The sequence below is a fragment of the Tachyglossus aculeatus genome, chromosome 19 (assembly GCF_015852505.1).
Source record: "Tachyglossus aculeatus isolate mTacAcu1 chromosome 19, mTacAcu1.pri, whole genome shotgun sequence".
In the NCBI taxonomy this organism is placed as follows: domain Eukaryota; kingdom Metazoa; phylum Chordata; class Mammalia; order Monotremata; family Tachyglossidae; genus Tachyglossus; species Tachyglossus aculeatus.
Window position 1 is genome coordinate 13,657,655 of NC_052084.1, and position 128,323 is coordinate 13,785,977.

At 42.0% G+C, this 128,323-nt stretch overlaps 3 protein-coding genes, 1 long non-coding RNA gene and 1 other non-coding gene across 10 annotated transcripts in view; all 5 read right to left on the minus strand.

Annotated features, from left to right (window-relative positions):
• LOC119940786 (ADP-ribosylation factor-like protein 6-interacting protein 4) overlaps window positions 1-20,348 on the minus strand; it is a 20,793-nt gene extending 445 nt beyond the window's left edge. Inside the window, exons 1-7 of one of the 2 annotated variants that reach the window (XM_038761115.1) lie at window positions 20,259-20,348; window positions 12,683-12,842; window positions 11,222-11,293; window positions 10,976-11,089; window positions 5,781-5,839; window positions 3,423-3,506; window positions 1,154-1,246 (exon numbers count right to left, since the gene is read on the minus strand). In XM_038761115.1, the coding sequence (XP_038617043.1) occupies window positions 1,154-1,246; window positions 3,423-3,506; window positions 5,781-5,839; window positions 10,976-11,089; window positions 11,222-11,293; window positions 12,683-12,767 (507 nt within the window). In that variant the 5' untranslated portion in view covers window positions 12,768-12,842; window positions 20,259-20,348. The remainder of the gene's footprint in view (window positions 1-1,153; window positions 1,247-3,422; window positions 3,507-5,780; window positions 5,840-10,975; window positions 11,090-11,221; window positions 11,294-12,682; window positions 12,843-20,258) is intronic. The other variant, XM_038761116.1, reaches the window with a different exon arrangement.
• An 8,282-nt stretch (window positions 20,349-28,630) lies between these two features.
• Window positions 28,631-54,891, minus strand: TRAF5 (TNF receptor associated factor 5). The gene is made up of 12 exons (XM_038761468.1): window positions 54,811-54,891; window positions 45,529-45,749; window positions 42,762-42,986; window positions 41,066-41,123; window positions 40,312-40,413; window positions 39,121-39,285; window positions 37,952-38,029; window positions 37,114-37,188; window positions 35,190-35,282; window positions 32,937-33,077; window positions 31,735-31,903; window positions 28,631-30,922 (listed from the first exon to the last, which is right to left on the minus strand). The coding sequence occupies exons 3-12, from the start codon at window positions 42,983-42,985 to the stop codon at window positions 30,345-30,347; spliced, it is 1,683 nt and encodes a 560-aa protein (XP_038617396.1). The 5' UTR covers window position 42,986; window positions 45,529-45,749; window positions 54,811-54,891; the 3' UTR covers window positions 28,631-30,344.
• Window positions 54,889-59,771, minus strand: LOC119941026. The gene is made up of 3 exons (XR_005455076.1): window positions 59,668-59,771; window positions 59,457-59,552; window positions 54,889-54,921 (listed from the first exon to the last, which is right to left on the minus strand). It is a non-coding gene; the product is annotated as an uncharacterized LOC119941026 (long non-coding RNA).
• A 4,773-nt stretch (window positions 59,772-64,544) lies between these two features.
• RCOR3 (REST corepressor 3) lies at window positions 64,545-105,652 on the minus strand. Of its 5 annotated transcripts, none has more exons than XM_038760770.1 (12): window positions 105,406-105,652; window positions 104,817-104,873; window positions 96,738-96,815; window positions 95,066-95,118; window positions 91,780-91,941; window positions 90,504-90,628; window positions 89,640-89,718; window positions 85,762-85,980; window positions 84,314-84,391; window positions 80,951-81,008; window positions 67,771-68,012; window positions 64,545-67,318 (listed from the first exon to the last, which is right to left on the minus strand). In XM_038760770.1, exons 1-12 carry the CDS (start codon window positions 105,536-105,538, stop codon window positions 66,974-66,976), a joined length of 1,629 nt encoding a protein of 542 aa, XP_038616698.1. In that variant the 5' UTR covers window positions 105,539-105,652; the 3' UTR covers window positions 64,545-66,973. The 5 variants fall into 5 exon arrangements, with proteins under 5 accessions (XP_038616698.1, XP_038616697.1, XP_038616699.1 ...); XM_038760769.1 differs by having other exon boundaries at window positions 105,403-105,652; XM_038760771.1 differs by lacking the exons at window positions 104,817-104,873; window positions 105,406-105,652 and adding an exon at window positions 103,284-103,748.
• A 10,227-nt stretch (window positions 105,653-115,879) lies between these two features.
• LOC119941099 lies at window positions 115,880-116,017 on the minus strand. The gene has a single exon (XR_005455130.1). It is a non-coding gene; the product is annotated as a small nucleolar RNA SNORA7 (small nucleolar RNA).
• Window positions 116,018-128,323: the final 12,306 nt, after the last annotated feature.

The window sequence follows — 128,323 nt, forward strand, 5'->3', positions numbered from 1 at the left end:
TTTTCAAAGACCTAGAAATGAGCTAAAAGACTAATGTGCTTTGGTGATTGTTCTTTCAATGCCTGCTTAAATTCTTTGTTTAGAAGACTGCACAGGATATTCTTTTTCTGGGCAAAGACTCATAGAAAAATGCAGACCAAAAATTACCAACAAAATAGTAAAGCGGTATTGCTCTTTGTATATATCTATCCTCACTTAGACTGTGAGACCTGTGTGTGGTACAGGGACTGTGTCTGATCTAATTATACCACTTCTACCCCAGCTCTTAGCCCAGTGCTTAATATAAATGCCATAATTAACATTAGGGTATTCTCCAGGCTCAGAAATAGTCATTCACTTCCCAAGAGCAACAATTTACATTGGGCTAAAAAAAAAAAAGAATGCCGATTTCATTGATTTTACAACTTCTATTACGTATTTATTTATATTAACGTCTGTCTCCCCTTTTAGACTGTAAACTCACTGTGGATAGAGGGCACGTCTGCTCATTCTGTTGTACTGTACTTTCCCAAGACTTTAGTACAGTGCTCTGCACTTAGTGCTCAATAAATACCACTGATTGATCGAATGATTCTGTTTGGGAGAGGAGACTGTTAAAATTGAGGCATTTATTTTACAAGGCTTGATTACTAGAATGTTGCTCAGGATATACAATTTAAGAAATGGGGAGGCTACAGACTCCAGTAGTTCCAATTCCAAGAGGAGAGAGGAGATGAGGGCCATGGCCTCTACAGAATTGGGACTGTGGGGATGAAGCCACTAGCTTCACTTTCCCAGCTTTTTGGGTTCTGCCAATTTTAGTAACAAGGGGACCAAGACAGAGCTTCCAGCTTCCAGTGTGGCTCACTCTCAGCCCTGCCTCGAAAGGGAACAGTTGTTCACAGCCCCACCCTGGGCCTTAGCAGACCCCAGGTTTCCCAAACAAGACTGAAATGCTTCCTATGTGTGTCCTCTGAGCTTCTTGCGGGCTCGTGTCCACTTCCATGTGCATATATGTGTGCGGTGCATGTGTGCGTCTACTTCCCTGGTTCCAGATATGTCTCTGCCCCCCTTTTCCCTAGCCCTATCCTCTCAAGAGCACCATCCCTGCATTAATAAAGAAAAGCTGGCCCCTCTGGCTGACACTCTTCCTTTAATCTCTCTTTACTCTTACCTCTTTATCCTTTTTGGTTTTCTTTATCTTCATTTTAATTTTCTTTCCTGTTATCATGCTGTAATTGTCATTCTTCTTCTTATCTTTCAGGAACTAAAATAAAACATCCCAGTTATTCAGGTACCTGATACAAAAACACATCTCAGCCTAAACAGTTTTGGTCATCTACAAAGACTATTTGTTAAAAATGCCCACAAACATAAAGAACTCTTCAAATTGCCTTAAAAGACATCATCCCAAGATCCTTGTAGCCAAGGCACATGTCACTTCGTCATGCTGCACTTCCCAAATACTTAGTACAATACACTGCACCAAGATGGCACTCAATAAATGTTACTACTATAACAAAGTTTTATATTTAAGCATGTGACAATCCTATGGGGAAAAATAAATTACTTACAAAACACACAAGATTTTATTAGTACTACCATACAATATAGAAGTAGAGTTCACATCCACTGAGTAAAAATAAATTAAAAAACGGAATTGAATATCAGGGGGTGTGTAAGACAAGGGGTATGAAGAAAAATTTACCCCCCTTCCTCTAAGATAGTCTCCAGAAAATGATGGATTTTAAGAAGTCCTTGAACAAGGGGTGGGAGTGTAATGAATCTTTCCTGAGCCACACAAAATATTTTTTCAAATAGTAACAAGTAGCATTTCATCTCATCAAAACCACCAGAAACAGCACTTCTTGTACAAGCTACCAATATCATCATCATCAATCGTATTTATTGAGCGCTTACTATGTGCAGAGCACTGTACTAAGCGCTTGGGAAGTACAAATTGGCAACATATAGAGACAGTCCCTACCCAACAGTGGGCTCACAGTCTAAAAGGGGGAGACAGAGAACAAAACCAAACATACTAACAAAATAAAATAAATAGAATAGATATGTACAAATAAAATAAATAAATAAATAGAGTAAAAATATGTACAAACATATATACATATATACAGGTGTATATATGTACAAACATATATACATATATACCAATATGTGAGTTACAACCATCTATAACCATCATCTAAGTAATTGTAATTCATTCATTCATTCAATCATATTTATTGAGTGATTACAGTGTGCACAGCACTGTACTAAGCTCTTGGGAAGTACAAGTCGGCAACATATAGAGACGGTCCCTACCCAACAATGGGCTCAAAGTCTAGAAGGGGGGGCCAGACAACAAAACAAAATAAGTAGACAGGTGTCCAAACCATCAGAATAAATAGAACTCTAGCTATATGCACATCATTAATAAAATAGAATAGTAAATATGTACAAGTAAAGTCTAAGTAGATCAGCAATTGACTGTTGCCATAATAGAAGTGAAATGCCATGTTTGTAAATTAGCAGGCTAAAGCTTCTGTCACTCACTGAGATTCTCAAACCCTAGCACTCAAAGACAATGCACTCATTTTAGAGACATAATACAGCTGTATCGGGGGGCACGTTTGTACCCAGAAAAGGGCTCAAATTAAGAGAGCAAGCCTCAGTTACAAGAGGTGAACTTTAGGCTGGCTGGGGTATTCCTTATTGCCTCCAGCATTAGGGCCACATCCTGTTTCTCGGTTATGATATCAGTAAATCATCAGGATTACACAGGGAAGTGAATTGTAAAGGTTTGAAGCAGAGTTGCCCACTCCGGGGACACAAAAGGAGCTATTGCCCCCAAGGACTCTGCACCACAGGGGTGACGCCATTAACTTCACTCCCACCACTTTTTGGGCAGGATGGGTAGCCTGGAAAGTGGCCACAGGGCCCAAAGACAGTGGCCCAACTAGCCCCCTGCGGACAGGATGCAGCCCCCAGCTTGGCCTAGGAACCTGTGAGGTTTCCCGTATTTTGACCAGCGGCAAGGCCAGGTAGGAGTCTGCTCTTGGTGCCTGAGCCAGGTGGTTTGGAAAACTCAGGTTTTTCTTCTACAGAATAGAGAACATATTCTTGTTTAGAATATAGAAGTAGCCAAATAGATGAAAAAACTTAAAAAAAAAAATTCCTAAGCTCTCTGACATGTCAGAACAGACACCCATGAAAAACTGGTACAGCCCAGTCAGTTCCCCCTTAATGCAAGGTTCCAATATGCATTTTCAATGGAACCCAGTTGGGGAACCAGAGAACGTTCTTCCGATTACTATCTGTCTGGACAGAATGTGATGCGGCATTTGAAGAAGTTGTGCACAAATACAATTCCCCAAGAGGGTAAAATCCTATAAGAGAGCTGACCGTACTCCCAGAACCATACCCTAAGTTAGGAGTGTGTGTACCTTGGAAAGCTGAACAGGACTTGAACGCTCTCTCCTTTTCTTCTTTTCTTTCTTTTTTTTGAGCTTGCTCTGCTTTTTTCTCTTCTAAGAGGAAAATACAGATGCAAGCGATTTATTTCCACAGATATACCTGAGAAGAAATACAGTCCTCCACTGAAGTCTACAAATTCTCTCCCATGACCCACTAGATACCTGAAGATGAATGTACAATCATTATAATCAATAATGGTGACAAATCTACCAAATTTTAATACTTCACCTTATAGCCACAGATTATCTCATAATGAGAAAAATCAATCAACTAAGATCAACTCAAGTGCTCTTGGAAAGCATTTTCACCAAGTTTATTTACTACTCTTTTGCATATTTTCTTCTTACAAACCTTAGATTGCACCAACACCTTATTAATTCCAGTGGGATAGAGGCCAAAGGAATTATTACATCTGTTTCTATTTTTAAATGACTAACCTCAATGACAAACACTAAAGAGATGACCAGGTCCAAAGCCTGATTTCTGCTTTTTTTTCCTACTTCTTGCCAGGAGTTTTATTTCCAACTGCATTGGTTCTACAACTTGACATTATGTTTACCATCATGCAGTTTGCTGGAAAATATAACCATATAACCACATGTCACAGGCTCTCTGACATACTGAAAAGCACTGCTTTCAGCAGTGACAAGCCACTGCACCCTAATTTGGCTATAATCTACCTAACATATTTGGCTACATTGCTCTTTTTATCCTTTCACTGTAGCATTATATACTTTTCATGTCAGACATTAACAAAATTAATGATATTAATTGTTTAAATGATATTAACACATCCAAAATAATATTGAGATGACTTTGTTGAATACTGCGATTTTTCTGCTAAACGCCCCAACCCAGTTTAATTTAAATGATCTTTTTAAATTACCTTGAAGAACAATTTCCTACAGCCCACGAAATTGTTTTTTCAAGCTATACCTTACATCAAATTGCAAAAGAGTGCATTTCATTTTGTACTTTGTGGGGCAAGCAAGACATTCATCTGTCCATGCTGCTCAACCAATATGAACCTTATGTGATGAAACAAGCAGGTCTAACTTCAAGAAATGTACATTACAACATACGCCTTTTCAACTTAAATTTACATTCCAATTAGTCTCAAAGCATGTTACAAACATGAGTTTTAAAAGGCAACTCATATCATTCCAATATAGGCAGCAGCTCAACCCCTGAGCTCATGTGTTGTCTGGGATAGTGGAATCCATAAAGAATAACAACCTCCAGACTTCTATCTAGGGTAGGGACTGTCTCTATATGTTGCCAATTTGTACTTCCCAAGCGCTTAGTACAGTGCTCTGCACATAGTAAGTGCTCAATAAATACGATTGATGATGATGATGGGCAAGGGGAGTTTTGAATTCTACCTCAAGTGACAGCAGAGGTAAAGAACAGCAGAGAAAGGAGATCTAAGTGTATTGCTAGTAGGCAGGACTCACTTTGAGAAGAGCTGACAGTGTCTATTCGGATCGCTACCTTGCTTATCCAATCCATGAACTTGGAATACCAACACTATCTTGCAGAGAGGTATAAAAGTAATCATAAATATACAATTGTAGAGTTAAAATTTCGGGTCTCGATGGTACTGCTGGCATCAGGAAATGTTGAAGTGATTAAGGGGAAGGACCAGGGTGAGTTCAGGTGCTTTTTTGATGGTCCCCAGAACCTATTTTCCTACTGCTGCCACTGTTAATTTGCCTAGAGTACTATTATCGCGGCCCCCTCCATCCCCGCCCCCCTCAATCAATCACATGGCAAAGGAGTTGAAGCCAATTTACAGCCTCCTTAGGTGATGAGGGAGTTGAGGACCCAAGGCCTGGGGCAAGTTTCTACAAGGGAGAGCAGGGATAAGGCAAGCTTGAAGACTGTACAACCTGGCAGGGACTTAACCACCTCCATCATCCTAACCAGATTAAGAGAAAGGCAATTAGCTGTTCAGCTTCCCCTCTAGGCTGTAAACTCCTTGTCTGAAAGGATTGTGTTTACCTACTTTAAATTCAGTGCTCTGCACACAGTAAGCACTCAATAAATACCACTGATTGACTGACAAGGTTTCCTTGCCGGCAACTGCCTGACCCTTGAAATTTTGCGCTCCAACACAGTTTGCCACCAAAAATGGAAATTCTTTTGTAAAATGCTTTGATGCGAAAAATGTATATGCTGATTAAGTACAGACCCCAATTGAAGTTGGATAATGACAAACGATAATTCTGTTTTTTGGAAAAAGAAGTCCTTTGGGGGTTTGTAACAGTCCATCAAATCTCCTTTAATTAAAATTTACTTTTGTCTAAACTGTATTCAAAAATATTTACCTTTTTGTTGTGTTTTTCCCTTTCCCTTTTTCTTTTCTTTGGTTTCCCCTGAGGAGCCTCTAAAAATAAAAAGGCCTGAAATTTTAGGTTTTACAATAGGAGTCACTGTACAGAAAAGAGGAGGCTGGAAGACATGGTGTTGCAGTTGTTAATAAAACAACATTAATAAAACCTATTGCATGGGTGGTAAATCCAGCCAAAACCAAATGATAGTATTTTTGTTGCCACCTAGTGGTATAAAGTGAGTTTACAATCAAAAGCACATGGGAAAAAAATAAACTGCATCTCTCTCTCTCTTTACATATATATATAAATAATTTTACATTTATAAGCACATTTTCTGTCATCACAACCAGTGTTGTAGGCCAATCCCTTTCCACATTTTCACCTATAGGGAGCATTTTCATTATTTTCCATTTGATTCCCTCCACTAGCTCTTTTGGAGGCAGGGATCGGGCCTACCAATTCTATTGCATTCCCCTAAGAGCTTAGTACAGTGCTCTGCACACAGGAAGAGCTCAATAAATACTGTTGATGAATTTACTGATTGACCCCTTACCGAAGGTAATATTACTTGAATGAAATACAGCCTAGCAACTCCCTTAAAAAAAAGTAGACGATAACATAAGACAATGAGATACTAGAGGTCTTCTGACATATCCCTGGAGATAGTTAAAGAAAAGCGGACTTAAAAACAATTTTACCAGTTCCTTTCACTCTTAGGAGAAATTTTTTGGGGGTATGTAATAGGCCAACAGGCACTCCTCCACTTCTGGCTGATCCGGACTTTCCATCTCTATCCCACTGAGGTGAGGATCAAGCTTGGAATCCGAAAATAGATGCCCTGCCTGCAAGTCGAAGGTGCAATGGCCCAGGATGTCGCTATGCTGCAGTCACTTTGGCTGTAAGTCAGTCTTGAACCTACAGTTCAAGGGGCTGCACCTCTTTCTGCCTACTCACTTGTACTCACTGCCCCAGGGAGAAATATCCCTAAGCCCAATCAGAAGAGTATGGGTGGGGCTGTATAAACTGCTCTCAAATACAATCAATCCCTTCAAGGGGGTTATAATTCCAATGCCATCCCATCTTCTCTGAGCCCTGGTCATCTCCCTCTGCTGCCCAGGAGCCAGATAGGCTATAAGCCCCTTGAGGTCAAGGACCAGGTCTTTCACTTCTATTTTATGTTCCCAGATGCCTGAGGACAAAAAATCAATGACTTCTGGATGGCTGTCATCACAACACCACTCTCTGGCTGTGAGAACGGACCCCATACGGCCTGTCAAACAACTTTGCTGGCTCCACTGCGCTAAGGTGAAGTAACCAGCAAAATATGGCAAAATCTCATCCTGAACACTGAAGACCTGCAATTCTGTGGGATCATGAGTACTGAGAAGATGGCCAAGATGACGAGAGTTGAAGCTCAGCTGCAATGATGCAGTCACCTGTTACTACAAATGGACAGTATAAGGATACCCAAGATGATCTTTTATGAACAGCTTATCCCTGGAGCACGCTGCCACGGTAACATGAAGAAAAGAATTTAAGACGGACTAAAGGCCAACCTCAGATCATGTTTCACTGACACTACTGCTTGGGAACTCGAAGCTTGAGACAGGTCCTCTTGGCATCAGATCTGCCTCTCAGCCCTTCAGTCTTTTGAGGACAAATGCGATTTTGCAGCAAAGAAGAAATATGGTAGATAAAAGGCGCCATCCGTGGGGAAAAACAACTAGTGCTGACTGTCTCATGCAAGCTCTGTGGTTAGCTGCAAATCTGACAACTTTGCCTCTATGCACACCTCATAACACACAGGAAGTGAGGGGCCGAGGCTTGTCTGTCATATGTTGCCAACTTGTACTTCCCAAGCACTTAGTACAGTGCTCTGCACACACTAAGCGCTCAATAAATACGATTGAATGAATGAACGGAGACATCATCATGTTACCCAATGCTTGGAAAAGTGCTCTGGACACGTTAGGTGCTCAATACATCCTACGATACTCTTTAAAGTTATCCAATAATGAAATTTCCAGGAAAATCTTAGGCAAAAGCAAAGATCATTAAATTTCTCTTAAGTCTATGCAACTCTGGCCAGTGGGAAAATGTAAACTTGCATTTGCTACATGTTCAAAAGATCAATTCTCCTCTATGTTTAAGGGCATGAAAGTTTAGAGATATGGGATTATGTGGATCAAAAATTTTGTAAACCAGAATGCATCAGTGATTTCTAACATCTTTACGCCAAAGTGAATTTGAACTGAATTTATACTTCCTTCAAAATACAAAACAAAAAGAAATCGTGTTTTAAATGAGCCTGGATCTCAACTGATTTACTGATGAGTTTTAGCTCCGCTTACTCTAAGGGTGTAATTGTCTTAACCCTCTCAATTTTTTCCCCCTCAGCAGTCAAAATTTTCAACTAAGAACAAGAGGGTAACTGACTATTTTCCCTTTATCATCAGTTAATGCTCTCTGATTGACAATTCTGCACAAAATTTGGACATCATCAATGATATTTACTGAGTGCTTCCTTTGTGCAGACTACTGTACTAAGCATTTAGGAGAGTATAATACAAAAGTTGGTAGACACGTTCCCTGCCCACAACAAGCCGGGAGTCAGAGGGACCTGGTTCTAATACTGACTGTGCCCCTTGTCAGCTGTGTGAACTTGTTTCTCAGTTCCCTCATCTGTAAAATGGGGATTAAGACTGACAGTCCCATGTGGAACATGGACTATGTCCAACCTGATTAGCTTGTATCTACCCTTGAGCTTAGTACCGTATCTGGCACACAGTAGGTGCTTAACAAATTCCCCCCAAAACCCAAGAAAAACAAACAAAAAAGTGAGCTAACATCAAGAACCTCAGCCTTACATCCCTCTCCAGTGCTGGTCTGAATTTTGCTCAAATGGCCCACTGCCCCTGAGCTTTTGATGGAGTACATACATTCCTGGGAAGGTACTTCGCAAGTACAGGAGGTTCAGACTGAGCACAATCATTTGGCAGTTGACTGATAACCAAAACGCTAGGGAGAGTTTGATTGTAATCATTCCTCCTCATCTGAAGCAAGAATCAAAATTATAATTTTACTGGTAATTATTAAGCCCTTACTAGGTGCCAAGCACTGGAGTAGATGCAGGATAATCATATACAAATCATAAACACAAAAATCTGGGACCGATCAGCTTGTGCACACCCTTTCCTCCTGGCAGCATTAGTTGCAATGCCAGCACAAATCACCACAACTAAACTGGCACTTGCGGACCTGAAGAAACTGCACTTGTGGAAGACTCTCCAAATGAGCAAAGTTCATTTGCTTTTGTAATCAAACACCTGCATGAGGAAATCCTTTAGCACCGAGTACCTGGAAGCCCTTAGCTTTTGCTTTTTGCTGTAGGGGGGTCCCTTGTCAGTGGCTCAGGTCACCTTCAGAGCCACGGAAGGCTGTGGAAGCAACACGCAGGTCATTTTGACAAATTCCAGTCAGAAAGTCTCATCCAGTAAGGGAACTCTGAATGCCAAGAGGGACAGAATTATTATCACCACACACTCACACCAGGATTAAATATCCAACTGGGGAGCCAGTGGAATTTTAGAACTGCAGAATGTATCTTTCAACTTTCCTGTAAGGACTGGTGGATGCTTTGCCCCAGTTCAACCACAGTCTCCCTCAATAACCCTAGATAAGTCCACCTTCCCAGAAACATCTCCAGTGGAGAAATGGGAATTCATTCATAGATTTTTTGGTGTCACATTAAGAGATCAGACTCATAAACCTTGCGATCCACTTATTTAATCTGCAAGTTCTCCCTATTCAAACCACCTGGAACTGGTGCAGGAGTACTTCAAGAAGAACACGACCAGCAAAGTCTCATATGAAGTATGAAACAGTTCAGCCATTGTGATATAAGACGTGACTATAATCACAGTGCTGGTGGCTTTGACATTCAGAACATTTCCTTTTCAGGGCCCACTTAACTGCTCACACTACCACATCGAAAAGTTTTTCCTTTTCTTGCCTCTTTTCCAGGAAAACTACCATTCACTATCTGATGCCAAATGTCATTTCTTAGCAAATTATAGAGCAGGATCAAAACCAAAATTCTGCCAGTAGTTTTCATACACAAGATTGAGAGCATGACTAACCTGAAGGATACACCATGTCAGAAAGGTTCTCCTTTAATGTCTTTTTTTTCCCAAGAAAAATATCATTCACCATCTGATGCCAAGCATCACTACTTAGCAACAACAGATCAGAGTCTTAACCAAGATTCTGCTGGTGGTTTCAAAAACAATAGCATGAGCACAACTTGGAGCATCGTATTTCGCTATACACTGGAACCAACACTGTGATCTTAGTTATCTAATTCAATTAACATGATACACACTGCAACTTAACACCATTATCATGGCCCTTCTTTCAATTTTAAACACGCCAACATTAGGAAAGGTCAAATTACTTTTGAAATAATTATATCACTGACAGAGTCTCAATTCATCAATAAAATTATTGACAGAATTCTAAAGAAACAATTCACCTTGCCAATAGCAGAAAAATCGCCACAGCTGAATAGGACCAGTTAACTATTTAATACATTTAGCAGAACTCTTAAAAAGATATCAAAGTCTCACATTCTTGCACAGGATCTTCACATGGTTCTGGTCAGTTAACCAGTTGAGGATTCACTTACTATTAGCTTTTTCTGACCAAATTTCTCAGCAGGCTGACAACACTATCTCAAAAATGCAAGTGGACGGGCATGAGTCTCCCCCTACACCAAAAGCTGCCCATTACCTTCTTCTCTGTTCCTTCTTCCTCCTCTTCCAAAGATGGATTAGAGGAAAGGAAGAACCCTAACCCTGGGGGCTGGCAGGCCAAAAAGGAGAAAATGCTTTTCATTTTAAAGATATATTTGTGATTTATTAGCCTTTCATCAGTGTTTGGGGATTATGGCAAATTCTTCTCAAGTGAAAGGGAAAGCTTGTCAATAAAATGAAGAACTGAACCAAGCTCTAACATATGCCCAAGGAACAGCTGGACCATGCCCAGAAATTCATACTAAACACCCTATGATAATGTAACTCATTATTTTCTGACACTTAAACCGTGAGTAAAGGAAACTTCTACTGCTTGCAGCCCTGGAAGGAAGGGTCTTTGACCTCTACTAGTGAAAATCAAGGGAGATAGGAGTTTACCATCACTACTTGATCGGCTTCTGCTTCCCGAAGAGCTTGTTGAACTCCCAGAGGATTCTTCTGAACTGGAGGTTAATCTGCTTCGGCTGCTTTTTTGTTTCCTCTTTGCTTTTCCTTAGGGGAAATATAAAGTTTGGAATCTTTTATGTTTGATAATCAGCAGCTATGACAGAGACACAGAAACAACAATTTAGACAGCATATGAAATTATCCAAATGGACAGCAGCCAAGCACGGGTGTCCCCACCTCTGCCTCTTATTTCCTCTTCAGTAATTGAGCATGTTGTCCCTTGTGTCTCTGAGCACCTGCTCTCCATGCCTATAAAACCAAAATATTGCTCAGTTACTACAGGTATTATTTTTAGACTGACAGACACGGTACAGGGATCCCATGTAATAACACGCTTCATTTAGGGCTTTCATGATGACACTTTTGATTTTTAATGCCAGTCTTTAAAGTATTCCTCCTAAACCCTCCCTACTTCCTATCTTTCCTTTCAGTGTCCTCAACACTACCCCTCCCATCTGTCCTTCTTGCTCTAAACTGGGAGTCACTGATGCCGAGTTCTACAGACTTTTCTTCTGTCCACTCCTTTCTACTGTCAGCTTCCCACATCTGGCCCATTTTACCTTCAGCAGTACAAATCCAACAATCAAGTAACGGAATTTATTGAGTATTTACTGTGTTCTGAGCACTGTAGGCACTTGGGAGAGTACAATACAATAGAGTTGGTAGACATGGTATCTGCCCACAAAGAACTTACAAATATTTCTAAAATGTTGGGCAGTTCAGAGAACTCCTTAAAAATCTAGAGGGGTACCTCATTCATCACCTGTATCTAAGATAAGCTTTAAGTTCAAGGTCTTTTTTTTACCAGCTGGCTCTCCCATGTTTAGCTGACCTTTTCTCCCATGACTCTCCAATCTAAATGGTATGATTATTGTTATAATTACTATGATCATAAACTCCTTACTGGTTCTGACACTCAACTCCTCCAACTTAAAAGCTATCAATCACACTATCCTTACTGGTATAGAAAGGTTCTACTCTGCTTTGCCAAAACTCTCTGCTTTTGATCCCACCTTCTAAATCAGATTCAAAGCCCACCTCCTACTCGCCATTGACAATCTCCTGCTGATCATGCTATAGTCCCCCTAGCACCTAGGAATACATTTCCAGTTGCACAAGCTAATCAGGTTGGACGTGGTCCATGTCCCATAGTCTTAATCGCAGTCTTAATCTCCATTTTACAGATTAGGGAACTGAGGTACAGGGACGTTATGTGTCTTGCATAAGGTTACATAGCAGATAGGTGGTGGAGCCAGGATTAGAACCCAGATCCTTATGATTCCCAGGTCCGTGCTCTATCCACTAGGCCACACTGCTTCTCAGCATTAAACTGTTAGATTTAATTTACTGAAAAGACTCAACAAAAAAAGTGATTTAAATTTCAACTCTTTTTTAACAATTTTTAATCCATTTTAATAAGCAGCCCAAAATATTTTTGATTAAAGAGTGGGCACATATTTTGGCCATATCTAATCTCCTTTGGCTGACATTCAGGTATACAAGTGTCCAACTCTTTCCTTCCTCCTTTTAATTATTCCTTAATTGCAGATGTTAACGACTCCCTCACAGGAGAAATCATCTTCCCCAGAATACTTCACAAAACATCTTGAAGGCACCCTGATCCAACAAATTGCTCACCTCTAGTTTCCCAGATGAATTTTTGTGGGGTAGAAATATGGACCCCCTGTTTAGTATCCTCTTCATTTAAAGCTTCCTTCTCCATGATCTGACAGAGACAATTTAGTTGTCATGGAGATACAGGACTCTTTAATAAGGCTTTTGCTTGACCTAGATATTGCTAAACACAAAAACAATTAGGACTCTCATTCATTATGCTCTACAACACATATTCAGCTGTGTAAATCATCAGAAGAATAAAACTTCAACCATATATTAAGCACTGACCATTATAGAGAACACTTTTATAAATTGAATAATAAAACACCTATCTTCTTCATAACTGTCACAATACTGGGTTGCATTGTTGGGGTTAGACATTTAATTCATCATAGACCTAAAACTGAGATTAGACTAGGAACCAGAAATAGTAGTCATATGATGTATGACTACTATTTGCCTCCCAGCAGATCAGGGAATGGGGGAAAAGTGTAGTTCTGCTTTAATCAAATGAGTTTTGATCAGAAATGGGCTGTTCTGGGACACTCATTGTGGGTCTGCACCCATGGAGACAGACACCCAAGTATCCAGCCAGGTTCAGATTAACAGGATGGTTTGGGAAGCTGTTCTGTTGGATCCCAGGAGGAAGATGAAGATGGTGATCCTTATGGGCAGGGATCATATCTATCAACTCTACTGTACTGTACTCTTCCAAGTGCTTAGAACTGTGATCTGCATAAGGTAAGTGTTAAATAAATACCACTGATTGATTGATTCAGGATTGTAGCACCACAGCCTGGACTCCCAAAATTGTGGGAGGAAGAGGTAGTGGGTCCAGAGCTGAGCAGTTACTCCTGGAATCATTGGTGAGTAGAATTTCCTGGGAACTGCCCCAAGGATTGCAAACTCCAGGATGGCCAGAACTTCACATTTTCTTCTCTGGTAAATTCCTTATGTAACTTGCACAAGACTTTGCAAAGGTATGTGTTGAACAAATACTACTAGTCAAAAAGATAGGTTAGCCCTGAAATTCCAGGAAGGGGACTAACAGGCTGTTAGTTTTTTGGCTCTCAGTAACAAACCACCTGTGTTGGAAACATTTCCAAAAGTCATAAGGCAACTCCCTTCAATGGAAATTTAAATAAACTGAGTTTTGATATTTTAAAAAATCCTGGTAATTAGTAGTACTCTCCAGAATCAAAAGGAGAAGGGTTTTGAATAACTTACCTGGTCCAGTCTCTGCCAGATCTAAAACACCTAAGCCTTCCACCAATTCAGTTATCAATCATGTCTCTAAAAATCGGTATGGATGGAGATTCCATTGATCTTGGCAATCTGTTTCTCAGCTTATGCCCCTTTCCCTCAAAAAGCCTTTCTTTATTTTGAATCAAAATCACTGAATTTAAGATATTGGGATATATTAACAGCTCTTGACTACTCATTCATATTCACATCATATTCTGATGCCTTCAGTCTTTTTTTTCCATCATTATTCTGCCTCACCTGTTCCCAAATTCTACTGCATATGTTGTCTGCTTTTTACACATCCCTGCTGAAATTCAGCCTGCTTGGAAGGGGCACTTGTTCATCATCATCATCATTTGTATTTACTGAGCGCTTACTGTGTGCAGAGCACTGTACTAAGCGCTTGGGAAGTACAGGATGGCAACATATAGAGACAGTCCCTACCCAACAGTGGGCTCACAGTCTAAAAGGGGGAGACAGAGAACAAAACCAAACATACTAACAAAATAAAATAAATAGAATAGATATGTACAAGTAAGATAAATAAATCAGTTAAGGTCACTTTAATTCTATTTTTTATACTTCCAAGAAATACTCATTTGTTGCCCTCTTTGGACAAAGGGTTCTTCTGCCATTCCCATTTGTTAGCCTTTCTTAAATAGCATCTTTAAAGGAAAATCATGTAAATCATCAAAAATGTTCTAATCTAAAAGTGTCCATGACACCTTCTAGTGTAAGGCTATGCCATAATAACATACATGTATAACATATTTCAGCTTCTAGAGCATCTCAAATATATTTTCTGTTGCAAAAAAAATACTCAAAAATAGTTAGAATGAGTTGTTCCAACTAGTACTATTAGTACTAGTTATAGGACTCTAAGGGGCTGGGATGAGTTGGCTGACCCAAAAGGAATCCTGGTGATGGGTGGAAGAGAAGTAAAGAACTGAATACCTAGATTTTTTGGCCAGGTAGGTGGTGCCAGTTTTGGGCCCACAAAGATACAAGTATGTGTAAAGCATTTACCATGTGCCAAGTACTGAACTGAGCTCTGGGATGGATACAGGGTACACAGAGTGGACACAGGCCCTGTCCCTCATGGGCACAGTAATAATAATAATAATAATAATAATAACAATGTTGGCATTTGTTAAGCGCTTACTATGTGCAAAGCACTGTTCTAAGCGCTTGGGGGGATACAAAGTGATCAGGTTGTCCCATGTGGGGCTCACAGTCTTAATCCCCATTTTACAGATGAGGTAACTGAGACTCAGAGAAGTTAAGTGACTTGCCTAAGGTCACACAGCAGACATGTGGCAGAGCGTTACCTTGTAACGGGGAGAAAACAATATAGTTGAATTGGTAGACATGTTCTCCACCCATAGGGAGTTCACAGTCTAGGAGTCAACTCTTTGCATTCTCCTGATTGTGGGCTCTGATGAGAAGGACCACACTCAGCCAAGCAAGAGCTGAGGGATAGATAGACAATAAAGGAAGGACTGAAAAGAAAGAGGGAACACACACAAACTGGAGAAGAGGCCGAGTGGACCGAGATATGGGAATATTTTTGGGAAGGAGGGGGAAAAGGACACACTCCTGGGGTTAGGGGCTGAGAGGTGGGGAGAAAGAATGGAGTAAAGCCTGAAGTGACTTCTTGAAGACAGGACTCCTGTCTACCAACTCTACTGTAATGTGCTCTCCCAAGTGCCTAGTATTGGGCTTGGCACTCAGTAAATACCAATGAATGATTGAAGAGGAGAATGATACATTCTGGGGTAGAGGACTGGGAGAGGTTAGCGTTCTTTAGAGGATGGTGTAAAATTAAACCGGGCAGAATGGGAGAAAAGGGGGGCTGAGGAGGAACTAAGAATCAATCAACTGTATTTATTGAGCACTCACTGTGTGCAGAGCACTGTACTAAACGCGGTCCTAATCCTTCCTATGCACACTGCCACGGGGCAGGGGGCTAAACTGAAGGAAGCAGAAGCCACTCCTGGGGGTAAAAGGGGAAAGTAGTGAGGGTTCGCTAGGGGAGAGATGAAGGACTCCCCCCGAGAGTAGGGACCATCTCTAAATAGCATGGGCTTGGGAGTCAGAGGTCATGGGTTCAAATTCTGACTCTGCCAATTGTCAGCTGTGTGACTTTGGGCAAGTCACTTCATCATCATCATCAATCGTATTTATTTTTCATCATCATCATCAATCACTTGATGAAGTCACTTCATCATCATCATCAATCGTACTTATTTTTCATCATCATCATCAATCGTATTTATTTTTCACTTCTCTGTGCCTCAGTCACCTCATCAGTAAAATGGGGATTAAGACTGTGGGCCCCACGTGGGACAACCTGATCACCTTGTATCCTCTCCAGCCCTTAGAACAGTACTTTGCACATATTAAGCACTTAACAAATGCCATCAACATCATATGTTGCCAAGCGTGGCTCAGTGAGAAGAGCCCGGGCTTGGGAGTCCGAGGTCATGGGTTCTAATCCCAGCTCCGCCACTTGTCAGCTGTGTGACTTTGGGCAAGTCACTTGACTTTTCTGACCCTCAGTTACATCATCTGTAAAATGGGGATTAAGGCTGTGAGTCCCTCATGGGACAACCTTGTACCCCTTGTACCTTGTACCCCCCCCCACCCCCGACAGTGCTTAGAACAGTGCTTGGCACATAGTAGAGAAGTAGAGAAGCAGCATGGCTCAGTGGAAAGAGCGTGGGCTTTGGAGTCAGAAGTCATGGGTTCAAATCCCAACTCCGCCAATTGTCAGCTGTGTGACTTTGGGCTTGTCACAACTTCTCTGTGCCTCAGTTACCTCATCTGTAAAATGAGGATTAAGACCGTGAGCCCCCTTGGGACAACCTGATCACCTTGTAACCTCCCCACAATGCCCTTAACAAATGCCATCATTATTATTAGTAGTAAGTGCTTAACAAATGCCATCATTATTATTATTATTATTATTATTACTTTCCAAGCGCTTAGTACAGTGCTCTGCACACAGTCAGCGCTCAATAAAATGGGGATGAAGACCGTGAGCACTGGTGGGTCAACCTGATCACCTTGTAACCTCCCCGGTGCTTAGAACAGTGCTTTGCAAATAGTATGTGCTTAATAAATGCCATCATCATTATTATAAGTGCTTAACAAATGCCATCATTAATTATTATTATTATTATTGGCTTAACAAATGCCATTATTAGCATTACTTCCCAAGCGCTAGTACAGTGCTCTGCACACAGTCAGCACTCAATAAAATGGGGATGAAGACTGTGAGCCCCGGTGGGACAACCTGATCACCTCGTAACCTCCCCAGCGCTTAGAACAGCACATAGTAAGCGCTTAACAAATGCCATCATTATTATTATTAATAATAATAGTAAGAACTTAACAAACCAATCGTATTTATTGAGCGCTTACTGTGTGCAGAGCACTGTACTAGAAGTACAAGTTGTCAACAGATAGAGACGGTCCCTACCCAACAGTGGGCTCACAGTCTAGAAATCAATCAATCGTATTTATTGAGCGCTTACTGTGTGCAGAGCACTGTACAAGTTGGCAACATATAGAGACAGTCCCTACCCAACAGTGGGCTCACAGTCTAGAAATGCCACCGTTATTATTATTAATGTTAATCAATCAATCAATCAATCAATCATATCTATTGAGCGCTTACTGTGTGCAGAGCACCATACTATGCACTTGGGAAGTCCAAGTTGGCAACATCTAGAGACAGTCCCTACCCAACAGTGGGCTCACAGTCTAAAAGGGGGAGACAGAGAACAAAACCAAACATACTAACAAAATAAAATAAATAGAATAGATATGTACAAGCAAAATAGAGTAATAAATATGTACAAACATATATACAGGTGCTGTGGGGAAGGGAAGGAGGTAAGATGAGGGGGATGGAGAGGGGGATGAGGGGGAGAGGAAGGAAGGGGCTCAGTCTGGGAAGGCCTCCTGGAGGAGGTGAGGTCTCAGTAGGGCCTTGAAGGAAGAGAGCTAAATCAATCAATCAATCAATCGTATTTATTGAGCACTTACTGTGTGCAGAGCACTGTACTAAGCGCTTGGGAAGTACAAGTTGGCAACATATAGAGACAATCAATCAATCAATCAATCGCATTTATTGAGCGCTTACTGTGTGCACAGCACTGTACTAAGCGCTTGGGAAGTCCAAGTTGGCAACATATAGAGACAGTCCCTACGCAACAGTGGGCTCACAGTCTAAAAGGGGGAGACAGAGAACAAAACCAAACGTACTAACAAAATAAAATAAATAGAATAAATAAATAGAATAGATATGTACAAGTACAATAAATAGAATAATAAATATGTACAAACATATATACACATATATACATATATATATACACACATACATATATATACACATATATACAGGTGCTGTGGGGAAGGGAAGGAAGATGAGGGGGATGGAGAGAGGTACGAGGGGGAGAGGAAGGAAGGGGCTCAGTGTGGGAAGGCCTCCTGGAGGAGATGAACTCTCAGTAGGGCCTTGAAGGGAGGAAGAGAGCTAAATCAATCAATCAATCGTATTTATTGAGGGCTTACTGTGTGCAGAGCACTGTACTAAGCGCTTGGGAAGTACAAGTTGGCAACATATAGAGACAATCAATCAATCGCATTTATTGAGCGCTTACTGTGTACAGAGCACTGTACTAAGCGCTTGGGAAGTCCAAGTTGGCAACATCTAGAGACAGTCCCTACCCAACAGCGGGCTCACAGTCTAGAAGGGGGAGACAGAGAACAAAACCAAACATATTAACAAAATAAAATAAATAGAATAGATATGTACAAGTAAAATAGAGTAATAAATATGTACAAACATATATACATATATATACATGCATACATGTACGCATATATATATATATATATATATATATATACATATATACAGGTGCTGTGGGGAAGGGAAGGAAGATGAGGGGGGACGGAGAGAGGTACGAGGGGGAGAGGAAGGAAGGGGCTCAGTGTGGGAAGGCCTCCTGGAGGAGGTGAGCTCTCAGTAGGGCCTTGAGGGGAGGAAGAGAGCTAAATCAATCAGTCAGTCGTATTTATTGAGCAATTACTGTGTGCAGAGCACTGTACTAAGCGCTTGGGAAGTCCAAGTTGGCAACATCTAGAGACAGTCCCTACCCAACAGTGGGCTCACAGTCTAGAAGGGGGAGACAGAGAACCAAACCAAACATATTAACAAAATAAAATAAATAGAATAGATAGGTACAAGTAAAATAAATAGGGTAATAAATATGTACAAACATATATACATATATACAGGTGCTGTGGGGAAGAGAAGGAGGTAAGATGGGGGGATGGAGAGGGGGACGAGGGGGAGAGGAAGGAAGGGGCTCAGTGTGGGAAGGCCTCCTGGAGGAGGTGAGCTCTCAGTAGGGCCTTGAGGGGAGGAAGAGAGCTAAATCAATCAGTCAGTCGTATTTATTGAGCAATTACTGTGTGCAGAGCACTGTACTAAGCGCTTGGGAAGTCCAAGCTGGCAACATCTAGAGACAGTCCCTACCCAACAGTGGGCTCACAGTCTAGAAGGGGGAGACAGAGAACAAAACCAAACATACTAACAAAATAAAATAAATAGAATAGATATGTACAAGTAAAATAAATAGAGTAATAAATATGTACAAACATATATACAGGTGCTGTGGGGAAGAGAAGGAGGTAAGATGGGGGGGATGGAGAGGGGGACGAGGGGGAGAGGAAGGAAGGGGCTCAGTGTGGGAAGGCCTCCTGGAGGAGGTGAGCTCTCAGTAGGGCCTTGAGGGGAGGAAGAGAGCTAAATCAATCAGTCAGTCGTATTTATTGAGCAATTACTGTGTGCAGAGCACTGTACTAAGCGCTTGGGAAGTCCAAGCTGGCAACATCTAGAGACAGTCCCTACCCAACAGTGGGCTCACAGTCTAGAAGGGGGAGACAGAGAACAAAACCAAACATACTAACAAAATAAAATAGATATGTACAAGTAAAATAAATAGAGACGGTCCCTACCCAACAGTGGGCTCACAGTCTAAAATAAATAGGATTGACTGAATGAATGAGAGGCCTAGGGAGGCCAGAGGTCCTCTCATCTACCAGGAGGCGATGGAGGAGGAAAGGAGGGTCACACTGAGGGGTCTTCGGTGAGGGAAGGAGGGAGGGAGGGCGGGGTGCAGACTTCAGCGCTTAGAACAGTGCTTTGCACATAGTAAGCGCTTAACAAATTCCATTATTATTATTATTATTATTATTCTGGGCAAGGGGGTGTGGAAAGCGGGGAAGAAAAGGGGCCTGCGGCCTCCCCGCAGCGCGGATTCTCCTCAGCACTCACCGGAAACCGGCGGGCGGCGTCGCCGACACGACGAGGGGCGGCCAAAGCGGCGGCTGAGGGGAGAGGCGCCGCCGCCGAGCCGGCCACTGCGCAGCCGCGGGGAGGCAGCCCGGGGGGGAGGGGCGGGGGGGGGGGCTCCTCCGTCAGGCCGGAAGTGGCCTGCGCATGCGCGCGCGGGGAGGCGCCCGCTCTGGCCCTGAGGGATTGTGACGCCTGCGCGTTAGCAACGGAGGGGGGGGGGGGGTGGGGGTGGAAGCGCTGGGGCCCTTAATAATAATAATAATAATAATAATAATAATAATAATAATAATAATGTTGGTATTTGTTAAGCGCTTACTATGTGCAAAGTACTGTTCTAAACGCTGGGGGAATACAAGGTGATCAAGTTGTCCCACATGGGGCTCACAAGTCGTAATCCCCATTTTACAGATGAGGGAACTGAGGCCCGGAGAATAATAATAACGTTGGTATTTGTTAAGCGCTTACTATGTGCAAAGCACTGTTCTAAACGCTCAGTTTGGCCCCCGTGGGGCTTACAGGCGTAATCCCCATTTTACAGATGAGGGAACTGAGGCCCAGAGAATAATAATAATGTTGGTGTTTGTTAAGCGCTTACTATGTGCAAAGTACTGTTCTAAACGCTGGGGGGGATACAAGGTGAACAAGTTGTCCCACATGGGGCTCACAAGTCGTAATCCCCATTTTACAGATGAGGGAACTGAGGCCCAGAGAATAATAATAACGGTGGTATTTGTTAAGCGCTTACTATGTGCAAAGTACTGTTCTGAACGCTGGGGGGGATACAAGGTGATCAGGTTGGCCCACGTGGGGCTCGCAGTCGTCATCCCCATTTTACAGATGAGGTAACTGAGGCTCAGAAAATAATAATAATAATAATAATAATAATAATAATAATGTTGGTATTTGTTAAGCGCTTACTATGTGCAAAGCACTGTTCTAAACGCTGGGGGGGGGATACAAGGTGATCAGGTTGTCCCACGTGGGGCTCGCAGTCGTAACCCCCATTTTTACAGATGAGGTAACTGAGGCTCAGAGAACAATAATAATGTTGGTATTTCGCAGTCGTAACCCCCATTTTTACAGATGAGGTAACTGAGGCTCAGAGAACAATAATAATGTTGGTATTTGTTAAGCGCTTACTATGTGCAAAGCACTGTTCTAAGCGCTGGGGTAGGTACAAGGTAATCAGGTTGTCCCACGAGGGGCTCACAGTCTTCATCCCCATTTTACAGATGAGGGAACTGAGGCCCAGAGAAGTGAAGTGACTTGCCCAACGTCACACAGCTGACAAGTGGCGGAGCCGGGATTTGAACCCAAGGCCTCTGACTCCAAAGCCCGGGCTCTTTCCACTGAGCCACGGGGCCGTTAATAATAATAATAATAATAATAATAATAATAATAATAATAATAGCATGTGTGAAGCACTTACTATGTGCAAAGCACTGTTCTAAACCCTGGGGGGGATACAAGGTGATCAGGTTGGCCCACGTGGGGTTCACAAGTCGTAATCCCCATTTTACAGATGAGGTTACTGAGGCTCAGAGAATAATAATAATAATAATGTTGGTATTTGTTAAGCGCTTACTATGTGCAAAGCACTGTTCTAAACGCTCAGTTTGGCCCACGTGGGGCTTACAGTCGTAATCCCCATTTTACAGATGAGGGAACTGAGGCTCAGAGAATAATAATAATGTTGGTGTTTGTTAAGCGCTTACTATGTGCAAAGTACTGTTCTGAACGCTGGGGGGGATACAAGGTGATCAGGTTGGCCCACGAGGGGCTCACAGTCTTCATCCCCATTTTACAGATCAGGGAACTGAGGCTCAGAGAATAATATTAACGTTGGTATTTGTTAAGCGCTTACTATGTGCAAAGCACTGTTCTAAACGCTCAGTTTGGCCCACGTGGGGCTTACAGTCGTAATCCCCATTTTACAGATGAGGTAACTGAGGCTCAGAGAAGTTAAGTAGCGTGGCTCAGTGGAAAGAGCCTGGGCTTTGGAGTCAGAGGTCACGGGTTCAAATCCCAGCTCCGCCACTTGTCAGCTGTGTGACTTTGGGCAAGTCACTTCACTTCTCTGGGCCTCAGTTCCCTCATCTGTAAAATGGGGATTAAGACTGTGAGCCCCACATGGGACACAACCTGATCACCTTGTAACCTCCCCAGCGCTTAGAACAGTGCTCTGCACATAGTATAGTAAGCGCTATATTTTTATAGATGAGGTAACTGAGGCTCAGAGAAGTTAAGTGTGACTTGCCCAAGGTCACACAGCAGACTGGTGGTGGAGCTGGGATTCGAACCCATGACTTCTGACTCCAAAGCCCAGGCTCTTTCCACTGAGCCACGCCGAATAATAATAATAATAATGATGGCATTTGTTAAGCGCTTACTATGTGCAAAGCACTGTTCTAAACGCTGGGGGGGGGATACAAGGTGATCAGGTTGGCCCATGTGGGGCTCGCAGTCGTAATCCCCATTTTTACAGATGAGGGAACTGAGGCTCAGAGAAGTTAAGTGACTTGTCCAAGGTCGCACAGCAGACTGGTGGTGGAGCTGGGATTCGAACCCATGACCTTTGACTCCAGAGCCCGTGCTCTTTCCACTGAGCCACGCTGAATAATAATAATAATAATGATGGCATTTGTTAAGCACTTACTATGTTCAAAGCACTGTTCTAAGCGCTGGGGGGGGGGGTTCAAGGGGATCAGGTTGTCCCACGTGGGGCTCACAGTCGTACTCCCTCTTTTACAGATGAGGTAACAGAGGCTCAGAGTGGTGAAGTGACTTGCCCAAGGTCACACAGCAGACAGGTGGCGGAGCCGGGATTCGAACCCATGACCTCTGACTCCAAAGCCCGGGCTCTTTCCACTGAGCCATGCGGCTTCTGAGGTACGAACTGTCCGTGGGTCCGTTGTTCCGTTTCTAGCACGGCCAACGGCGGTTAGAGCAGTGTTAGCATCTGTCAATCAAATCAATCAATCGTATTTATTGAGCACCTATTGTGTGCAGAGCACTGTACTAAGCGCTTGGGAAGCACAAGTTGGCAACACATAGAGACGGTCCCTATCCAACAGCGGGCTCACCGTCTAAAAGGGGAGACAGAGAATCAATCAATCAATCAATCGTATTTATTGAGCGCTTACTGTGTGCAGAGCACTGTACTAAGCGCTTGGGAAGTACAAGTAGGCAACATATAGAGACAGTCCTTACCCAACAGTGGGCTCACAGTCTAAAAGGGGGAGACAGAGAACTTTATCCCCAGAACTTTATCTTCCTCCCCGGCTATTCTTCCTGCCTTGAAATGATTATGTACACACATGATTTCATGATTATCTGATATAGATGAAATTTAGATTTACAATGAAGCACAACTTTGATGATGTGGCATATTAAAACTACCATATCCTTATTATGTACCAAGCACTGTGTTAAGGTGGGATAATAATAGTTAATAATTTTGGTATTTGTTAAGTGCTTACTATGTGCCAGGCACTATACTAAGTGCTGGGGTGGATACCAACTTGTACTTCCCAAGTGCTTAGTACAGTGCTCTGCACACAGTAAGCATACTAACAAAATAAAATAAATAGAATAGATATGTACAAGTAAAATAAATAAATGAGTAATAAATATGTACAAACATATATGCATATTTACAGGTGCTGTGGGGAAGGGAAGGAGGTAAGATGGGGGGATGGAGAGGGGGACGAGGGGGAGAGGAAGTACAAGTTGGCAACATATAGAGACGGTCCCTACCCAACAGTGGGCTCACAGTCTAGAAGAGAGAGAACAAAACAAAACATATTAACAAAATAAAATAAATAGAATAGATTTGTACAAGTAAAATAAATAAATAGAGTAATAAATATGTACAAACATATATACATATATACACATGCTGTGGGGAAGGGAAGGAGGTAAGGCAGGGGAGATGGAGAGGGGGACCAGGGGGAGAGGAAGGAGGGTCTAGCAGCTGGCATAGGGACAGGATTTTTAAGGGCTGAAAACCTCACCAAATACTCAGTTTTTCCAAAATGTGAGTTTTGGATAGTATACTGTTAGGAAATTAGGGAACATTCTTCTTCCAAACATACATTTTATCTGGATAGAATGTATGCAATGAAACGGTTGTAGCTATTCATGCTGTGCCAGTCAAGGCTTGAGTATCAATCAGTGTTATTTGATGCGTGCTTACTGTGTGCAGAGCACTGTACTAAGCGCTGGGGAGAGTACAAGAGAGCCAACAACTTCCCAAGCTCAGTCCATTGGAAACAGTAGTTAAAGAGTTGTAAGGATTGAGTTTGTTGGGAGGGGAACTCTCACAGGAACTTAGGGAAATAATATAATAATACTATGCTAAATACCGGGGAAGGCTCAAGATAATTACATTGATAATTATGGTACATCGTCCTTGTACCATATGGGGCTCACAGTATAAGAGGGAAAGAGAACAGGTGTTTATTCCTGTTTTAAGATAGGAAGCAGAGGCTTGAGAGGTAAAGTGACTTGTCCACTGTCATGCAGCAAGTAAGTGATGGAGCCAGGACTAGAACTTGGGTCCTCTATCCTGACCCTTCCTCCTTTACATTAGGAACATAAGAAAGGGAACTTTTGGGGGAAGGAAAGGAACATGAGGGAGAGAAACATTTGGAAATATGGAAGGAAGCCCAACTACCAATTTCAGGACTTCTTATAAATCCTTAAATAGCAGTTTGAGTGACTTTGGACTAGCTATAAGGAAGAACATAACCAAATCTAATGGGGTCTTTTCTGTTTTTTTTTTTATCTGAAACTTCCTGCTGCTTTTGACTTGACAACCCTTTCATCTCCTTCCAACTTCCAAGTTGGTTTTCAGAGAAAATATTCTGTTTTCTTGAACCACTGATGGTTATTTCAATATTGCTGATTCCTTCTCCTTTCTCTTGCCCAGTAAGAATTCCCCAGAACTTTATCTTCCTCCCCTGCTATTCTTCCTGCCTTGAAATGATTATGTACACACATGATTTCATGATTATCTGATATAGATGAAATATAGATTTACAATGAAGCACAACTTTGATGATGTGGCATAATAAAACTATCATATCCTTATTATGTACCAAGCACTGTGTTAAGGTGGGATAATAATAGTTAATAATTTTGGTATTTGTTAAGTGCTTACTATGTGCCAGGCACTATACTAAGCGCTGGGGTGGATACAAGCAAATCAGGTTGGTCACGGTCCCTGTCCCCCACGGGGCTCACAGTTTTCATCCCCATTTTACAGATGAGGTAACTGAGGCAGAGAAATTAAGTCACATAGCAGACAAGTGGCGGAACTGGGATTAGAACCCCTGATCTTCTGACTGCTAGGCCCATGCTTTATCCGCTATACCATGCTTCTTCTCTAGCTACAAGATAGCTACAAGATAATCTGATTGGATAGTCTCCATCCCACATAAAGCTCACAGCATAAGAGGTAGTGAGAACAGGTAGCCTATCTCCATTTTACAGATGAAAAAGCCGAGACACAGAAAGGTTATGTCACTTGTCCAAGATAACACAGCAAGCCAGTGACAGAACTGGGATTAGAAACATCTCCAAGGCCCATGCTCTTTCCACTAGACCAGACTGCCTCCCATGAAGTATTGGGAAATAGCATTAGAAAGTCTTTAAGCATCACAACTCTCAGAAAAGGAGGGGGTTTATTTGGAACCAAAAAGTGTTCACAGCATGCAAGATACAAAGGCAGAACTCCAGTTATAAATCCAGCAAACAACCACGAGCAAAGAGCAGAGTTCATAGTAAGCAGAGAAACGCTAGTCACCATTATCTTTTCATAAATGTCTACTAGCCCCCTAGGTTCACTTCACTAATCAATTGTGTGGGCCTCTCCCGTCTTTGCCTCGCCCTGACTGTTTCAATAAGAGCCAAATGGGGATTACCTGTTACTGTGGTGGAAACTCAGAGCTCTGTGGCTTTTCAACTGTGACAGGGAGCCTCAGAGTCACTTCACTGCCCGTTGGGACCCTGCTTCCCACACCCACTAGACTTAAAGACTTTGTTAGTGAGGAAGTGAATGACTTTGCTCCACCACTGCAGCCTCAGAGAAGCAGCGTGGACTAGTGTAAAGAGCCCAGGGGCTGCGAGTCAGGAGACCTGGGTTCTAATGCCAGCTCTATCACCCACTTGCTGGCTGCATGACCTTGAGCAAGTAACTTTCTCGTTCCTCAGGGTCCTTGGGTGTAAATCCCTATTAAATTAATTCCTATTAAATTCCTATTGTCCTCCCACTTGGATTCTGAACCCCATGAGGGGTAGGGACTGTGTCTGATCTGATTGTATTGTATCTGTCTCAGCACTTAGCACAAATTTAGCCAATACCACAATTACTACCTGCTTCAGGGGTTTTGTTCGGTGAGGAGAGCACAAATTTAGCAAATACCACAATTACTACCTGCTTCAGGGGTTTTGTTGGGTGAGGAGAAAGGAAGAGAGGGGGGCAGCAAGGACGCTGGGAAGGGTTGCATTTAGCATGAAAGGGGACAGTTTCGGAATGGGCCATTCAAAGGGTGGATTGATTGGCGTGGTGTGGAACAAGAATGCCAGTTCAATCACTAATTATCCACCAATGGGCTTTACTTACAGGAGTACAGTTATACTTTTTTCTCTCCTTTTTAAAATGGGATTTGTTAAGCACTTACTATGTGTCAGGCACTGTAATAATAACAATACTACTAATAATAAATTGTGGTATTTGTAAGCACTTACTATGTGCCAAGCACTGCACTAAGGACTGGGTAGAATACAAGCAAATCAGGTTGGTCACAGTCCCTATCCCCCTTGGGGCTCAAAGTCTTAATACTCATTTTACAGTGAGGTAACGGGCACAGAGAAGTTAAGTGGCTTACCCAAGGTTACACAGAAGACAAGTGGCAGAGTCAGGTTTAGAACCCAGGTCCTGATTCCCAGGCCTGTGATCTATCCACTAGGCCATGCTGCTTCTCCTGCCTGCTCACTCACCTCTTACATCCACTAGCAGTATAATCCATTCCTCACACAGATTACTGACCTCAAAGTCATCATGATTAGGCGAAGATTCTTACTTCACAGAAAGAGCTGCGGGGTCTTGTTTCCCCAGAGCTCTCTAGGTTTTTTAATGGTACTTGTTAGACACTTACTATGTGCCAGGCACTGTACTAAGCACTGAGGTAGGTAGATGATAATAATCATGTTTTGGACACAGTCCCTGTTCCACATGGGGCTCGCAGTCTCAATCCCCATTTGCAGTGTGCAGAGAAGCAGTGTGGCTCAGTGGAAAGAGCACGGGCTTTGGAGTCAGAGGTCATGGGTTCAAATCCCTGCTCCACCACTTGTCAGCTGTGTGACTTTGGGCAAGTCACTTCACTTCTCTGGGCCTCAGTTACCTCATCTGTAAAATGGGGATTAAGACTGTGAGCCCCATATGGGACAACCTGATCACCTTGTATCCCCCCCAGCGCTTAGAACAGTGCTTTGCACATAGTAAGCGCTTAATAAATGCCATTATTATTATTATTTGCAGATGAGGTAACAGGCACAGAGAAGTGAAGCATCTTGCCCAAGGTCACACAGCAAGTAAATGGTGGAGTCGGGATTAGAACCCATGACCTTCTCACTCCCAGGCCCATGCTCTCTCCACTGTGCCATGCTGCTTCCCTGCTGTGGGCAGGGAATGTGACTGTTTGTTGTTATATTGTACTCTCCCAAGTGCTTAGTACAGTGCTCTGCAAACAGTAAGTGCTCAATAAATATTAGTACAGTGCTCTGCAAACAGCGCTCAATAAATATGACTGAATGAACTAATGAATGAGGAGAAAAATTATATACTTCCTTTAGAACTCCCCCCAAAATTTGTGTAGACTACACTGCCTTTAGAAAGGCTTCAATAAAGCTTATTGCTGGAAGACAGTTTGATGTAAACTTCAGCGAGACCATCAAATTAGGGAAAGTAAAGAGACCAGGGTGGTGTTTTTCAACTTTGATGTTCCTAAGCATTTTGACTTGGAAGCCAATATTCCTGAATATTTATGAACATCAATCTTTGAAACTGAATATCAGTTTTTGCTCGAGTAGCTTAGCCAAAAGCCTCTAGTTAAATTGTTTTATTTTATGAGGACAAATTAAGCAAGAAGTAAAATGTACTATAGTACTGTTGAAGTAATATAGCTGTTCAGATCTTAGAATAAAAACAGGTTGAAGGTAAGGAGACTGCTGTGCAAAAATATGAATGACAACTCAAAGGAAATCATTGTTTCAATAATGGAAGATAATTTAGAATCAATATGCAGGTCATTTTTTCACCAAAACAATTGCTTAAAATGAGACTTCCTTCTGACATTTTTATTTAAATGTTTGTCAGATTTACACCAAACTAGTCACGGCTATGTGTTTGTGCTTTTGCAGTATCCAGTATTCTACGAACTAGTCAAAATTACAGTGCTTTCAAAGATTACCTGAGAATGTTTGCTCTGTAAACCACCATCCTTTGTCACACAATTCCCAGGGAAGTTAATATTGGGGATCTCTAGAATAGATGAGCAATTACATATTTCTATGTAAGTTATTTGGCCCTCTTAAAAGTCTGCATTATAATTATTTTCATCATTCTACAAGTTTCATAGATGGTTTTTGAATCTTCCCTCAGACCCTGAAGATATTTACATATAGTTTACGACATTTTTTTTTCCAATTGATGATGCAGAGGTTGCTGTGGTAGATCATATCAGGGAGTGGCTTTAAAGCTTCCTTCTGCCACTTTCCTTTATGTGCCTTTGAGAGGTTATTTTTAATTAAAAAAAAACACTGAGCTTTTAAGCACAAGACTCTGCAAAACACTGCATTTTTGCCGTTCTGGCATTAGCACAAAGTCGTAATAACAAAATTTACAAATCCAAGTGCACTTGAGCACTTTATATACATGATGAACACTTAACCACTTTCATTCACAGTACCTTGCCTGAATCCTGTGCCCACCTAGGAGAATGGCAAGAAATTTCCTACAATGGTATAACTGCTCAGATCTTGTCTAGTAGTGAGTGATCCAATAAGAATTCAGGATAGATGTTTTGCTATTGTTTTTGCTGCTTTCTGTACCCATATCACATTATAATCATCTCCTTCCCCTGCTACTCTCTGTAAATAACATCTCTTTTTGACTCCCCCATTTGATTGTAAGCACCTTCAGGGTAAGACTGTTTTCTAAAAATAGTAATTATGGTATTTGATAAGTGCTTTTTATGAGCCAAGAACTGTGCTGTGTACTGGGGTTAGACACAAGATTATCAGACTGGAATGCTTAATGTAGTGCTCTGCGCAAAGTAATTTTAAAATCCCATTGATTGAATACTCTTCTCAGTCAGGCACTGAAGCCCAAGGCTTTTAATGTTCCTTGTTCCTCTTTCCCATCATCCAGGTTGTTTCCTATTTTCAAATTCAAAGTTAATAGAGTTTTCAATCTTTCAAACTTAATTTTCAGAACTCTTCCCAAAAATATTGGCCAAGAATCCTTCTTGTTTTCATAGTAACTAAGTTGCCTGATATCCTACCCGAAGTGCTATCCCAGTGACCATTAGCCATGCTTTCTTTCCCCCTCTATGGGATATACTGAAGCCATCTGACTTTCCTGCTGTCATTTTCATTCTTCTGAATTTGTGGATTTCTGGCAGAGTCTCTGAAGATTTTAAAGGAACTGCTGGTATGGTCTCAGGTCTGACATCTTTTAAGTGTGTAACCAAATCTGCACAATACTATTGAGGAGGAATGTTTTCTTGGCTGAAAATCAGTCTTAAAGATACAGGCTAAATAAGTCATTAGCTAAATCTACCAGATTCTGTCTTTCAATATGTTTTTTATCACCCTGTTAACAGATAGATGATGACTCTTCAGCATCTTTCGACAAAATCCAAAGACCAAGAACCTTAATAGAGCCACAGCTTGAAGAAATCCAGTTCAGTACTGTTATGGTAACTAAATCTGACCTCAGATGCTCAAAACATAAAAGCTTCTTTCCTCAACACTATGACAATAACCACCCCTGGCTTCTATCTACAGTTCTTCAAGGTCAGTTAAATCCACAACCACTTTCATGAACAGCGTATCTTCTTTAATGAAAGTGTTCTTGACATTTTCCAACATGGAATGGTCCACAAAGCGGGGAAAGCCTGAAGCAATGTTCATTTCCCCCTCAGGCCTTTTAAAACTGCTGCTATTGGGATCAGCCTTGAAGATCTCCACAATGTGGTTCTTTTTGCCACTCTGATCCAAAAGCATCATGGTAACTTTCTGCTTGAAAGGCCACTGTAGCAATGAGTCAAATTCTCCTTTCATCACCACAAAGTAGAGAGAGAGGTGAGTTCCTTTCCCCGACCCATCCCCATTTAGGTAAGCCCTCGCACAAAGCCGGTAACCACAGCGGCTGGTGTAGAAAGGCTGACTGAATATAGAAACTGAGCGTCCCTCCATTGCTTCTCTTTTCTTCATCTTGTAATCGGTCACTTTCCAGATCAGTTTTCCATTATAGCAGGTCCCTTCCAGCAATTTAAATCGTTCTTCATTTTTATTTAGTTGGGCTTTGTGAGCATTAATGTGGGCATCATGTTGTTTGGTCTGGTCTTTCAAAACAACTACATGGAAAAAAATAAATGAAAAAAGCACTATTGAAATTCCACTTAATCAGAGCTATCATTATTCAAGTAAGAGTTTCAATTCTCTGAACCCACATCCAGCTGTTAAGGTTGTGAAGTGGACATTTTATCCTGGTGAACTGGGATTTGGGAAATGTGTGCAGGGCCCTTGAAAATATGGCTCTGATACCAAATTCCCCAAGTTTTCTGCATTAATTCTCTTGGTAGTAATGGTATATATCCAGAATCATGTTCAATCTTCTCTGCCCTTTAACAGCACCATCCCTCCCCACCACCAATCTTTTCTATTCCACCATGGCTCTTATTTCCACTCCCCATTCTAGCCTTTAGACACCCACACTTGCGCACCCTTTGACCCACTGTAAGCCTCATTTTAATTAGTATTGCTGTCACATGAACTCCAGTTGTATTCATGGGTTTCTCACTTCTTGCCTTGTAAATTAGTTCTCCCACCTTGCATTTTGGATAGAAAGTTGTTGGGTAATTAAGAAATCATTTTTTCCAACAACATGCATCTGTCTGGATAGAACACAATGTGATGTCAAAAGAAATGTCTGTGCATATGTGTGGCATTAGACAAAGGTGTGAGTACTGAGTGTCTTAATGCAAGTATTTATGAGACGTTATGAAGAATAAAACCCCCATTACAGGAAAACTGACTATACAGTGGAGTTGAAGAACCCAACTTTCAATAGGGGTAGTTTGGCTAGCTTCCCATTTCATATACCTAGTAATGGGATAGCACTGTATCAGTCTTAAAGTAACCCAAAAAACAAAGAGATAGGCCATACCTAGTCGCTGATCATACGTTTCCAGCAGGGCAATCTTTTGCTTTACAGTATCAATGGTCTCCATCAGTGATTTCAGGTCAAATTTGCTTTGCTGCTGGTTAGCCATATGTAATAACTGCCTTACTTGTGTTTCCAGCCAGGTAGATTTATCAATGTGAGTGGCGAGAATCTTCCAGTTTAAGGTGGATCATAAAATTGAAAAAGACTTTCATCAAAACCCTAGTAATCCTTTAATACTAAAATATTTCTATAAGGATGTTGAGTGGCATAGCTGAAACTTATCAAAAATAATTAGATGAGGAAATTCAAAAAGAGACTCCCCTGCATAGATCTTCCAGCTTTCCTCTTGACTTTCTTCCACGTTCCCCACTTTGTTTAACTACCTTTCAATTCATTTCAATTCTGTTTTCACCTCATTTTCTTCATTTCTCTTTCCTCCCCATTTCTCTTTTTCCTCAGTAGTAATCCATTCCTCCCTCCCTCCCATTGTTAACACTACAGAGCCCATAACATCTGAGCCTTGCTCCTTGTTCATTTTCCCACTTCCTGCAAGAGTTAATACCCAGGTAAACGGTTGTGGGTGGGGGAAGAGGAGATGGGGAAAGGGAGACAGATCCAGAAGTTTGGGGCTGAATGCTAAGAATGGGAAAATGGATATCTGGCCCTTTTGTAGTTGCTGCCAGCGCTGTGATCCCGGCTCTTCTGGACTCTAAGGAGAATACAATCAAACAGAACTATTCCTCTTCTCCATCAGCCCATAAATCATTGGAAATGGGATGGAGATCAGACAGGTTTCCATTTTCTCAAACATACATAGGAAATCAGAGTTGTACGTCCTCCTCTAGTCATGGACTACATTGAGGTTTATATGGACATCAATTATGGAATATTTTCAAAGGTATATGCTGTAGCGGTTATTCATTGTAGTCATCACAATGACATGAGAAATCACAGCGAATCCATTAACATCCTTAATTTCCAAAGAATTTTAGCCTTTGCAGTGAGTATGTTTAAAAAAGGGCAATATTTTCTTTCTACGGGGGTTCATTCTGTAGCCTCTAAAATGCACAGAAACAGATTCAGGCAGTGAACCTGGAGCCCAGGAAATAATATTGCTCCAATATTAACTAAATAAGCCACTGTCAACCTATGCAGGCAAATGTGAGGAAAGACTCACCTTAAATGAAAAACCAGTGCCTCACCTGGGTATTTGCCAGCAAGTTACCATTTTTGCTAAACAGCTGCATAACTTGCCTGAATTCCTTCTCAAATTTCTTTACCATCTCTGCTAGTTGCTGAATTTTAAGTTCTTTAACTTCCAAACTCCTGTGTAGGTCTGAAATCTAAAAAGAGAATATGAGAAGAAAAATCAGGCCATTTTGAAAGGCATATAACAATACCAGTCTTAGGGAAAAGTAAGCAAGCTTTATAAATAAGTTCCACAAATGGAACAACAAAATTTTCTCTCCTTTACTCAAGTGTCATGGTAATAGCATATTTAGTAACAGTGAAAAGTTACCTAAGTCAATCAATCATATTTTTTGAGTGCTTACTGTGCACAAAACACTGTACTAAGTGTTTAGGAGAGTGCTATAAAACAGAGTTGGTGAACACATTCCCTGCCCTCAGCTAGCTAGAAAAGCACGAGTCCTGATGCCAATTTCAATTGTAATTCAATTCTTCCTTGCTTGATTCCTCTTAGGGCCAGACCTTTGGGTTCTTCTTTTTTGACTATCTTTTATTTTTTAAATACATTTATTTAAAAATAATAGATGCCAGTTTAGACTAATGGTTTATTTCCTTAGCTATTATAGTATGAATGAATGAATAGTAGCAATAGCAAAAGTATTTAAGTACTTACAGTGTAAGTAACTGTGTACTTCCACTGTACTAAGCATTGGGAGAGAATACACAGATGGGAATTAGTCATGGTCCCTGTACTTTGTGCGGTTCTCAATCTAAAATATAGATAGATTATAGTCCTGCCTCAACTCTCCCTCTCTTGCCTTGGTCCTAGCCTGCATCCTCTGCTTTGAGGCGAAGGCAAAAGGAGGGAATGGAGAAGGAGCAGACGGAGGATATATAGGCAGCTCCCTGCCCACCCTTCTTTACCCAAAATTTACCCGACCTGATCCACAGGTACCTGCGGGTCAGGCCTGGTGAGTAAGCTTTCTTCATGGCATGTGTGGATGGTTTTCTAAGGCAGATTGGGTACAAGTCTCCATGATGCACTAAATACCCCTAATGGCTTGAAAGAGTTTATGTTCCTCCCAAAGTGCCCAGCATACGACTACTACTACTACTAATGATGGTATTTCTTAAGTGCTTACTATGTGCCAAGCACAGTTCTAAGCACTGGGATAGACACAAGGTAATCAGTTTGTCCCACGTGGGTCTCACAGTCTTAATCCCCATTTTACAGATGGAGTAACTGAAGCACAGAGAAGTTACGTGACTTGCCCAAGGTCATACAGCAGACAAGTGGCAGAGCCAGGATTAGAACCCTGACTCTCAAGCCCGTGTTCTTGCCACTAGGCCATGCTGCTTCTCTTACTACAAAAAGAAAAACTTGGACACTGGGAGAACTGGGTGCAATATTCTCATTTTACTGGAATGTATGAGAATTCTTCTTACTCCTTGCATTCAGCAAGAAGAAAATTGTTGCACATTGTATTTGGACTGCAGGGCACAGAAAAAAGCAAAATGGCTTTATCAAGTTTTGAATTTTCTTTAATAAACGAAATTTATTAGCAAGTCTGCCAGAATGAAGGATTTCTCTTGGCTTCATTTTTGCAAAGAAATTCACATCGTCAAAGAAAGAAAGAGTAAGATTTTGAAGATGAGGGAATAAAAGGATCTGATTGGAATGTGGGAGTCCCTCATTCAACAACAGCATATTCAATGGATGAGAGCATTGCCAAGCCACATGCTTCTGAGAAGGATGCACAGAGCTATTCTGTTTCTTGGCTGACAGACTGCATCCTTAAACCCTAGGCAACTGCCTCAGAATGCTCGCTGATGGTCTCAGAAGAAGCAAGTAAGAAAGTGTAGGCAACTCAGCACAACCCACTACCATGATGAGAAAAACCACACGTGGACAGCTGACAGTGCGATAAAATTCGTCATCAGCAGGGCCCCCTTCAAACAGGTAAATGCACATATATATCTGGTTAAAATGGACTGAGACAAAAGTATAGTGAAATATAAATAGATAAAAAGAAGCTGGATATGTCATAGCATTTCTGTTTCCTGGGTCGTAGCTGCCTAAAAGCAGGGGTTGGCATCCCTACTGCTTTCTCTCTGTTTCCAGTCACTGTCTGAGATTGCCTGACCCTCTTCTCTGTCCAACCCCACTCCCTCTGTGGGGGATACTATAGCCTATAATCATCAGCCCACTCTCTACCAACTCTCCTTCCAGCCTCCCCTCTGCCCAGCCTGCCAGGAGAAGCGTATACCTTTTCTTCTAATCTTGAATTCTTGTCTAAAACCAGGAGCATGTGTTCCCGCAAGGCAGCGTTCTCATGTTCCCTAAGATTCCTCCTTTTATCCTTGGGAGCAAAAACAAACATCAAAAAGAAGCAATTAAAATACAAAGTATCAGATGGGCTCCCTATATGTTTCAGACATGGGGAAGCTGGAATTTTCTCTATAAAAAACAGCCCTAACATCTTATGCTGGCTTTGATCATGCAAGATGATGTGAAGGCAAGTAGCGGGTTTTCAAAAGGGAGGATAAAAAGGTAAAAGCTGGTCAAGCCACTGTAAAGGGTACCACAGGGAAAGAGAAGAACCAGCGGGTTATGGCTTTTTTCTGAATTTCCTTCCATTCTGCTACTAATAGTAAAAGCAATGGATACATTTTCCAGGTGGCTCCTGGACTCCTACTTTTCAAAACCTGGATTCTTTCCTTTCTGGTAGAGTTGCCACCTTTGACAGTGGGTTACTTTAAACTTGGCTTTATGATTGCTGTCCAAGCCAGGAGCGGTGGCCACAGGTTCCACTATTGCATTCAATTTTCCCACAAGGTCAAAGTTGGAGGCAGCTGAAGTCATCAATCACTGGGCTATCCCCAGATTTTCAGGAAATTGTTCAGAATCATCACTGGATGGAGACCTTGATTTCTATGCTCTCTCGTCAATCAGTCAATCAGTGATATTTATTGCACACTTACTATGTGCAGAGCACTGTACTAAGTGCTTGGGAAAGTACAATTCAACAGAGTTGGTAGACAAGATCCCTGCCCACAAGGAGCTTACAATCTACAGGGCGAATAGTAATACTATTTATAGAGCAACTAGTAGGTGCAGTGCTCTATACTAAACACCTGAGAAGTACAAAGTAAGCAAGTGATATTCCCTGACTTTATAAGGAGCTTACACTCTAACGTGGGGAGACAGACATCAAAGTAAGTACAGAGTAATGAAAATAAATAATTGAATGTATCTTTGAATAAATATATATCCATAGATGCTGAGGATAGGTATGTATCTGTACGTAACTACTAGAGATGGCTGATGGGCTTACCTAACTAAGAATACTGGGGACCAGGGAAGGAATGTGGAGAGAGGTGGGCTTTCAGGAAGACTTTTCATTCAGGCTGTGGTCTGTCAGATTTGGGGAGAAGGTCATTCCAAGCCAGAACAGTGAGTGAGAAGATGGAGGCAGGAGAGTCAAGAGCACAGTTCAGTTCATTAGCGTGGGAGAAATAGAGCGGGATAGGAGGAGTGTGTGAAGACAGAGAGGGGGGTATGGTGGGATGAGTGGGTGGAGAGCCTTGAGACCAACTGTGAGGAGTTTTTGCTTGATGTGAAGAGCCTTGGGAGCCAGTGGAGGGTTTTGAGAAGCAGAGTGATGTATGTAGATTTTGACATTTCAGGAAAGTGTCCCACGCAGCAGTATGTAGTGTAAATTGGAGAGGGGTGAGGCTAGAGGCAGGGATACCGGTGAGGAGACTGATAGTGTTCTCTAGCCATATGACTGGACCTTTGTACCTAAGTGGCAGTTCTTATGGATGGAGGGGACAGGGTAGATTCAGGAGATGTGCAGAAAGCTCATGTAAACAGCAAAAAGTATTGTTGAGAAGATCCACTAGCACAAAAGCTCATGCTTCTTACAGGTGTGACCCAGATCCCCACACACAGAGGGAGAGGGACAACACCTAGGCAGTAGTCAGTTATCTAGTGAAAGGGAAGACAAAGGGAAGAGGTGTGCAGAGGGGAAGAGAAGGGGAGAAAAGGAGAAGGGCAGATAACAGGAGTACTGTAGGAGAGGTAAAAGAGACACAGAAGAGAGGATAGATGTAGGAGGGCAGGACAGAATAAGAAAAGGAAAAGTAGAAAGCTTGCAAAGCAGTATATAGCTGAAAAGGAGCAATCCATACCTTTACAAGACAGCCATACTGTTTATAGGGACAATCTTCTTCTGCTTCAGGACACACAGAGATATGCTCATCAACCTGTTGAGAGTAAGAGCCTCAGACTGTAGTGATGCATTATTGATTTTCACCATAGACTTTGTAAGCCTCCCATCTCATCAAGAGGAGTAGGAGTGAGTGAAAGCGAGATACCGTAAAAAAAGCACACATAAACAAGAATTATTAAAGCCAAAAGGGTCCTAGTGGTGCATTATGCTGGGACTGAACAAGGGGAGGGGTTTGGAGAGAGGAGGAAAACAAATTCAGAGCCAGCTCAGGACTGGTATACCTGAACCCATGGAAGACTGTTTTTCTTAGCTTTCCCTTTTTCCCACTCCATAGTTCTTCGCAATTACTGTAAAAACCTCTTCATCCTTGACCACAAATCCCCTAAGTATCAAGCCTGGGAAACCTACCACCCCTACCATCCTTTTGGCCCAGTGGTGAGGGGTGAGACCCTTGGATGGGTGGGAACAAATGCCAGGTGGATAGCAAACGGACAAAAAGATGCTGTGGTGGGGAGATGGTAGAAGAAGGAAGTAGATGGAAGTCTGAGAGAAGAAAACAAGCCTCTGGTGAAAAAGTATTAGTCCAAAGCGTGTAGGAGGTCCTGTATTGGACTTTTCAGTCTCACTCACACCAGTACGTGATTTTTTTACCACTTCTTAAAGTACAAAGGACAGCTCTCACGGCTCCTGCTCTCACACACACCACCAAGTGTTTTATGTTTATATATATGTATAATATACATATCCACAGTAGATCACTGAAGCCATCCATTGGAAATTTTCAGCTTTCTCAGTACCTCTGTTCTTGGAATGATCTGACAACAGCTGAAGGGACAAGACACTGGGTAATCAGGACAAAAATTCTCCTCATGATTCTGAAAAAGAAAAGTCAAGCTTAGCCTAGTCAGGGAAACCTTCCCACCATGTATGCTGCTTTGTCTGTAGAGGGCATTCATTCATTCATTCAATCGTATTTATTGAGCGCTTACTGTGTGCACAGCACTGTACTAAGCGCTTGGGAAGTACAAGTTGGCAACATATAGAGACGGTCCCTACCCAACAGAGGGCTCACAGTCTAGAAGGGGGAGACAGACGACAAAACAAAATATATTATCAAAATAAAATAAATAGAATAGTACATATGTACAAGTAAAATAAATAGAGTAATAAATATGTACAAACATATTTGTACATGTGATTAGGGTTGACTTGGAGGAGCCAGTCACTGACCACCTGGATCGAGGTGGGACAACTTGATCACGTTGTATTCCTCCCCCAGCGCTTAGAACAGTGTTTTGCACATAGTAAGCGCTTAACAAATGCCATTATTATTATTATTATTATTATCGAGAACAGGTGGAGCAGATGGAGAAACAGAAATAAAGGAAAGTGGCTCCAGAGGGGACCCTGGAGCCCGTGGGCCTGTCCTCCTGCCCCCTGAAAGGAGCCCCTCCTGGAAGAGGAGAATTTGAAGCTGACTGAGGCTGCCTCCCTGTTGTGTGGCATCTTTGACAATTAAGGCAGACAGTGCAGATGTAATCTACACCAAATGTTTTAAATCAGGGGAGGTAGGGAAGAGAGAAATGAGGAAGATTGGTGAGGCGGAAGTGGTGACTCAAGGAAATGCCATCACCCCACCCTCCCTGACCTTTACAAACTCCGGGAAGCTGGGGGACTCCCCACATTTCTCCCTCAAACCTCACTCATGTTGAATGTCCCCACCCTTGACCACAGAGTCCCCTGTACCAAATTACTCCAGAGCAAGAGCTGCTCATATCCAAGTGACACAGGGACCCTGTAAAAGACCGGGCATGGATACCTGCCAGACCCTGGCCCTTAGACTTCCAAGGGGCATTCCACCAGCTGAAATCATCATAGCCCTGATTTGATCTGAAATCCATTCTTTGTTCAACATTCAGCCCACTGCTCTACACTAAATGTTTGAAAATGGAACATGAAATCTTACCTGTAAATTGATTGCCACAACATACTTTTGGCAGTATTGGCATTTCTCCTCTCGAAATTTACAATGGCAGCCTAAGTGATCTTTCATATCTTTCCGGAGAACTTCTTCCTGGCAGTTCTCATTAGAGCATTGTACAGGCTGAAACAAGCACTGCTGAAGGTGATCCTGTCAACACAGTAATGAAACAAAGTTAATCAGTGACACGGTGGCAAAGAGCCAGGCAGGGTCATAACCAAGCACGTATCAATACAGAAAACAGAAAGAAAAGTGGTGAGACTATAACTGTCTATACATCTAATACCTCCTTCAATTAAAGAAGTTACAATTACATGTAAGCGTTACAGCAAGTGGGGCTTCAGCAGTACCCAAGCTAATCGCTTGGCAAAGCAGAGGGGGCCCTACATGGGTTTGAGAGTCGGGGCAAGGAATTTAGGACACGTCTTAAACATTCCTGGGGCTCAGTGTCTTGGAAGTACTAAGGGAGTGGAAGTCACACAGAGATCTTATTAGACAATGCGTGATAGTGGCGATCAAAATCCCTGCAATGTTACTACGGCTGCTGTCATATATATTAACGGTGTTTGTTAAGTGCATAATATGTGTCAAGCACTGTTCTAAGAGTTCCCTTAGATAAAAGTTAATCAGGATGGACACAGTTCCTGTCCCACATGGGGCTCACAGTCTACGTAGGAGGGAGAACAGGTATTGAATCCCTATTTTGCAGTTGAGGAAACTGAAGCACAGAGAAGTTAAGTGACTTACCCAAGGTCACACACCAAGCAAACGATGTAGACGGGATAAGAACCCAGCCAGTCAGAGGAGCCCAGGCCCATGCTATTTCCCAATACATATTTATCCCACAGTGAGCGTTGGGATTGCAGCTAATTAATTTTGTACCCCCAACCCCATTTTGGGCTCCTGATAGCTTACTGGTCTGCTCATCCTTGGCTCTCCTGGTAGGTTTAGTGCTGTGGTGGAAAGTGAAATATGAAGGTTGGAGGGAAAGTCTCATCTGTCTTCAGACAATTCATGGTTGCGCTTGAGACATGATGATTTTATCAATTTTCCCTGGGACTATCACTGATGTGGTCCTGCTATGGCAGACCTGTAATATTTTCATTGTGCCATTTCCATTTAACACTTGGATATTTCACCAGGATTGACTGTAAATGCAAACGCTTTCATACTAACCTGGTATCGTCCAAGAATCACCTTGGAGTTGCAGCCAGGAGCATTCTTGCAAAACACTTGCAGGTTGAGAACTTCCCGTTTGCAGCAGTTATCTTTAAATACCTGCCAAAAAAGGCACCGAGTCATACCCTCCTTTTCCTGCCACCCACATCCCTGAAGACACTTCAGATCATGGAGGCATTGGGTCTAGATGTAAATAAGAGCTTCCAGGACGCCAATGAGCATGATTGAATCGTGAAAAATAAACAGTGGATGACCTCACCATTCGCTGGAAAAAGTTTCTGAAGAATATTGATCACAAAAGCACACTGGAGAATCTCTCGCAGGTGGCAATTCAGCTGAAGCTAAGGTTGACCATGTTCTTTCACGCTGAAACCTCTACAAAGATGTTGCCTTAAAAGCATCTTCTAATATTAAGTACTAAGACCTGGGAAAGTTGTTTCTACAGTAGTGAAGTGCAGTGAATTATTTGCCCAAATTCTAGAGCATATGGTGTTCCAACCCTAGAATATATATGGATTTTTTTTCTTGAACCAAACACCGTGTTCAATTGTGTCAAATATATTTCCCGTTCCAGGCTGTTAGGGTGTAGACATATTCCATGAAACATTTCCATCCTGCTGTTTTCCTCATGCCCCATCAAGAAAGGGGAAGCAGGAATGTCCCACCCTCCCAATTGCTGGCTCTGGCTGGACTCAGACTTTTTTTCTGCAGGAGCCAGCATGCAGTTGGGTAAAGACAGTGATTTCCTTACCTCCTGGAGCTGTATAATTTTCTTATCTATAGGGCAGGTGGGAAAGTCGTTTAATTCTCTAGATGAAAAAAAAAAAACAAACCAAAGGATGGGTGTTAACTTTGAAAACTGGTATCCTTTTTCTTAAGCACAGTTTTCCTAAACTGTTAATGATAGTAGTTATCCACAACAGACCTTTTAAGCTTTCATCTGCTGGCAACCTGCCTTCTGAAAGTTGAACCACAACAGCTTCAGTGGCTCTCTCAAGATCTACCATCTGGGTTCTTTACCTTCATCACCCAAACAGGCTCTGGGATTGTTTTCTAGCGCTGCCCTGATAGGGGCAAAGCCATCTTCCCCATTTTATGGTGATTTACTATCCACAACCATAATCCAGTTCACGGGCCTTGATAATGGAATGGAAGAAAGCCCTTGAATTATGTTGGTGAGGGCCAATATGGCATTCACAGTGCTCCCCAAGTTATCTCATTTATCTTCGTAAAATCCCTTATGCAAAATACCCACCATACTTCTGGGAGCAACTCCATTTCCCAGAAATTGAGGGACAGAAAGATTGAGATTGGCACAGTCATTCAGTAGTCAGTTAAGAGAGAGTTAGTAAAGTGCTGTGCACACAGTAGGCATTCAATACATGCCATTGATTGAGCTAGGAATGCAACCCTCATCTTTTGCCTCCTTTGTCTAGTGTTTTTTTTCCCCTGACTAGCTGTTTTTCCCACTAGCTGTTTTTTCCCCAAGAAAGTAGAGTGGAAGCACTGAGTGAATTTGGAAACTGCAGCTTTGGACAAGTGGAGATTATTTTTAAATTTAGAACTCTGGTTTTGGAGAACACAATCCTATACCACACAACAAATCTTCACTAGCTGAGATCATGATGTGAATACGCAGTCTCAGGAAAACCTATTTACACTTCTCTCACTCTCACCCTCCCACTGCCTGCAGCTTTTATCACAGACTGGAAAAACTGAACAGCTTGGCAGCTTCCTTGGGGTGGAGAAAGGAGAGGATCTATTTTTAGGAACTGTACTATTTTTAGTAAGCTAATTGGCTTGTTTTCAATACAGATAATGAAAGGCTGGCCCCATCTTTAATGAATTTCCCCCATTTACCAGTTGAGGGCCTTTGGGCTTCTTCAAAATATACTGACTGTACTTGGCCCAAGCCATTGTTGCTTTTGCTTCAGTAAGGGCTGATCACGGTTGCTTGCTTACTTGTTTGTGTTAGGTAATTGCTGGATATATTCAGTTTTTTTACTGTCTGGTTCTTAGCCTATTAATATGGTTTTGACTTTCTGCCCTAGGTCTGTCGGCTGTTAAGAGGGAACAGGTGGGAGATAATGGTGGGAAAATCCCAGGTCTCTTGGGACTAGCTAAGTAAGATCTGGGGATGGGCTAGTTTTTCCTGATGAAAACTGACCAAACACTTACACTATACCTCCTTCTCCTCTTCCTCCTCACCTGCATTTGGGCCTCACCTGCCTCTTCTCATAATCATGCTCCTTTTTCTCTATATAAAACCAACCCTTGGAGGGAAAAAACCCTATCTCAGCCTAACTTCACCTCTGGGGGTTAGTAATGGGATCTCACTGTTGACTCAGTGGCTGACTGAATGAAGATATATTTTTCTGACTGCCTGCGAGGCCTTTTCAAATCTCATTTACTGTCAGCAAGGTGGAGAGTTTTGTCCTCTTTTTTACCTCGGGGACAGGATACAGTGCTGACAGAATCTGTGTCCGCAGCCGGTCTGGTGAGGGTTGTGAAGGACAGAGTGGCAAAAGGTGCATTTGTAACGTTCTTCTAATTGCTCAACAAACTGATATTGCATGTCAGGCTCAAAGTCCAGAGAGATGCAGCTGCTGGAATTCTGGCGGCTGAAGGCTTTGGAGCCACTGGTCAGTTCCTCTGAGCCCATGGAAGCCATGCTGAGAAAAAACAAGCCAACAGCAGGGAAAATAAAAAATATAAAAACAAACTTCAGGTTCTACCTGTGTTTCTGGGCCCTAGTTCAGAGCTCTGAGCGCGGGATAGAGAGTTTTTGTCGTAAACTATCCAACTGACCCAAAGTTTTTCTAGGTCTCCCTAAACCATCCAGGGCTCTTTATAATAAAAAAAATTATAAAGGGCACAAAATGATCCCAAATCACTTTACCATTATGAAATTTGGGATTGACAAATGCTCCATCGAGACTGGAATAGGAGGAAATGGGATTCAACTACAGCAACAGGGATTTTCATTGGTTAAAATAATGTCAGGCCCTTGGCAACAGACAGGACTATGTCTAAAGCTAGAGGTAGGTCTTTAGGGTTTGGAAGAGACTGAGTTGCTGGGAAGAACATCAGACCCTTCCATAACAGTGAGCTGGGAGGGTATCTAACTGTGCCCTGAGAGTGGGACTCCATGACAGTTATAATAATAACTGTAGTATTTGTTAAGCACTTACTATGTGCCAGGCACTGTACTAAAGGCTGGTGTGGTTACAGACAAATCAGGTTGGACACAGTCCCTGTCCCATGTGGGGCTCACTGTCTCAATCCCCATTTTACATATGAGGTAACTGAGGCACAGAGAAGTGAAGTGACTTGCCCAAGGTCACACAGCAGACAAGTGGTGGAACCAGGATTAGAACCCATGAACTTCTGACTCCCAGGACCTTGCTCTATCCACTACACCATGCTGCTTTCCACGGGTATCAGAGCTGTGCCTTCAGCACAGCTGCTCAGATACACCTTAGACTCTATTTCACAAGCAACAGACTTTCCTCTGACTGAGGAATGGCAGGGTTGCCCCCAATCTAAAACAAATGGCATTTAAAGGTTTCCAAGTGGACAGAACTAGGGGGCCAAGTGGGATATCTGCAAATGGGAGAATAACCAAGTATACCAGTCAGCCCTTTTCTAACTGGCTCACTCTTCCTATGAGATTTAGGCCTGCTACTCTGGCACAGACAACCCCGTCTCACCTTTCCAGTCAGACAGATATCTCCCCCCTCCTTCTCTGCTCATCCATTTCCTGCCTCCAAACCTCGGGCAGCCAAGGAACAGCCAACATTCCCCATAAGAGCTCCATGAAACACCCCTAACTTACTATGACTGCCACAGATGCCCCCAGATCCCCTACTTCTGGGGTCATGTACGTGTCTAGATGCACATATGCATAGTCCTACCTAGTGTATCTATTCCTGGGTCTATCCTTGTAGGCATGTTTTTCTGATAGTTTGTCTGCTTTGCCCTGGTACAGGCTGTCCATAATTAAAGGCATTTGGAATTATAATGTATGGCACAACATTTCTAAAGTTACATTCTTTTTCGGTTTTACAATACATTGGTTTCAGTTTTACAATACTAGTCTCTTACTATAACCCAGGCCACACACTTCACTTCTCTAATGCTAACCTCACTGTACCTCAATCTCGTCTATCTTGCTGCCGAACTCTCGCCCACGTCCTGCCTCTAGCCTGGAACGCCCTCCCTCTTCATATCTGACAGACAGTTACTCCCCCCAGCCCTTCAAAGTCCTATTGAAGGCATATCTCCTCTAAGAGGCCGTCCCTGACTAGGCCCTCTTTTCCTTTTCTTGAACTCCCTTCTGCTTAGCCCTGACTTGCTCCCTTTATTCATTCCCCCTCCCGGCCCCACAGCACTTATGTACATATCTTTATTTATTTATATTAATGTCTGTCTTCCCCTCTAGGTTGTAAACTTGTTGTGGGTCAGGAATGTGTCGGTTATACTGTTATATTGTACTCTCCCAAGGACTAAGTACAGTGCTCTGCTCACAGTACTTACTTAGCACTCACTAGATACTACTAGTATTTAGCGCTCACTAAATACTAATGACTGACTCTCTACTGACTGACAACTCGTTTTTGTCATTAACTCAGAGAAGAAGCATGGCCTCGTGGAAAGGCTATGGGCCTGGGACTCAGAAGACGTGGGTTCTAATCCCAGCTCTGGCACATACCTGTTGTGTGACCTTAGACAGTCACTTAACTTCTCTGTGCCTCAATTCCCTAATCTGCAAAGTAGGAATTCAATAGCTGTTCTCCCTCCCACTTAGAATGTGAGTTCCATGTGGGACTTCATTATCATGTATCTACCCCAGTGCTTAGTACAGTGCTTGGCACATACTAAGCACTTAACAGAAACCACAATTAACTCTGGGGAGTAGGTGGTGTGTTGGAAGGGTGGGAAGGGGGGGTTCATGGTAACTGCACGGAAATGGGGAAACCAACTTAAAAACCGCAATGAGAGGAAAGGGACCAGAAAGAGGGTAAAATTTAAAGAGAACAGGGAGTGTGGCTGAAGGGGCCAGCGGGCTGGGGTTAGGAGAAGAGTTACATGAATGTCAGAGTGTTAGAGAGCGTCATTACATCCATTTTACTTCCAGTGAAGGAAAAGCCAGCTGCCCTTTCGTGGAATTTCTCTGATACAAAATAAATATGTTAATTTAGCTGTGTTACTCACCTGGAATCGAGGACTCAATTCTGAGTAATTTCAGTGAAAGTAGGATATCCGACCTTGGTTCAGGAACTCATCCTCCATTTATACCATCATTCCTATGAGAAAATTGGTTCCAATATACGACGCTTCAACTTAAGATGCACTTTCCAGGAACCAATTGTGTTGTAATTCTGAGGTCTGCCCAGAGACTCTGGGTAAGAACTGCTTCTCCTTAATTGGTAACTCTACAAAGCAAATCATGGTGCAGTGCATTAGTACATGGTCAATAGCTGTCTTTTGGTGAACATAAAACAGAGGGTGATAAGGCCACTGTTTTCAAGGCAGAGATTTCCAGAATGCAGATTGAATGCTGACACAGTGTAGTCACATTCTGTAAAAGTTACCCTGCCTAGACTTTTGAGATTTGGTTTGGTCAGCAAGTCTATACTGAGCTCCCATAACACTCTGTTCTCTGTTTGAAGTTATTCCAACGTTACCATGCGTCCCTGCTGCTAGCCCACTTCTTGAAGACAGGTAAGCCTACTGAAAAGGTTCCTTGTCTCCTCTATGCTTCTGGCTCACATTCTTTTAGTGGATCATTTTCCCAGGGCAAGAGTGAGGCACTTTGGGAGTTGAATGAACTTTCTCAGTGCTCCATTTAATACAATAGAAAATATGAGTTTTGTCTTTTCACTCTGAAGCAGGGGTGAGGGGATTGCCAGTAGTCTGGGAGAAGAAGAAAGTACGAGTATGGTATTTTTTGTTATGTTTTCATTTTTTTTCATGGTATTTGTTAAATGCTGAGGTAGATACAAGTGCTGGGGTATTTGTTAAGCGTCAAGCACTGTTTTAAGCGCTGGGACAGATTCAAGTCAATCAGGTGGGACACAGTCTCTTGCTCCACAAGGGGCTCACAGTCCAAGTAGGAGGAGAGCAGGTATTCAATCATTACTTTGCAAATGAGGCAACAGAAACACAGAGAAGTGAAGTGATTTGCCTGAAGTCACACAGCAGGCAATTGGCAGAGCCAGAATTAGAACCAGGTCCTCTTGCTCCCAGGCCCGTGCTCTTTCCACTAGGCCACTCAGCTTCTCAGTGTGTTGCTGGCAGGGGCTTCCTCATTCCAGCCCATCGCTTGCCCCTTTGGCAGGTGATCTGATACCCAGTAGCATTTCGCTTCCTGCCTGAGTGTTTCCAGTCTCAGCCGGGGCCAATCCCTCCCCAGAGCTGATTTTGGAAGGCCCTGCCCAGGTTGGGGATAGGCAACATTTGAATTAAAATAAGTCCTGGCAGCAAAAAGAGGGCTTTAGGAAAGCAGCGTGGCCTAGTGGAAAAAAGCATGAATCTGGGAGTTAGATGACCTGGGTGCAAATTCGGATTCTACCAAATACCTGCCGTATAACCTTGAGCCAGTCACTTAACTTTGCTGTGCCTCACTTAACTTTGCTGTGCCTCACTTCCCTCACCTGCAAAATGGGGATTCAGTACCTGTTTTCCCTCCCCGTTAGACAGTGAGCCCCATGTGGGACTGGATTATCTTGTATCTACTCCAGTGCCTGGCACATAGTGAATGTTAAAAAATCCCACAGTTATTATTATCATTATTATTAAGAGTGCATAGCCTAGAAGTCCATGAACAGGGGAACCAGATGCTTCAGGAAGAGCAAAATGATACTTTGGCTTCTACAACCCAAAGGCTCTAGGGGCAATCATCCCCTTGTAGTCGGCCTCCATGATGAAAGTCATTTCCTAAATATCCCCTCACTAGCCAGTAAAAGCTTTGTCTCTCTCAAAGTGCCAACTCTCCTGCAGAGAGGAACTGTCTCTCCCGGCAGGATCTATTGTGCTCTATGATGACAGTGCAATCATGAGCACAAAAAGGCCTCAAAATAATTATGTTTCTGTAATTGATGAAACCTTTCCAGCCGTTTCCTTCTTACTTTCAGGCAACCCTTACTTAAAGGGAATTAATTAAAGCTCAGTCTTATTAAAAACTTTCCTCTCAATTTGAAATACCATATGTAAAGGAAACGGTACAGTTATTTCCATAATTCGGCTATTTCAGGATTCTTTTGGGAAGGTATGGCAAACTTCAAATATTTGAGTCCTCTTTTCTTCTGTGATGAATTCTGTAGTTTTCCCTAATACATTTTCATCTCAGTAATGAAGTATAAAATATTATGCACCTGTGGTGATGCTTATGAACACAAACCAAATAGGACAAAAAAGATAATTAGATCCCATCTGCTCCAAAACAACTCTACCTGGTTCTACTGGATTCTATTCTGTAGCTTAGCAAACAGTTGCCTCTTTCCACATTTTTTCTGGTTGTTTTTCCAAAGGAATGCTAGCTTCTCTGGGTAAAATTCTATAGCAACTGATTTCCTTGGTGTGATGCGCCACACCTAGACAAAATATTTTTTTGCCATTGTTGTTCGTTTTTGCTAGTGCAATCTAAAACTCGTTGTTTCCTCAGTCCACACACCACTCCTGTTGTGAGTTAGATTACATCTAAAAGTGTGCAATAGGTAGGAGTGTCACTAGTGTATCTAGGTTTAGATTGGCACATGCTACCAAGAAGGGCAAGCCACTCTCAGGCTATCAATCAATCAATCAATCATATTTATTGAGCGCTTACTGTGTGCAGAGCACTGTATTAAGCGCTTGGGAAGTACAAGCTGGCAACATATCATCATCATCATCCTCATCATCAATCGTATTTATTGAGCGCTTACTGTGTGCAGAGCACTGTACTAAGCGCTTGGGAAGTACAAGTTGAAAACATATAGAGACAGTCCCTACCCAACAGTGGGCTCACAGGCTGGGCATGTGAAGTTTTCATCATCTTTGATCTTGTCTAGTGGGTAAGTTGAATGTGTGGTTGCTCTTCTGTCTTCACATGGCTTCTGGTTGGAATGAGCCTCCTGCTAATCAAGGGAGAAAGCTGGCGGGAGATGCAGGACTTTAGGAGCATTGACATTATCTGTGGTGTTACTGAAACAGGTTTTTTTTTTTTAATGGTATTTGTTAAGCGCTTACTATTGTGCCAGGCACTGTTCTAAGCGCTGAGGTAGGTACAGTCCATGTCCCACATGGGGCTCACAGTCTTCATCCTCAATTTACAGATAAGGTAACTGAGGCCCAGAGAAGTCAAGTGATTTGCCCAAGGTCACATGATCCCTGCCCACAAGGAGCTTACAGTCTGTCATTCCAAACCCCCTTCTCCAGGTGCCAACACTATCCCGACCTCCTCCCTGCTCCTTGTCCCAGTCCATCCCTGCCTCAGATTGGGTGGTAGTGACTTCTTGGCAGATGCAGTGTTCCTGGAGTGATGAAATATGGGGTGAACACCATGTGAAGCAGCAGGACAGGGGGCACCTAACCCTGGCATGGGGGCCATATTGGCAGTATCTGAACCACAGGTGATTGTGAATACAAATGATACAATTTCATTCTGCTTTCCTCTAAAGAGAAATGTGATTTCCTCTAAATTTCCTCTAGTTCCTCATTTCTGGTTGTGTCAGGGCAGCCTATATTTCAATGTGGTGCCACTTTCTCAGTAGAGTAAAATGAAATGACCAAAGAGAAGCACTGAGACCTAGTGGAAAGAGCACAAGCCTGGGAGTCTGGGGATCTGGGTTCGAATCCCAGCTCCACCACTTGCATGCTGTGTGACCCTGAGCAAGTCACTTAACCTCTCTGTGCCTCAGTGTCTTCTTCTGAAAAATGAGGATTAAATATCTGTTCTCCCTCCTCCTTAGACCGTGAGCCACATGTGGGACAGGGACTGTGCCTGACCTGAATATCTTTTATTTGGCCCAGTGCTTGGCACGTAGGAAGCATTTAACAAATATCACTCAAAAAAGTTATTCAGAGAAATTTTGATGGATTTAAATGTAATGCTACCATTTGTGTTTTCCATTCAGACATCATTTTAAAGTGGGTTTCTGAAACACTAACAACAAAAGTATCTAAGTGACTAATTTTAGATCATCTTTAACTCAGTCCAAAGGAAACAGATAAAGAACAGGTCACTGATCTCTTCAATTTAAATAGTTCACAGCTTCATGGAATGAGTGTCCTTTGGGAGAGGTTGAGTCTAACCAAAAGATTACTTGGGTTAAGCTTTCCCTTTTGGTGATCAAACTGCAGAAATGAAATGCAGTACTTATATCACTGAGTGACTGTTTTTAAAACATTAGTTAACTTCTGCCACTCTTTCTCCTTTGAGTTTTTTACTAAGCAGTATAATGCTATGAAATATAAATAAATCAATTGACCTGTCACACTACTGGTTTTTTTTCAGGAAGTGAAAGAGGATCAAAAGGCAGGCTACTAACGCCACTTTGAAGCAGTGCAGTATCATCGGACCAAGCAGAAGAGGAGATTGAATGCCAGCGGGATGCCCAAGTAGCTGCTGTGAGATGAGGTGAAATGGGGCAGCTGCAAGCAGCTCAGGCAGAAGCAATGTTTGGGGGATGTACCGAAGCCCAACTTCACATGCTTAAGCATTCAGTACAGTGCTCTGCACCCAGTTAAGTGCTCAAATACCACTGACTAGATGATTGAAGGTTTCAAGAAATGTGGCCTAGCAATGGAACGATGGAAAACAGTGGCACCCTGGGCAAGGCCCCAAATGCAATCTTGGAGTTCCAGGAGCCCAGTAGTGTGCTTACCCTTTTAAGGGTGCCCAAATGGCAGTTCTGGTTACATTCATCCCCAAATCCAAGCTCACCACCTCTAGCTGTGTTCACATCTTGGCTTACCTGGAAATAGCAGATACTTTGGGGAAGGAAGAGGAAAGAAGTAACAGTGTTCAGGTTATTTATAGCACTTCCCCAAGAATGGAAGTAGTGCCATTACTGTGCCAGACTAATGATCAATCGATCAATCAGGGGTATTCATTGAGCACTTATTATGTGCAGTGCACTGTACTGAGCGTTTGGGAGAGTACAGTACAACAGAAAAAGCAAGCGCGGCCCTTGCCCATATTGAATTTACAGTCTAGAGGATCCAACCAATCCAATGTTCTGACTCCATCAATGGAAACAGGATGTTCAGAGAAACACTGTGATCATTACCCTCCTTCACACCATTCTAATGGATGTGGATGGAAAAGCTAACATCCCTTTCTTTTTTCCTATGTCATTAGTTTTTCCTTCACTAACCCATTATGGATCACCTGTCCTCTCCCCTGTGCTGCCTCCTCTTCCCACTGAGAATAATGGAAAATTACATGCTTAAAGCCTCAGGCTCCAAATTTTTCTGGCACAAAAATTTCTCGTTAATAATAATAACAATAATAATAATAATTGTTAAGCACTTACTGTGTGCCTAAGCACTGGGTAGAGTCAAGATAATCAGGTCTGACACAATCCATAATAATAATAATACTGATGGCATTTATTAAGCGCTTACTATGTGCAAAGCACTGTTCTAAGCGCTGATCCATGTCCATGTCCCTAATCCATGTCCCTCCTGGGGCTAAGTGGGAGGGAGAACAGGCATTAAATCCCTATTTTTTACAGATGAGGGAACAGGTAACAGAGAAGTGAAGTGACTTGCCCTAGGTCACACAGCAGGCAAATGGCAGTGCCAGCATTAGAACCCAGGTCTCCTTACTCCCAGTCCTGTGCTCTGTCCGCTAGGCCAACTCTGCTTGCTTCACCTCTTCAATGCCTCTGCTTAACCCTCACTTACCTGAGGTATTCATTTCATCACAAAAAGTAGGGAAAAAATGGGAAATGGAGACAGAAATTAAATGCAAAAACATGTTTTGGCTACGAGTATTATATCTGCAGTATCTTCCTTGGTACTTTGTAAGATCCTTAAATACAGGAACCATGAATTATTTTTCCTTCATAGCTCCCCAAAATGTCCAGTGCAATGCTCTACATACAAAGGAAGCTCAGTAAATGTTTGTAACTGACATTTAAACTGATCAGCACGTTTGTGTAGTGTGTCCGTGTTGATATACAGATTGTAGGAAACGTATTTGAGTCTTGCCAATTTAAAACACTAGTTCTTCTAGGGATGTTTTGTATAATTCCCGCAGCACAGTGTAAGGTACAGTGACGAGCTCCTATAGGCTCCTTGAGGCAGAATTAGCTCTTCTGTTACGGATGCAGTAGATTTTTTCAAAGCTGGAGAAGTGCCAAGAATCAAATCACAAATTAATCCCCAGGGACCTTAGGGAAATCAGTCTTCTTAAACCTCTAGGGCACGCCTTATGTGTCTGCTTCCCTTTACTGATTCTCTTCCCCCCAGCCCCTTCCTCTTCCTCTCCCCTCCCTAGCTAAACACAAGTGATGTAGAGATGGGCACTGATAGATTTGGGGTCCTTTTCCCCCTATATCTTCCCTTTCCCCCTCCCTGAAGAGGGGTAGCTCCTTCCCTCCCACCACTCTAGCAACTGGCAGTTGCCACACCACCAACATGATCGTTCATCCAGTCCCCTGAACTTTACTTTCCCTTGGCACCACAATAAAGAAACTTTGGCATTCAGAGAATGCCACTCGCTACAGTATGGCAGGATCGCCCCTCTCTGCCAGCACTGTCCTGACCTAAAACTCCTCGGGCTGGGGCTGGAAGGACTCCTATAAGTCAGCTCACCTAGTAATTTTCAAACTTTTCAGGTCTACAGATCACTTTGGTAAGGTCAAAAGGTACCTGCCCTTGTGCCACACCTAAATGAACCCCCCTGGCCTGCTCTTAAAGACTTCCAGGGAGGGAAGCCAACCACCACCTATGATTTCTACTACTTAAAACATCCTATTCCAGTGTCTAAAACCCAGTCAGAAAGTTATACCTGTGAACAAACCAAAATTTCCTCCTGCTGTAGCATATTAATTTCCATGTCATTTGTACAATAATTTAGTTTGCTACACTTCTGTCATTCCCAGTGGAGATCCTCTTTTTCCTCCCGAGTAAATGTTGGTGGAAGGTACTGTTTAGCGCAGTTTTGCATCAGATAAGAGAGTCGAAGCCTGAGACCATGAGAATTTGAAATTATTAGGGAGGGGTGGGAAGTGAGGCAACTACTGGGGCATTGACCTTGCCTGAAGCTCATCATCATCATCATCATCAATCGTATTTATTGAGCGCTTACTATGTGCAGAGCACTGTACTAAGCGCTTGGGAAGTACAAATTGGCAACATATAGAGACAGTCCCTACCCAACAGTGGGCTCACAGTCTAAAAGCTCCTTAACAACACGGGGGTGGGGGGGACGGGCCGCGCCCAACCTCCCCGCGGTTGAGACCCTTCATGATCCATGAAGTAGCGTGACCTAATAGAAAGAGCACGGGCCTGGGAGACAGAGGACCTGGGTTCTAATCCCGCCTCCATCGCTTACCCGCTGTGTGACTTTGAGCAAACCTCTGAACTTCTCCGTGCCTCACCTTTTGAGACTATGAGTCCTGTGAAGGGTCTGATTCTCTCGTACCTGCCCCAGCGTTTAGTACAGTCCTTGACACGGAGTAAGCGTTTTGCAAATCCCCCAATTAGTGTTATTCCAGCCCCCAGGGCGCACCTCCCGTCCTCTGGCCCGGGACCCCACCTCGGCCGGCCTCTCTCCCTGAGCCCTCCCTGGTCACCCCTCCCGCCCCCATCTCCGGCCTACGGTTCATCTCCCCCCTTTCTCTTCTTCCCTCATTCATATTTATTGAGCGCTTACTGTGTGCAGAGCACTGTACTAACCGCTTGGGAGGTACAAGTTTGCAACACATAGAGACAGTCCCTACCCAACAGAGGGCTCACCCTCAACCCCCATCCCTTAATTTCCCCAACCGCGATTCCCGGCTCTTTTCCCCCCCTCTCCCCTCCATCTAGGAGCTCCCCCACCTTGCACCTGCCCCCCTCCTTCCTCTCCCTCTCCTCCCCTTCCCCCGCCTTACCTCCTTCCCCTCCCCACAGCACCCGTATATATGTTTGTCCATATTTCTTACTTTATTTATTTTCCTTTCACATATTTATTCTATTTATTTTATTTGGTTTATATGTTTTGTTTTGTTGTCTGTCTCCCCCTTCTAGACTGTGAGCCCGCTGCTGGGGTAGGGACCGCCTCCATATGTTGCCAACTTGGACTTCCCAAGCGCTTAGTCCAGTGCTCTGCACACAGTAAGTGCTCAATCAATCAATCAATCAATCAATCGTATTTATTGAGCGCTGACTGTGTGCAGAGCACTGTACTAAGCGCTTGGGAAGTCCAAGTTGGCAACATATAGAGACAGTCCCTACCCAACTGTGGGCTCACGGTCTAAAAGGGGGAGACAGAGAACAAAACCAAACCTACTAACAAAATAAAATAAATAGAATAGATACGTACAAGTAAAATAAATAGAGTAATAAATATGTACAAACATATATACAGGTGCTGTGGGGAAGGGAAGGGGTAAGATGTGGGGATGGAGAGGGAGACGAGGGGGAGAGGAAGGGGCTCATCATCATCAATCGTATTTATTGAGCGCTTACTGTGTGCAGAGCACTGGACTAAGCGCTGGGGAAGTCCAAGTTGGCAACATCTAGAGACAGTCCCTACCCAACAGCGGGCTCACAGTCTAAAAGGGGGAGTCAGAGAACAAAGCCAAACATACTAACAAAATAAAATAAATAGAATAGATACGTACGAGTAAAATTAATAGAGTAATAAATATGTACAAACATATATACATATATACAGGTGCTGTGGGGAACGGAAGGAGGTAAGATGAGGGGGATGGAGAGGGGTACGAGGGGGAAATGAAGGAAGGGGCTCAGTCTGGGAAGGCCTCCTGGAGGAGGTGGGCTCCCAGTAGGGCCTTGAAGGGAGGAAGAGAGCTAGCGATTGAATGAATGAATCTCTCTATCTCTCTCTCTTTGTCATCATCATCATCATCAATCGTATTTATTGAGCGCTTACTATGTGCAGAGCACTGTACTAGGCGCTTAGGAAGTCCAAATTGGCAACATCTAGAGACGGTCCCTACCCAACAGTGGGCTCACGGTCTAAAAGGGGGAGACAGAGAACAAAACCAAACCTACTAACAAAATAAAATAAATAGAATAGATATGTACAAGTCCCCGGCCCGCTGGGGAGAAAAATCCTTTCGGAGCCGCGGAAAGGCAAAAGTTTCCGCGCCTTTCTCCGAGCGGCATCCTCCCTCCTCTGCGGGGCTCCTGCTGGAAGGGTGGGGGTCGGGAGATTGGGGGGGGGGGGCAATCCTCCTCCGCCACAGGCCCCGGCTCGGGAGGGGAATGGGCAGTAGCGGCGGGGCCCGAAGCCCCCCGCTTTCGGTTTGGGTGGTCGTGGGGGCCGTTGTCACTCACCGGGGACCGGCGCCGGGCTCCGCAATGGGGGGGGTCTGCTCCTTCTCCAGCCCAGCCCGCACCCTCCGCTCCTCTGCCGCCGCTCACCTCCTCACCGGGCCTCGCTCTCGCCTGTCAATCAATCAATCGTATTTATTGAGCGCTTACTGTGTGCACAGCACTGCTCTAAGCGCTTGGGAAGTCCAAGTTGGCAACATCTAGAGACAGCCCCTACCCAACAGTGGGCTCACAGTCTAAAAGTCCTCCCCCCTGGCCCGGAATGCCCTCCCTCCCCACATCCGCCAAGCTAGCTCTCTTCCTCCCTTCAAAGCCCTACTGAGAGCTCACCTCCTCCGGGAGGCCTTCCATAGAGACAGCCCCTACCCAACAGTGGGCTCACAGTCTAAAAGTCCTCCCCCCTGGCCCGGAATGCCCTCCCTCCCGACATCCGCCAAGCTAGCTCTCTTCCTCCCTTCAAAGCCCTACTGAGAGCTCACCTCCTCCGAGAGGCCTTCCATAGAGACAGCCCCTACCCAACAGTGGGCTCACAGTCTAAAAGTCCTCCCCCCTGGCCCGGAATGCCCTCCCTCCCCACATCCGCCAAGCTAGCTCTCTTCCTCCCTTCAAAGCCCTACTGAGAGCTCACCTCCTCCAGGAGGCCTTCCATAGAGACAGCCCCTACCCAACAGTGGGCTCACAGTCTAAAAGTCCTCCCCCCTGGCCCGGAATGCCCTCCCTCCCCACATCCGCCAAGCTAGCTCTCTTCCTCCCTTCAAAGCCCTACTGAGAGCTCACCTCCTCCGGGAGGCCTTCCCACACTGAGACCCCTCATAGTAAGCGCTCAATAAATACGATTGATGATGATGATCACCCCCTTTCTCCTCCCCCATCCTCAGCCTGCAGAGCTGGGTGTTATTGGTCATAAGTCGAAACCCTTGTTACAGCTAGGGGAGGTGGAAAACTGGCCACAGTAAAGGGCAAACCGGCCAGGGTTTACCATAGAATTGTTGGCCCCGAAACAGTTTCCAAAGATAGCAAAGTGTTTCACTTGAGGCAAGAGTCCACCTAAATCATCCCACACACCGACCCTGTTTATATGGAGCACAAGAGTAGGGTATTTTTCTATCTTTTCTGTTAGATTTTCAATCCCCCAGTCTTTAGAAATCAGGAAGTACTCCCAGTTGTCTCACCTAAATTCCTCTTGCAGCACTGCCCCCACGCCATTTCCTCTTTTCCTTTTTCTTTCGGTGGAACTGGAGACCGGTCACAATCTGCTATATAATCATCTATTACATCCCTTTCTCTTCCTACCCTAGACTTCTCATTTTAGAGACATTCATCCCTGTTGCTATGTAAACAAATAAAAAAATAAGCAGCAGCTTCTTAAAAGACAGATTGGATCATTTAAATCTTTTCCCACTTTCCAAAAATGGGGAACAGACTCACTCAAAAGTATTTCTTGAGCGTCTACTGAGTGCCAGGCACTGTATTTAATAGTACAGTTGAGGCAAAAACACATGTTCCGGTTCTAAAAGCAATAAATGGAAGAGACACTAAATGAGGGTATAACAGACAATAGCTCAAATATGTCGGGATGAAAGAGCTGAATAAATAATAGACTATGCAACTTAATATCCGTATGTACCTAAATGCTGAAGACGAGCAGAAAATGAAAACAGATAAATGCTAAGGGTGGTTGTTAGGTTGCATTAACTTGGGATATTGTGAATTAAATGGGGAAGGCTTCCTGGAGGAAGTGGGGTTTCAGCAGGGCTTTAAAGATGGGGAGAACTGTGATTGGTGGGTCTGGCAGGTTAGGTTAAGGGCTCGTTTGTGGATCTCTTCAATCAATCAATCAATTAATCGTATTTATTGAGCACTTACTGTGTGCAGAGCACTGTACTAAGGGCTTGGGAAGTACAAGTTGGCAACATATAGAGTAATAAATATGTACAAACATATATACAGGTGCTGTGGGGAAGGGAAGGAGATAAGATGAGGGGGATGGAGAGGGGGACGAGGGGGAGAGAAATGAGGGGGCTCAGTCTGGGAATCAATCAATCGTATTTATTGAGCACTTACTAAGCGCTTGGGAAGTACAAGTTGGCAACATATAGAGACAGTCCCTACCCAACAGTGGGCTCACAGTCTTCAGAGCCTGAGTATGTGGCCCTTCTTTTCATGGTGCTCCAGTTGCCCTACTGTCCCTGGGTATTAATAGGAAATAAATCAGTGTTCCCAGGCTTAAGATATGGTTCCATTTGTATGGCCAGGGGAACTATGCAAACCCCAGTTCATCAGTGGGATTCAAATGCCAAGAGCGGGCGAGGAAGTAACAGAATTCTCCTTCGGTTTGGAGATGACTCTGCTGACAAAAGGGGAGGAGGGGCTGGCGATTTTTGGTCTGCAGAATCAGAGCAGAGTAGCCAATCATTGATCTAAAAAAGATGCAGTCATTTTAATTAATAGTGATATGTGGCAATTTTTAATATTTTTTTTAATGTGCCAAGCACAGAACTAAGTTCTGAGGTAAGATACAAGATAATCAGGTCCAACCGTCCCTGTGCATCATGGAGATCACAGTCTAAGTAGTTATATCAATTCCTGCTCTTAAGTTGATATAACTCTATAACACTCCACAGAACTCTGAAAAAAATAGCAGCTCCAGGAAGATATTGCCTACATCTGACAAATTGGCAACTGAGGCTAATACAGTGCTTAGTATAGCGTCTGGCACATAGTAAGCGCTTAAATCCCCAACTAGTGGATAGAGCATGGTCCTGGGAGTCAGAAGGATTGGGGTTCTAATCCCAAATCCGCCACTTGTCTGCTGTGTGATCTTAGGCAAGTCACTTAATTTCTCCGTGCCTCAATTCCCCCATCTGTAAAATGGGGTTTAAGACTGAGTCCTATATGGGACAGGGACGGTGTCCAACTCTATTATCTTGTATCTACACCAGCACTTAGAGCTTAACAAATGTCACAATTATTATTATTATTAATAATAATAACGACAATAATAATAAAAGCAACCCCCCCCCCCCCCCCCCCCAAACTGAGATGGTTTCCCAGTGGTCCAGATTTGGGGGCAAGAGCGCCACCTCCTGAATCTGGAGACCACTACAACATTCTATGTTCCAAGAGGTCCAATTTTATGTTGTGGGCAGGGCATGTCCCTGACTGTGACTGCTAAAGAATCGTTCTCTTGAGAGCACAAAAATGTCTTGCAAAGTAACTTTTGCAATGAACTAACTGCCGTACCAGTGCCAAATCATAAGAGTTGGGGAGGAAAAGAAGACAAGGAAAGCCAGGAGAAACAAGTGATTTCCCACGCAGACAACAGGTGGAAAGTCTAAGTGGGTCTGGTGCTGCAGGTAGCCAGAAAGGCCCAGGGGATGCCTCTCCCCAATCTAATTCTCCAGCCTAGTCCGTTCTGCTTCTCCCCGACCTTTTCATCATGTGCTCTTATACTACTATCACCCCCAAATTCAACCTCATTGCACCGCAGGAACCTCCCTAGCTGGGAAGAGCCGAGATGACGTGGGTTTGACAGACGGATGCAGAGCACAAATGGCTTCCATCTCTGCAGCTAACTCTAGCAATTTTAAACTAATCCATATTAACCCTTGCTGACTGTGTGCAGGTGTGTGTATATGTGTGTGTATGTAGATATTTATAGATGTATATTTAATACACATATATGTTCGTTGTGGGCAAAGAATGTGTCCGTTGTACTCTCCCAAGCACTTAGTGTCTCCCCCTTCTAGACTGTGAGCCCATTGTTGGGTAGGGACCGTCTCTATATGTTGCCAACTTGTACTTCCCAAGCACTTAGTACAGTGCTCTGCACACAGTAAGCGCTCAATAAACACGACTGAATGAATGAATGAATGTCCCCGTTAATTGTTGTGTTGTAGTTTCCCAAGCGCTCAGTACAGTGCTCTGCACACAGTAAGCACTCAGTAAATACGATTGAATGAATGAATGAATGAACGTAATCTGTAAACTTTTAGAAGAAGCTAAACCAGCTGCGGGGCGAGGGGAGGAGAGTTGGCCAATGTTTCTGGAAGTGGGCAAAAGGTGGCAGGGTGGGCTGCAGCCTCAGCACCATGTTCAGAGCGTCTTTCTCTTTAGGAGCACCTGGGGCCTCTGCTCCTGGGGAAATGAACACAAGCAGGGGCCCAGCCAATGCTCTCAACCCACAGTAGGCAGGCTGGAGCCTGGGTCAGCTGGCATTCGACCCTGTAGGACAGGGGTGGGAGTTTTGGGGGCCAAAACAAAGATGGTCTAAGAAAGGAAATATTGCATTGGCGCACAGTTGTGCTGTTTCAACAACCCCCACCTCCCAACCAGAACACATATCACCAACTCACCCAGGACCACCAAACATAGACTTATTCCACCAGGAAGGTGGGGAAGACAGACAGGGAGAATCCCCTTTCCAGGGGCTCTGTCATTTGTAGGGTGGGATGGAGAATGGAAATTTGGGGGTCCTGGGTGATCGCCCACTTCACCTCCCTTTTCCCCTCACTCTTACATCAGGAGGTCAGTCTCCTAGGCTGAGGTATGTGGATAGAGGAGTGTAAATAAAACCTGACATCCTTTTCACCCCCAAGTGCTGTTCAAAGGGCCCTGTTCTCTGAGACAAAAACGATTAGGAATCTTACCTTTTCTCCCGTGTCTCCAGTTTGTCAGCCAGACTCAGAACCAGAAGTCAACAGATCCAGTCATCATCATCATCGTCAAGCAGGATTTCTTCTAGGCTGAGGTATGTGGATAGAGGAGTTTAAATAAAACCTGACATCCTTTTCACCCCCAAGTGCTGTTCAAAGGGCCCTCAGCCCTGTTCTCTGAGACAAAAATGATTAGGAATCTTACCTTTTCTCCCGTGTCTCCAGTTTGTCAGCCAGACTCAGAACCAGAAGTCAACAGATCCAGTCATCATCATCATCGTCAAGCAGGATTTCTTCAGCCCTCATTTGTTCATGGGGCCGGGCATCATAAGAAGCAAGATAAACAGGTTCATTCCTAGCTCTCTACGAGTTTTCAGCCTAAAATATTTGTTCTTTGTGATGCTGTGTTTCTTTTAAAAATATGCCTCTCATTCCAAGAATAGAATTCTTATTTTGTCTAGTCCAATATTATTGGCTAGTTCTCAGGGTGCACGAATGCACAGAACCATCATACAGCACTGTTCAAATCTCCATGGATATGTTCCTTCCTGGCTGCTCCATCCTACTTTGATGGCTGATGACTCACCCTTTTGAGTAGCGAGGGTTTTATCTACAAAGCGGCCTACACTTTGGAGGTCTGGGATTTTCAGGAGAGAGGGGAAATGAAGAAGAAATACAAAATTGAAATGCTTAAAAGGGGCCTGTCCACTTCGGCAGCTTCTTTAATGAAATTCACCCATAGCCATCATTGCCAATGGTAGGAAAAAACCGTCCTTTTAAACATTTGCGTCAGTGAAGCACTTAAATATGAATTTTTCATTTTTAGATACATTTAGATACAAGCCAAGTTTTTAAACAGTGCGATTTCATTTTATTAGAATCAGCAAGACTGTACTTAGATTGTTAATCACAATTACTGTTTTCTGAGCACTTTCTCTTTCAAAGTGATTTCATTCATTCAATCATATTTATTGAGCATTTACTGTGTGCAGAGCACTGTACTAAGCTCTTGGGAGAGTATAATATAAAAGTAAACAGACACATTCTCTCATTCTCTGCCCACAATGTTCTGGTCCATAGAGTTACTCTAAGTCCCAGGTCCAGTTCTGTTTTACTGCAGATGGTGCAGAGGCACAGAGGAGGGAGAATGATGCTGTGATGGACTAGGTAATGTCTCTGCTGGGGTTTGAACTCCAGATTTGTATTGGGCCTTTCCACCAAATGCCCCCAAAGCCATCTTTTGATTATGCATTTTGTGGATTAACTGGGGCAGGTATTTCCATGCTTCTATTAATGGGGAGCCTAGGCTTCCTGCTCTCTTGAACTTTTCCCAAGCTGGCATCCACTGGCCACAGAGGGGTCACAGTAGTCTTCCCATCCTAGTGGGCAAACAGAACAGATTTAAATTAGATAGAAAGAGGTTGCCCTGCTTCTGAGGATCTTCAAATACTGGAATGTTTGAGGGAGATTGTAAAATTTTAGAGAGAACGGTAGCTCTCCAAGCTCCAATGACCTAGGGCCCAATCACTGTCATCTCCTCACACGGACCTGGGGCGGGGGGTTGGAAAGGTGGGGGACAGATGTTGCTTTCTGCAAATCTAATGGTGCCTACTTACATCTATTTTATAGAATCTATTTTGATGTCTATGCCACTTCTCCATTAGTGCAGATAATCAAGGGATGACTGAGTTCTGATTCAGTTACCAAGGGCCAGGAACAATTCACCTCCTACTTAAGCAAACCGAAGGGATTAATATTTTATGGAGCTTGGCAATTTTGTAGCCCAGCGTGACTGTATGCGTTCCCCATAAAACCTTATGTAATGGCCATTAGGTAATATATTTCCAATTAAATTTCAAAATAAATAGCCTAAATAAGATTCTTGCTTGTTTTGTTCAGGGTGGAAAGTTGCTTTTCACAAATACTATCAAAGGGACTTGAACAAAACCTTTTCAGTCCTCAGCTTGTTTTCTAAATCTCTCCAAGAGAGGGAACAGGGCAGGACAATTACTGTTTTTGAAAGATTTTCAGCCCTGTTATAAAAGAACCATCTAGTGGTCATCCAGATGACATTAAATCCACCTACCTTCTTTTTTTCCCCCATCAACCTGATCCCAAACATGAAAATCTATCCTTTATTTAAAAGTTCTTTCTAGAATCTTGCACCTGGGAAATATTTCAAGGAGCAGAGTGGAAGCCTGCCCTACATACACCTCTGAAGTGCTTGGGCTGAGAAAATCATTGGGGTGTGTGGATTAATACCAGAGCTTTTTTTTTAATAGTATTTAACCTCTTACTATGTGCCAGGCGCTGTACTAAGAACTGGGGTAGATACAAGATAATCAGGTTGGACACAGTCCATCTCCCACATGAGGCTCATAGTCTTAATCTCCATTTTAAAGATGAGGAAACTGAGGCACTTGCTCACGACCACACAGCAGACAAGTGGCGGAGCCGGAATTAGAACTCAGGTCTTCTGACTTCCCAGGGCTGTGCTCTCTCTGCTAGGCCACTCTCCTTCTCTGAGCTAGCACAAACTCAGGGGAACATACAGTGTGTGATTAAAGACAAGGAAATCCCTAGAGGCTATTGGGACCGTCACAGTGCGTCAGTGCTGGCAGAGGCCATCATCTGCTTATTTCAGCAGACAAAATTGGTTTGTCCAGAACTTTATTTTGAGAGGAAAAAAATAATCCTATAATTAAGTCCAGAAATACCTGGCTCCCCGTGGACTGACTAGAGAACATAGTTTTCTGTCACGGCTGGTGCTCGAGATGCTATTCAGTCTGCCATGAGGCGGCCCATAGAGAATGCTGGACTTCCTAAAAGAATCATCAATCATATTTATTGAGCACTTACTGTGTGCAGAACACTGTACTAAGCGCTTTTACTAAGCGTAAAAGAATCACCCCAAGAGCAGGGGTGTTCATCCGAACCTTGCTGCAAGGTCAGCTCTTTCAGATAGATGCATTTTTTGCTCCGTACAGTGGGATGTGTGATGTTCAATTGGTACCTTTGAGCATGTGAAATTGAAGTGTTTTAACTTTTTAGAATGTTCCACACTACACAAATCTTTCAGTGACTCACTTTTCCAAATTGTAAATCTGTATGTGTTTGCCTCCTTTCTCTCAGGAACAGGGTGAAGATGAATGAGTCAGTTAAAAGCACTTGGGGCTCTTTGAAAGGAAAATCCTGTTTAAGTAGATCCTAATAGGTTTTGCCAGGTGAGAAAGCATCGCTCTAGAGGTAAGTGAGGTATTTTGGGAGATATACACATGTCCTCTAAGTTACTCTTCGGACTCCTGAGAAGAGCAGCTATTTAAAGGTAGTAACCCATCTGTTCTCTGAGAACTTAATGTACCGTTTAAGAGGAAGCTTAATGCAAGGCTCAGCTATGAGGCTGAGCCATAAGCTGAATACTTGAAAGGGACAAACTTTATATTTTCCTCCCCTGTAGTAAATGCAGTATTTACTCTCTCCCTTTCCTATCTTCCTGCCTTCCCCTAACACCCTTTCCACTTTAAGCATTGCTGAAAGCTCCTTGAGGGCAGAAATCATGTCTACCAAGTATACTGTGCTCTCCCAAGCATTTAGTAATAATAATAATAGTAATAATCGTGGTATTTGTTAAGCATTTACTACATACCAAGCATCGTTCTAAGCACTGGGGTAGATACAAGCTAAGCAGGTTGGACACAGTCCCTGTCCCACCTCTTCCTGGTTAAGTGATATAACTGCCGCTGGCTAAAAGTCTATGCAACGTAGGAATACATATATCTTTATAGTCCCTTCTAGACTGTGAGCCCACTGTTGGGTAGGGACCGTCTCTATATGTGGCCAACTTGTACTTCCCAAGCGCTTAGTACAGTGCTCTGCACACAGTAAGTGCTCAATAAATACGATTGATTGATATTTTTAAATCCATCACCTCTTTGTAAAATGAAATTCAATCCTAACCCTAAACAGTTTTCCTAACTGATATTTAAAGGCACTGTAAAATGCTCAAATACTTAAACAGATTTTCTAGTTATTCACTGAAATACCACATCCATCAACTCCCATCTGATGTCACGTAGCCCATATTAGAACACACATTCTGAGCGAAGCAGTTTGGGAGTGTAACTGTATTACTTTATCTATATTTCTGACCTTAAGGTCTTTATTTCTCCCGAGCAAATAGAACAAGTTGGAAATTTAAAAAAGGCATATTGGCATAATGAAATTAAGCAAAAACTAACATTTCCCTCTCAGAACAGGAAGCAGATTGGGCTGAAGGAAGGAGGAAATTGCACTGAGGGTTGCTGTTTTTTCAGCTTTTATTTTCACAGATTTCAAATAGTTTCACAGAGACAAACTTTCATTTTAGCACTAGTCATATTATCTTAAGGCACTGCAACAAGTTTTTGGGTCCCTTGCAGGGCTGGGAGGGTCTTTACCTAGTTCAGCCTGTCTCAGGGTGATGGATGTCTGTCCTTTTTAAAAGATTTCCCAGGACGGAGAACTCAGGGATTGGCATAGTGTGCCATCTCTCACTGATGCCTTCTCTAAATTTGTGAAAATCTGTTTCCAGGTTCGAGTTCAGTTGATAGGCCATCACAAACCTGAGTGTATGACACAATGAAATTCATTTTCACATGAACTTGCGCTTAACAAATACCATTATTATTATTTGAACTTAGCTCTTATTTGAAGGGTACACACTTTTCTGCTTGCCAGTTTTTTAAAGCTGATAATAAATTCTTCACAGATCACAGTGGTTATGGAACCATTCAGGATACGTACTCTCCATTACATTTACAAAATATATATGCCAACGTTTTTCTTTGTCATTTATTTTTTTTTTAAATCTTTAAAAATAGCCAGGAAATTACTTTGGTGTTAATTTCTTACAATATTACAAAAAAGTTATAGAATTAAATTTCAAAACTTTTTATAATGAATTCATCTGGAAAGCAACAACTGCCATTTAATGTCTTTTTTTTTTTTAATAAAAAAATAAAATGAGTTTAGGGCTTCACAGTAAAAAAGGCCCTAAATTGTTCAAGTGCCATTAACAAGTTACATAAAAATAGAAGACACAGACTTCTTTAAAACTTTAATCTTTTGATTAAGCAGCAAGCATATCACTCTTCCAGGCCAAACACTGCTTAAACAAAAATTAAAAAAAAAAAACAAAAACCCAAAAAACAAAAAAAACAAAGAGGTGCCATCTATTTACTTAATATGTAAAGCACACAATAAAAAGACATTTCACTATATACATATGTTATAGAACTACCAAATTTAAGATTTCCCCACTGTGCGCTAACATCCTCAAGTACAGCACCTTGGCCCAAGTTTGGGACACAACAGCATTTTAACTGAATGAGACAATGTACGGAACAGCTTGATAGAAGCTGCAGTTGACCAACTTATACACGCCACATACCGTATACTGAAGTTCTACTGACGCTAGACGAGACAAAAAGTTTGCGAAGGTACAGAAAGCACATTTGTGAGACTTGATCTCAAAATACTTCTTTACAATGCAGAAGACGGATTCTCTTGTCCACAACCAACTGGCTGGAGTAGCTATTCTGAAGTCAAAATTGCACAAAACAGAATTCTTGTTGACGATAAGACTTTGGAGGGCAGTTAGATGCGGTAAGTGCTCAACAAATACCATTGACTGATTAATTACTACATTCCAGGGTTAGGGAACCATTGTGCCAAGTTCCACTAATGAAAAAGAGGTTCTCCTTAGAAAACATTTACGGTTAGGGAAATACGGCTTATCAGAATATTCTTCAGGTCCACAGAGAGGGCGGCAGCCCACTTCTGGAATTAGAACTCTGATCAAGATCATTTATTCTTAGGTTCTTCAATGTCTTGGACCAAAATGGCTCATCTTTCAGTTCATTAACAAAAATATGAAATGAAGTGGGAGATGTAGACTATTGCCTTTTAAAAAAATAAATAGTTTTGAAAGTAAAATGATTCGGGAACACACTTTATTAAGACTTAATATTGGAAGAGTAAACCTTCAGTTTCTAGAATAGCAATTCAGAAAACCACTCTCCTTTTCCAAGTTTCAATTTCACTACCGACTTAATATATCATAAATGTGATTGGTATGCTATTGGAACACTGCTTCTTGAAAAGTCTGTGGTCAGCAAAGTGCAACTTTAAAATGGGTTTGCAGCTTAATTTAGAAATCCACACAACTGGTGCACAAATCCATGTATTTGATAAAGCATGGCTAAACTCCCAATTTCTCTCTCTCTCCTGGAGAACTTGATAATTAAATGTACTTCACTCCCAAAGCTCAAGAGTAATGGGTCAGTTGTAAGGTACACACACAAATGCATCTAGATAAGCAGAGAGTGACTTACAAAACACTATCTCTGATAATAGAACAGAGCCATACAAAAATTAGAAAGGGAATAATTAGTTCAGAGGGCCTTGCCTCAGACAAACTAATATGAACAATGGCTACAATAGTCACCACCAGCTCTTGACAGATTAAAAAAAACCCAAAAACCAAAAAACAACCCCAAACCTCTTCCTGGTTAAGTGATATAAACTGCCGCTGGCTACAGTCTATGCGACATGGAAATCTGAAGAGAAAAAACTCAAATCCAAAGCTTATAAACTATTTTCAAGGGAATTAACTAAACTTTAACAAATTACAGTCTTATATCAGACATAATGTTGGTTATCTCAATCCTGACATTAAACTATTTGTTCCCTCATAATGGTAGAGGAAGAACTAGTGACATTCACCTGCAGGTAATTAAACCTTGCACTGGACTCAACTCCATATATTACGTGGCTAAGAAATTTAGAAAATTCTACGTAATTTCATATATTTGCTTTGCAAATACCAGAATTACAGTGTTTTGAAGGAGTATATAATCTAAAAAAACTGTACAAAGGCAATATCTTTCACAAAAGAAAGGGGGGAAAAAAAGCTGAATTCTTTAAAAAGTGCAAAAAGTAATACTAGCTGGGCTAATATGTGCCAAAATCTGAAATGCAGGTTGTTTCTTTTTTGCATTCCAACATAGGAAAACACTTTAAAAAAATGTAAAGAGCTCAAACAAAGCAGAAACTCCTCTATAATTTAAAAATCTACCGAGGAGTTACCTCTAACAATCGACATATGCCTAAACTGAGTGGCTTGAATATAAAGGAGGTTAGAATACAAAGAACTTCAGTAAAATAAATATAGTAAAAATCAATTAAACCACCCTTTCTGAAATCATTTCCTTCAACATATATGTAAAAAAAAGGGCTAACTGAGGGCTTTCTGTTGGATAGACCATTTTAGACTGCTGCACAGAAAAATCATCTGGGTGTTCGCCCGTGTTCCAGCGTAACAGATTCTGGCTTGTGGTCTCACTAGAAAACGATTTCCGCTTTAATAACTACGGAGGATTGCTCTTTTCTCCCGCCTTGCGCCAGCATCGAGCGAGCCAAGGGGTAAAATGCTGTGTTTGGAAAGAAGTGAAATCCTGTCCCGCTCCCCTCCTTTAGTGCAGAGAGGACTGGGATTCTGTCTGAATGCCGATCAGCGACGGGGGCTGTTGGCTGCCAACTGTAGACAACACCGGTCTGGGGTTTAGGCGAGGGGGCATCGGATTAGCAGGACGAATCAGAGGCGGGGGAGGCTGATTCAAAGTCGGCCGGGGCTGGATGAATCGAGCCTGTTGCTGGAGCGGCGGGGGCTGGCGGTGGAGCGCGGGGGCAGCAGGAAGCGTCGGCCGGAGCAGCGGGGGAGGCTGGTTCAGGGGGGCCACGGGGGCCGCTGGCGTTGGGGTGGAGGCTGGGGCTGGAGGCGACGAGCCTAGACACCGTGCGGCCTGGGGGGTCGGGGCCTAGGGAAAGAAGACAAAAACGGCCTTGTGAAATGGGCCGGGCCTGGCGGGGCCAAGTACAGTACAGTCTGGATTGCCACAGAAAAACAAAACCAAAACAAAAACACCTGCTATTACTGGAAGCACAAATTTTCAAAGAAACAAAAATTTCCTTAAAAAAAAACACCAAAACAAAACAAAAAGCAATGAGGCTACCGGGCAAGCATCTCTACCAGTGGAAATGAAAAAAAAAGGGACTATCTACGGGCGAACAATACACCCTCCGTTCTTCTAGGATCAGCTCTTTGCATGTCACTCTGACTTGAAAGTCACGAGAAATGCACCACTGAGTACGTGTATTGTCAACCTTTCATTGCTCGTTGGCTGGTCCCCTGCCAAATTAACCTTATGGTTCACTGCATGAAATGCTAGTCCTGAACTCAAATTAGCTCAGATCTCAGACACCAACACACCTCCTCTTCTTCATCAGTGCTCTTTCCTGATGGCACATTAGAAGCACTTTTTGTCTCCTCCCCTAAAGTAGAAGCATCACCATTAGAAGCCTGGGTTCCTTGTTCTGCTTCCCATTCCTGCAATACCTCCTCTAAGTTAAACCGACGCCTGTAGTTTACAAAGAAGTTCTTCACTTGGCCAACAGTCTTGTTGCCAATTACATCTGCAATAGCTTGAAAATCTTTACCATATTTGCGGACACCTGGAAGGCAAAGTAAATAATACACCTGTGAAGGAGCAAGCAATAAGGAGAGTTGCGTGTACTATACATCATGCACGCACACAAGATACCGGCATTGACAAATTCCACATCAGTTTCTTAGCAGGTGCTGAAATTTTGGGGGCACAGGACAAACCCTCTTGCATAAGTTATTTCATCAAATCACTCAATGCCTCCTCTTGAACATCCAAAAACTTACCACACTACACACCTATTTTTAGCTAAGCCTTCAGCCCTTAATACAGTCAGTCAATTATTTTCTATGCACATGGAATTCTTTCTTCCCTCCTTGATTTTTCACTCACTTCCTGCAAGTTCCCCTTTTGATACTGTTATACCAAGTGCTTCACCATAGAGGTTTTCTCCAGGCAAGCGTGTTGATTTTTGTTTTTAATACTATTTTGGAACATAAATCTTTGCTTTGTACCAACTGTTGGGGTGCCAGAACCAGAAGATATAATTTCAGAAATCAAATGTAAAAATAAATTTAAAAACCTTCTCTACTGTTCACAGATAACACTGTCATCAGGAGAACCAGAAAAGGTGAGAGCCAATTTAAAGGACTCCCTATGAGTGCAAAAATAGGATATCAAGATAAAGAGTGCTAAATGATGTATCACTGCCCCCATGAAATAATGTCAAATGCATTAATGTGTCCATAGGATAAAAAAAAAACCTGACCAAAACAACGTAAAAATGAAAAAACAATCCTAAAAACCTCAACTGAGTACTTGATCAAAGAACAACGTAAATGTGATCCAAACAAGATTTTTAATTTAGATGTATGTACATATATAGCTATTCAATTTCAAAGTGATTCCTTTTCCATCCTATTCAACAGAGACACCTTGTTTTAACCTACTAAAGACCTATGTTCACTCAATGCCAGAGAACCAAAGCTACTGAAATGGGCATTTAATCTTTCCAACCAAGTCAGTGAAAGTATTTCAGAGGTTTTAGAAGGGGGAATTTATGAACCAAGGTCAGTTTTGCACAAAAATTGCAAAACCAGAGCACTAAGGTACTCTGGAAATAAAACTCAACAGAACAATTGAAAAAAGAGTGCTGAATGAGGAGCTTTATAGTGTAGAGCCTAAACTTAGACAAGCAAATAGGTATGTACTATCAATCAATCAATAGTATTTATTGAGCATTTACTGTAGGCAGAGCAGTGTACTAAGCACTTAGGAGAATACAACAGAGTTGGCAGACATGTTCCCTACCTACAAGGAGCTTATACTTTAGAGTATAGTAGTGGCAATTCTTATGGGAATCCTACTTGTCTTTACATAAATTTTAATAAGCCAGAGAATTGATAAAATAATCCCAGCTAGTTTCTAAATATTATTGAAGCAAACCAATTAATTTTATTTCCAGAAAACACAATTTCCCTAATAATGGAAATACTAAGAAACACATACCAACTCATTCTAGAAAATAAGCATGAGGAAAGATGTTTTCCAATTAAAAAATATTAACATAGTTCTGTAACTTGCTAAGTACCTTCTTGGGCTCCCAGAAATACCAACAACTAACAGAAAAAATGTTGGTGCTTAAGTCATCATTCAGTAACACTTGTGAACCCAATATAACCAAAAACATTCTGCACATGGGCATCAAATATATACAGAATACATTAAATCTCATATGAGAGAATTACAATAGATCTCATAAATGGTAGAAATAGCACAAATTTTTAGTTCCCCAAGGGCATAATATCTCTGGCTTCTTAAAGTACCATACGCTTTCTGGTTTGATTCCCCTTCTTTATGACCTCGTTTTGATTTGGACAGCTCTTCCCAATTTTTAATATGTAGTTTGCACGGTTGGGAATTACATAGGATTACATGCAAGCCTCTGAGAGAGGAAGGAAGACTGTGTTATAGCATTTACTAAAATGTTGCTAATCATTTGTGAGAAATTTGGATTAGATTATTTCCATATTGTTTGCAGTGCTGGCATAATAAATGCAAATAATCTTATAATTGTCCTAAATGTTATTGGATGTTTTACAATTATAATAGCTCTTCGCTAGTGTCTCTTTTAATTATTGTCGTTGTTGTAACTGAGAAGCAGCATGGCCTAGGGGAAAGAGCACAGGCCTAGGAGTTAGAGGACCAATCCAGGCTTGGCCATTTGTCTACTGTGTGACCTTGGGCAAGTCATAACTTCTCTGTTCCTCAGTTACCTCATCTGTAGAATGGGGACTAAGACTGTGAGCCCAATATGGGGCATGGACTGTGTCCAAATCTCCTTAACTTGTATCTATCTCAGTGCTTTGTACAGAGCGGGACACCAAGTAAGTGCTTAACAAATACCATTAAAAAAAAATATCAATAGGCAGGCAGTTTGTAGTGGGGCTATTTGGTAATAAATATCTCAGCTGTGTACATGATCTGGAAGTGCATTAGCAGTTATTACCGTGTACGTGAACTGTGCATGCAAGTTCTTAAAGACTAAATCCTTGTTGTATAGAAAGCTATTTACCGAGCAGAAAATACTGATTTCCCAGGGGAGTACAAGTTACTTATATTTGTTCAGTCTCAGATTCAGCAGTAATTGGAAAAGGTTTCGATGCTTAGGAACACGAATACAAATAAAACAACTGCAGAAAATATATTTCAAATATTATGGATTGGCAAGACCCCCAAATCCTAAATCTCAGATTTGTCTGAAAATCTCAAGAAACAAGTTTATCTTATGCCACTAGGCCGTGAAACTCTGGAGCTTTCAATTTTGTTTTAAAACTCTTAGCTGCTTTGTTTGGCTGTTAAGGTCGAGATGGCGTTTAGGTAATCCGCACTGTAGTTCTCCCCCACAGAAAATGCTTTTCAACCACGAACCGATTTTACAGCGTCCAAATTACTTAATGAAGATTCAAGCATGACCATTCATAGGGCAGAAGGTGTTCTAATGAGAGATAAAAGGACAGGCTTGTGTTATATGTATGTACACTACCTCCAGCTAGTACTCAAACAGCTTTAACACCAGGAATTTCTAACCAGATATCATCATGAAGAATTAAGTGCATTTCACCAGGCTGGAAATTCATTTTAGAAATTGAGTCTTGCAACACTCAGTTGGTGAAGCTTGGTCATGGCCTCAAGTGCCAAGGTAAATTCAAGCAATAGCAGGACATGACAGCTGTGCCTATGTGAGCTGCCCAGTGGCTCCAAAGAGATCCAGTGAAAAAACAAGGAAGAGGAGAGGCAAATGCATGGTGCAGAATGGTGTGTTTAAGGGGTTCAAAAAAGAGGGGTAGCAGAGTTATCTAGTGTTCTTAAAGACTTTAAGTTTTTTTTTAATTCAGGAACTACCATTCAAAAACAAAACCTCTCAAATTTTTCATTCAGCTCTCCTGGAGAGCTCTACAATCTGACGGGAATGTACTCTTCCCAAGAGCTTGGTACAGTGCTCTGCATACAGTAAGCGCTCAATAAATACTGAACGAATCAATGACATGAATAAAATTATCAGTGCTGGCTGCCACAACTTTTACTAACAGGTCTTAAGAAACTTCATCCTCTTCCCCTCATCTGTCCCTTCATATCGGCCCTAGTTGTCATCGTCTTGGATACACCTGCAACCTCTCAGAAAAAAAATGAAACAGAGGAGCAGAGGTGAACTGAAATGCAATCTTCGTGACCACCTAGAAAAGGAGCCTGGTAATGAGCTAGCCACATTTTGAGAGCAGACAGGCCAATTTAATGCCGGGGCAAAACTGCAAACAGCTTTGCTTTGTTGCTGTAGATCCTTCCAACTAGTGCACCCCAAGAATATCCCAACAGATTGCTGCCATCAACCCAGTACTTTTTAAGTTCAGTCCCCACAAGACACACCGAATGGACTAGCTGGATTACCCCTGGGGCCAGCACCTGCAATTGGGAAGGACTTTTAATACCAGCACCTTCTTGACAACAGCCAAGTCTCTCTGAATTGGCAGATTATGCTCATAGAGATTACACAGACTCTCTCTTTGGGTATGATCATATAACCTATATTTGTTTGGTAGAGATTTCAAGGAGAAAAGTACTCTGGTACAACCAAATCTAAAAGTTAGGGCAAGGCAGTGGAAGTCTGATTTAACCAGGAACTCTTACTCCCCTGAAACACTAGACTTCCTTCCCTTAAGACTTTCCCATGAAGTCATTCTGTCCACAGTCCCTCTCTGGTCCCTTCCAGGCCAAGGTAATATTCATAATTTCTTTCCAGTCTGAAAGCCAGAGAGGGTCTTGTTTTTTCAAGACTTAAAACTTGTTTCAAGAAGTCTGCACTCCTGTCACTTACCTCACACTCATCAGCAGGTATTACTTAACTTCTATGCCCTGGTTTGTCTACAAAATGGGGATTAAAATATCTGTTTTCTCTCCTTAGATTGTGAGCCCTGTGTAGGATTAGGACTAGATCTCATCTCATAACCTTGTACATACTTCAGTGCTTAATATACCATTTGGCACATAGTAAGCACTTAAGCATTCATTCATTCAATCGTATTTATTGAGCGCTTATTATGTGCAGAGCACTGTACTAAGCGCTTGGGAAGTACAAATTGGCAACATATAGAGATGGTCCCTACCCAACAGCGGGCTCAACTAATATCACCTACTGGCTGGACTACTATAACAGTCTATTTATTGGTCTCATGTCCAGTCAACCTTACAGTTGTACAAATTATCTTTTAAATTACTTCCCCCTGTTTCAACAACCTCCTAAAATCACATCCTCCAGAAGGCAATTTCTAATTAATCTCAGCTTCATGGTTATACCATTCCATCAGCCCTTTTAGCCTCCTATGAATATCTTTGTCCATTTATTCATGTTTCATTCATAGTTTTCCTCTCACCCATAACACAAACTTGCCAACATAGTCATTCATTTCATTCAATCAGATTTATAGAGCACTGTGTGCAGAGCACTGTACTAACTGCTTGGGAAGTACAAGTTGGCAACTTATAGAGACGGTCCCTACCCAACAGCGGGCTCACAGTCTAGAAGGAGGAGACAGACAACGAAATATTCAGTCATATTTATTGAGTGCTTACTGTGTGCAGAACACTGTTCTAAGTGTTTGGGAGAGTACAACAATAAAAAGACACATTCCCTGTCTACAGCATCTATTATTTCCGGCATTAGGTTGTATACTCCAAGAGTAGTCTCTCTAGATGTTCCCCAAGCTCCCAGGACAGTCCGCACACCGTAGCTGTCCAAAGATGTGATACTTTTGATTATTCAATGCTGCAACTCTTTCTAATTTAGGGAACTGCTGGCACATAGGCTTTTTTTTTTAGACTACTGTCTTTCCTTAACTTTTAAAGGCAGATGCACTAATTTAGAAGTATGTTTCTCAGGAAGGAAAATATATATATATTGGACAAGAAACTATAGGCATATTTGTCCAATCGGTTTCTCCATTTTAAACTAAAAAAAATCATATATATTGTACAATATATATATAAGCAGAACTGTTTTTGTGAATCAGTCCCTTAGAACCCCTTCATCCCCTGACTTGTAACACACCATCCATTCGGCACCCACTCTCATATGCACAGAGACACTTATTCACTACTACTTCCTTGTTGGGAAGCCACCTGGCAGCAGCAACAACAGGACAGAAACTCCAGTGGTTGCTCTGACTGGTTCCATCATGGCCCAGGACTTTACAACACAGGTGGTCTCACTTCCAAGCTGAAATTTATAGTGGGGAGGATGAAGGTTTGCATTTTTTTCCCATTCCTGCAACTCTTGTCCCCTTCTTACTGGGCTCCCAGGGGAGGTGTTTAATTGATTAATTGTGGTATTTGTGAAGTGCTTCGTATATGTCAAGCACTGCAGCACTGAGGTAGACACAAAATAATCAGATCAGATACAGTCTTCATCTCAGGGTCTATCACAGAGGAATGGTCAAAGTGGTAGCGGCGGTAAAAGTTTTAATTTTTCTTCTTATTTGTTCCCGACTCGGGCGATCCTCTTCTTGCTGGGCTTCCCAGAATTTTTACTCCAACAAGCCCAGCCAGAAGCAAGTCGGAATACAAAGAGGAGCTGCTATACCTAGGTCTCCTTCCTTGCCTGGCTGCCCTGAGGTATGTGCTTCCTCTTCAGAGACAGAACATCAAACCCTATCTGCAGGAAGCATATACCCAAATGCCTGTGGAAAGCAGGCCACCTGAGGCCTGAGAACAGACAAAGAAAGAGAAAGGGAGCTTATTAATGGTGAACTAAAGGGTCTGCTAACCTGAAAAATAAGTTTTATGCAAAACTTCAAAGGAACGGCATATTCTTTGTTGAGAACTCTCCAAATATGGGGACTATCCCTGGTTAATAGAGCTGTATGAGATGAGTTGCCGGATAACAGTTCTTAGTGTAGGTGTGTGTGTTTATAGTCACACATCTTAGTTGGTCTTAATATAACTACTTATGGTGGGGGGGGGGGCTCTAAACAAATAAGTTAGAGAAGGAATAAGTGATTGCATGTATAATTTTAGAAAAATGAAAGCACAGGATCCTTCTACATATTATTTACCAAAATGAACAAAAATATCCAAATAAGTATTTGATACTTAAACCTTGTTATACCTTGCCTACTGACCTATTCCTGGTAATGGAAAGCCATGTGGCCTATGGGAAGCAGCAAAAGAGGTTTTAGTCCCAGCTCTGCCACTTGCCTACTGTGTGACTCTGGCAATCAACCAATCAGTTGTATTTATTGAGCGCTTACTGTGTGCAGAGCACTGTACTAAGCGCTTGGGAAGTACAAGTTGGCAACATATAGAGACAGTCCCTACCCAACAGTGGGCTCACAGTCTAGAAGGGGGACTGTACCTGTTTCTTCATCTGTACAATAGGAATAAAATGGCTGCTGTTCTTCGCTTTTAGGCTATAAGCCTCAAATGGGATACTGTGTCTGACCTGATTATTTTTTTATCAACTAAACATAGTAAGCATTTAATAAATACCACCATTATCAATGCCTTATTTGAAACTGTACTGCATTCTTGGAACACTTTGTAAGGTAGAGCCTTGTTATATAAGCCACTGAGTTAGGTTCTTGATCTCAGATTTTTCATAATTTAAAAATATACAGAATTAAGAGCTATTCCTAAAAAATTGTAAAAAATATCAATTTCCATATCTGTTTGTATGCCTCTTTTCTAGTGTTTTGTGTTTGTGAGTCCTGAGTGGTTTGGTGCCTCCAAAATGTAAGATCATTGTGGGCAGGGAATGTGTCTATTGTACTCTCCCAAGCAATTATTCCAGTGCTCTGCATACAATAAGCACCCAATAAATATGACTATGTGTGTATCCATGTGGAATTCAGTCTTACTTTCATAATAGCCACTTGTCTGTTTCTTGTTTTGATTTTGCACCTTTAAATCTGAGAAGGAAGCAGGACATGTTGCCATCTTCCCTTGTCCCCCTGATTTTACGGCTATTATCTACCCATTCTTCTCTGCTGTTCTGCCCAGCAGGACCAAAATCACAATGAATTGAGAATTTTGCTCACCAGAGAAAGCAAAACCTTTTTTACTTGATCTCAGAATCTGCTTTCCTTGGAAGGGCTAAGGACAAACACCAACTGTGCTTTGTTGAAAGAATCCCCACATTTTTCAAGAAGTGCATATGTGGGAATATAAGTAAAATCATGCTGTGAAAATTTACCTTCCATTATGTATGAAGGTACAGACCCAATCTGATAATTGTTTGAAGACACTTTTGAACTAGGTTAGGAAGAAACAGAATCTGCTCATCTACTTAATTCATTTTAATTGTTGGTTAAATATTTATGTAACGGGTACTCATAACATCATGAATTTACTGCCACATTGTTGTGATTTGTCCCATATCAAGAAGACCATCATATACTGTCCATGAGGAGAATCTGAGTTGGGTACATGCACTGAAGCCCCAGATTATTATCTCAATGGGTCAGATCTTGAGACCAAAGATCCCAATGAAAGTGTGTGCTTAATGGAAGGACTGACTGCCTACCTTATTATAGTTTTTCTCTGATCCCAATGAAAGTGTGTGCTTAATGGAAGGACTGACTGCCTACCTTATTATAGTTTTTCTCTGATAGCACAAATGTAGTAAGTTTCATTGGGTCACTGTGACAGTAATGTAACAATATTATCAAAATGAGCTTTTCAAGATCAACAGGTAGGTTTAGAGCTATAGAACAGGATTAGATTTGCTGTTAGTCTTTGTATTAGACTTAAATTGTGCATTGAATCAAGTTAAGCCAAAGACGACTAAATAAGAAGTCACCAAACGAGGGCATGTTGCCCCTACTTTCTGTGTTTTATGGAGCTTAGTTCTTGTTAAAAAAAAAAAAACCCAAAAAAACCTATAACATAAATGCAACTTCATAGGAGTTAAACCCAACCTTGTCATTCACTTGTGCTTGTACAAAACAAAGCATTTGAAAGGGTTGCATGGCCTGGCAGAAATCCAGGAAGAGGAAGGATTCTCATGCCTCCACTCCTCCCAAACCTCCAAAGCTACCTATCTCTCTTAGAATTAAACAGAAACTCCTTAACACTGGTTTTTAGGCATTCCATCAGCCTTCTTCCACTACACTCCACCTCACAACCTTCAATTCTCCCAAATTAATCTTCCCTCTGTACCTCCCTCACTCAATTTTCACACCTCTGTACCCTTGTTCATGATCTCCCCTCTACCTAGAACTCCTCCTTAAATCCACCAGATCTTAGCTTTTCCCATCTTCAAATCTCCCCCAAAATCCTACCTTTTCCCAAAAGGCATTTTACCTTTCCATCTCACATCCTTCTCCAATATAACTTACATACATGAACATCTATTTATGCATACCCTCCCCCTCGGCACTTATGGATATATGCAGAATAGGTTGTATGGACAATTTATTCTGTTTACATATTTGTAAACAGATTTATATCTGTCTCCCCAATACAGTGTAAGCTTCTAATGGGCAGGGAACATCTCATGTTTCTGCTGTATTTTTCCCAAGTACTTATTTCAGTGCATTGCCTGCAGTGGGCACTCAGTATATGCCTTTACTACTACTTAGCCCTTACAGTTATCTATTTTAAGTTAATTTACTACTTATCCTTCCATACCTTTGCTATCAACAAAGAGAAGCAGCATGGACTAGTGGAAAGAACACAGGCTTGGGAGTCAATGGACCTTGGTTCTAATTCTGGTTCTGCCAATTGCTTGCTGTGTAACCTTGGGCAAGTCAATTTCTCTCTGCCTCAGTTTCCACAACTTTAAAATAGAGATTTAATCCTACTCCATCCTACCTACAGTATGAACACAACATGGGATAGGAACTGTGTCCAAACTCATAAAACTTTTATTTGAAACACAGTAAGCACTTAAATACCATAAAAAAAACACACACAAAACTAGTTTTTGTGAATTACTTGTGCCTCCATCACAATCCTCCATTTGCTTGTACAATCCTCAAGGGTAGGGGCCTTGTAGTTTACTCAGTTTTACTTTTCCAACGGCTTAGTATAATGTTCTGCACATAGTAGGTGCTCAATGATTAATTATTACCAATTATGGTTTATCTAAAAGAAAAAAGTTTGGGCAGGGGTGGAACCTGAATGAAATGGTTTACATGTATGTACTGCTATAATCAAGAGTATTTTAGTGCTCTGTAATAATAATAATTATAATAATGATAATAATCAGTGTTTTCTTAGTGCTTACTATTAGCCAAGCTCTATTCTAAGCACTGCAGTGGATAAAAGATAATCACTAAGCACTTGGGAGAATACAACAGAATTAATAACAATAATTAACACCCATCCTCAAGGAGCTTACAACTGGCCCAGTGAACGTTCTCAATTTGTTCCACAAAAAAAGTGTTAGATGAAACTAAATGAGGACTAGTTTTCCTTAAGAAATAATGGGACATAGATTAACACATCCTCAAGATCAAAAAAACTGATCAAGACATTGAAAATATATTAGAAAGTGCTAAAAACCCCCACAATAGTTATATAATGTACCAATAACAAAAGATTTTAAATTAGATATTTGTGAACACATGCAAATAGAGTACTTAATTTATGACCTTGAATCCTATTCTGCAAAAAGGCACACTATCAGAAGAAATCTGCCATTACCTAGGCTAGATTTGTTGTCATTATTTAATGTTCTATTAAAATATGCTCACATTCCTCTACTGAAGTCTGCCAAAACATTTCAAAGCAAGGGGAAGGGCAGTACTGCCCTTATGTACGTATGAAAGCAAAAACAAACTTGAGGTTATTTCAAATTGAGGGCAGGGAATGCATCTTATTTTGTTATACTGTACTCTCCCAAGCACTCAGTACACTGCTCTGCACATAGTAAGCGCTCAATAAATACAACTGACTGACTGAATTGAACACTTTAAGTACAGGAAGCTTGACCAACCTACAGCAAGCAGAGGAGAAAAGGTGGGTTGAGTCCAGAAGAACAAAGATAAAATTTTAGGAAGAAAAATTTAAAAAGAACAAAATAGAAGGAGGATAAATACTATGACTTTCCAATCTGGGAAAAGCATGAGTAAATCTATTGGTTCTTTGAAAGAATCAGTTTTCTTTCTGCTGTCTTCTGGGCTCTTCCTCTTTTGTTTATCCTACATACAAGCACAGGAATTATCTTTCTAAAACACTGACTGGATCACATCACACTTCTCTTTAGAACCCTCTAATCATTCCCTATTGTCTCTCACATAAAATAAGACCATGGCCTAATGGACAGAGCACAAGCCTGGAAGTCAACAGGACCTGGGTTCTAATCCTACCTGCACCACGTGTCTGCTGTGTGACCTGAGACAAGTCACGTAACTTCTTTGTGCTACCTGATAATAATAATAATAATGGCATTTATTAAGTGCTTACTATGTGCAAAGCACTGTTCTAAGCGCTGATCTGATCTGTAAAATGAGGATTAAGACTGAGAGCCCCATGTGGGACAGGGACTGTGACCAACCTGATAAGCTTGTATCTACCCCAGTGAGTAGTACAGGACCAGGCACATAGTAAGCACTTAACAAATGCCATTTTAAAAAAATAAAAGCTTCATGGCTCTCCATCACCCAACAATAATTATGGTATTTACAAAGCACTTCCTATGTGTCAGGCACTGTAGTAAGCACTGGGATGGATATGAGCAAATCGGGTTGGACACAGCCCCTGTTCCAACGTAGGGCTCACAGTCTCAACCCACATTTTACAGATGAGGTAACAAGCACAGAGAAGTGAAGTGACTTGCCTAAGGTCACACAGCAGACAAGTGGCAGAGCTGGGATTAGAACCCATGACCTTCTGACTCACAGACCTGTGCATTATCCATTTTTGCCCTCTATTTTTCTTTAGTCCAGCCGTCTCTATCTACCCTTTGACCTTATCTCCTGACCACCTCCTGCTTCCAACCCATAATTCATGTCACTCTTCCCAACTGGTGAGATGGATAGGGAAAAACATTCCGAAGTAAGGCCTTCCCTACTTCAAAGCCTTTTAAAAAATCCACCTCATCCACAAAACCTTCTCTAATTTCATGCTCTGAAACTCCAGCCATTGTACCTCTACGGCCCACTATAGCACATAAGTAGCAAAGATTCAGATTTCCTTAGGCTTCTTTTCACTTACATATGGATCTGCTAACCATAAAAGTCATCTCAAGGCCTGTCTTCCTCAGAATGTAAATTTCTTTACTTGTCTTTAGTCCCATTTGCTGAAATTCCCACAATAGGTGCTTAATAAATATTATTGATGGTTGATGATATAATCGACTAACTAAATCGGGGTTATCCATTAGAAATTGGTAAATTGATAGGTAAATCCAACTGATAGGTAAATTGCCAGGGACAGTGAAGGTGGTACCTGAACCCAACAAGGAATGGTAGTACCTTAGCTCCTGGGAAGTCCTTCCCAAAACTGTTAACTCCACATATCTTTACTTGCCCTACATCTTCAAAGTCAGGCATCATCTTGGTACACTCTGCCTCTTTCCCCTTCCCCATTTTGATCCCATCATTCATTCAATCATTTGAGCACCCATCATCCATGACCACTATCATAAGACTATTCTCTAAAATGTTTACACAATAATTTCCAATGCTAGGTAGATATGATACAGCTTTCAGAATGTTACAAAGTAATTCTGTTTATTTATATTGATGCTACTGATGCCTGTTTACTTGTTTTAATGTCTGTCTTCCCCCCTTCTAGACTGTGAGCCCTTTGTGGGCAGGGACTGCTTATGTTGCTCAATTGTACTTTCCAAGCACTTAGTACAGTGCTCTGCACAAGCAAGCGCTCAATAAATATGATTGAATGAATGAATATCTACAGGGCTTTACCATCAGAGACTAATATTGTATCCATTTTCAAGGTCCACTTCTTGCTAGGTAAACTGCACATTAGAATAATTAATAAATTATCTGGGTAAAATGCAGAAAAGTTGCCAGAGTTTTTAGGCTAAAACTACACCTTGCATTTAAGACTCTCAAACTGCTTTGTAGACAATTAATCGTTAATTTGAAAAACTTGCTCAAATATACGTTAGTTAACATTTATTTTGCACCTAATATGCATTCCTGTTTATAAAAATGGAGAAACTGCTATACTGAAGAGTAAAGAAGCTAACAACATGTAATTTTGTTTTCTCTTTAACTGTTCAAAGTACTTGTAATAAGAATGACCACGTTTTAGTGATGAGGAAGCTAAGGCTCAGAATGTCTTAAGTGTCATTTCAAATACTCTCTTTAGAGCTAATGGGGTGCTACATAGTAGTAGGAGGTACTGAAATCCCAAAAGACAAAATAGAATCCTAAGTAACCACATGTGTACGTATAAAAAGTATTCTCAATCCATTACTAGATTTCACTTTTCATGCTGTCAAATATTTTAATTATCCATGATAACAACTGTTTATCTTTAATATACCTTGTACTGCAAGAAGCTGTTCCTCTGTGGTCCAACGTGCATTAATTTTCTGATTTGACTATGAAATAAAGATAAGTTTCTTAATGTAGATGCAAATAAAAAACATTTTAAAAGTGCTTATTTTGTATTTTTCCACCTATTTCACAGTAGTTTGTTTAACTTACTTTGGGGATACCAACTTAAGTAATCGAATTTCTTCCACACGCAAAGATTTCTCATTTTGAACTTAAAGGGAACTGTATCAACTTAGATTCTTAACCAGCGCTTACATCTAAGTCCCTGGTAGATATTACAGCAAAAAGGAATTCTTAAATTAGATATTCCAATTTCCGGGATTACAATGCTCCCTATTCATACTTTAGTTAGTTTCGGCCCATTTTAAAATGTTCCAGGTTTCATTGGATGCTGTCCAATTTTATACATCTTGAAATCAACACTGAGTCGTTTCTCTAGTCTGTTTTAACTTTCCTTTATATAGCAAGTATGAAAGTCAATGTAGTCCCACACATTAGCAAGGAACCACTTGTCTACAGCCTCAAAGAAGTCAGGTCAATTATAAGGGAAATTAGTGGAAATTTAAAATAAAAATTACAAGCCACAGAACTGAATTAAAATTGCTGTTAAATTATCTCAGTGTAAGAAGGATTGGTGAAAATTTTCAGGCCAATAAACATTTTCACAAGGAAATTTTCTAAAGTTTCTTAGGGTACTCTGTACTTTATATAAAAACTCATTTACTTTTAATAATAACAATATAAATCTAAGTATGACCATAGATTGGGAATTGCCTTATTTCTCAGATTTTACATAATTTTAAGAGTGAATTTAGTGCTAGTAAGATTACTAAAACTAAATCTACGCTTCTTCCTTAAATTGATTCACTTGCAATAAATCCTTACATAAGGTATGACGACTCACTGTTTAAGTAGTAACATTTTTTTAGAGAAATAACAAATCAATCCTCCTGGAAACATTTAAAGAATTTTAGAAACAATTTGACTGAATTAAATACTGTATGTTTTAGAGCTGCACACTAAGAAATTTGAGATATGTGAATCCAGAACAGGGTAACTAAAACTTTAATTCGATGGTATGATTGACATCAACGTTTGTTTGAATTTTATCCAAAACTTAAAAGAGAATCAAAAAGTTAATGCTATCTGGTAAGGCAATTTTTCATATCATTCCTTTAAAACAAGATATTTCAGACACTAATGCCACCTCTTCACCACAAGATGTTTTCAATCTGACTAATATTTCTAATGTGTCACAGTAACATTAACCATCAGATGTTTCTAGAACATCTTGGGAATTAAATATTGGAATGTTTTTCTATTTCACTATTTTATCTCCATGGAAACAATAAAAAACCCCTTTCCTATAATGACAATCTTTGAATTATCCCATGTAGTCTAATTATTAGATAATTTATGGCAAATATTTCAGAAGCATCGATTTTCCCCCTGCCCACCAGTATTGTGCTTGCCACTCTCCATCCAATGCAACTGTGATTTTAACAAAAAAAAATCTCGAAGAAAAGAAAGGTTGTCCATCATTGCTCTCCAGCACAAGGCAACAGAAAGATTGGATTTTCTTTAACATATAGACCATGATTGAGGCTGGCTCTCCAGCAAAGCTTAGACAAAATATATTCAGCTGCTGCTAGCTTTTCAAAATTTATGACGCTCCGTGGCCTAGTAGAAAGAGCACAAGCCTGGAAATCAGATTAATCCCAGCTCTGCCACTTGCCTGCTGTATGACCTTGGACAAAAATCACTTTAACTTCTTCATGCCTCAGTTTCTTAATCTGTAAAATGAGGATTAAATTCCTGTTTTCCCTCCTATTTAGACTTTGTCCCATGTGGAACAGGGACTGTGTCCAACCTGATTATCTTGCATCTACCCCAGCTTGGAACATGGTAAAAGCCTAACATATACACCTGTTTCAGAGTCTCACCAATTTTCAAACTATCTCAATTAAGCTTCTGTTGAAATTCAACAAAGTGTCCAAGCAATTTGTGAGTGTGGTAAAAGGGACCCATCCCTTCTCAAACTGATTTTGGGGAATCCAAAAGTCAAGGAACCCAGAACAAGTATCTAGGACAAATTGTGAATTGACTAAATTTCAAGTCAGGTGGTGAACAAATGCAATTTTTTTGAAAACAGGTGAGATTCAGGGCAGGATGTCCCATGGCCACACCTCTCACTTCCAACTTCTAGTTTCCTAAAATCAGGAAGGACTTCAGCCCCAGCAAACACATCATCTATTATTCTGCCAAAATGGTGGGGGGTGGGAGGGTGCACCATAATTTGTGTGACATCCCCAGGAGCCTTTGGGGAGAAGTTCCAACAGTCCAGAGAGGAAAGAGTATCTCTGTGCTATCCTGACCACTACAAAAGTTAGGTTAGGTTAGCTCAGGCCAGATCTTAGATTTTTGGCCTGGATAAAGTCCTACTCCCTAGCTTAATAATATCAATAATAATTATGGTATTTGTTAAGCACTTACTATGTGCCAAGCACTGTTCTAAGCACTGGGGTAGTTACAAAGTAATCAGGTTGTTCCATGAGGGGCTCACAGTCTCAATCCCCATTTTACAGATGAGGTAACTGAGGCATAGAGAAGTTACGTGGCTTGCCCAAGGTCACACAGCAGACAAATGGCAGAGCCGGGATTAGAACCCATGTTCTCTGACTCCCAAACCCACGCTCTTTCCAATACGCTACACTGCTTCTCCTCTCCAAGCATGACACATCCCTAGCTCCATTCTCTCTCTCTGCCAAATGTCTGCTTCTACTTAATTTCTAACCAGTTTGATTAGATTGGGGGCAAAACAGGAAAGAAGGCATGGAACTTTGGGATGACTAACTGTGAAATAGATAACCTTACTTTCTTCATGAGGCAAGATCCTGTTTTCAGAATATGGTTATTTTGTGAATTACCCATATTTTATGACAAGGGAAATTTTGATGGTGTTAAAAATGGGGGTGATTGGAAGTATTTAATAACAACTCTAAACAACTACCTGATCACTCTAAGTGTTTTTATTTTCTAATAAGGGTATTGGAATCGACTTTCAGATCCCACTCTGCCAGATAGGGATTTGGGAAGGTACAATTCCTCAGAAACACTAGTTCTGGAGAGCACACTGGAAATAGCTGTTAGGTGACAGCTCTTTAAAAAAAACAAAAAAACCTTCTCCTTCCACTTATTGTACCCTAAACTATAGCTGGCTCTCCCCTGGTAACATCACTTATCAAGTACTTATTCTGTTTTTCAACTCTACAGTCTTGGTTTCATGTTAAGTCTTATTTGTAGCTTCAGATCATATCATATGCCTTCACTCATTTTAAAACCAACATACCTCAGGAGGTTTGAATTCTTCAATTCCACCTTCCATTTTCTGTTTAAGTGCACTGTTTACTTGTTTAGCATTTTGAACCTGAACAAGACAAAATAATCAAAAGCAACGAATTAGATCATACATATTGTGCTGAACTTTTATGAAGTGCACACACTGAGTCAGGCCCTTTACAGGGCATTTAACAACTATAATCCCTACTCTCTCAGACTCTACAATTTATGATCTATATATTACATGTACCAATTTACAAATGCCACACACAGGTACCCAGCAGTGAATTTCACTCTCAGTTTTACCTCCTCCAAGTACAAAAGGCAGTTCTGTATACCCATTGTCATATTACCCTGGAGGTTGTTGCCTCCATTGAAAATAAAAGGAAATGGATCTAAGATGGAGCAAGAGTGAATTACGATAAATATAAAGAAGTCGGACATCAAGCATCGTTAAACATTTGAATGGATTGAGGGAAGTGTGAAATTCCTGAAGAGTTTTTAAAAACATAGGCAATTATGGTTCAAAAGTGGAAGCAAGACTTGACTGTAAAGGCCATACTGAAAATGAAGAAATGAACTAAATGTCCATATATTAATTTGTTACTTTCTTGAGTTTAGTAGGCAAATTTAAGTCCCATATAAAAAGTGCATTAGAATTTATTTTTATAATGCAATTTTAAGCAGTTTTTTTTTTTTAAAAAAAAGGTTGGTCTCTTCCAAATCTTTATAAGCTGCAGTACAGAATCTACAGAAAATAAATCACATAATTTTTTTCTTGTTAATCTGTAGAACAAAATTAAAATATTTGTACCAAAACATGAATACCAATGTTTTAAGATGAATAACCACTACAGAGATGTGTGGAGTACAAATCTGACCTTTGTTGTTATTGTTTTTTTTATATCTTTGGGATTTTTTTCTCCCCAGCACTTAATACAGTGCTCAGGACAGAGTAAGGGCTTAACAAGTACCATAATAATAATTATTATAATGAATATACATTGTACTATATTTGCTCATCCAAGAATAATTGTCAAACTTTCAGGAAGGAAAACCCAATCTTTTAAAACTAAGATATACTCCTCTTTGCCATCATCTGGTTTTCAGTTTGCTGTACAGTTATCCCCATCTTCCAATTATGAACTAAATATCATGGAACTAGAGAGTCACTCATCTCTCAATTATCTTTGTTCATGGGGAGTGGGGGACCAGTGTGAATAAGATAAATTGTTAGATAAAATACATCTAGAAGTAATTAGAAAACCCTAATCCAATTTGAATATGAACCAACTGAGGGGAATGAAATGGAAATGAAACGAAATAGGAGGAGGAAGAGAAGGAGGAGGAGAAAGAGGACAAGCAAAGGAAAAAAGCTGAAGTCAGAAGGGGAGCTGGATAACTGCAAATTGTATAACTGTGGAGTGCATATAAAAATAAGAAAAAAACAAAGATAACCTGTCTTTTTAGAGAAATTAACTCCATATCCAGTTGTCTGAGAATGGTGTTGGCTGCATTAGGACTACAAGAAACTGCCACCACATCTTCTTGGGTCAGATACATGCCCTTGGGTGGGCGGCACTTAGAACGCTGAGAGTGATGACGATGCTGCAAACTCTGATACTCTCTCCTTCCAAGACCAATCTTGCTGGTTTGAACGGGCTGTTCAGTGGTACCCTAAAAAGGGAACAACGTGTCTGTTACTATGAAAAAAGTATCATTTGTTAAGGAACACATTAGTAGCAGAGGCACCTATTTTACTTCGTAGTTCTGTAAGAATATTTTTCATAGCACTGATGCTCCTTCTAGATGTGCAACAAATCACTGGAGGAAAAACAAAACATGGCACAAAAACAGTTGCCAAAACCTTCACTAGAGTTATGTTTAAGTAAAGGGTTTAGGATAAAGGTTAAAATTTGGCTGTTTTTAACCACTAATTGAATTTGCTGATTGGATGTACCAATGTTTGATTGATCAATTAGGGTGTGTGCCTTTCCTTCAAAGTACCCACAACACTTTTACTCTTTAGCCCTATCAAAATTTGTGTAGCCCTACAGAAAGCTTTCCCTTTCAGAACTGGGTTGCCAGTGACCACCATGAAATTACAAATCGATAGGACCCAAGTAGGGCACATTAAAAATTTAACTTGCCTGTGATTTATCCAATTGGGCCAATTTACATTTGCATACAAAACCCACAAAAGCAAATACCATATAATTTGAAACAATTTGAAATGTTTCCCTATAAATTTTTGCCTGGGAGAAGATGGATGCAAATTTCTCCACTGGCTGCCCACCCATCTCTGCATTGAACAGAAGCTCCTTACCACTGGCTTTAAGGGACTCGATCAGCTCTCCCCTTCCTACCTTACCTCACTGATCCCCTACTACAACCCAACCCACACTTTGCTCCTCTAATATCAACCCCCTTACTCACTGTACCTCTATTTTGCCTTTTCGCACTGAAAACCCAATGCCTACTTTCTCCCATTGGCATGGAACTACCTCACCATTCATATCCGACAGACCGTCACTCCCCATCTTCAAAGAACATTTCCTCCAAGAGGCCTTCCCTAAGCCTTCACTTGCTCTTTTTGCTCTCTGTTCTGTGTCACTTCCCCTATATGCCCTCCCTTCTGCACTGCCTATGTGCTTGGGTATGTAACCCTTAAGCACTTTGATTTTCACCTCTCACAGCATTTATGTACATATCCATCTGTAATTTATTTTAATTCATTCAATCGAATTTATTGAGCGCTTAAAATGACTGCCTCCCTCTCTAGTCTAAAAGCTCCTTGAAGACAGGGATCTTGTCTACCTACTCTATAATACTGTACTCTCCCAAGCAGTTAGTACAGAACTCTGCATACCATAAGCACCCGATAAATACCACTGACTGATTTTTCCACATGAATGAGATTAAAAATGTCATCGTTTATTAACTAGAAATACCTTCAAATTTCATACAGAAAGTTAAATTTAGGAAAGGTATCAAGTTAAAGGGAAACTGGATGTTATGACAGTGTGCAATTAGTTCTACTATTATAGGTGCTCTCATTTATGTAACTTGACTACGACAAGGGAAATATTAGGGATTGTCTCTCATAGTGTGAGTCAGTTTTGGGTAGAACGTGATCCACAAGTTGGTGCAAGCAGATCCAGTGGAAGAAAAAATGGTTTTGTGTAATTGCATGATTCAGTCAAGGTGAGATGTTGCTACACTTCCCAGCCTCATTGTACTCTTCCAAACAGTACTTTGGGTCTTGGCAACTATACAGTACTGAATCAATAAAGTAAAATAACAACGGGTGGAAAAAGCGGAGAGCATTCTTCTAGTGGTGGGCATAGGGGCAACATAGGAATTTGTATCAAAGAAGGCTGATATCTACCCATCTGATCCATAATCCACTAAATCAATGGTTACTATAATGTGATAATCCAATAAGAAGTTCTTTAAGAATATTACCACGTTATAGCAAAAATGACTGTATAATTGGGGGCAGTGAAAACATAAAGCCCAGACATTTCATTTTAATGGTACAAGCATGCTTCTCTTTCCACAATTCAGGAGCCAGAAAGTGATCATCCTATTTAAAGCAAAAGTGAAGATATACCTACACGTACTGGATCCGTCCAAGAGTCTCTGTGCTGTGTCTCTAACAGTGGCAACAAAAAACCTTTGATGAGCACAATCACAGATGCCCTGACACCCATCTTCATATCAGATGCACTAACATGCCCAACAATGACTTAACCATAACATTACTTTTGGTTATTCTGAATCTCAGTTGCTCTCCCAGCTAAACAGAAATATTGCCATTCAGTTAGTAAACTCTTGAAGGCAGGAATATGTCTACCAACTTTAATGTACTGCACTCAATAAATACCACTGATTAACTGATTGCCACAGTTCACATATTCAACAATATGTGCTGAACTCAACTTCGCTTCATAACTCCAGGGAGCACAACATCTGATTCAAATGGGAAAAAAAAATCGCTGTACAAGAGCTGACAGCAGCAATGGCCTCCTCAAATGTAGCTCCCATGCACCCTTTTGAAACGCAAATTGGAGATGCAAAGAAAACAAGTAATGACAAACCCTGTTGCTCTCTTCCAAGTGCTTAGCACAATGTTCTGTACATGGTGCTCATCGCGATTGTTGACTGCTAACATCCCACCCCACCAACATGGATGAGATGTAGCCAGGATTTATTCTCATTTCTGCTGGGGGTGCAAGACTGGGATGTTTTGGCCTGATGCTCTCATGATAGGAGAGAAGAATGATCTCTGAACAAACCTGAGGGTTGCAGTTGAATCAATGGGTTTCTAGCAACATTTCTACTCCCTTTGCAGGTGTGAGGACTGACTCACAAAAATTTTGATTTCTTCATTTTTAGGTCTTTGCTGAAAACGATTCTCAAAGAGCTATAGCTATGTCCCGGTTCTGAAGTAAAAACCGTTGAGAAGCAGGTCAACTTTCACATCCTAGGTAATCTTCTAATGGTGCCCAATTTACAGCCTGATACCAGATTAGCCAGAGGGAAAAGTCTGGTTCAATGATGATCAAAAAATTACCACTTTTCCTGATGATCATGCCAGATAGCCAAGGGTTGTTGGAACAAGATTATACTGAAACCTTTAATTCAATTTGAGCTATTATTTCAAATATTATTTATGTTCTTCTTTCCCCTCTCTCATAATTCTTGCTAACAAGCAAGTGGGCACAGAGCCATATGAGTATTTTATTTCTAATTCTGCTTCAGGGTAAAGTCCTATTTCTCCTAAAGCAATGATGTCTCCAGGATTTTCAACTGAACTTGAGAGGTCTAGCAACCTTTTCTTGCCCATCATCACTCTTCCTCAAAAAAAGAAGGCTAGGGCAGGATTTCTATGTTATTTAGCAGGGGATATGATAAGAGCTTTCCTTCATACTACCCAAGAGTGACAGGCAGGGTATCAGGTAATAATAAAGAGGTCAAGGGGTACGTCCAAAGGGCAAGCAAGGTAGCATACATGGTATGAGAGGGTGGGGAGGGATAGTAGCAGAGGAAAAATGGGTTATTGAAGCATGCTACACTGCTGTTATGAGCCCTTAGTACAGTGCTCTGCACATAGAAAACACTCAAATTCCATTGATTATAACCCAACAACCTATCCAGAGCCTTGCTCCGTTGGAATTTCCCCATGACCCCTAATTGGGGAAACAAGATTCTAATGCGTTGCTCCCCAATCCCTTCCTCCCCCAACACCTGTTGGGATTGTCAACTGGCTTCTATGAACTCTTGGTAAAAATTTTAGCTAGTGGATAAGGAAGTCAATTACTGGCTATTATTACCTCTTTTTTGGCTTCTTTTTTAGGATCGTAATCACTGTCATTTCCATCCACTGGATGTGCTTCTTCCACATCATCGTCACTAAGGACAAACATCAAAAATTAATAAACAGCCCTCTTTTCCTTTTATGTCAATTCTCTAACAGCGTATTTATTCAACTGCAGTAATTTGATGGTCTTCAGATAGCTAAGGCTGTCATTCCCACCCAAATACGTTAGTGGATGAATTTTTAACTACATTTTCAGTATATGGCTTAAGGACACCTTTCTTTTAGTACGGCTGCAGCAAAATCTCCTAATTGAAAACATGGAGCGACTCACTGGGAGAGGGCTCCAGAGGAAAATTATTCAGAAATAAGAAAACATACTATGCCTTATTCTCAACAGAAATAATGAATGGGAATGTAATTTGTTACAGCAAGAATTGTGGATTGAAAAATAAGGTGCCTATAATAAATGGAAAAATTGAATTACGCTGTCTGATAACTACTGAAAGAATGATGCAGAAATACTGCTTTTCATAGTATTCCACTATATTATTTTAAAAGTTAACTTGAATTCTTCACTCTGTAGGTGCTTTTACAGTTTAAGTAAAAAAACGCACGTGTTCACTTCATAAAAATACTTTAATTTATTTGGCATGCTTCCTTCCAATGTCAGACAAGAGATTAAGGGCTGAGAAAAGAAACTAAACTGTTGGTACTTTCAGCACAGGGTTGTTTTCTCCAAGTTAGAGCTTCCTAAGTATGTGAAAATTATAGGAAATAAAGTTTGCACTGATGAAATAAACATAACTCTTTCTTTGCCTGTGCAATCAATTCAATCTTTGTCTATAAAAGAATTACTATTTAAGAGCATCCGACTTACCTGTCACCTTGATTATGTCTACTGGCGAGTTTCCGAGCCTGCCGATCCATCAAACTAGTCCTAGATCGAGTTTTTTTCCAGGAGTAGTAATACTTTACAAGGCTTGCAATAGTCTTATCTGGAAGCTAAAAGGATTTAAATTATAATAATATGTGTACATGGAACTCATGACTAACAAATATACTCTCATGCTAATTATTTCTTATTTGTTATATTAAAACTACATTTAAAAGTTTTCCTCAACGGGATACGTAATACTGAAATTGACTTCTTTTGCCATTCAGTTGAAATGTACAAGTGGAAGAGTTAGCAATAGTGGCAGGCTTTATAAAAATGAGCTACAAACCAAAGGGCAGTCTTTACAAGTATGAAATCAATGGTATTCATTGAACACTTACTATCAATCGTATTTATTTACTTACTTTACTTATTTTACTTATTTTATTTACTTACTTACTTACTTATTTATTTACTTATTTACTTACTATGTGCAGAGCACCGTACTAAGAACTTAGTACAATACAGTAGGAGAATACAATACAATAGAGTTGGTAAGCACATTCCTTGCCCACAACTAGCTTACAGTCTACAGGGGGAAAAAGAGATTGATATAAATAAATGGGGAAAGGATGGGCAGTAAGAGGATACATGGATAGCATCATTATCAATAACTTTATTTTTGAGTCAAAGGGTAATATTTATTACGAGCTTTTCCAAAACTACCCCAAAATCCATTTACACATAGTTTTCATTCAGCCTTGAGAATAGGTTTTTAAAAAATATATAGATTTAGAATATGTGAAGTTCCTTTCCCATTTTAGATTTCAATGCCAGAAAATTGATTTTTCATTTTAAAATACAAATCATAGGCACAATGTTCAAATAACTGGGGAAAAATAAATTTAAATGAGGCTCAGTCTCCAACAGAAGGAGAAGTCAGAAAAATAAAAGTTTTAAATGATCTGCTTTAAGAATGTGATTTTCTTTCCTGGAATGATAAATGTACTTGAATCAAAATGTAGCAGTATCAGCAGTGCAATGCTAAAAAGCAACATCTGACAAGAGGCAAGCAAGTCATAAAATGCCAAAATTCAGGTTTCAGGCTATTCCTCAGGCGTGGCAAACAACCTATGACAAGAGCAAGATTCCACTGGCATCAGAGCTTTACCCTTCAATTAGACTCGCAACTTTTGTATTTTCTTAGTATTACTGAATGCACCAGAGAGAAAAATGGAAAAAACAGATGTTACTGTCAAAGTATAAGCCGTTGCCTTACCATTTGCTGGATCCTGTGGAAGCTCTTCCCATGGAAACTAAAAGCTTGCTCAAACAGGACTTTATCTTCCACTGTCCACTCATCAGGGAAAGGAGTGAAATTAGGGAGATCAGCAAGGGACTTCTCAATGTTATGCTTATGCCAGAACAACATGCCAAGTGCCTTTGAAGAGAAATCATCCCTTTTTGGTTTTAGCTGATTTATGTCATATCACACTTTAGAAAGTTAAACAAAAATTAAGTTAAAATACTAAGGGTCCGACTTCAACTGAAAAACAAAAACAAAAAATTCACAGTTTTAGGCTTTTAATCCAGCGTGCCTATGTACTACAGCTCATATGGTTTCTTTTGAATTTTTTAAGATTGGGCTTCAGAATATGGATGCTCTTACAGACCATATGTGCTGCAATATTTAGGCAAAACAGTGAGTTAAGGACAGAATGGCTGTGAAATCCCTCAACTGAGTTTGTAGGCTCAAAACTCTGGATTCTCATCCTCCAGTTGTACGATCGCCAAGGATTTAAAAATTCCTCATAATATGGTTTCTGATGTGGATGTGCAATAGACTGTCCCATTACATAATTTGGAAAGAGAAGATCAAATATTAAAAAAGAGCCAAATAAACAATTCTGCATCTGAAAAAATTTTAAAGCCATCAGCCAGTGTGCATAAATAAAAAGGTTGCAGGGCAAAGTTGGGGGTGAAAGTTGAGGTCGGTGGGGGGGGAGAGGTAGGAGAGACTCAGTAAGAAAAAAATTTCCGTTTTCACTTTTCAAAAGCATCTAATAACACAGAAGTTCTGACAATTTACTTTAAAGACCTTGGGACCTTAAGATACAGAAAACTCTTAAGGTTCCAAAGTTTTTAAAATAATTCTGCCCCCACCCTTCAACCAACCCCGCCACTGAATAGTTTTTTTCCCCTCCTTTCCTACAGTAGAGTAGCAGAACTTTCAATAGCCCTTTATTAAAGTATCTCACCAGCAAAGAGAACAAGGATACTGGAAAGTTTAAATAATAATAACTGTGGTATTTGTTAAGCGTTTACTATGTGCCAGGCACTGTGCTAAGCGCTGGGGTAGATACAAGATAATTGGGATGGACATAGTCCCTGTCCCACATAGGGCTCACAGTCTCAATGTCCACTTTACAGATGAAGTAACTGAGGCACAGAGAAGTTAAACGACTTGCTCAAGGTCACACAGCAGACACGTGGTAGAACCGGGATTAGAATCCAAGTCCTTCTTCCAGGCCCATATTCTATCCACTAGGCAATGTTGCTTCTCTATTGATCTTACTTTTATTGCAACCCCTTGGAAGCCTGAAGTGGAATATTCCCCTGCCCAAACTTCCCTCTCTAATATAGGCCTCGTTTATTTTTGAGGAGCTCTTTCTTAGAACCGCATAGCTGGCTTCGATTTTTATAAGCATCAACATATTGTTGAAGGACGAACTCGAACTAGATACTAAACAGTAAGACTGGACGTCTGAATTTCTGGACCTCATCAGCACTCTTTTAAAATGGCATGTTAAGTTTACCTTGCTTAAAGTTAAGTTTTTCAAAAGATACACTTTAATGAGAAATATGTTCTGAAGCACACTTGTCAAAATTTAAAGGAAAAGAAAATCCAAAATAAAGTGGACTGTGTTTGGCAAAAACACGTCTAAATTTCAATGCCCCTGAAATAGAAACAGTAATCACACTGTACTCTGGTTGGCTAGTAAGTCAGTTTTGCCCTCTATTACACTCAGTTCTGCCATAACACATGTTTTCAATTCATGTTTTGGTTAAAATGTAACTGGAGAATTAAGCAATATCTGTCCAACCATGTTAGGGTGTTAGGCTGTATTGCTTTTGTTAAACATTTACTATGCGCCAGGCACTGTACTAAGCACTGGGGTAAATACAGGCAAATCTGGCTGGACACAGTCCCTGTCTCACATGGGGCTCGCAGTCTTAATCCCATTTTACAGATGAAGTAACTGAAGCACAGAAAAATGAAGAAATTTGCCCAAGGTCACACAGCAGGCAAGTGGCAGACCCTGGATTAGAACCCAGGCCCATCTGATTCCCAGGCCCATGCTCTAGCCACTAGGCAACACTGCTTTATCTAGGAAACTGGTTGGGCACATGTGATTGGAGGCAGAATGAACAAGTTTTCCTTACATGAGGTTTAGCAAGAACAAAGTCATGTTAAAGAAGAACTTGACATATTCAGTGGTGGTTGATTCTTTGCACTGTCTCCTTCTGGCTTCCCCACTGCCCAATTTTTGGTGATTTTAGCACTTCTAAAGGATGGGACAGAGTAGTCTTTAGCAGCCTTAATGCTAAAAAGCATTAAAATTCTGCTAAAGTGATACCCAGGATTATCTGTAGATTTTATTTATTCATACTCTCACTAACCTCCTTTTCCAGGTATTAATGAGAGTCATTGCTTTATGCTGTTTTTAAAATGCTTATTACAGAGATGGAAATGCAAACAGTTTGTTAGCCATACCAACTGCAAGTAATTGCATTTTTAGCCTTTTTTAAATCTGAGATGATTTTACATTTAATCATAATGGCATTTATTAAACGCTTACTACCGAGCTAAGTGCTGGGTAGATACAAGATAATTAGATCAGACACAGTCTCTGTCCCACGTGAGATGTACACTTTAAAAGGGAAGGAGAACAGGTATTTTATCCCTATTTTACATGAGGAAAGTGAGGTCCAGAGAAGCTAAAGCAACTTGTCCAATGACACACAGCAGGAAAGTGGCAGAGCTAGGACCTGGGCCTTCTGCCTCCCAGTTTTGTGCTCTTTCAATCAGGCCATGGTTAGGAACTTGAGACCACAAAGTCAAAAGTATGAGAGCAAAACCATCCACCCCCACCCCCTATACACATACACACACACTCACTCTTGCAGCTTTCTTTCTAAAGTAAATCACACCTCCAACTTATGAAGAGCGAAGGAGGCCTGCACATTTAAACATTTCCTTTCAATAGATCCTGCACTCAAAAATATTCTGGGATTTGCTTATCACCTTGTTCAGCATGTCCCAGGGCTAATCTCGGCAGCTTCCATCATTTTTAGGGGAGTTCATTACTTAGGGCACAGAGCTCAATATGAAACAGAGTCATTCAAAGAACAAAAAGCTTGTGGTAAGAGTGACTGCAAAGGAATAGGCTTCTTTACTGTAACTGTTGCTCAATGGACTTTAGTGGGAGGAAAACTGCTGTCTAGTGCAGCTGAGTTTATGCATTTCCAGAAGAATTATGACCAGGTTTTATTTATTCACATACCTGTTCCACATTGTAGCCATGCTTTTCCTTCGCAATTGCAATGTATTCATCCACTATAACAAATAATACCAAGATTAAGTTTCTGTTCTTTAAATAGAAACTTGGAAAACATTTACCTAAACCTAATTCTGGGCTATTGGGGAAAACTGGCATTGAAGTGATGTGTTACCTTTTGTGGTGCTTTACGTTCACAGGCATTCAGAGAGGAAGATATTTTAAGACCTTTCACTTGTAAGAATAGGTATATTCGAGTTTCAAGTTGAAAAAGTATTCTAATTATGTTCAAGATTCAGGGCTACAAAAACTATAGTAAATGACAACTTCCCAAACTATTTAAATAGTTTTTCCTGTACCATTAAGTCCTTACTCAACTTCTTTCCCAGTGGAATGAACACCCAACAACACATGGGAAGATTTGGGAGAATGAGGATTTTGATAACTGATTTAGGATAAAAATGCCATCAAAACTCATCAGCACTACCAACCTATTATGAAATACTCAATTCAAATGGAAATTTCCTCTGAACATAAACTTAAGCACCATACCAAATTAAAAGATGGGATCATAATCCTTCCAGATGCAGAAATATGACACTGTTGGAGAATTATGCATTGTGGTGGTACCAGAGCTACCATGGTCCATGAGCTAGGCTCTTGACCCATTCACATCACCTCTTTTCTTCCCCTCCATGGGGAACAAAGCCCCAAGGCCCCCAGGGACAATATACATTAAATGACTGGCCATACATCTGGGGTCATTTCATTCTCCTCCCTGATTAATTCATACTGACAGCAGTGCAGTCGAGCTGTCTTTGGGCAGAGTCAAGTCCAACCTGGTGAATCCCAATTTGCTGCGAGGGGGGAGAAAGACAGATACAAAAATAGGACAGAGTGCACCAATGCTTTTCCAAGAGCCCCGACCAAAATTTAAAAACCTAATTGTTACATGATCAAATACCAATGTTAATATGTGCCAATAACAAAAAAAAAATAAGGCTTGTGTACACGTGTAGATATTTGATTTTGACAGTGTTATCTTTCACATCCTATTCACCAAAGAGACTCCCCCTTTATGTGCTATAATTCTAAAGATTTATACTTAATCTAATGTTAGTCAGAACAAAGCTGTTGAAATGGAAAACGCTGAGGAGGTACGTGTTAAAAGAGGTGTGTGAGGCCAGGTTAAATTCATACTTGCAGCATGGGAAAGTGTGTGCGTTCTAAGGAATACTGACATTGGAATTCAATAGCGCTATTGCAATGAAGAGTGTTATAGCAGGGATTCCCAATACAAAGAGAAAAGTATATTGTTTAGGGTGGTCCATGACAGGGGACATCACGGAAGTGGTACTTGCTAAGCATTTACTGTGTCAAGCACTAGGGTAGATACAAGAGGGAAAACAAGTATTGAATCCCCATTTTAGAGATGAGGCACAAAGAAGTGACTTGTTCAAGGTCACAAAACAGACAGGCAACAGAGCTTGGATCAGAACCCTGGTCCTCTAACTTCTAGGCCCAGTCCCTTTCCGCTAAGCCACAGTGCTTCGAGTGTCACATTTCTGTTTTTTCCCACTATTTGTCTTCTAATTAGACAGAGAAGACTTTGTGGAGGAAGTGGGATTGCCAAAACTCTTGAATCTACTAATATGATTAATATGAAATACAGACTTACACTTGGCATCCGGAATACTGTGATATGGTGACCAGACAAGCATCCCCCCATTGTCTTTATCGGTGTATTTTGTAGCTCCTGTAACAAGAAGGAAACGTTTTATTGTTCTATTATTGCTAGAACAATAATTGTTGTATTTAAGATGAGTAAATGAATTATACTTTATTTCTATGTTGTATCTGCATAAGAGAGCACTTACTGTATGCACAGCACTGTACTAAAGACTTGGGAGAGTATACTACAACACAGTTAATAGATATGTTCCCTGACCACAAGGAGCAAAGAGCATATAGAGAGAGGAAAAACAAAGGGAAAATAACTTTTACACTAAAAACTCTAGAGGTTTAGTAGCCATGAATTTTAGTACTAGAATTGCCTTTCACTAGGAGTCACCTGGATAGCCCTACTGGTGGCCCAGTGGAAAGAGCGTAGCTCTGGGAATAAGATGACCTGAGCTCTAGTCCCTGCTCTCTAAGAAAGAGCATGAAAGTTGATGTTTGATGAACTACCTGGAGATCCTGCAAAGTACACAGGCCCAGGAGGAATCCTGAAAAAAAATAAATAAAATAGCCGGCGACCAAAGCAACTACCTGTCAGTTCACAACACAGCACTGGCAGTGTGGTGCGGTCACTTGAACTGTAAATAGGTCCCAGAGTTAAAAAGGCCTTTGTGGGCACTTCAAAATGCTTGCTTACTCACTCACTGCCCAGCAGAAATGCAATTGAGAGGGCCGAGAATGGGTGCCACACCACTACCGCTGTAATCCATTCTTTCATACAGGTTCTCAGTCCTGAGGTCTGTCCATCAACATTTAACGGTTACCTGAACTTAACCTGTAAGAAAACTACAACAGCGAAACTAAATCTGTGCTCTGTGTTCACTACTAAAAAACTTTTATAAGGAGGAACAAGGAATCCTGGGATGAGGGCTCTAAAAATAGAAGGTTGTTTTTCAAGATTACAAAACGCTATTTATTCAACGCAGTTGAGATGCTTGTAACAGTGCTGAAACTTAAAAAAAAAACAAAACACGTTAACTAGAATGACCATGGCGTCACCTCTGATGGCAGGCAGGCTGCTAAAGATTATCATGTCATACATAGCCTGGACCAGAGGCTGGGCACCCCGGACCTCCCTCTCCAACTTTATCTGTCGTACAGAGGCCCTAGAGGGGGGCTGGGGACCACAGCCCCTCCCTAGCCTGGGGAGGCCACTCCCCACTGGCCAAAATGAAAGCTGTTCGCGGTAGTGTCCATAACTGGAATGATTTCTGGGACTTTTCTTCATCTTGGAGCTGAGTCGGGCCCGTTCTAAGTTCAAGTACTGCTTGTTAGTCAATCAATTAATCAATGTTACTTATTGAGGGCTTACTGTGTGCAGAGCCCTGTACTAAGCGAATGGGAGAGTACAAAACAACAGAGTTGGTAGACACATTCTCTACCCACAATGAGCTTACAGTCTAAAACGGGGAGACATACATTAATATAAATACTTTCCGTTAACTGACTCAATAAGAATCTAGTTTCTAACTACATGAAAAATAAAAACCCTAATTGTGCCACATACAAATAAAACAAAATGCTCAAAAGCGCTGTTGCTTAAGGGACTGTGACGGTTTCAATCATATTTATTGAGCACTTACTGTGTGCAGAGCACTGTACTGAGCATTTGAGTATGCTATAGAGTTGGTAGACATGTTCCCTGCCCACAAGAAGCTTTCAATCAGCCAATCAATTTAGTATCATGTTAAATTGGCAGATTTGAATATTCAGATTACTTCCTGCAAAATGGATCTGAATTACAATGTAGCTATTCAAGTTTTATAGCACTTAAATTTTACAGGCAAACAATAGGCTTAGACTTAAAATATTTACTCCCTCATCCCCTCACTTTTGTAGCCTTGAAATTTAAGGTAAATTCTCCCTAAAACAGACATATTGATGTTCATGAGTAATGACTGCCGTTTCTTCTTGCAGATTCTTGCTATGGTAATTAAAGGACTGATCTAATAGAAATTGGCTTCCCCAGAAGCTCTCCCACTGAACGTGATGAGTCTTCTCAGCTCTACAACTGCAATGGTTAACAGCTCTACTAGTATGGAAAGTCCCATTTAGTAGTAGTAGTAGTAGTAGTAGTAGTAGTAGTGGTAGTAGTGTTCTGACGACTTGACACCTGTCCACATGTTTTTTTTTGTTGTCTGTCTCCCCCTTCTAGACTGTGAGCCCGTTGTTGGGTAGGGCCCATCTCTATATGTTGCCTACCTGTACTTCCCAAGCAGTTAGTACAGTGCTTTGCACACAGTAAGCGCTCAATAAATATGATTGAATGAATGAATAGTGGAATGCCTAATTAAGATATTTCATAATGTTCTTTGCCCAACCCGAAGACCAACTCCACCAGGTGCAATCACCACCTAAAGCAACCAGTTCCAGGAAATAATATTCAAAGACATTCTGAGCTCATTAAAGCAAAACACAAAAAACTCCTCTTTGCCTGTATTTCCCTACAACAAATTTCCCTCTTCCCTCATTATCAGTCAACTGAGACTTGGAAGGCTGGTGGCCCAAATGCTAAAATGCTTATCCAAAGTGACTACAAATGAAAGGGAATCTGGAGTTAAAGTGATCCCTTGTCTTTCTGGGCTATTCCTTGACTACAACCCTTCCCACTAAAAGTGAGAAGAGGTATATACATAATTCCACGGAGTAAGAAAATGAACACACAATATTGCATTCCAGCCCATCAAGATTCACTTTCCTTATTTAAAAAGCCAAAATAACCTCACCTAGCACAGTAGAAATCTAAAACCCACCATTCCATTTATTTGCAATGGAAAAAATGGTAGATTCTGTTGCCCCAAAGTGTTTTCACCATGCATTTTGGATAGAAGGTAACAAAAGAATTAGTGTACGTTCTTCCAGCATCATGCATCTGCCTGGACCCCGCATGACATAGAAAAACCTGAGCGCATGCCTGAGGCAAGACTTTATGCTCAGTTCTGCAAGACTGCAATCCTAGTGTCACAGGAGAACTGGGTGTATTTAATTCTAGAGCAAAAGATTAACACTTCACTGAAGAGATGAAACTCTAAAGGAAATTAAGTTTGAAAATCACCTTCTGAAAAGACACTAAGCTACCAACTTCAATCTTTTTCGGTCTGAAAAGATGCCAGCATGTGTACAATTGGTACACTGGTAACGGATTAGCATTAAAAGGTCATGCAAAATCCCAAAAGTTGGAACTTCTTATCTGAAGTATTTGAGGATACCTAAGACCTATATTTATAAAACTACTGGAGAATAGTGCTTTCAAACAGGGAGGAAAAAAAGGCCACCAACCTAAACCTACAATGATTGCAACTCTGTAGTCAACTTCAATACCAAAAGGGCACCAAGAAAATCCCCTTTGTTCAGGAAGATTTTATTTTGCTAAATGGGACACTCAGGATTGTAATAAATCAGAAAGATGAAGGTCCAGATATTGAGAAGGATCTTCTGTCTTATGAACCTGTTGTGGACTGACTCCATAAAGGAAGTCATAGGAAGGCACAAAGTCAGATTAACCAGTTAATATACTTAATTTAGCACATAGCTCCCATCCCTGCTGCCCCTTTAAATATTAATCCTTAAATCTACTGAACCCAACCAGTTAGTTCCATAACTATAGTTTGCATTATGCTTAACAATTCTTGTCCTTCATCTCCATGACCAACATTTACATATTTTAACCCTTCCATTTCTTGATACATGCAGTGGAGTTTCTACCTTAATCCTTGCGTCTATGGGATTGATTTATATTTACAGATCACCACACTTCATGGGCCACAAAAAGAACCATACACGTCAGGATATGAAAAGCTAGACATGGCTATAAGAACAGTGGAGCAAGAGTAGAGAAATCAAGAAGAGCCAAAACCATGCTAGAGGGACACGAAAAAGAACTGACATTTTCTCATTTTTGTTTTTAGTCAATTAATAAAACTAGTTTCACTTCCATGCAGTTTTCTCACTCAAATTATGTTTAAAACCTTTGTGGTCCTAGCCTACCTAATTATGTTGAGCTGACAATGAATATTACTTTATAAAATTACTGAATAGAGAAGCAGCGTGGCCTTGCGGCTAGAGCACGGTCCTGGAAGTCAGAAGGACCTGGGTTCTAATCTTGGCCCTGCCACTTGCCTGCTGTGTGACCTTGGATAAGTCACATAAATTCTCCGTGCCTCACCTCATCTGTAAAATGGGGATTAAGATTGTGAGCTCCACGTGGGTCATGGCCCTGTGTCCAACCTGATGAGCTTATTCTATCCCAGTGCTTAATACAGTGACTGGCACATAGTAAGCACTTAATACCAAAAAAAGTATCAAAATAAAGTGAACTTTCAAAGCAAAAAGTTTCCTCAGAAGCCTAAAGGCAGATCTGTGCCTGACAGTCTATTTCCTGAAGTTTACCTTCTCTTTCCACCCACTTTAAAATTCCTGATGATGGTTGGACAAAGCCTTTCAAATTTAAGTATAAACCACTTATGTTCCAATCCCAACTTTCATTTCCAGTAAGGGACAAGCCAAAAAAAAAACAAAACCCAACAAAAACCTGGTGCTTTAAAGGTGAGAAGACAACTATGAAGGTACTAGTTTAATAACTAGGCACGAGGGCAAATCAAGACAAATGAAAAAAATGAAGAAACCTAAAATGCAAAAAGTCAGTAAAATAACTTTTCAAAATGAAGTTCAAAAAAAGAAAGTCACAACTAGCATATGATGATCTCCTACTTTGAGACTAGTGGACATCATTCAGTTGAAGTGGATAAACAGGTGATGTTTCAAACCTGATCAATCCAAAGGTATTTACTGAGCACTTAAGGTGGGCAGAGCACTGTACTAAGTGCTTGATCAGAAAGGAAAACAGTTAAGTGGGTTTACAAGTAGGCATCTACTTGGCTCACTGACATTTATGCTAAAGTGACAAGTGGCTATTTTAACATTTTAAATTAGGTCATAATGGCTTGGGAGTAAACCTAGTTTCAGATTCAAGAGGAATAATTCTTTTAACTGATAAAGGATTTTTCTTAAATAAAAACTGCATTCTTTTGGGTAGGAGTTTAAAAGACGACAAGCAGATTTTGTAAGGTATCTCAGTCAATCAACAAAATTTATTGAACATCTTCTGTGTGCAGAGCACTATACTCCGCACTTGGAAGAATACAATTAGTGAACATGATCTCTGCCCTCAAGGAGCTTACAATCTAAGGGAGTGGGGAGAAGACAGACATTAAGTGAATTACAGCTAGGAGAAAAAAGGAAATATGTACAGGAATTAGGGTTTAATAGCGCATTTAAGGTATGAAATAAGTGCTATGGGATGTTGTGAGTATACAAGGGCAAAGAAGTGCTTAAAGTGGCAGATGGAGGGGATGTAACTTGGGAAGATAAATTAATTTAGGGAAGTCTCCTGAAGATGTGATTTCAGGAAGGCTTTGACAATTGAGAGAGCAGTGGTCTAATGAACTTGAAAGGGGAGGGGACGACACATGAGCAAAAGATCAACTGCAGGAGAGACAAGAAAAAGGTACTGTGAGTAGGATATCTTGAGAGGAATGTGAGCTGAAGTGTACTGGAAGGGAAGAGTGGATCAAACCATCAATCGCATTTATAAACAGAAGTGAGCCGATTGATGGCATTAAATAAAATCAATGGGCAAGAGTTTCTGCTTCATGTGGAGAGGAATGGGTCAATGTTTCTGATTTGGATGACATGTTCAAAATGTTTTAGAAAATAATACAGGCAGTAGAATGAAGTAGAAAGTTGAAGGGGAGACTGAAGGCAGGAAGACCAGAGAGGAGGCTGAAGCTCTAATTAAGTGAAGCAATAACAGGTGCCTGGACACACTTGGTGATCATTTAGATGGAGAAGGAGGAGGGCATCCTGGAAATGTAGTGGAGGAAGCTGACAGGATTCAGTGAGACACAAAATACGGGGGCTTAAGAAGGAGCAGGGAATGGGTGCCTGAGAGTCATGGAGGAAAAGGAGTCAGAGAATGCCAGGGTTATGGGCCTCAGAGACAGAGGATAATTGTCAACTGTGGTGGGAAAGAGTAGAAGGAGAGGTGGGAGGACCCTCCCCCAAATTGTTTAGCCAGCAAGAGGTTCACAAAATCCTTTCTGACATGTTTTGACTAGGCACAAATCTATAACTAGAAGTTATATAAAGGAGTACATTGAGATCTACGTTGCGTTCAAGAGCATTTAAAATATTCCTAGGAGGCTTCAACTTAATTTTCTTCATGGCCCAATGTAATTTAGGAGCAAGAAAATTCAATGTCTAGGCAGAATTAACTCGATTTTTTCTTCTTCTGAGGAACAGGGAAAAAAGTGAAAGCTTGACATTCCTCTTACCACACAAATCAAAGTTTGGTGAGGTTCCCCCCACCCCCCCCTTTTCTTTGGTCACAAAAGACTGCCTTTCAACAGGCTTGGGGCCTGCTGAGGAAAAAGCCACTCGACAGGATATTCCTCATTAAATGAGCATTACAGTAAATATCTTACGTTACCTTGCAATAGTACAAAAACCCAACACGGTCCTCCTGTACTTCAGCAAGACAAATACAAAAAAGCCTTAGCAGCTGGCAATAGAGTGATTTGGGGGCAATGGCATCATTCTTCCTAAAAACAGAAGAATGGGGGAAAAGGTTTAAAGAGAGGCGTGTGATCAACACGGTCCTCCTGTACTTCAGCAAGACAAATACAAAAAGGCCTTAGCAGCTGGCAATAGAGTGAATTGGGGGCAACGGCATCATTCTTCCTAAAAGCAGAAGAATGGGGGAAAGGTTTAAAGAGAGGCGTGTGATCACCCCCAAAATAAATGCCCCTTTCCAAAGTGCTCCCAGCCACGGTGGGGTTCAAGGTATGAGACTGGGTCCCCGGGGAGAGGTTTCGGTTTGGAGCCTCCTTAGGAGGAGGCACCCTGGCCCAGTCCTCTCCCCCAGCTGAAATCCCGTGACCGCCACGGGGCTCGTTTGGAGAAAAAACGACCCAGAAACGGGGTTGGCAGGGGAGGCTGGAACCTGGTTCTCGTTTAGAAAATGTCTCCCTGGGAGACTTAGCAGCAGCCACCACTTGGTGGTTTGACTTCCTAAGGCTGGTCTGGCAGGCGAGGTGTGCCTCTGGCGTCTGGCTCTCCACCCCATCCCCTCCCCTCGGCCGCTCGTTCGGGCTGCAGAGGCGCTGCTACCGAGGCTACTCCACCTTGCAAAAAAAAAAAAAAAATATATATATATATTCCCGTTTCCCGAGGCTGCTGCTGGGACTGGGCTGTCCGCCTCCACCGGGTGACAGCAGCCAGGGAGACCTGGGCCACCTTGGAAGGCCGGTCCCCGGGGGCGGCTGCTGCGGGGGATTTTTCCACGATCTTCCCACCTCCCTCCATCCCAATCTTTCGGTCCTTCGCTTTGCGGCACCTCCTCCGCGACCGCCCCGGCACTCTTGGGGGGTCCGCCTTATTTATTTATTATTTGACTTGTCCATATCCTATTTCTTTTATGTTGTATGTTTGGTTTTGTTCTCTGTCTCCCCCTTTTCGACTGTGAGCCCACTGTTGGGTAGGGACCTCTATGTTGCCAACTTGGGCTTCCCAAGCGCTTAGTCCAGTGCTCTGCACACAGTAAGCGCTCAATAAATACGATTTTTGATGATGTTCTGCACCCTAATTTTCTGCGCCGATGCCTCCCAAGTGCTTAAACGGCGTTTCTCCATCCTTGCAGACTCCCGGGCTCCAGGGATGCTAGGGGAAGCTCCAAATGCACAAGTGGCCTCCCGACGAATCCATATTAACCTTCCAACATCCCAACCCCATAGCCGCCTGGAAGCCTGTGACAACCCCTCCGATCCCTGACACTCGCCCTTCCTCCTCTCCAAATAGCCATCTCGCCCGGCTTTCCCACCCCCCGAGTGCTTAGTACAGTGCTCTGCACATAGTAAGCGCTCAATAAATACGATTGATTGATTGAGTGGACCCCGACTTCCCCTCTCGCTCCAGAAAAGGAAGGAGCGCCTTTCCAGCAAAAAAAAGAAAAGGAGAGACTTACCGGGCTCAAATTCGGGGATGCGAGCTTGAAATTCCGCCCCGACCCTCATTCCAACATCTGCAAGGGAGTACCAAAAATAAAAAAAAGGGAGAGGGTGGGGGGATAGGCGACTTATTAAACGACGACGATGATAGTCTTTATGGGGGGGGAATAGGTGACTTATTAAACGACGACGATGATAGTCTTTATGGGGGGGGAATAGGCGACTTATTAAACGACGACGATGATAGTCTTTAAAGCTTGGGGGGGGAAATAGGCGACTTAAACGACGGTGATGACAGTGTTTAAAGAATAGGTGGGAAAGACAGGCGACTTATTAAACGACGGCGATGGTAGTCTTTAAAGCTTAAAATGGGAAGGAGTCGGGGGGCCGAGGAAGGTGAGGCCAAGCCCACCCATCCAGCGAGATGGAGCAAGTGGAAAGGAGGAGGAGGAGGTGGTGGAGGGGGAGGAGAAAGAGGAGGAGGAAGGGGAGGAGGGGGTCGCGGTGGGTGCTTGCTGCTGCACTGCACCGGGAGTTCGAGGCTACCGCAGAGCCCGGGATCTGAAGGGAGGGAGGGGAAAAAAAAGAGGATTTCGAGGCTACCACCGTGCTCGTCGTCGCTGCTGCCGCCGCCGCTCTCCGGCTCCGAAAAGTGGAGCCCGTTGGAGGCGCAGGCCGGGGGCTTCCCGCCCCGGTTCTTCCCCAGAAAGTCGGGCCCTTTCTCCATCATGCCGGGCATGGTGGAAGCGGGGGCGGAGGGGGGGGAAGGTGGCGTCTGGGCGAGGGGCAGACGGAGGAAAAGGAGGAGGGGGAAGACGATTAATATGGAGCCGCCATGACCAGGCCGCTCGGCGCATCAACTCACGCCAACCCGCCCCCCCCCTTCCTCCTCCGCCGCCCCGCCCCTTCCCATCGCGGCCGCGGTATCCCTCCGCGGGACGAGGAAGGGGTCGGTCCGCTCCTAAACCGGCCCGGGCCAGTCAGAACTGGCCCGCGGGCGGGAGCGGGATCCGCCCCTGCCTCCTTTCGGAGAGGATGCCCCGTCTGCGGGGTCTGAGTCCGGAGCTAAGCGCGGGGGGAGGGGGGGACTCTTTGCTTCCTCGGGAGCGGAAGGAGCCCGGGTCAGGCCGGGGCGCGGTGCGGCCGTTGGAGTGGAGGAGGAGGAGGCCGCTGTCATGGCGACGGTTGCGGGGTTGGGGGACCACAGCTGGAGGCTGCGGGGCTCCTGAGGGAAGGCAGCCCCGCTAGCCTTGGTGGCCGCATTTTTAGCCTTCTTCTGGGCTAGGTTGAATGATGTCTCCCCCTTCATTTTTAGGCTTCTTCTGGGTTAGGTTGAATGGTGTCTCCCCCTTCATTTTTAGGCTTCTTCTGAGCTAGTTTAATGATGTCTCCCCCTTCATTTTTAGGCTTCTTCTGAGCTAGGTTGAATGGTGTCTCCCCCTTCATTTTTAGGCTTCTTCTGAGCTAGGTTGAATGGTGTCTCCCCCTTCATTTTTAGCCTTCTTCTGAGCTAGGTTGAATGGCGTCTCCCCCTTCATTTTTAGCCTTCTTCTGGGCTAGGTTGAATGGTGTCTCCCCCTTCATTTTTAGGCTTCTTCTGAGCTAGGTTGAATGGTGTCTCCCCCTTCATTTTTAGGCTTCTTCTGAGCTAGGTTGAATGGTGTCTCCCCCTTCATTTTTAGGCTTCTTCTGGGTTAGGTTGAATGGTGTCTCCCCCTTCATTTTTAGGCTTCTTCTGAGCTAGGTTGAATGGTGTCTCCCCCTTCATTTTTAGGCTTCTTCTGAGCTAGGTTGAATGGTGTCTCCCCCTTCATTTTTAGCCTTCTTCTGAGCTAGGTTGAATGGTGTCTCCCCCTTCATTTTTAGGCTTCTTCTGGGTTAGGTTGAATGGTGTCTCCCCCTTCATTTTTAGGCCTCTTCTGAGCTAGGTTGAATGGTGTCTCCCCCTTCATTTTTAGGCTTCTTCTGAGCTAGGTTGAATGGTGTCTCCCCCTTCATTTTTAGGCTTCTTCTGAGCTAGGTTGAATGGTGTCTCCCCCCTTCATTTTTAGGCTTCTTCTGAGCTAGGTTGAATGATGTCTCCCCCTTCATTTTTAGCCTTCTTCTGGGCTAGGTTGAATGGTGTCTCCCCCTTCATTTTTAGGCTTCTTCTGAGCTAGGTTGAATGGTGTCTCCCCCTTCATTTTTAGCCTTCTTCTGAGCTAGGTTGAATGGTGTCTCCCCCTTCATTTTTAGGCTTCTTCTGAGCTAGGTTGAATGGTGTCTCCCCCTTCATTTTTAGCCTTCTTCTGAGCTAGGTTGAATGATGTCTCCCCCTTCATTTTTAGGCTTCTTCTGAGCTAGGTTGAATGATGTCTCCCCCTTCATTTTTAGGCTTTTTCTGAGCTAGGTTGAATGATGTCTCCCCCTTCATTTTTAGCCTTCTTCTGAGCTAGGTTGAATGATGTCTCCCCCTTCATTTTTAGCCTTCTTCTGAGCTAGGTTGAATGGTGTCTCCCCCTTCATTTTTAGGCTTCTTCTGAGCTAGGTTGAATGGTGTCTCCCCCTTCATTTTTAGGCTTCTTCTGAGCTAGGTTGAATGATGTCTCCCCCTTCATTTTTAGCCTTCTTCTGAGCTAGGTTGAATGGTGTCTCCCCCTTCATTTTTAGGCTTCTTCTGAGCTAGGTTGAATGGTGTCTCCCCCTTCATTTTTAGCCTTCTTCTGAGCTAGGTTGAATGGTGTCTCCCCCTTCATTTTTAGGCTTCTTCTGAGCTAGGTTGAATGGTGTCTCCCCCTTCATTTTTAGCCTTCTTCTGAGCTAGGTTGAATGGTGTCTCCCCCTTCATTTTTAGGCTTCTTCTGAGCTAGGTTGAATGGTGTCTCCCCCTTCATTTTTAGCCTTCTTCTGAGCTAGGTTGAATGGTGTCTCCCCCTTCATTTTTAGCCTTCTTCTGGGCTAGGTTGAATGGTGTCTCCCCCTTCATTTTTAGGCTTCTTCTGAGCTAGGTTGAATGGTGTCTCCCCCTTCATTTTTAGGCTTCTTCTGAGCTAGGTTGAATGGTGTCTCCCCCTTCATTTTTAGGCTTCTTCTGGGTTAGGTTGAATGGTGTCTCCCCCTTCATTTTTAGGCTTCTTCTGAGCTAGGTTGAATGGTGTCTCCCCCTTCATTTTTAGGCTTCTTCTGAGCTAGGTTGAATGGTGTCTCCCCCTTCATTTTTAGGCTTCTTCTGAGCTAGGTTGAATGGTGTCTCCCCCTTCATTTTTAGGCTTCTTCTGGGTTAGGTTGAATGGTGTCTCCCCCTTCATTTTTAGGCCTCTTCTGAGCTAGGTTGAATGGTGTCTCCCCCTTCATTTTTAGGCTTCTTCTGAGCTAGGTTGAATGGTGTCTCCCCCTTCATTTTTAGGCTTCTTCTGAGCTAGGTTGAATGGTGTCTCCCCCTTCATTTTTAGGCTTCTTCTGAGCTAGGTTGAATGATGTCTCCCCCTTCATTTTTAGCCTTCTTCTGGGCTAGGTTGAATGGTGTCTCCCCCTTCATTTTTAGGCTTCTTCTGAGCTAGGTTGAATGGTGTCTCCCCCTTCATTTTTAGCCTTCTTCTGAGCTAGGTTGAATGGTGTCTCCCCCTTCATTTTTAGGCTTCTTCTGAGCTAGGTTGAATGGTGTCTCCCCCTTCATTTTTAGGCTTCTTCTGAGCTAGGTTGAATGGTGTCTCCCCCTTCATTTTTAGGCTTCTTCTGGGTTAGGTTGAATGGTGTCTCCCCCTTCATTTTTAGGCCTCTTCTGAGCTAGGTTGAATGGTGTCTCCCCCTTCATTTTTAGGCTTCTTCTGAGCTAGGTTGAATGGTGTCTCCCCCCTTCATTTTTAGGCTTCTTCTGAGCTAGGTTGAATGGTGTCTCCCCCTTCATTTTTAGGCTTCTTCTGAGCTAGGTTGAATGATGTCTCCCCCTTCATTTTTAGCCTTCTTCTGGGCTAGGTTGAATGGTGTCTCCCCCTTCATTTTTAGGCTTCTTCTGAGCTAGGTTGAATGGTGTCTCCCCCTTCATTTTTAGCCTTCTTCTGAGCTAGGTTGAATGGTGTCTCCCCCCTTCATTTTTAGGCTTCTTCTGAGCTAGGTTGAATGGTGTCTCCCCCTTCATTTTTAGCCTTCTTCTGAGCTAGGTTGAATGATGTCTCCCCCTTCATTTTTAGGCTTCTTCTGAGCTAGGTTGAATGATGTCTCCCCCTTCATTTTCAGGCTTCTTCTGAGCTAGGTTGAATGGTGTCTCCCCCTTCATTTTTAGGCTTCTTCTGAGCTAGGTTGAATGGTGTCTCCCCCTTCATTTTTAGGCTTCTTCTGGGTTAGGTTGAATGGTGTCTCCCCCTTCATTTTTAGGCTTCTTCTGAGCTAGGTTGAATGGTGTCTCCCCCTTCATTTTTAGCCTTCTTCTGAGCTAGGTTGAATGGTGTCTCCCCCTTCATTTTTAGGCTTCTTCTGAGCTAGTTTAATGATGTCTCCCCCTTCATTTTTAGGCTTCTTCTGAGCTAGGTTGAATGATGTCTCCCCCTTCATTTTTAGCCTTCTTCTGAGCTAGGTTGAATGATGTCTCCCCCTTCATTTTTAGCCTTCTTCTGAGCTAGGTTGAATGGTGTCTCCCCCTTCATTTTTAGGCTTCTGAGCTAGGTTGAATGGTGTCTCCCCCTTCATTTTTAGGCTTCTTCTGAGCTAGGTTGAATGATGTCTCCCCCTTCATTTTTAGCCTTCTTCTGAGCTAGGTTGAATGGTGTCTCCCCCTTCATTTTTAGGCTTCTTCTGAGCTAGGTTGAATGGTGTCTCCCCCTTCATTTTTAGCCTTCTTCTGAGCTAGGTTGAATGGTGTCTCCCCCCTTCATTTTTAGGCTTCTTCTGAGCTAGGTTGAATGGTGTCTCCCCCTTCATTTTTAGGCTTCTTCTGAGCTAGGTTGAATGGTGTCTCCCCCTTCATTTTTAGGCTTCTTCTGAGCTAGGTTGAATGATGTCTCCCCCTTCATTTTTAGCCTTCTTCTGAGCTAGGTTGAATGGTGTCTCCCCCTTCATTTTTAGCCTTCTTCTGAGCTAGGTTGAATGGTGTCTCCCCCTTCATTTTTAGGCTTCTTCTGAGCTAGGTTGAATGGTGTCTCCCCCTTCATTTTTAGGCTTCTTCTGAGCTAGGTTGAATGGTGTCTCCCCCTTCATTTTTAGGCTTCTTCTGAGCTAGGTTGAATGGTGTCTCCCCCTTCATTTTTAGGCTTCTTCTGAGCTAGGTTGAATGGTGTCTCCCCCTTCATTTTTAGGCTTCTTCTGAGCTAGGTTGAATGGTGTCTCCCCCTTCATTTTTAGGCTTCTTCTGAGCTAGGTTGAATGGTGTCTCCCCCTTCATTTTTAGGCTTCTTCTGAGCTAGGTTGAATGGTGTCTCCCCCTTCATTTTTAGGCTTCTTCTGAGCTAGGTTGAATGATGTCTCCCCCTTCATTTTTAGCCTTCTTCTGAGCTAGGTTGAATGATGTCTCCCCCTTCATTTTTAGCCTTCTTCTGAGCTAGGTTGAATGATGTCTCCCCCTTCTAGATTGGGAGGCCGCTGTTGGGTAGGGACCGTCTCTATATGTTGCCGACCTGTACTTCCCAAGCACCAAGTAATAATAATAATAATGATGGCATTTATTAAGCGCTTACGACCTGTACTTCCCAAGCGCCTAGTAATAATAATAATAATAATAATAATAATGACATTTATTAAGAGCTTACGACCTGTACTTCCCAAGCCCCAAGTAATAATAATAATAATAATAATGGCATTTATTAAGCGCTTACTATGTGCAATGCACTGTTCTAATAATAATAATAATAATAATAGTGGCATTTATTAAGCGCTTACGACCTGTACTTCCCAAGCGCCAAGTAATAATAATAATAATGATGGCATTTATTAAGCGCTTACGACCTGTACTTCCCAAGCGCCAAGTAATAATAATAATAATAATGATGATGATGGCATTCATTAAGTGCTTACGACCTGTACTTCCCAAGCGCCAAGTAATAATAATAATAATGATGGCATTTATTAAGCGCTTACTATGTGCAATGCACTGTTCTAATAATAATAATAATGGCATTTATTAAGTGCTTACGACCTGTACTTCCCAAGCGCCAAGTAATAATAATGATAATAATAATGATGGCATTTATTAAGCGCTTACGACCTGTACTTCCCAAGCGCCAAGTAATAGTAATAATAATAATGATGATGGCATTTATTAAGCGCTTACTATGTGCAATGCACTGTTCTAATAATAATAATAATAATAGTGGCATTTATTAAGCGCTTACGACCTGTACTTCCCAAGCGCCAAGTAATAATAATAATAATGATGGCATTTATTAAGCGCTTACGACCTGTACTTCCCAAGCGCCAAGTAATAATCATAATAATAATGATGATGGCATTTATTCAGCGCTTACTATGTGCAATGCACTGTTCTAATAATAATAATAATAATAGTGGCATTTATTAAGGGCTTACGACCTGTACTTCCCAAGCGCCTAGTAATAATAATAATAATAATGATGGCATTTATTAAGTGCTTACGACCTGTACTTCCCAAGCGCCAAGTAATAATAATAATAATAATAATGATGACATTTGTTAAGCGCTTACTATGTGCAATGCACTGTTCTAGTAATAATAGTAATAATGGCATTTATTAAGCGCTTATGACCTGTACATCCCAAAAGCCAAGTAATAATAATAATAATGATAATAATAATAATAATAATAATAATGATGATGGCATTTATTAAGCGCTTACAACCTGTACTTCCCAAGCACCAAGTAATAATAATAATAATAATAACAATAATAATAATAATGGCATTTATTAAGCGCTTACGACCTGTACTTCCCAAGCGCCAAGTAATAATAATAATAATAATAATAATAATAATAATGATGATGGCATTTATTAAGCGCTTACGACTGTACTTCCCAAGTGCCAAGTAATAATAATAATGATGATGGCATTTATTAAGCGCTTACTATGTGCAATGCACTGTTCTAATAATAATAATGGCATTTATTAAGCGCTTATGACCTGTACATCCCAAGCGCCAAGTAATAATAATAATAATAATAATAATAATAATGACATTTATTAAGCGCTTACGACCTGTACTTCCCAAGCGCCAAGTAATAATAATAATAATAATAATAATGGCATTTATTAAGTGCTTACGACCTGTACTTCCCAAGTGCCAAGTAATAATAATAATAATAATGATGGCATTTATTAAGCGCTTATATGTGCAATGCACTGTTCTAATAATAATAATAATAATGGCATTTATTAAGCGCTTACGACCTGTACTTCCCAAGCACCAAGTAATAATGATAATAATAATGATGATGGCATTTATTAAGCGCTTACTATGTGCAATGCACTGTTCCAATAATAATAATAATAATGGCATTTATTAAGCGCTTACTATGTGCAATGCACTGTTCTAAGCGCCGGGGAGGTTCCAAGGTGATCAGGTTGTCCCACGGGGGGCTCACAGTCTTCATCCCCATTTTACAGATGAGGGAACTGAGGCCCAGAGAAGTGAAGTGACTCGCCCAAAATCACCCAGCTGACAACTGGTGGAGCCGGGATTTGAACCCGTGACCTCTGACTCCAAAGCCCGGGCTCTTTCCACTGCTTCCCTAAGTACAGTGCTCTGCACACAGTAACCGCTCAATAAATACGATTGAATGAATGAACAGTGTCCTCCCTGCCCTGCCTGGCCCTGCGGGGTCGGAGCTGACCGGCAGCCTGAGGTGATGGATGGAAGGGTGGAGGCAGCAGGTGCCTGTTTATTGCCAAAAGAAGACATCCCCGGCAATCATTTTGCCACATTAAACAAACAAAAAATAACACAAGCCCGTCCAGGGGTCGTGGTGGAAGAGGATGCTTCCAAACTGGCCGACTCCAGGCAGGACGCCAGCCCACCTTTACCTCCTTACCTACCATAGTTTTTGCTACCGAACGCTTACGGAGCCCACCAAAACGAAATAGAGAATTAGGCGGGCCAGTGGGCCTGTAAGTTTTCAGGTGAGACTTAAAACAGAAAAATAAAGGTGTGTGTTTGGGGGGGGTGGTGAGGGGATGCGGGGAATCTTCATTATTTATTTATTTATTTATTTTACTTGTACATATCTATTCTATTTATTTGATTTTGTTAGTATGTTTGGTTTCGTTCTCTATCTCCCCCTTTTAGACTGTGAGCCCACTGTTGGGTAGGGACTGTCTCTAATGTTGCCAATTTGTACGTCCCAAGCGCTTAGTACAGTGCTCTGCACACAGTAAGTGCTCAATAAATACGACTGATGATGTTGGGTAGGGACTGTCTCTATATGTTGCCAATTTGTACTTCCCAAGCGCTTAGTACAGTGCTCTGCACACAGAAAGCGCTCAATAAATGCGATTGATGATGATGGTTAATGAGATTTATGAACCACAAAGACTTTAAGGTGGTCTAGGTATTTAGAGATGGCGATTGGTAGGTACATACCATGTGCCAGGCACTGAGCTAAACCCTCGGGGCAATGCAGTACAGTCTCATCATCATCATCATCAATCGTATTTATTGAGCGCTTACTATGTGCAGAGCACTGTACTAAGCGCTTGGGAAGTACAAATTGGCAACATGTAGAGACAGTCCCTACCCAACAGTGGGCTCACAGTCTAAAAGGGGGAGACAGAGAACAAAACCAAACATACTAACAAAATAAAATAAATAGAATAGATATGTACAAGTAAAATAGAGTAATAAATATGTACAAACATATATACATATGCTGTGGGGAAGGGAAGGAGGTAAGATGGGATGGAGAGGGGGACGAGGGGGAGAGGCTCAGTCTGGGAAGGCCTCCTGGAGGAGGTGAGCTCTCAGTAGGGCCTTGAAGCACATAGTAGGCGTTTAATAAATCCCATCATTAGTATTATTATTTTAACTAAAGCGAAATGAGGTGAGCAGAAGTGGAGGGAGCGGTGGGTCTCATTAGTCAATCCCTGCCCCCCACCCCCCACACACACAGGGCTCACAGTCCAAGAGGGAGGAAGAACTAGTATTTTCATCCCATTTTGTAGAGGAGCAAACTGAGTCGTAGAGAAGTCAAGTGACTTGCTTGAGGGCACACAGCAGTCAAGGGGCAAAGCTGGGTTTAGAATCCAGATCTCCTGGCTCCCAGTCCTGTACTCTTTCCACTAGTCCCCACTGCTTCTCTAACTAAGCATTCCTGGATCTAGTGGGAATGAGTTTTTTTCTTTTGAGTGTGTGCTTTTTTAGATTACAAGAAACTGCAAAATCTAGAGCCTCCCAAAATAATTGGGAAGGCGAGGCCTCCCTGTGAGACTTTATAGCTCCTTCTCATTAGCTTCGATCTGGATTATGTTTTCACTACACTTTCTCCTCTCCTCGGCCACACTGGACTTTGAAATCCAGATTGTCATTTATTTATTTATTTTCGGGTAGGAAAAAAGGTACTGCTATGAAGAGCATCTACCAAATTCCACGCTTGAGATTGCACTCAGTGGCCTACGGTAACTGGGATGGTGGAGGGTTCCCAGTACTTATATAAAATGACAGTTTAATTCAGGATTAATTGAAACTGACTTATCTGTGCTGTGAAGTGGAGGATAATAAAGAATAGCTTTCTCACAGAGGTGCTTTTTGAAATCAATAACACTGCCATCAAAGTTTAGTCAAACATAATAATTCTATCTTTGAAGACTCAAAACTTCCCCTGAATACCATAACTTCCAAAGTGCTTTCACGATTTTGGCTCAGATAAAGCTTGAATCAGGAGGCAGGGATTCTTTAAGTTGCCAAAATATCATTTGCTGTTTAAAATCCTTAGCTAAAAGCCTGCAGTTGATGGAGCAATCAAAATTGCTACTGAGTTCATATTGACAAAAATGAGGAACAGCATGGCCTAGTGGGAAGATTATGAGCCTTGGAGTCAGAGGACCTGGGTTCTAATTCCAGCTCTGTCTTTTGACTGCTGTGTGACCTTCGACAATTCAGTTCACTCCTTTATGCCTCAATTACCTCATCTTAAAATTAAGTCTGTGAGCCCCATGTGGGGTGTGTATTATGTCTAATCTGATGATTTTTGATCAACCCCTGTACTTAGTACAGTGCCTGGCACTAAGTGCTTAAAAAATATCATGAAAAAAACCAAAAACAGTAACTATTGGACACAGTGATACAAAGTTACAATGCAAAGAAAGAATACTTTCCACAGTAAGCTGTGAATGTTGTTCTTGAAACATTTTTAAACTTAACTCTTTACCCAGAACTAATTATTTGTGAACAGAAAGATGCTCTCTCCCCTTTTTTCTACTCCCACACTCACCTCCACCACCATAGGCCTGCCTTGATTAACTAAAGTTTTCCCTTTAAATAGTCAATGCCTGTTACACGTGTATCACTGAAGGTAGAATAGGATCCAGTAATTTATCTAAAATACAATCAGTTTTTCCAAAACATGTTATCATTACAAGTTTTTGGATGGGCCTCTTGGGGAATTAGAGAATGTTCTTCAGCCAGTGTACATTTGGGTAGAACATGACTCGGCAGTGGAAAAAACAGTTGTGTGCATGTACACGGTGTCAATCAATGTATGTGTAGGAAATACATTTTATTTAATGTGGGCTTCTTAAGGAATATGATCCCTTCTTACTGAATAACTGAAATCTTTCCCTCTTGTCTACGATTGTTCTGCTTTTTAATGCTACAGCTGCCAGGGGATGGCTGACTCTGGGAGGCTGCGATGTCTTCTAAAAACATTTTCCCGAAACAACTCACAGGTAATAATAACCATGGTATTTGTTGAACACTTACTATGTCCAAACACTGTACTGAGACTGGTGTAGAAAAAAGATAATCAGGTTGGGTACGGTCCCTGTCCCACATGGGGCTTATATCTAAGTAGGCTGGTAGTATATCCATAGAGTTTTCTTGGTAAAAATACAGAAGTGGTTTACATTCCCCTCTTCCACGTGGTAAACTTGAGTCTCCACCCTCCACTCTCTCCCATGTTGCTGCTGCCCCAGGACAGGTGAGTTTTGACTTGTAGCAGATTGCCTTCCACTTGCTAGCCACTGGCCAAACTAGGAATGGAGTGGGTATGCCTCTGCTTGACTCTTTCTCCCATAGCCAAGGCTGGCAGAATACTGGAAACCCTCCGGGTGCGATCCTGAGAGGGTGAGCACTGGTGTAGTTACAACCTAATCAGAGGTTAGACACAGTCCATGTCCCACTTGGTGCTAGCAGTCTTAATCCCTATTTTACAGATGAGGTAACAGGCCTAGAGAAGTGAACTGACTTGCTCAAGGTCACACAGCATAGAAGTGGTAGAGTCAGGATCAGAACCCAGGTCCTTCTCTTAGACAGGGAACATGTTAACTGCAGCCATAGTCTGTAAATGGGGTCAGTGGTGCTCAGGGAAGACCAGGAACACAACTGTTTGGGGGGCCTGGAAGCCAAAGGGAGAAAAAGACGGAAGGTAATTAGAGCAGTCTTCTAGCAAAGGTAAAAATACATTTTAAATATTCACAGCTGAGCTGATTGAGATGAAGCTGACCCCAAGAAATGATTCAAATCTCCCTGTGGCTTACTTCCTCTCTTTCTCCCTCTGTGTGAGAGACAGGCAGCTAGAGCAAGGGGAGGTTCAGAATGGCTGGGTGAGCCTTGTCTGAACCTGACTGGGTTCAGCTCTGTTCCAGCCCAACATCACCATCTCATTATCATTTGAAACCTCTGAAGAGCTCCAAGGAAGCCATGTGTCAACCTAAAGCTAATCTAGTATAACTGTGTAACTGGAGGAAAGTCTCCAGGTCTTCTAGGACCAAATCTCCAGGGATCTAGAGGTTGGGCCAAGGAGAAGGCAAAATTTTAACCGTGAACTAGCTATATTTTAGTATTTACTGTGTTGGCGGTGTCATGGAACCCGGTGGTAGCAACTGGAAGTAGAACAGGCCTGTGGCTTTTTTATCCTTATTGGTTTTTGTGTACCCTAATTTTGTACTCCAGGGAATTAGCTATAGCTGTTATTTTTAGAAGTACAAAAGCCTCTCTTAGAAACTATTCTTCCAGAGACCTGCTGAAGCTTTCACTTCCCCTGAGTTCCAACGAATTTCTGTGGTTTATAGGATGCCACAAGCAAGTTGCATGAAGGGACGTGAGCAGGGGAACACCTGCCAAGCTTGCCTGTGGAAGAAAATGACATTTTAATATTGTCAGTTGAATGCTTTGTCAATTAGAGATAGTACAGTCCATGGTATTAGTAGAGTATCTTATGAAAAATCCTTGTAGTTCATTCATTCATTCATTCATTCATTCATTCATTCAATCGTATTTATTGAGCGCCTACTGTGTGCAGAGCACTGTACTAAGTGCTTGGGAAGTACAAGTTGGCAACATATAGAGACGGTCCCTACCCAACAATGGGCTCACAGTCTAGAAGGGGGAGACAGACAATAAAACAAAACATGTAGACAGGTGTCAAAATTGTCAGAACAAATAGAATTATAGCTATATGCACATCATTAACAAAGTAAATAGAATAGTAAATGTGTACAAGTAAAATAGAGTAATAAATCTGTACAAATATAGACAAGTGCTGTGGGGAGGGGAAGAAAGTAGGGTGGAGGGGATGGGGAGGAGGAGAGGAAAAAGGGGGCTCAGTCTGGGAAGGCCTCCTGGAGGAGGTGAGCTCTCAGTAGGGCTTTGAAGGGAGGAAGAGAGCTAGCTTGGCGGATGTGTGGAGGGAGAGCATTCCAGGTCAGGGGAAGGACGTGGGCCGGGGGTTGACGGCGGGACAGGCGAGAACGAGGCACAGTGAGGAGGTTAGTGGCAGAGGAGCGGAGGGTGTGGGCTGGGCTTTAGAAGGAGAGAAGGGAGATGAGGTAGGAGAGGACGAGGTGATGGAGAGCTTTGAAGCCGAGGGTGAGGAGTTTTTGCTTGATTCGTAGGTTGACAGGCAACCACTGGAGATATTTGAGGAGGGGAGTGACATGCCCAGAGCGTTTCTGTACAAAGATAATCTGGGCAGCAGAGTGAAGTATAGACTGAAGCAGGGAGAGACAGGAGGTTGGGAGATCAGAGAGGAGGCTGATGCAGTTGTAAGGTGTTTACCCACCTTCCGAACACATCACTGTCCCACCAAATAACCTGACCAACTTCAGGGACCTGCAAAGGAACAGGTAATTTGTCTTTCCTAGTTCCGTAGAGAAAGCACTACAATACCTAAGGCGTCTACCTCAGTAATCACCTTTTGTGTTGTGAAGTATCCCTAGTGATGTACTAGTCCTACAGATTGGGGGAGAAGCACTATCTAGGGTCCTCCACTCAATCGGTGATATTTATTACAATGTGCTTGGGAGAGTATAGTACTATAGAGAGGGTGGACTGGATACTTTAAGGATGATGCTTCCCCGCAGTCATTAAAGGGTCATGTTAAGAGATTTAGATAGATCAGGGGCAATCAGGACTTAAACCTAAGGCACTTTAAGAATGGAGCTGGGACTGGAACCCAATTTCTAATTTACCTAGATATCAGTTTACTCAAAAATCATATTCATCTAGCCCTGCTGTCACATCCCACTGTTGGGGAAGAGAGAGCCTGGCATTCTTGAGTGGACCTCCTGAATTCAGTTTAATTGAATTTTAAAGGATGGAAGGGACTGATTTGAAGGGAGGGGAGAAAGGCTGTTGGAGATGGGTAAACTCTTGGAGTTGAGGCAGGAAGGAACATGAAAGGAGAGGTTCACCTGGTCAAAGTGAAAGTTATAGTTGAGGAGCAAGTGGGAAATTAGGTACAGGAGAGAAGGTAGAGTTCATTTCTTTGATCAAAAGGTTTTGTTCTTCAATATAGTGACAATAAATTTCACTGCACTAATCACACTTTTGACTCTGCTAGTCATGTTCTTGCCGGAGCACTGAGTGGCACATGTGAGTAAATGGGTAGGGATGTAGCACACTGTCAAGGGCATGTCAAAATTGTACTTAGAAAATCCACAGCTAAAGTTACTGCAGCATAGTGCCTGCTGATGCTGTTGTAGCATCGCAACTCAGCAAGGAGTGGGAGAGTCAGAACTGGAGAATGGATGAAAGACAGCAGACTTGGGGCTGTGTATCTGGGAGTTACCTATATTCTAATCATTATGTTTGATCCCCAGCTTTTCCTCTTGCCCCTCAACTACTTACCATCACTAGACCTCAACATTCTGGGTGCTTCTGTGATTGTCAGACTGAACATGGCTTTAGGGAGAGTTCCAAGGTGTGTGGAGACACCTCCAAAATATACTTACTTTCCCTTTCACCATCCTACCCACCCTTCCACCTGATAGCAAGCTAATAGAAAACTGACTCCACAGTACACTGCTGTTCCTAACAGAGTCCAATAGCACTGACCTTCATTCTCATCCTGGTCGCTCTCCTACCCACGTGAGGAGCTGCCATGGAGATTGAAAACAAATTAGTTTCTTGGTCTGAAAAGTTGTAGTCAGATTTGCTTTTGTGATAGATTTTCAGCTTTATTAATAAGTTAAATGCACTGGCAGCATTAATTATCAACATTTTATTTTATTCTTTGCAAAGTCCTCCCTTCCCGAAATAATGTACTCACCACTCCCTTGCCCCCTAAACTCATTGTTCTAGAGTCATCCCTGCTGGGCTTAGGAAAGTAACACAGTTGCCAGATTAAACCCCTATAAGTAGGTACATATTCTATAATTTAGCACATATTCTAGTGTCTTACACGCTTCAAAATGAGGTATATGCGGTGTAAGTGTACCTTCTGAAGCAGGAACACATTACTGAGAATAGCAGTCCTATTTAACTGGGCATGTGTGGCTTAGAATGGAAACTCTAATAGGGCCTAGAAGACCAAGTCATCTGGAGCACGGTCCAGGCCAAAGGGCTCTTGGAACACCACCGCTATCTACCCCAGGCTGAGGGATCACGTTTTCAGTGGCCAATGCAACATAGAGGGAGGGAAGGAGCCAGAATAATAATAATAATAACAATAATAATGTTGGTATTTGTTAAGCTCTTACTATGTGCAAAGCACTGTTCTAAGCACTGGAGGAGGGATACAAGGTGTTCAGGTTGTCCCACGTGGGGCTCACAGTCTTAATCCCCATTTTACAGATGAGGTAACTGAGGCACGGAGAAGTGAAGTGACTTGCCTAAGGTCACACAGCTGACAAGTGGTGGAGTCCGGATTAGAACCCATGACCTCTGACTCCCAAGCTCGTGCTCTTTCCATTAAGCCACGCTCCTAAGGGACTCAGAACGGAGCCTTGAGGGACACCCACAGTTAGGAAGTTGGAGGCAGAGGAAGAGACTGAGAAGGATCGGTCAGAGAGGCAAGAGGAGAACAGGAATGAACTGTGTCCAAATTCACATAGTGTTTCCAGGAGAAGAAAATGGGCCAGAGTATTCAAGGCAGCTGAGAGGCAGAGGAGAATTAGGATAGACAGATTGTTAGATGTTAGATTTGGCAGGTTGGAGGCCATTGATCACCTTGGAGAGAGACATCTAAGTGGAATGAAAGACGATGAAAACTGTATTGCAGAGGGTCACAGAAGGAGTTGGAGAAGAGAAAGTGGAGGCGACAAGTCTATACAGTCTGTTTAAGGCATCTGACCAGAATGGGAGGAGGGAGATGGAGCAATAGCTGGGTGGTGCAGTGGGATCCAGCGAAGATTTTCCTGTGGCTCCATATAAGTAGCTCTGGGGAATTAGAATGAAAACCTTGATGGTGTGGCTTGTGGCTTAGCTGAATTCATCTTCAAACATTTAGCCAGGGTTAAGAAAGACATAAAAATGCAACTGGCAACCACATCTTTATAAAATCAATGAGATACGTGTGTTGATGGTCTTCCAAAATTACTTGCCAGAGGGTAAATGTCTAGATAAGAAGTTAGAAAATTCTATTAAGACCTGATCAAGACATGTATTTAAAAAAGGAGAGAGATTGTTAAAGGAAAAATGGTTCACTTTAGAACTGCCTAAATATGTGTCCAAATCCACAAGGAGAAAATCTAGATTGGGCTGCTGGGAAAGCCACAGAGGTCAAAAATTTGAGACACAGACCAGGCAGATGTGATTAAAGGAATCAGCATGATAAATTGGCTGGGGGAGAAACTAAAAAGTATTTGGAAAATTTCAAAGGAAGGAAGTATTAATTAGGCATGAGATGGAAGTGGTAAGTAGAGTGCTTTAATTAATGATGACCATAGCTTAGGCTCGCAGTCTAAGTCGGAGAGAGAACAGGTATTAAATTCCCATTTCACAATGAGGAAACTGAGGCACAGAGAGCTTAAGTGACTTGTCCAAGGTCGCAGCAGGCAAGTGGCAGAGCCAGAATTAGAACCCAGGTCCTCTGATTCTCAGGCCCATGCTCTCTCCACTAAGCCACACTGCTGTGAGTTTCATCCAGTGTCCTAGAGACTGTCATTTAGGGGTTCTTATATAGAGATAACTGGGCTCCAGAGGCAAGCACTCCAGAAGACATGCCAGTGATTGCAAACCACTTTGCTGAACTATGGACTGATGATAAAACTGAAGTAAAGTGTTGTCCTGCCCCAGGGAAACCATAAAAGCAACTTCTGCAGTACAGAATAAGTTTATTGACAGCACAGAGTTAAACATTGTCATAGAATTATATTAATTATAACTTCGATTTGACAACAGGCGTTACTGGGGAGGGAGCTGCTCTGTTTGTGTGCATGGGTGTTACAGTGGAATTCCGCTAGAAAATCACGGGCTAGAAAATCAATTCAACAGGCCCAACATTCTTCAGGAGGTTATCGGACAAGGTGTGCCTCACAGAATGGCATTAGGCCTCAAGATGAAGATCTATGGTTGAATTGTGCTGTCCAATCTTCTGTATGGTTGTGAGGCCCGAACCTTCCACAAACGCACCATCTGGCTCCTTGAATACGTCCTGCAGACGGGTCATTCTCAAACCTTAGAATGAAGTCAGTCTCCTAGGGTTGACTAATCTCTAGTCTAATACACTGTGTCTGATCTTGTTGTATTGTATCTGCCCTAATGCTTTGCCCAGTGCTTGGCACATAGTAAGTGCTCAACAAATACCACAATCGTTTTTATTATTACTGAAGCTTTATTCACTGCCAGAGCTTAGCTGCGTGGGACCTGTGAGGAGAATGGATGACAGCAGAATAGCTACAGCTCCTCTGTGGTAAGCTGAAATTGGGCAACCCAAAGCAAGAGGTCAGAGGAAACTTTTTAAGAATGCAGTGAAGTAAAACATCAGACAATTTGGCATTTCAACTGAAGTCTGGGAGACAACTGCAGCAACAGACAAGCACGGTGTACTGCAGTCAGGAGGGGAGTGACTCGCTTTGGACAGAGAGTGAATCACGAGGCAAAGAGATTAAGGCAGAAACAGAACCAGGCACTTCAAATAACAAACATGACAGCACAAAAAAGGACAGCCTTTTGAGTATACAATATAGTCAGGCTGGGAGGCGGTTGCGAGGTTGGGGGGATTCCACAATGTTTCAGCCACACATGTATCCATAGGTAAACTCTGAGTTCAAAGGACAACTATATATGATCCAAACAAAATAAATGAACGTGCACTCAAGCTTGTATGATTGTATTCAAATCCAGTACTCTGGCTTGACACACCTGGAATTCAGAAGCCAGACACACCTGGAATTCAGAAGAGATGTTTGAAAATAGTGGGGAGGGGAGTGCATGGAGGAGGACAAAGTGAGGCTCTTATTCAGCATTCAGATTACCCAGGGGTAGAGACTAGGAGGGAAATATCAATATAATAATAATAACAATAATGATGGCATTTGTTACTTTGTGCAAAGCACTGTTCTAAGTGGTGGGAGGATACAAGGTGATCAGATTGTCCCACGTGTGGCTCACAGTCTCAATCCCCATTTTACAGATAAGGTTACTGAGACACAGAGAAATGAAGTGACTTGCCCAAAGTCACACAGCTGACAAGCGGTGGAGCCAGGATTAGAACCCATGACCTCTGACTCCCAAGCCTGGGCTCTTTCCGCTGAGCCCCGCAGAAGCCTTGTTTGTTTCCAAAAACAGGGATCCCAGTTGGGAACAAGCTGCATCTGAGGATGGACAACTGGGTACATCTGACTTTTTTTCACCTTTGAAGTATTCATTGTGCTCAATTCTAACTTGACTGCAGTTACTCCTACCTTGTTTTCCTTCCCAGAGACTGATTTGGGCTCCCTTATTTTCATCCTTTCCACACTTACGGAGGTGTACCAGTTGGCCTCCCCACTTGGATACTGGCGATGGGTGCCTCAACCTCTTTTCTAGATATCATCATCAATCGTATTTATTGAGCGCTTACTATGTGCAGAGCACTGTACTAAGCCCTTGGGAAGTACAAATTGGCAACATATAGAGACAGTCCCTACCCAACAGTGGGCTCACAGTCTAAAAGATATGAGTCTTTACATTGCACAAACATTTCATAGTAGCATAATTTCTATTTGTAAACAAGTAGTATTGAGGAGGGGGCTGCTCTGAACAGTTTTATAGTGGAATTCAGCAAGATGTGGTTGAAGAAAGTCCACTGTCAATCCCACACTACTTAAATGCCACAGGGACACCTGGCTAGTACTGCAGGGATGTCTGTGGGATGTGTGTAATGGGAAAATAAGTTGAAGGGGGAGGTAAGAGCAGTCTCATCTCAGTTGGTCTGGAAAGCAGGGGCCCTTTGGGAGGGATGGAGGGAGAGAGGGTAGAAGTCTGAAGTGGTAGAGGAGAGGTATGTCTGTGATGCACACTATCCTTTGGGGACAGGATTAATTTCAAATTAGATATGTGGTGTAAGGCTCCACCCCAGACTCAAGACTTTTAGGAAACCTGATACAGTCTACGTGGCTACTTAGTAGCAGGGGAAATCTGTATGGGGGAAGCCATGTATTTAGCTAACTCCTCTTATAATTGACTAATGTTAATGAAGGTAGACATTCTGTGTGTGTAAACTGTCCTAAATAGCAGTGCCTTACTTTCTATATTAAAGTTTTCTCAATACTTAAGACCAATTAAATTCTTTTTACGGTACTCGTTAAACTCGTACTATGTGCCAGGTACTTTACTAAGTGGCTGGAGAAGATACAAGATAATCAGGTCCCTATCCTTCATGGAGTTCACAGTCCTATGTTTTGGGAGAGTACAGTCTTGTATTCGCCCAAGTGCTTTGTACAGGTTTGCACACAGTAAGCATTCAAATACAATTAATTGATTGATTTTGGTGACTGCTATGTAATATTTCAATCTCACAATTCTCCTTTTCAATGTTTTTTTATAATTTTTTGCTTAGGGAATGTCCATTAAAAAGAAATTAAAATGCATTTGATTGCCAAATGCACAATTTATGACCCTGTTTCAGAGTCTCTGGTGCTTCTCCTTTATACTCTCTTGGGCAGTAAGGCTCTTTAATCACAGTACTTCTGAAATTTACACCCTTGCTTCTGATCTTCAATGCAAGTCGTCCAGCTAGTGGCAGTAAATCTACAAAGAATTGCAGCAGAACTCTGGTGGGATGACAAGGATTAGGGTCTCTGAGGAAGTCTGAGCATCCGAAATTGCTTTTCTTGTGAGCTCCCCAGAGTCCTATTGTTGCTACTGATACACAACAGAACTGCTGATCTCAAATGTTTTATTTCTTAACAGTTGCAATGTGTTAAAGTGAGAAGGCAATTAAAGAGATTTTCCTGTCAGGAACAGAAAAAGAAGGAAAACTGTCACAATGTAGATTTTGTAGTACTTTGCAAGTCAACATATTTTATTTTTCACTGCACCCTTTTGCTTTATATGTGTCTCTGACTTAACAATAGCCACATTTCATGTGACTATTTAGGGCAGTGTTCTCCAGATGTGGCCAAGATTTCTAGGGACTCTCTCATCCCCTTGCAAATGACTGATAATGGTATTTTTTAAGTGCTTCCTCTGTGCTGAGTACTGTGCTAAGTGCTGGGATAAATAGAAAATAAAAAATTCAGACCTCACTGAGGGCCTCACAATCTAAGTGGGGATGGCACATCCCATTTGTAAGCTGCTGCTTGGGAGGGTTGAGGGCTTTGTACTGCTCCCCTTCCTTGAATCTCCTTAGAGAGTCAAGTGACCAGGAATGTCATATACTGTGGGAGCAATTAAAATGCAAAATCTAGGAGCATGAAAATAGATAAGGAATCATTTCAGTAATCCAGTATGCCAGTGCCTCCCTGGGTGAGTCCAGAGTCCCAGCCACTCATAGCCAAAGTCTCCGCAGTGTTGGGAGGTGGGGTGGGTGCAGGGGTAGTGAAGGAGGGGCTAGTCTTCCGTGGGATGGGTTGGGAGTAGTAAGGCTGCTCTAAGCATCAGGAAGATCCATTTCATTCCACTAGTGACTTTGCCAATCTCAGTTTCTCTGCTGTTTGCCTATGGCTTTGGGAATCTGACGATAGTGGATGGTTAAGAGGAAACCCAAGGTATGTCAGTTGTTAGGAGAGCAATGATAAAGGAATTTGAAAATTGCCTGAAAGTAGATGACACAACCTGCCTGGCCATTTCCCTCCTCTGTGCCTCCTTTTCCTCCTCCCGTGAGATCATGAGCTGGGTTCTCCAAGTCATGGGAAAGCCAAGATTTATCTCCTGCTTGGGGCAAAAAATAAGTACCCTTATCAAGTTAGAGAACATTTCTATTTATTTCCATATATATGTATGTCAGTATATATTTATAAAACTGACAGTGAAGTTCACGTATGCATGTGTGAATGGCTGAAAAGGCCACTTTTGGCTGACTGTGCCCTGCTCACACACTCATGCCCCAGAGAATCCATTATGGCAGAGGTTGGTCACCTTACTCTGCAAGAAGATTGACTTATAGGGAAGGGGAGAAGTCCAAAGCCCCATTGCTTCCAAGCAGCAATTGACAATTGGAAGACTCCCTGATCCCATCATATGGTGTCAGGGGTCAAAATCATAAGTCAAAAGCCCGTGGCTAGCCGAGATTGCAAAACTTTTTTGTTAGAAAGAACTATCGCTTCCTCCTCATTTGATTAAAAACGTTTGTGCCATAAGGATTCAGGCAGGATCATGGATTTTCATGGAAACAGGCACTGGTTCTTCCCTCTGCAGACTTGCCCACCCAGGCACTCTCACATGCTGCCAGATCGTCTTTGCTTCCACTTCCTATAGCCAAGAGAATCTCTTCTCTAAGCATTACTCATTATTATTCTGTCTACGAGTGGCCATTAGCAAGGTCAAGCACCTCTTGCTAGTTGAGAGAGTATGGAGAACATGGGCGCAGCAGCCCAAGAAAGCCAGAAATAGTAGGGGAGGTCCCCATTCCTGCATTTAAATCATTAGTAGTATTTTTTGAGCACCTATGCTTTGCAGAGCACTTGCGAACGAATGTAGGGAAGGGGTCTTTGGGACGCTGCACAAGACTGAATAGAATCATCCTTAAGTTTGAAGACAGCCCTTCTGATTGTGAGACTGAATCCATGAGTGAGAATGTCTCTGAGAGAATGACTTGCACAATATTGCATGCAGGATAAAGGGCAAGTTCTTTGAGAACTAGGTGTTCCTTCTTGCCATACCTGAGAAGGAAGAGATGATCCAGATGTCTTGAGCTTCTGAGGCTCAGGAAGAGACCTTCTAATTGATTAGATAAGAGAAGGGAGGGGGGTACAGAGGAGAGAGGGCTCCTTTGTGTGCTTTTCTGTTTATGTCAAGAGGCTCTATAATTTGGGGATACAGGCTGTTTGTTGCTCTGCTGACTGGGGATCTTTCAGTTAGCAAATGTGGAGCCCTGGAAAAAATAATTCAGAAATATTTTGTTCTGTACATCTGGGAATATTGAGTTCAGCTGGTCTGTGACAGTGCTAGAGGAAATGGAGAAAATGGGAAAAATGCAAAGGATGTTTAAAAAGACATTCCAGTGGGTAGCCTCTAATGCTTGCTGCTCTCCTTCCTACTCGAAACTAAGGAACTTGCAACTTGTTTAAGCATGGCATAGTGGATAGAGCATGGGCCTAGGAATCAGAAGGTCATGGGTTCTAATCCCTGCTCCGCCACTTGTCTGCTGTGTGACCTTGGGCAAGTCACTTCATTTCTCTGTGCCTTAGTTACCTCGTCTATAAAATGGGGATTGAGACTGTGAGCCCTGCATGGGACAGGGACTGTGTCCAACTCGATTTGCTTGTACCACCCCAATGTTTAGTACAGTATCGGGCACATAGTAAGCGCTTAATAAATTCCATCATTATTATTACTACCCAATGGCTAAATACAGAGGGTGCTTAAAGAACACCACTGCCACTACTAACAACATTGGTATTTGTAAAGCACTTACTATGTACCAAGCACTGTACTAACCACTGATGAAGATAAAATACAATCAGCTCAGACAGAGTCCCTGCCCCTCATGGGGCTCACAGTCTATGGGGGAGGAAGAGCAAGTTTCTGATTTCCAATTTACAGATGAGGAAATTGAGGCACAGAGAAGTTAAGTAACTTGGCCAAGGTAACACAGAGGACCAAAGGTGGAGTCACTACCATTATCATCAACCATAGTCTCCTCTTTCCTCTCCCAGGCTCACCTTGGAGAATTGAGCCCTTGGGCACTTGATCAAATGGGTTCTGGTTCCCCAAATGAGCCCTTCTAAGGTTAGGAGGGTCGCTTGAGCACGAAATAGCATGTCTGCTGAGGTTCAGGTTGACAGGTTTTTGTTCTGTACTTCTTTGGGATAGTTGTTTTTCCAATTGGCTAACTGGCTTGAGCTGAGATAATTTTTAAAAGAGCTCCAACTAGAAGAAGTATAGGACACTCAGAGGTGTGCCTTATATCCCGTCACTCAGCTCAAGGGCTGGAAAAATGCCACCTTCATCGAATCCATCTTAAACAGCCCAATTATTTGCCAAGTCTCAGACAGAGTCCTACACTCCAGGCTAGAAAAGATACTTATGAAGTCCATCAGGGACAAGAAGCATCCCAATTTTAGACACCAACTTTGGCTAACTTGTCCCTTATGTCAATAATTCAAAGTGCCAGGATGACAGTGCAGAACAATCTAGCGTGTGGTGAGAATCCTAAATGGAAAAACAAGCTTAGATTTCCGTGGTGGTGTTTGTTAATGTCAGCCTCTGGTCTTTGGTGGGGAATGCCCTCTCTCTTGCCTCAGCAGCTTCCGGCCTGGGCTTCATTCCGCTTTCTTTTTACACGTTTTCCCCTCTTCTTTGAGGCTCCTTTGAAGATTCTGCAAGTGTGTCTCGGTGAGAATTCTGACCCTTCTGGATGTCTTACTGGCTTAGTGGAAAGAGCAAGGGCTTGGGAGTTAGAGCTCATGGGTTCTAATCCCGGCTCCACCACTTGTCAGCTGTGTGAGTTCGGGCAAGTCCCTTAACTTCTTTGTGCCTCAGTTACCTCATCTGTAAAATGGGGATTAAGACTGTGAGTCCCTCTGGGGACAACCTGATTACCTTTTATCTACCCCAGTACTTAGAAC

Coding starts and splice junctions, on each gene's coding strand:
- TRAF5 (XM_038761468.1), bottom strand. CDS start 42,985: ATGGCTTCCATGGGCTCAGAGGAACTGACCAGTGGCTCCAAAGCCTTC. Junction 41,124..42,761: donor CACTGTATCCTGTCCCCGAG/GTAAAAAAGAGG, acceptor TTTTTCATCTAG/AGAATTAAACGACTTTCCCA. Junction 35,283..37,113: donor AGTATGGCTGTCTTGTAAAG/GTATGGATTGCT, acceptor TTTGCTCCCAAG/GATAAAAGGAGGAATCTTAG.
- RCOR3 (XM_038760769.1), bottom strand. CDS start 105,538: ATGCCCGGCATGATGGAGAAAGGGCCCGACTTTCTGGGGAAGAACCGG. Junction 95,119..96,737: donor CAGTATTCCGGATGCCAAGT/GTAAGTCTGTAT, acceptor TATTTGTTATAG/TGGATGAATACATTGCAATT. Junction 84,392..85,761: donor TAATTTCTCTAAAAAGACAG/GTTATCTTTGTT, acceptor TGTCTTGTTCAG/GTTCAAAATGCTAAACAAGT.